Here is a 144179-nt window from a genome sequence, read left to right on the forward strand (position 1 = left end):
CAGAGAAATCTTCCATACCCCAGTGAGGAGTAACTACTCTTTGTGTCCCACCCAGTGAGGTATTAGTGCATCCCCGCTGACCGTTTCCAGTCTGGTTCTAAGCTTTCCTTGTTGTTCTCTGTCTATCTATACTAGTTTTGTTTGTTTGTTTGTTTCAAGGGGTTTCTGGAGCACTCCTGATGATTATTACGAGAGGGGGTGGGGACCCAAAGTTGGAAGCAGGCAAGGACCAGAGAAAGCTCCTCTCCCTAGTCCCGAAGGAAGTTTACTGTTCTGTTTCTGCGGACTGCTCAGGGATCCTGGTTGTTGTTCCGATGACCTTGGAACCTGCAAGGCAGGATTTGGGCTTCTTCCAACCCATGTGGTATATCCAAATGGGGGTGGTTGACCTCAGAGTTCTTGGTCTCCGAAGTCACTCCATTTCCCCTTGGTCTCTTTGGCAGTAGGGATGTAGTCCTCAGTGCTCCTTGGTGAGGATCTAGGAGTCCCTCCACTTGTTGACAAGCATGTTGTTTCATATGAGTAGGGAGAGGTTGGACCAGATGGGGTCAGGGCAAATTGTAGCACACATGTGTGGGAGGCAGTTTGGGATGTGGGCCATGCCAGTGTAGGTTATCATGCCTCCTGGTTTGCGTGAAAAGTAAGGATGGAGGCAAACTGGGCAGGACTGGACTGCAGAACCCATCAGTGAGCACTGGGGTATGGGCAAGCCAGGCTCAAAACTGGTTTACATGCTTAATCTCCTGGTCACCTTGCCTCATCACTTTGCTTACAGCCAGCTCTGCCCTCTTCTGCTTTTGCACTTAGGACAATTAATAAGCCCTTGTATTGTTAATTGCTTGGTTAACTATATAAAATAAAATTAAAAACTAATGAGTCTCAGCTCTCACTATAACACATTCCCGATGATGACAGTGAATCAAAGCTTTCACTCTAGTTACTAGAAAATGGAGGAATATAAAATCCAGTCACAGAATGAGTTACTTTGATTCAGACCTGTGTAAGTTTGCGACCCTGCTCTTTAAGCTTCTGTACAAAATTCTTTGTCAGTTTCCTGCTTTTTGGGTCAGATCGCTAGGCTAGCATGCCCTGCTAGCTAACCTCAGTTCCAGGAATAAATATTGCATGATTTATTCACTCATTGTTCCTATGCCTACCTCCTGTGGCTGTTGAAGGTCACTCATTGCTCCTTTGCCAGCCTTCAGTTGCTATAGCCTACCCATTGTTCACCCATTATTCCCATGGCAGCCTCCTGTGGCTGTCCAACTCACCTGGTTCTCATGGCTGTATAACTCGCAATTTTTTTTTTTTTTGTTATTTCATTATTTTCACCATTGATGATTTTTGCATATTTGATTAAGTTGCTTAGGGTCAAATACTACATGAAGTTGGGCAAGATCACAGCTTCCACTTTTCTTTCTTTCCTTCCTGTTTCTGGGGAGTAGAGGAGGAAAGAAAGGAGAGAAGCCACACCAAGCCTCCCAAATGCGTCTGTACTCCTGGATGAGGAATGACCACCCAACACCACCCCAGTGTTCCCAATGTGAGGCACACTCTGGGGGTCCTGCTCATGTGGTTTAGATAGTTCAACAGTTCTGAAATACTGTCAATCTCACCACTCCATGAATGATAAAATTTCTCTAGAATCCACTGGTTGACGTAGCCTGCCATAACATCTGTGTTTGCCCAGGAGACTCACTGCCAACACTTGTCTGAGTTAGTTGATCAACTTGTTCTGTCTTCCATCCTCTGTTATGGTACCTAGTGTCCTCTGCACACTCCAATGTACTGCCATATCCTCCATGTGCACCTGGGTATGCTGCCTACTGCTCCATCTAAGCTACTGGTTAGGCCCAGTTCTGACATATGCACTCCACGGTCAGTCCATGGGACCAGCAATTCTCTCCATGATTGAGGTACTGAGTCCAGCAACTCAGTTGAGGGGATCCCATGTCTGATTCTTGGTTGTGCATGCTAATACAGAATTCTGCAGTTTGTCACACAAATCACTTTGTGCACATGCTGTTTGATCGTTTGTTGGGTCAGTTCTGCCTCTAGACCTATCTTCTACACAAAACAAGCCCAAGTATCCAGCCCACATATGAACTGGCAGGTGCCACTCTTTGTCTAGCCATGCCTGCCCCAGTCCTGGTTATCATTCTCATCAGTCAGAATGGTGACCCAAGAGGAAGCTGCCCAATGTTTCTCTACCAGGCCCATTCCCACTGCTGGATCTTGCACTCTCCAGGTGGTTCTGAAATTCAGCTTGACAGAGTTTGCCCTCCGATCTCATGTGCCAGCTGATGCTATGGCAAAGCACAACCAACACACCCTCAGTCTGACATATACATGCACCACCAGGAACATTCAACCCAGTCTGAATTTCCCCTGATCCAGCCCACATGCAGGTCAACAATTGCTGTAACTCTGCTTTAGCCTGGTGTAACCCTATCCTAACTCATGCTCTCCAGTTGGGAGTGGTGGTTCAGCAGGGGAACCCTTCACATTCCCCATATGGGCTTTACTCACCCCACCTCCATGGGTTTTACATGTGCCGGTTGGATGTTGTGGCCCAATGTGGCATGGTCCATCTCCCCTCATTATTTGCCAATGTGTGCTATAGCCTGGCAGAGTATGACCAACTCCCAATTCCAGCTCATGCTGGTGGGAGCTACAGACTAGCCAAACTCAGCCAACCCACAGTCCTGGCCTTCATGAGAACTGTCTTGTCTTGTGACCTAACCCAGCCTGACCCAAACTCCACTCTGGTACTTGGATTCACCAGCAGATGATATGAACTGGCCTAGATTGATTCACATCCAAACTTTGCAAATTGTATGACAGTGGTACTATTCCCTGGCCTGGTCTGAGATGCTCACTTTCATGGTTCTTGTGCTCACATGCAGGGAATGTGTCCCAACAGAGGAGTTTCCCAATCTCCTCCATCAGAACCTCCCCCAATGCCAGATCTCTTACTCACCAGTGGGTCCATGGGCCATCCCTACTTAGCCCACCTTCTGTCCTAGTAGAAACAATGGCCTTTCCTGGCTGACCTTCACCAATTCCAGTATTTACTGTTGGGTGTTTCAGTTTGGCCAAGCCTGGCACACATCCTGACACACTCACACATGTCTCAATGGGGCAGAGACCAAGCCTAGCCCACCCTGCACCTACATTGTTTCTCTCAAGAACCTTGGATGCTGGAGTCTAGCCCAGTCTTGCATGCCCCAGACTCAGTCCACACCCATGCCAAAGGAGCCTGCATCCATATCGAGACTAGACCACAATCCCCACTCCTGCCGTTCTGCTCACCAGTGGGAATCACAACACAGCCAGTGCATCCCCTTAGCTCCCCAAGCACAACCAAGCCAGTGATCCTGAGTGTTTCAGTGTTTGTTCTGACCCAGCTTAGTGCAGCCCCTCCTCTGTACTGCAACCTGACCTTGATCCATCTGCTTATATCCCTGACTCATATAAACCCGTTGGTATGGCAGCCTAGCCTGGCATGAATTGCACTCCATCCTGTTTTTTGCATTTGGCAGAGGGCTATGATTTGCTTGGCCCTGTCCCATCTGTCCCCTTCCAAATCCAACTCACACACTTGCAGAGGAATGGAGCTACCTTTCGTAGCATGACCAACACCTTTGCCTGGACCACGTGCTAGTCAGCAAGATATATGACCCACTAGGATAGTTTACCTGCTTCCCCGACTTGGGTCACTCCCAGATCCATGTCTCACACATGCCAGCATGTGCTTCGCTTTTACCTGCCATCGTCTGCCCCATCCATCCTGGCCTTTATGTGAGTTTTGTGGCCCATCCCATCCCAAACCCTGTGTCAGGGTTCTCATGCAGGTGCTGTAGCCTGGACCTGCCCCATTTGTTCCAGTCTCATTACTGGTGAACATTGGTGAGTTCCATGGTCATGCCTAGCTCAGCCCTTCACCATCCCAAACTCTCAAGCTAACCAACAGGACTTATAGTTTCATAGGGTTGGGCCCACTTGTCCCCCACAGAAACCACCCCCAGACTTGGTTCTCTTGTGTGCTGCTTGGTGTCATAATCCAGTCTGATGTGACCCATTCCCTGATCTGACATTCATTGTCAGATACTCAGATATAAGCCTTCCAGACAGGCCCCGAACCATAGCTTGCATGTGTGCTGCCATATGGTGGTCAGCCATGTTCTATGCTAACAAGCTCAACACAGAACTTCCATGTGGGCTGGTGTATCAGTCTTACCCATAAAGTGATTTAGGTCCTCAAAGAGTCCATGGGGAATTGGAGTGCCCTCATAGAAAAAAAACTCTGAGATTATCCATTCCCCATTGGATCTCCCACATGGGATTGAAGAAGCCTAGATCCTTCCTCACAGGATCTAATGTCATCAGAACAACAACCAGGAGCCCTGAGTGGTGCTCAGAAACAGAACAGCAAACTTTCTTCAGGACTTGGGAGAGGAGATTCTCTGGTCATTACTTAGTTTCAATTTTGGAACCCACAAAACAAGCCTCAGCAAATTAAAAAAAAATGAAATACCATGCATCTTCTCAGACCATTATGGAATGAGGGTAGAGACCAACAAACCAAAAAACTTAGGAAGACTTGCAAACACATGCAGACTGAATAATATGTTGCTAAATGAGCAACGGATTAGAGAGGAAATCAAAGGGGAAATTAAAAAAAAATTCTTCAAACAAATGAAGGTACCAACACAACATATCAAAATTTATGGGACACAATCAAGGCAGTGTTAAGAGGAAAGTTCATCTCAATCAGTGCTTATGCTAAAGGAGCTAGAAAAGCATCAAGTAAATCAGCCAAGATTACAGCTGAAGGAACTTAAAAAATAACAGCAAAACAAACCCAAGATTTGCAGGAAAAAGAAATAATCAAAACAGGGGAGGAAATATCCCTGGATCCCTGACACCAGCCACCCGTGTGCACATGGTGAGCTGTCCCTGGGCCTGCATGGGCTCCAGGGGCTGCTCCCTTAGGGCTCCCACTGGTTTATGCGAGGGCCTAGTATGTGCTGGGCTGAACCAGGCTGGACTGCAACACCCATTGGTTCCAGTGGAAGTGGAGACTGAAAACAGAACCAACCCAGGAATTGCAACCACCAGCTGATTGGGGCGATGGACAGTGCTGGACCCTGCGCTTCCTAGTACATACAAGAATCTGGTCTGGGAACATCTCAAAGTTTATTTGGAGATCTCCCAATTGAAATGCTGGGCTCAGAACGCTAACCAAGAAAAGACAGAAGACAGAATAAGTCAATCAACTACCTCAGCTATATGTTGGCAGTGAAATATTGGGCAAATGGAGCTTCTATGATGGACTATGTCAATCAGTGGATTCTTCGACAACCTCATTGTGCTTGGAGTGGTGATATTGGCATCAATTCATAACTGGTGAACTAACAAAGTCACTTGAGCAAGAATCTCAGAGCAAGCCCCACATCTGGAACCTGGGTTGGGTGGGAAACTGGGTGGGGCTTCTCCCTCAATATCCCTCTTTACCTCAGACACATGAAGGAAAAATATGGAAGTAATAGTCTTACCCACTTTCTTATACTCCTTGAACCTTTTTACCCTAATTAACTATGTAAATATTGTCACAAATATAATAAAAAATAAAGAAAAAAACAAAATAAGGGAGGAAATAAAACAAATAGAGATCAAAAGAAGTATATATTAGTGAATCAAAGAGCTGATTCTTCAAGAAAATTAACAAAATCAACTCCTCACCTGTCAAAAAAGGGAATGAGATGTTATTCATCAGTAACATCTGAGACAAGAAAGAAAATATATAAAAACAGATACCTCATACATACAGAGAATTATTATTACAAGCAAGAATATGTGAATAAATCAGAAGACCTAAAAATGATGAACAGATTTTTGGACATGTACAATCCACAAAAATTGAATCAAGAAGCAATTAGCAATCTAAATATACATATAACATGGACTGAGGTTGAATCAATATTAAAGCCCTCCCAACCAAGAAAAGTCCTGGACCAGAAGGCTTCACTGCTCAATTCCAGCTAACATTTCAGGAACTTACCCCAATCCTCCACAAGATTTTTCAAACAATAAAAAATGGAATTTCTCCCAAACTCTTTTCATGAAGCCATTAATACCAAAGAAATACAGAGTTAGAACAGAAGGAGAACTACAAAATGACATCCTTGATAAAAATGGATACGAAGAGCCTCAACAAAAATACTAACCAACAGTATTCCGCTGGCACATCAGACAGATCATTCACTTGGACCAGGTGGAATTCATCCTAAGCATTCAGGAATGATCCAACAGCCACAAATCAATAAATGTGATGCACCACATTAGCAAATTGAAAAATAAAAGCATGTGATCATCTCAATAGATGCAGAGATAGCATCTGATAAAATCCTACACCACTTCATGCTGAAAGCCCTAAGCAAGATAGTCACAGAAGGAACATTCTATAACACAATCAAAGCGATTTATAAAAAATCCTATGCCAGCATCATACTAAATCAAGACAGACTGGAAGACACTCAACTAAAATCTGGAACTAGACAGGGATGTCCACTGTCACCACTACTCTTTAATATAGTATTGGAAGTACTTGCCAGAGCTATTAAGCAAGAAAAAAGAACCGAGGAACTGAAATTATCTTTATTTGCAGATAACATGATTCTCTACATAGGGGAACCAAACATTCAGTCAAGATAGTGCTGGAACTCATAAAAGACTTTGCAGGGTAGCAGGATACAAAATTAATGAACACAACTTGATGGCCCTAGTGTGCACAAATAATTTCATGGATGAGAAAGAATTTGTATGTACAGTTCCCTTTAAAACATCAAAGATGAATCTAAATACTGAAGAATTAAGCAAACCAAATATGTGGAACACCTCTATGATGAAACATTCAACATTTAAAACATTAAAAAAGGAGATAAAAGAAGATATTGAAAAATGGAGAAACATACTCTGTTCCTTCATTGAAACAGTCAACAGCATCAAAATGACCATATTACCAAATGCAATAAACACCTTCAACACAATCCCAATCAAAATTCCAACAACATTCTTTTCAGAAATAGAAAAGAAAATACAAACTTTCATCTGGAAATGCAGGAGACCATGAATAGCCAAATCTGTTCTGAAGAATAAAAATCAAGCTGGAGGAATCACAATTCCAGAACTCAAGATATACTATAGAGCAGTGGTCATCAAAGCAGTCTGGTCCTGGTACAGAAATAAAGATCAATGGAACAGAATAGAAACACTAGAAGGAAGCCCACACATATAAAGACAACTAATCTTTGACAAGAAAACTGAAACACTCTAGGGAAAAAGACTGGCCTATTGAAAGAATGTTTTTCCTAGTCCGGGCTAAGCTGCAATGTTTATCAGCTCATACAAGGCCAAGATGGAAGGGCTTATTATGCTGGTCGCTGGCCAAACACCCACTGGCATGTATGAGATCTGGGTCTGAGTGGGTCAAGTGGAGGGAACTCCATACTGGGTTGCAACTCTCACTGATGATCAGATGATCCAGGCCTGAGAGTCAGGCAAGCTGACCAAAGCAGCTCCAACACCTGGCTAATGTGTGGGTTGGTTATGGAAGGGGGCAGACCAGGAAGGTCTGAGCAAACCTTAGCTCACCAGTAAACACAGAATTCAGGCTGAAGGACAGCGCATGCTGAGCTAGGCTCATATACCTACTGATCTTCATGAGCCAGGGATGCTAGGCCACAGCATCTAATGCAAAGAACAAGACAGGTGACGGGCTATGCCAAGCTGAGTCAGAGCAACCATTGGCATGTGCACAATCTATGGCTGGGAATAGGCCTGGTTGGGGAGTTAAGAAGACACCTTCACTGTGTTGGGGTTTTACTGGTGAGTGTGTGGGCCTGATTGGGGGCTGAATTCTGGTCTGGATATGGCTGCAGTCTCCCTTCGCACAATTGTGGACTGGAGCTGGGTGCATCAAGCTGGGATACACTCCAGCACCATCTGGTGTTCTGAAAGATGAGGATATGTGTAAGATGGACTATCCTAGGTCTCTGCCCCTACTGAACCATGGGTGACTTCTGTCTGGGTATGGTTGAGACTTGTCTGGGCTGAAACTTGCAAGAGTAAGAATTGGAATGGTTTGAAAGTCAGTTAGGAAAGGCCACTGTTCCTGCCAGGACAGGAAGTGGATTAACTAGGACTGACCCATGAACCATCAGTATGTGTGAGATCTGTCTTTGGGAGAGGTTCTGATGGAGGAGTTTGAGAAACTCCTCTGTCAGGACACATCCATGCAGGTGAGCACAAGAACTATGATATGGTGCAGCCAGACCAAGCCAGGGAAAGGTACTCAACAGCATACATTTGACATAGGTCAGGGGTGGAAGAGGCTGAACTAGTTCACATCACCTGCTGGTTGTTTCTGCCCACTGGGCCGGTAATGTGGACACGGCAAAGGATCTGGGGTTGAGGCACCGACACGGAGACCAGGAATGTTGGAAATGTCTCCCTCCAGCCTCTTTCGAGGCCTGCTTCTGTTGCCTCCACTCTTGACCTTTCACTTAGTTCTTGTTTACGCATTGCCCCACACCCTCATTAACAGAATATTGGATACAGCTGAGTTCAATTAGACCAGGTGCTTTCAGCCCCAAGCCCATTCCCTGTAGTGCTCAGCTTAACCAGTGCTAACCAACTCCTTAGCCCACAACAGGTCCCCCTTTTCTTTGTTTTAAAGCAGACTTGAATGCGCCTGTCTTAGGTAGTGGACTCGCAGATTATCAGCCTTACCCGTCATCGGGAATCTCCATAGCATGACGAAGCCCCTGTCTTAGGTTGGTCAGTGCCCGGTCCATCTTACCCTTCACTGGCTGCCATTCAATGTGTTGCCTGCTACAGATGCACAAACCATACTTGGGGAGGCTGGTAACCCTGTTCCATGGCTAGGAGTGTTTTTAGCTCGGTAGCAATGAGCAGACAGCAGTTCACGGGCTTGGGGAAACATAGCACTACACAGGTGAAACATACATAAAGCATATGATGGGGAACAAGAGAACCTGACCATAGGAGTATCTTTAGCTTGGTAGCAACTAGCAGACAGCAGTTCCAGGGCTTGGGAAACATTTTGCACTTGCATAGATGATACACACAAAAAGGCATACAATGGGGTACAAGATGCCTAGACCAAATCTCACAGCATCTGCTATTCCTTTGCCAACAAATCAACCCGCAGCTACAATGCAGGCATGCCCACCCGCTCATGTTCATCAGTAAAGTCCTGTTGTTCTACAACTCTGGCAGTTTGTTCCGCGACCTTGTTCACTGTCACCACAGTAGCTGGTGGCTGCGGCTGCTGATGTACTGGCTACGATGGTCGCCGTTATGCCAAAGTCTCTTTTTCCTTTATCATGCCAACAAAGGCCTCTCCATCAGTCCCAACAGTCACAGGCAGGATTCAGGGCAACTGCAGGATAACAGCAGAATTGCAATTGCCATTCCAGCATGCTGTCAGGGTGTACTGGAACTTGGTGTCATTCACTTCAGAGGTGATTTTTGCTTGTCCCGTCGATCTTCCGATTGAAATGCCATCATCTTGGCCAGTACCCGAGCTTTCACAAGACTCAGCAGCAGGAGCTTGCCAGACAAGCCCCTCAGGAATCCACCTGGGACCATTTTCATCCTTTCCATCCTTTTCCCCTTCATCCTTCTCAGAAGAGGACTGCGAATCTTCTTTGCTCACTTTCTCCCGACTTTGTCTGGTTTGGGGTTCCTTCTCCTTTTTTACCCTGGTTTGCAGCTCTCTCCTCCTTCTAATGGACCATTTTTTATGGCGGGGTTGGCCCACTGCTTCAGGGGATAGCAAAGCACCTTTTGCCAAGCAGCAGAGAAGGAAGGTGACTACAATGAGAGCAAACCATGGGAATACATCGCAGACAGTTTCAAAGAAACTCTGTGAGGCCTTAAGCTTAGTGTCTGTGCCTTGTGACTGGAGCAGATCTTTGATTCCTTTAATTACCTGCACTATAGCGAGTTCTTGCCCCATGATAAATTTGACTTATGCCCCTGCAAAATTTTCTAAACCTGCCTCTAGATTCCCGGGGTCCCTCAGATTGTACTTCGTGTCCCTAAACGGGGAGAAGGTCTGGGGATGAGATTAATTATGCTCCTCCAGAGTTAAATCCTAAACTTGCCTCCGGATTTCTGGGGTCCCACAGATTGTCCCTTGTGCCCCAGAACAGGGAGAAGGTCTAGGGATAAAATTAATTATGCCCCTCTAGAGTTAAACCTGCCTCTGGATTTCCAGGGTCCCTCAGATTGTCCCTCGTGCCCTAGCACAGGGAGAGTGTCTGGGGATGAAATCAGTTATGCTCCTGCAAAATTCCTAAATTCTAAACTTACCTACATAGGTCCAGGGGTCCCTCAGATGTCCTTCATGCTGTGGTCCGCATTAGGCGCCATTTGTTTAGGCCTGCTGGGTTGGTAACGTGGCACGAAGAAGGAGGTAAGTTTAGGAATTTAGGAATTTTGCAGGGGCATAACTGATTTCAGCCCCAAGCCCATTCCCTGTAGTGCTCAGCTTAACCAGTGCTAACCAACTCCTTAGCCCACAACAGCTGGTGAATCTGAGCACCATAACAAAGTGTGGGTCTGACCAGTTATGGTCACAACACGTACCAGTATACATTTCAGCTGGGATAGGGTGCCTGTTGGCTGGGCTAGTCTGTAACCCCCATCAGGATCAGCTGGAATTGGGGGTGGGCTGGGCTGGGCCAGGCTGCTGCAACCACTGGAAAATTCTGAGGCAAGGCAGGCAATGCAAGACTGGACTGCAGCACCCAACGAGCACACATGTGAACCAGAGGGGAGGTGGCAAAGTTGGTAGGGGTGAATGTGGAGGCTCCCCTGCTAGAACAACACTCCCACCGGAGAGTAGATTTGGAATGGAAGCAGGCCAGACTGGGCAGGGACACAACACCTGTAGGCTTCGTAAAAGCCAGATTAGGGAAAAGCTAGGCTTGACTGACTGTTCCTACTGCTGCAAGCATAAATCATAGTGGGTGAGGGTTGGTTGGGCTTTGCTGCAGCATCAGCAGGCGGGTGCTGACAATGGGTGCTAATTCAGTCAAGTTAAATTGCACAACCACCTGGAGAGTGCAAGATTCAGGAGTGGGAGTGAGACCATTAGAAAAGCAATGAGCACTTCCCTCTGGGTTATCACTCCCACTGGAGAGCATGAAAACCAGGACTGGGGCAGAAATGGCTAGACAGAGCAGCATCCACTAGCATTGGTGTGGGCTGGATAGTGGGGCTGGTTGTTTTGTGCTGGGGTCCGTGCAGTAGGTGTGGATGGCACGAAGGTGTGAAGAGAACAGCTCCCCTGTTTGGCGGGGCCCGGGGGAGCTTCCAGCTGTTTGGCAGGGTCCAGCAGATTTCTCTCTGACCACCTTGAAGCAATCTCACCACCTTTTTGCATGGAAACTCAAGCACCCCACTAAGAATTCTGTAATCTATTGAGGCATCGTTTGCCCCTGTGGGATGGCTTTTGCCACCAACGTGAGCTTAAGAGTTAATGTCACTGATAATGTCTTGGTGAGTGGGCCTTTGACAATTTACACATGGGAGTACAATTAAGCCCATGCCATTTTTAAACACTTTATTGGGTACTTAACCATTGCCTCAGAATTTGGCCTAGACATGCAGCACTCCTTCTGGGAGGGGGCTTGAAAATATCCTAAATATTAATGCGAGTGATGGGAGTGAGAGCTGAAATTGCTGTGGCAATAAATATAGTTATTGTTATCTTATAGGCTAGCCTGTTTTTGCAATTTTTTGGAGCATAGAAAATGTAGCTGTTTTAGCCGCTTTTATAATTTTTAGCTAGAGGAATTAAGGATGCTTTTATTAAAGAAAAATGTTTTTGATTATTTTATTTATGGGGTTGCAGGGTCTATAGTTGTAGAGGGATTTAACATTTGTAATTTTTGTTTTTAGAATAATATTTTTTCCCTTGTAAACTATTTTCCCATTGAATAATGGGCAAGTTGTAGAAATAGAAATGTGGTAGGAATGTACTACTGATTAGCAGGTAATCGCATGTGCCTTGGCCTTGGAGTCCTGGCTGCCGCTCCATGGCTACTGTTGAAGAATGAATAATGGCTTGCTTTGAAGAATATGAACACAGTGTTTTAAAGAATTATCTCTGGGGACACCTGCTTAGCCTTGAAGTGGGGACAGAGTGACCAAATGTCTGTACATGCCCCCTTAGTCTTGAAGTAAAAATAGAATAATTAGTTGCTTGTGCAGAAGCTTGTGAGGTTTTGAGTAAATAAAAAGGACAGCTTTTTCTTGGGCTGTGGTGAGAACGCACCAAGTGTCAGTGTCTGTGTATTTCTTTATCGTCGACTCCACGCACCCTTCCCGAGCTCCGAACTCTCGGCTGGAGCTGGACTCCGGCAGTTTTGAACTATGCTTCAATGCTCATTGGTATGTATGAGAGCTGAATGGGATGTGACACAGACTGGACCAGGCTGTTGAACTGGCAAGCATGGGAACCAGGTAGGGGCCTGGTGGGGGCTATTGCAGGGGCTCAGACCAGGCTGCAGCTCCCACAAGTTTGTGTGAGGGTTGAGTGTAAGGTGGGAAGCATTTGCCTGGACTGCAATGCACCTCAGTTCACATGGAAGACAGAGCTGGAAACAGAACTGCCTCAGCAATTGCAACCAGCATATGTATAAGCTGATTGTGGTGACAGAGTGTGACAAACCCTGTACAGGCAAGCACACACAAGAATCAGGTCTGGGATCACCTCTGACAAAGTTTCTTTGGGGATCCCTTCAACTGAATGCTGATCTCAGAACCCCAACCATGAAGAGAAGTGCAGGTTCCATGGTCTGACCATGGAGTTCAAGAGTCAAAGTTGAGTCTCTTCTCAGATGCTTAAAGCAGGGAACAGCATATCCAAATGCATATGGGGTATCTGGCAGTCCATCAGAATCTGCATAGGACACCTGGGACAATAACAGTGGACAGACAACAGAACAGATCAATCAACTAACCCAGTCATGTCTTTGCAGTGAAAATCCGGATAAATGGAGACTCAAATTTGAACTATGTCCACCAGTGAATTCTCGAGAAATTTCATTGTGCTTGGAATGGTGATGAGATTGGCATCAATTCTCAACTTATCACGTGGGGAGTGAATCATCGCATGGAGGATCTTTCTGTCTCTCCTCTTCTCTGTGTATCTGACTTTGTAATAAAAATAAAATTGAAAAAGAATTCTGCCTTTTCATTTTTGATGAAGTGTACATAGTTGATCATGGTGGGAGGATTCAAGGGTTAGGGAAGAAGTGGGTATGATTATTGTTTCCAAATTTTCAATTTTTTCTTCCTGGAAAAATCCTTTTAAAATTTTACTTATACTAAACCTGTGTTTATTATAATTTATAAATTATATAGCACATGCACACATTTGTTATTGAAATACAAATAAATGAGATTATTACATTTGCATTTGTTGAAAATCGATGATGGGCCTGGCATGATAATGTAGTGGTGTGTCCTCATCTTGCACACACTGGGATCTCATGTGGTCACTTTTTAATTATTATTATTATTATTTTTATTTTTACAATTTTGTATAGGCTAGGATTCCCCCCCAAGCTCCCACCTCCCATCAGATTCTTCCTATATTGTTACAACAGTATAGTCCTTCATAAAAAAATCATAATTCCATCAGTCTCTTATTTAAGTGTACCGCAACATTGTTGGTACAAGCAATGTCGGAAAATCCAGCATCCCATTGTCTACACATGTCCAACTGTTTCATGGGGAATCCATCTTTCATCTGGCTGCAGGCATGCATGTTCCATTAAAATCCTTTTTAAATTTATTGGGGTTTTTTTATGATTCTTACATAGTTGATCAAGGGCTGCAGGAAACTGGGTCAGATATCTATTTCACAATCTACTTTTTTCCCTGTAATTAAGGAGGAGGGAAGCTACATCCAGCCTCCCAAATGCCTCTGCTCTCTGGGATGGAAGACAGCCACCCAACAGTAACCCAGGGTCCACAATGTGGGGCATGCTCATCAGATTTCAATAGTTAAACAGTCCAGATTATTTCCACTCCAAGCATGATGAAATCTCAACAGAATCCACTGGTAGATATAGTCTACCTTAAAATCTCCATTGGCCCAGTTATTCACTGCTAACACTTGGTTGGGATAGTTGATCGGTTTATTCTGCCCTCTTTAATCTGTTCTGGTACTAGGTGTCCCCTGAGGCTTCCAACACATTGCCATTTCTTCCATGTGCTACTAGATACATTGTACACTGCTCTAAGGCACTGAGGAGGCCCAGCGTAAAAATGCACTCCATGGTCAGATCATGTAACCTGGAGTTCTCTCCATGGTTGAGATTTTGAGTTCAGTGATTCACTTGGGGGGGGGGGGGATCCCATAAAAATTTCATCTGAGGTGACTCCAGACCTGATTCTTGTGTGTGCTTGCCAAATCTTGCAAAATTTGTCTCCCCAGTCAGCTTCTGAATATGCTGGTGGTTGCAACTGTTGAATCAGTTCTGTCTCCAGTCCTGTCTTTTACACATAATCTTGGGTGTTGCTGTCCAGCCCAATCCTGCCCACCAGACACTTGGCCTTCACACACACCAGTGAGAGTTGCAGCCAAGTAAGAGCAACCCACAATTACACACACCAGTCCCTCCCCTTGCCCTGGTTCCCATGCGTGGCAGTATGGACAACAAAATGGTCTAGTCTGTCAACATCCCATTCTGCTCTCACACATTCCAATGGGTATTCTAGCCTAGTTCAAACAAACCAGCTTCACCCATTATCTAGCCCACACACCTTCAAACAGGTGCCACTCTCTCTAGTCATACCTGCCCAAAGCATGATTCTCATGCTTATTATTTGGAGAGGCATCAGGAGAGAGACCTATTGTTTCCCTACTAAGACCACATCAACTCTTGGATCTTGAACTCTCCAGGTGCTTCTACAGTTTAATTTGACAGAATTTGCCTCCCATGCCTTCGTCTGCCAGCTGAAGCTACGGCAAAGCCCAACCAAACCTCACCCACTGTGACTTACCCATGAATCATTCGGGATAGTCAACCAAGACTGGCTTTCTTCTGATTCAGCCTATATGAGATTAACAGGTGTTGTAGTCCTAACCAACCTGGACAGTGCCCAGCCCAATTCATGCTCTCCAGTGTGAGTGGTGGTCCAGGAGGTAAGCCCTCCAAAGAAACCCTACTGGCTTCACCTCTCCCCGCAAATGGCTCACTTGTGTGCAGGTTGGGTGCTGTGGGCCTGTCTGTCATGGCCTGCATGACCTCGGCATTTGTCAGTGGGTGCCATAGCCTGGCTGTGCCTAGCCAACCTACAATTTCAGCTAGCATTAGAGGGGGCAACATTCTAGCCCTACCTAGATGGCCCAAAGTCCTAGCCCTCATTTGACCTGATTTGTCTTGGGACCCAGCACACTCTGCTATGGTACTCAGATTCCCCAGTGGGTGAAGTGAACAGGCCCAGGCTTATTCATCACTGACCTGTGCCAAATGTATGTTGCTGGGTACCATTATGTGGCCTGGTCTGGGCTGCTCCCTATCATGGTTCTCATGCCATACAAAATTGTACCACATAATTCCAAAGCTCAAAATAAATAAATAAATAAATAAATAAATATTTATTTATTTATTATATTTATTATATATATAACTAATAAGCTATAATTTGTGTTTATCTTTGCTGGTTAGATGTTTTCAGCAGACAAAAAATAAATGGGTTTTGTTATTTTAGTCCAGTCTACTTATCTATGATGTTTGGTTGATGAGTTCAATCCTTCTACATTCAGGGTTAATATGAATAGGTGGCAATTTTTTTTTTAAGATGTATTTATTTGGGCCTGGCGGCATGGCCTAGCAGCTAAAGTCCTCATCTTGAATGCTCCGGGATCCCATATGGGTGCCGGTTCTAGTCCCAGCAGCTCCACTTCCCATCCAGCTCTCTGCTTGTGGCCTGGGAAAGCAGTCAAGGACGGCCCAAAGCTTTGGAACACTGCACCCGCGTGGGAGACCCAGAAGAAGTTGCTGGTTCCTGGCATCAGATTGGCGTGCACCAACCCATTGTGGCTGACTTGGGGAGTGAAACATCGGATGGAAGATCTTCCTCTCTGTCTCTCCTCTTCTCTGTATATCCGGCTTTCCAATAATAACAATAAAATCTTAAAAAAAAAAAAAAGCTTTATTTATTTTATTACAAAGTCAGATATACAGAGAACTGGGCCTCCTCATCTGCTGAATGAACATGCTCAGATGCACATAGTGGATATGGCAGTCTGTTGGGCCCTGCAGATGAAGGAGGGTAGAAAAGATTGGACAACTACCCCAGGTAAGCATTGACACTAAAGATCTGGCTGAATGGAAACTAGTTGGAATGTCAACCAATGGACAGTGGAAGGATTTCCTATGGAAACCACTTGAACAGAATCCTCAGAGCATGCTCCACATCAGGGACCCTGGAAATAAGATGGCCATTCCACAACCCAAGGTTCTATTGTGGGGATTCTGGGAGTGGCTTTTCTCCTTCTCTCCACAATCCCCCAGACACAAAAAGAAGAAAATTTGGAAACAATGGTCTCATCCACCTTCCCCTAACTCTCGATCCTTCCTAGCTTAATCAGTATCCACATGTACATGCATGATCCCTTCTCAACTGTGTAAACAGCATCAAAATAAAATTTAAAGAAAGAACCATAAGCAATTAAAAACTGCAATTCAATACACACATTCTGCAGCATATTTTTATGGCAACCAAAGCACACTCTTATTTCTAACTATACTTCCTATTGCCAATGAGAAAGAACTAACCATGATCAGAGAAATATAGAAATCAAAAGATTTCACTTTGCATGGTCAACACCTGAACAATAACAACTAAAATGTCAAGTACCATCCTAAGCACTGATCTCCAACTCTCCGAAAAATAAGAAGCCAAGTCTAGAAGTAGAAACAGGAAATTCAAAATACAGATTAATGAAGAAATGAATAAAAATTATATTCAGCAATACTGAAGATAAAGGAAATATTTATTGTTCTTAAAAGGAAAACAAAATCAATAAACCTTTTACTAGGTTAATCAAAAAGTAAGCTCCAGTATATAACATCAAAAAGAAGAGGAACATATTACAGTTGGTATCACAGTAGAGGAGTGGATCAGGGCTGTCTGGACAAAGTGGGTTCTGTCACTACTTGTAAGATGAAAGAGCTGCTGCATTTTTTTCTTTTTTTTTTTTTTTAATAAACATTACTTTTATTGGAAAGCATGATATAAAAAAAAAAAAAAAGCAGGCGAGACCAAGAGGATGATCTTCCATCTGCTAATTCATTCCCCAAGTGGCCACAAAGGCCGGACCAAGCTGAGCAGATTTGAAGCCAGGAACCCAGAGCTTCTTCCGGGTCTCCCACACGTGCAAGGCCCCATGTGTTTGGGCCATCCTCCACTGCTTTCCAATGCCATAGTCAGGGAGCTGGATGAGAAGTAGGGCTGCCAGGATTAGAACCAGCACCGATACAGAATCCCAGCCTGTGCAAAGCATGGACTTTACCCACTAGGTTATTGTGCCAGGCCCAGCTGCTTTATTTCTGATCCAGCTCCATGCCAGTGCATGTGGGAATGCAGAGGATGTCCCAAGTGCTTGATTCCCTGTACTGATATGGGAGAAGTGGGAAGAAGCTTCAACCTGGTCCTGTTTTAACCATTGTGATAAAGCAGAAGGAAGATCTCTAACTCTCCCTCTTTCTATATAGTTCTGCCTTGCATATCAACAAAATAATTTTTTAAAACATTTTTTTCACTGCAAAGTCAGATATACAGAGAAGACACAGAGAGGGAATCTTTTGTCCAATGATTCACTACCCAAGTGGACACAACAGCAAGAGATGAGCCAATCCAAAGCCAGGAGTCAGGAACTTCTTCCAGATCACCCATGAAGGTTCAGGGTCCCAAGGCTTTGTGCCATCCTCAACTGCATCCCCAGGACAAAAGCAGGGAGCTGGATGGGACATTGGGCCGACAGGATTAGAACTGGTGCCCATGTGGAATTCCAGTGTGTTCAATGTGAGGACTTTAGCTGCGAGACTCCAGTATCAGGCCTGATAAAATAATTCTTTACTGGAAAAAATGAAAATCCCATGGATCATTAAGGACTATCAACAGTATTTATGAACAAATAAATTTATGAACAAATGAACAAATATAAACAAATAAGGCGGCTAAAGTCCTCGCCTTGAAGGCCCCGGGATCTCATATGGGCGCTAGTTATAGTCCCGGCAGCTCCACTTACCATCCAGCTCCCTGCTTGTGCTCTGGGAAAGCAGTTGAGGACAGCCCAAAGCTTTGGGACACTGCACCCGCGTGGGAGATCCGGAAGAGGTTCCAGGTTCCCGGCTTCGGATCGGCGCGCATCGGCCCGTTGTGGCTCACTTGGGGAGTGAATCATCAGATGGAAGATCTTCCCCTCTGTCTCTCCTCCTCTGTGTATATCTGGCTGTAATAAAATGAATAAATCTTTAAAAAAAAAAAAGAAAACTATCATAAAAGTCTTAAGATACAATGTAAAGCCAGCTGAGAAGTAAACAAAGAACTTACTGAAGGTTTGTTGGTGTTCTCCAGCCTGGGAAGCATGTAGCAGACTGCAGGGCTACACCTGCAAGAGAAGGTGGAGACAGGGAGTTATGCATTGGTCTTGATTGTTCATAACCTCTTTAGTGGTTTCTACTGTTCTAAGCAACGTCAACTTGGAGGCAGACATAGTGGCTGGAGAAACAAAAGCCATCAGCTTCCCTGGGCAAGAATAGTGCCGTATAAGCACCAAGAAGGCATCCTTGAAATAGTATAAATAATTTCAGTAATTGCCCGTGATTAAAGTCAAGTAATCAGCAGGTTAATACAAACAATTACTATTAATTTAAAAATAGTGCTACTGGGAATCGCGCTGAAACCTCACCTTGCACATACAAAGATCTCATATGGATGCTGGTTCATATCCTGGCGGCTGTATTTCCCATCAATCACCCTGCTTGTGGCCTGGGAAAGCAGTCAAGGACAGCTTTGTGAGCCTGCACCCGTATGGGAGACTCAAAAGAAACTCCTGTATTGCCGGCTTCTGCTTTGGCTCAGCTCTGGCCACTGTGGAGACCTGGGAGTGAGGCAGCATATTGTCACTAAAATGTATGCTTCAGGAAAATAACTGGATGGTATTAAGTACCTCAGTATTTCTACATTCAAAGTAATTTTGTCTACACCTATATATGAAAATTGAATATAATATTTATTCCATAGCTTTCTAGTAATTGATCCAAATGAAAGTTCCTAGGTCTTCAATGACACTTCCCAGTTCCTAAACCCTCAACAACACTTGACTTTGCCATTTCATTTGCTTTAGCCAATAGGACATCCATAAATATTGCAGCAACATAGTTTGAGAAGTCTTTTTATTTTACCTCACTAAATAGTTACATTATGGCAACAGCGAGACAAAATCATCAGACTCAAATGTGTGAATGCCATGATACAGGAAGCTAGCCTGCTGTTTGAGATAGATAAACAATGCCATATTTATGCCTACTGGCTATTTAATACTTCCAGTGCAGTATCCTGTTATTGTGCTTGGGACACAAAGGGTGGGTTTTAAGAACCCCATGGGAAACCTAGATGGATTCCTGTTGCTGGACTAAGCATGGCAGAGCCCTGACATCCTGGGAGTGGATCAAAACAGTGATGCAACATCTCTCTTCTCTCTGCCATTTACCTTGCAAATATACATAGTGTTTATGAAAATGAATACAAAGAGACATACTGTATCTAGAACAACATATTTTAAGTTGATTTGTGGATCTATCTTGGTAATAATTACATTTCAAATTCAATTAAGAGAACTTCACAGACACTTCTTTCATTGACATTTTTATACATATTTGGGCATTCTACTTCTTTTTTTCTCCCTCTATTTTATTTTTAATTTTATGATACAACTCCATGGGCTCTGGGACTTCCTTTATCCCCTGGCACTGCAGTATTCTATGCAGAATGACCAGCAGTGATCCAACACACTACACCACAATGCAAGCCCCAAAGATTAAATTAGTCTTTTGACTCATTACTACTAAAAATACTCTCATATACATTTGTTGTCTCATCAGGTTTTTTTAATCAATTCATTTTATAACCCATTCTTCAAAAGACAAGCACATTAATGTTCTTTTCCCGAAAAACTTTGCACCTGAAACAGTCACTGTAATTCATGTAACTGATGTGTGACCATCCCTTATGGTTACATTTATATTCAAATGCAAAATACCCTATAGAGGAAAATCATTTTTCACGCAGACTGGAGTAAAATACATGGTAAAATACACTTGAAAATTTTGAAATGATTTATTGCATCCTTTTACAATGTCAAAAATAACCTAAGAACTCATCAGAAAATTTATAAATTAAACTCATTGTTCTTCAATTATGACCAGCACCATCACCAATTTTCAGCTACTTTTAGCTTCTGAAAACTGTTGGAGTTGATCACAGTGGCAAACTTTCTGCTTAGGATCAACGAAACCCAGAGTGCCTGATTTGAATGCAAGCACCATGCCTGATTCCCTTACAGCTGCCAGCACAAGTCTACTCTGGGGCATCAATGAAACATGAAGTTCAAGTAGACATTTCAGTTTTGTTGGACACACAGATTAACACATAGCTTCCAACTGGAAGCAATTTTTTATTTATTTGAAATGCAAACAGAGCTGACATCTGGTGGTTCATGCTACCCACATGTACAAGAGCCAAACTGAATCAAGCCAAAGTTAGAAAGGAGGACTCTTTTTTTTTTTTTAAATAAAGCAAACATTTATTAAACTGTAATAAAAACATTCCATCAAATTACAAAAACCTGAGCAAGAAAAACAAATGGCACATGCTTAACTGTAGTTGACATTCAAATAAAATTTGCATTCCCAAAATATTATACAGTAATTAGAAAATACCAGCCAAAGTAATATTAGGATACTTTTAAGTGCGATCTCAACAAATTTGAACAGAAGCAAATTTTAACAAAGATAAATTTTACAGTGAAACATAGCAGTAGATTAAGGATCTTAACATGTTTATTTTACTGCTATTTGACACTATGATACAAAAATAAGAGGATTTACTTGACATTTTTAATAAATATCTCATGGGCTGTTGAGTGCCTTACTGGTGAAAAGATTTAACTGGCTAATCTCATCAATCCATTTTGTACATTTAGTAAGTATCATCTCTGCCCTACATAACTCTTAATGCAATTCACAGCACACAAATGGTTATCATATTAAATACATAATCAACTCGGACTTCTCAACAATGAGGAAATTAGTAAACCATCAAATGGACTGCTTACCATACACTTTCCTCATAACTAAATAACACACAAAAAATCAAAATAATATTTGTCATCACTCTAAACTATTGCCAGCAACTGACGGAAACTGCCAATTTGCCATATTCACGTTCACAACATGGTAAATATACTCTGCTGTTACTTCATCCATGGAATGCCTACATGCCTAGAACAGAGAATTTTCACCTTCTCTTGCCGTGGGACCTGACTTGCAGCAATCTATATTTAGATCAGAACTCCATGGGCACTTGATGAACTCGACCTTTCCATGTTGGCTTCCTTATATGAGAGAGAATATATGGTATTTATTCTTTTGTGATTGACTCATTTCGCTGAGCATAATAGTTTCTAGTCGGGACCACCTGGTTTTGAATAGAATAATATCGTTCTTCTTGACAGCTGAATAATATTCCATTGAATAGAAGTACCACGGTTTTTTTAACCATTCTTCCTTAGACACACATCTGGTTTGTTTCCATGACATTGTTATTGTGGATTGTGCTGCTGTGAATAAATGGATTACAGATCCCCTTCTCGTATGCAGATTTCACTTCTGTTGGGTATATTCCTAAGAGCAGGATTGCTGGGTCATATGGCAGGTTTATTTGCAATTTTCCAAGCACTCTCCATATGGATTTCCACAATGATTGTTACAGATTTCTTATTTATATTTTCTGAAAAGTCAGATGTATAAATGAGTCAAGCCAGAGCTAAAAATGAGGAATTCTATCCATGCTCCCATAGGGATAGTTAGAAACCCAGTTTGGTGGCATATTTTTACTGTCCATCCAGGAAGATACTAATTAGAAGTAGCCAAATCCTGAGCTAGCAATCTTGAAAGATAACATGGGTATCCATATCACTTGATAAACTTGCTGTGATGCCATACATGCCTCATTAGCTCCCAGTTTTAACTTAATCTAATAAGGTACAAGAATTTGGGTAGGGAGCCAGCTTCTGAGAGTACTCTCTCTCCATTGTCTCTGTCCTGGACTCTAAAACAAAAACACACAGCAAGATGGCACCAGCATCCTGTGGCTAAGCATCCACCATCAGTTGTGTCATCCCATATGACTGCTGTTTCAACTTGGGATGCTCTGCTTACAATCCAGCTTGCTTCTACTGGTTAGGAAAGAAGTAAGGATGCTCCAAGTCCTTCAGTAGCTGTGTTTATGTTGGAGGGCTAGGATAAACTCCAAGCTTGTAACTAGCACCAGCCACCTTTAGCTAATTAGGACATTTAGGAAGGGAACCACCAGATGGAAGATCCCTCTCTGTCTTTGCTTCTTTGCTTCTAATGCTGCTGTCTTTGCTTCTAATGCTGCCTTTCAAATAAATATACATTTTAAAAGAATGATTATTTCAAACAAAAGAAAAAAAAAAACCAGTCCTCTCTGGACTTCTCCCTAACACCTTTAGTATTTCTAATAAAAGTCACTGCAAATGTGCTGCTTCTATAGAGATTCACCCACAGTGGACACTGCATATGGTGAAGATGGGATCTAGGTGTCCTCATGATCAATAAAGAGCCTCATCACCCTTAAAGGCCCTGGGCCCATACCTTTCAGCACCACTCAGCCAGAGCATGGTTCTGGCAACAGGCAACATAGGATAAAAAAGCAGAGGTCATCTGCTGGCAGTCAACAGGAGGTGGAGGTCTATGTTCTCAGCTGCAATTGCCTGGAGTCCAATTCACACTTGACCTGGTCATGATGCAGGAGGGAGGAACCAGTTCAAAGGTCAAATAATATTGAGTCTTACTGCCTTGATCAAATCTTGAATTTTCTTCAAATATGTTCTTTTTCAAAAAGATTAGTTTATTTTTCTTAAAAAAGTCAGATATACAGAGAGAAGGAGAGACAGAGAGGAAGATCTTCCATCCAATGATTCACTTCCCAAGTGACCACAATGGCCAGTGCTGTGTTGGTCCAAAGCCAGGAGCCATGAACTTCTTTCCAGGTCTCCCACGCGGGCACAGGGTCCCAAAGCTTTGGGCCATCCTCAACTGCTTTCCTAGGCCACAAGCAGGGAGCTGGACAGTAAGTGGCGCTGCCAGGAATTAGAACCAGCACCCATATGGGACCCCGGCGCATTCAAGTCGAGGGCTTTAGCCACTAGGCCACGGTATCAGGCCAAAAATATGTTTTTAGAAGAATATATTTACCAGAAACTATGTAAAGTGAGAATGTGTCAAAATACCTTAGATTCCTTTAGAAAAGGATGCACATGGAAAGAGGGAACACCAAGTGAGGGTACAGAAAGATGGAAACTGTGAGTCAGCCAGGGAGTGATCTCAGCAGAAACCAAATTGATTACCACCTTGCTCTTAAATTTTTAATCATTAGAAACACAAGAAATGGGGGACCTGAGGAATTCAACCTCGGGGGGCCTCGGGATGGCTGCGTCTCAAGCCTGGAACACACACGCCTGCCACCATGTACGTACATACATGTGGTGAGCGGCTGCCAGACTTGCCGGAACCGGGTGGACTACCCTATTTTGGGGTGAGTCATGGGGCTGTATGTAGTGGGACTGGGCCTTTCCATTGCTCGCCATGTGGTTGGAGCTAGGAGAGGAGCCAGGAGGGGAGGAACTGGGGCCCAAGAAATTCAACCTCCAGGCAGCAGCCTGACTGCCCAGGGGAGCCTTGGGATGGCTGCATCTCAAGCCTGGAACACACACGCCTGCCACCATGTACGTACACCTGGTGAGCGGCTCCCAGGCGGCCAGTGCACCATTTGGCGCCAGGCTCCACCTGCTGGCCGCCTGGCCAGGGAGTTCTGGAATTTTGGTTCTTTGATATGCTGCGTGAGTAGCTCCATGCTGAACCCATAGTGCTCTGGGGATGTGAATCATTCCTAAAGATTCTCAATGGCAGTAAATCTTCCTCTGAAGAACCTGTGATCACTTTATAATGCAGATTACTGAACACCAGTTCATTCAAAAGCCAAAATTCTGGGCTTGTCCAGCAGGATGTCTCCATTGCCTAACATGATGAGGGATCAGCAGAGGGGTCACAGTAGGCAAGACCACGACATTGACTGGCATTCGAGAACCATACCCGGGGGTAGAATGGGTCAGGCATGTGTGGGCCAAATCCCGTGGGAATTCTGACCCCACTGGATGGCTTAGGAGGGCCAGTGGAGACAATGCAGGAGGCATGACAGGCTATGGGGTGTGCTGAGCTGACCCAGAGCAACCACTGGCACGCTTAACACTGGCTGGGAACAGGCCTGGTTGGGGAGCTGGGGGAGGCCCTGGCTGGGTGGAGTTTCCCACTAAGGGGCACAGGAGCTGGAATGGGGCTGTATTCTGGCCAGGTCACAGTTGTAGTCTCCCTTGGCACAGTGTGGACTGGGACTTGATGCACCGGGCCAGGTTAGACTGCAGCACAGTTTGGTGTTCTGGAGGACCAGGGTAGATGTGGGACAGACTACACTAGGTTTCAACCCCGACTGAGCCATATATGAACTATATGTGGGTATGGACAAGCCGTGGCTGGGCTGAAACTTCCAACAGCAGGAACCAGAATGGGTTGAAGACCAGTTAAGAAAGACCGCTGCTCCTCCTGGGGCAAGAGACGAAATGAGCAGTGCTGTCCCATGAGCCTGCTGGTATGTCCAAAACCTGACACCAGGAGGGTGTCTGATGGAGGAACCTGGACAGTTCCTCTGACAGGACACTGACCCTACAAATAAACGCAGGAAGCATGGAGGGCAAACAACCCAGAAGACACTACGGAAAGTGTCCCACTGGCATACATTTGGCTCGGGTTGGGGGCGGACCAGCTGAGTCAGCTCGCATCATCCACTGGCAAGTCCAAGCACTGGAGCTGGGTGGGGGTCGGGTCAGGTTCAGTGCGATAAAAGCAGTACACAACGCAAAATGCCAAGGTGAGGCTGCCTGTGCCAAATAGGAATGCAGCACCCAACCAGCACACCTCCCACTGGTTTAGGTGAGGGCCGAGTGTGTAATGGGCAGAACCAGGATGGACTGCAATACTCATTGGTTCCAGTGGAGGTCGGGACTGAGAATAGAACCAACCCAGCAATTGCAACCACCAGCTGATCAGGGTGATGGACTGTGGCGCAGACTGTGCTTGCTAGTACATGTAGGAACCTGGTCTGGGAACACCTCAAAGTTTCTTTGGGGATCCCCTCAATCAAAATGGAGGAATCAGAACATTAACCAAGAAAAGATGGAAGATGGAGTAGATCAATCAACCACCTCAGCTGTATGTTGGCAGCGAAATACTGGACAAGGGGAGACTCTTTGATGGACTATGTCAATCAGTGGACTCTGCACCAACCTCGTTGTACCTGGATTGTTGCTGATGGTATGTTGAAGCTTCTAATTGATCAGGATGATGCTCTGCTGGCTCTGCCTTCAAACCAGAGAGGGCATCCCTAAGAGGCCGTTGAACTTGACTGGACAATAGGATGCTGGACTCTATATATGGCATATGCTTGCAATAAGTGAATCCCAATGGAACTTAAGCTGTGGTTATGCATCAAGATGGAGGAATCCATCAGGGGGGGAGGGTTTCCGGTAAGGGGGGGGGGGAGAATCCCAGTACCTATGAAACTGTGTCACATAATACAATGTAATTAATGAATAAATCATTAAAAAAAAAACACAAGAAATGAATTACTGTGATTCATGACAGACATTCTATAGTGTATTTTTATGGCAACCACAGTATACTCTTATTTTCCACTATACTTCCTAATGCCAAAGAGAAAGAATCCACCATCAGAGCAATATAGAAATCAAAGGTTATGACTTTAGATGCCTAACACTTAAAGGAAGATAACAACAGCAACAACTGAAAGTCAAATAAGCAACTTAAGTAGTGATCTCAATGGCCCAGAAAAAAATTTTTTTAAAAAAATCTAGGAGTAGTCAAATGAAATTTAAAATAATGATTGGTGAAGAAATGTAAAAACCATATTAAGAAATACTGAAGACAATCGACATACTGATTTTGTAAAGACAAAATTAATAAACTTTTATCTAGAATAAGAAAAAGTATGGCCCTGCATGGTAGACTAGTGGCTAAAGTCCTTGCCTCGATGCCAGGATCCCATATAGGCACCAATTCTAATCCGGGCAGCCCCACTCCCCATTGAGTTCTCTGCTTGTGGCCTGGGAAAGCAGTCAAGGATGGCCCAAAGCCTTGGGATCCTGGACCTGTGTGGGAGATGCAGAAGTGTTCCAAGCTCCTGGCTTCAGATCAGCACAGTTCGGGCCATTCCAGTCGCTTGGGGAGTGAATAAGAGGATGGAAGATATTTCTCTCTGTCTCTAACTCTATATATATATATACCTGACTTTACAACAAAAATAAATAAATCTTTAAAATAAAGTAAAATAAATCTAAAAAAGAAAGAAAAAAGGTAGATTCAAGCACATAAAACTAGAAAAGGGACATATAAAAGCTGCTTTCACAGAAGTATAGTGGATCAGGGCTATCCAGACCAAGTGGGTTCTGCCACAGCTTGTGATGTGAACATTCCATGTGGATGCCACTCCAAGTCCTGGTTGCTTCATTTCTGATCCAGGTCCCTGCTAATGCATGTTGGAATGCAGAGGATGTCCCATGGACTTGAGTCCTGCAGTGATGTGGGGGAACTGGAAGAATCCACTGACACCTGCTTTCAACCTGGTCCTGCTTTAGCCATTGTGGTCATTTGGAGAGGGATAAAGCAGATGGAGATCTTGCATTCTAACTCTCCCTCTTTCTCCAGAAATCTACCTTTCATACTGACAAAAATGATCTTTACTGGAAAAAAATACAATGGATCACTAGGGAGTAACAACAGTAATTATAAACAAATAAATTCATAATTTCTGGATACTTAGTATTAGCCTACCAAAGTGAATTAGAAAGACACTAAAACACCTGACAAAAGCCAAAGTAAGTAACAATGAATCAGAAATACAATCTCTTCTAACCGAAGGTCAACACCAGGTGTTTCCATTACTAAATTATACCAAACTAACAGCAAATTTTCTAGAATTATTGTAAAACATTGAATGGGAAAAAAACAGTCCCAAACTTATCCTGGGCCCAGATTCCAAAACTAGACTGAATCAACAGTGGGTGACTTAACATACATCTGACTGTGTTTTAAATTGAGAAACACAATGTAATTGCTCAGTTAAAATACAATCTCATTACAGCATGGTTCGAGTTCGGTGTATTTATTTTTAATGCTTCCTCTGAAGTAACTTCATACTCCAGAAGTCTAGCTTAAGAAAATCATAAACCAGTATGCTTGATAAAAATAAATGTAATATTCCGGGCCCGGCGGTGTAGCCTAGCAACTAAAGTCCTTGCCTTCAGCATGCCAGGATCCCATATGGGTACCAGTTCTAATCCCGGCAGCTCCACTTACCATCCAGCTCCCTGCTTGTGGCCTGGGAAAGCAGTCAAGGATGGCCCAAAGCCTTGGGACCCTGCCCTCGCGTGGGAGACCCGGAAAAGGTTCCTGGTTCCAGGGTTTGGATCGGCGCAGCACCGACCATTGCGCTCACTTGGGAAGTAAATCATCAGATGGAAGATCTTCCTCTCTGTCTCTCCTCCTCGCTGTACATCTGACTTTGTAATGAAAATAAATACATCTTAAAAAAATTTTTAAAATAAAGGCAAAATTCCTAACATAATACACATAAAGTGAATTCAACACCACCAATAAATGCACACATGATAATCAAAGCACATCTAGCCCAAAGATGTAGAAAATGGGGCAACAAATGCAAATCAACACACCAAATACTTCACAGAAGCACAATGAAGGATAGGTATTATTAAAACCATCTTACTGAAAACATTCAGGAAAATGCTATACTTAATTTATAATATCATATATATAAAAGTTGAGAAAAACAATCAAATATACCTCAATTGAGATATATTGATACATTTCCTCCAGGATTTGTAAGTAAGAATACCAACTTCTCATTGTCATTTAATATTTTCCCAAAGAAAGTAAATAAGGGAAGGAAATAAAATGCACAGAAATAGGAATAAAGAGACTCAATTTTTTGTTTGCTTTTCAATTGTTTTTCCCTGATTGTGTTAATAATGAAACTTAATGAACACCAAGACTGTATTCAGCCATTAAAAATGAAATATTGTTATTTGCTGCAAAAAGAGATGAAACTGGATATGATAAAATCAGTAAAATGTACAAATAGATCTAATATTTTATATATATTAGATCTATATATATATATTACAGACTGAGAAGAGTGAGGCCTGGGGAAAGGAAGGAGGTAGAACATGTAGCAAAGAAAGTGAGACAGAAGGAACAAGATCCAGTTACCCATCCCAGTGTGTGGTGACTACAGTTCACAATACGATCAGCTTATGCAGGAAACTGGAAGGGAGCACCCTGTATGCTGTAAAAACAAAGATACATAGAAACCCTGGTTACCTGGTTTACTCAGCTTAGGCTGTATAGGTACTCAAATACTGCACTGTACCTTGAGACAGTATTCAAGTATATGTTGATCAAAATTATGCAGAAGTTTTAAAAATCAGAATCATCCCTTCACAGTAACAATTTAAACTGTCCCGGTCTACACAGTATAAAACACATTTAGTGCTTTTTAAATTCTTTATTGTATTTTATTTTTTAAAGCATGAGTAATTTTCACTGGAAATTCAGATTTACAGAGAAGAGACCAGACAGAAACATCTCCTATTCACAGGTTCACTGCCCACGTGACTATAACAGCCGGAGTTGAGCTGATCTGAAGCCAGGAGCCAAGAGCTTCTTCTGGGTCTCTCATGCACATGCAGGGTCTCAAGACTTTGGGCTGTCCTCTGCTTTTTCCCAGGTCACAAGCAGAGAGCTGGATAGCAATTGGAGCAGCTGGGACAAGAACTTGTGTCCTTATGGGAACCTGACACATGAAGGTTAGGACTTTAGCAAACAGGCTATCATGCTAGGTTCCTTTTTTCCAAGAAAACATAATTTTAATTTTATTTTTTCTTTGCTTTATTATTATCATTTTATGAGAAATTTCCATAGGCCCTGGGATCTTCCTTACCCCCTCCTTTTTAATTATTTAAAAACAATTCATTTATGTGCTTAAATGTGAAAATTACACAGCAAGAGTCAAAGACAGACTGAGATCTTCCCTCCACTTGTTTACTCCCCATGTGGCCACAAGAGGCAGCAAGGTCCAGGCCAAAACCAGGAGCCTGAACTCTATTCTGATCCTCACAGGCCTGAAGACGTCCAAGGAGCTGGGGCATTTTATTATATCTTCAAGCACATGAGCAGGGAACTACACCAGAAAGTGAACATCACATTACAACTGATGTCTCTCACATTCTTTTCACCAAGTAATAGAGAAATTAATCAAAAAGTACAATGTGATTTTTGGAAGTCAGGTCATTGAAAGAAGTGTTTGACACCAAATGATGGTACAAACATTCACTTTCTCCATTCTGATACCTTTTAATATATAAATCTTTATTCAGAATGATACTACCAAAAATGAACAAAATTGTTTCTCTTGATACTAAGTAAAAAGAATGACAAGAGTCACATACAGGATAGATGAAAACAGTTGAGACTATACGTGAACTTCTCAAGAAATTGAGAGTATACCTGAATTTCCAAAAAAATGAAACAGTGTTATTTACAATTGGGTTTAGATAATTTGCAAATATACTTTACATACTCTAGGGAAACTACTCAAAGAAAAAAATTTAAGAGATACATCCTTGATATGTTAATAGAGGACAAAATATGCACCATCTACAATATTTTGTTAAAACGAGGAGATGTGGGCATCTAGTAGAGCGGATGAGAAATTTCTCAGGACACCCTCACCCTACACTGGACTTCCTGTGTTTGTGTTATCACTCCACAACAAACTCCATCTTGCTGCAATTTGACTTTCTGGATGGAAACAAGAAATTTCTCAAGTATGCGAGTCTTTGCACCTGCTAAAATGGACACAGATTTAGTTCCTGGCTCCTGTATTTGGCCTTATCATGTCATAATCCTGAAGGACTTTAAGGAGCTAACCAGCAGATTATGGATCACTCTGTCTCCATGACATTCAAAAAAGGAATATACTAACAAGAATTATTTTAAAACATGATGAGAAAAAGAAATAATTTCAATAATTTCAAAACAAGAATTGGCATGGATGCTTAGTGCAGCTTTTCACACACAATTTTGAGGACCATATGCTTCTTCCCAGTGATTCTAAATAGAGCAGCATATTATGTGAAGGAACATCTCATAGAAAGGCAAAGGAAAGTACACACTGACTGGCAGTAATGAGTACAAGTTAATACAACAGTATAACTACTGAGCCAGTGGTAACTGCTAGTTAGCAATTAGATCAGAGATATGAGTTAACACTAGATGAAGAAAATAAAGTCAAACTGAATTCTAGAGAAACACAAAGTAAGTGTACCAGAGGAAATGTTAGAATGCAATCATTCTACCCTGCCCATACTAAATACACCATCAGAATTTATTCACTGTCTGTAACATAATATTGCCCCATATGCAAAACACTTGCAATGAATTAACAAGAGAAATAAAAAGCAAGAAAAATACTGTCATCATATCAAAAAATGAAGCAAAGCCTAGCATTGCAGTATAATATGTAAAGCTACGAACTGCAACACCAGCATCCCATATGGAATCAGCTGTTCCACTTCCAGTCCAGCTGTCTGTTAATCTCCTGGGAAAAGCAGTGGAAGATCATCCAAGGGCCTGGGCCCTGATCACCCACATGCAAGCCCTGGAGAAAGCTGCAGGCTCCAGGACTCAGCTTGGTGCAGCACTGGTTATTTTAGTCACCTGTGTAGTGAGCCATTGTATAGAAGAGCTCTGTCTCAAATTATTTTTAAAGAGACTTATTTATTTTTATTGCAAAGTTCAAGAGAGAGAGAGAGAGAAGACAGAAATATCTTCCACTGGCTAATTCACTCCACAAGTGACCACAATGGCAGGTGCAGTGTCAATCCAAACCCAGGAGCTCTTCAGGGTCTCCCATGTGGATGCAGGTCTCCAAGGCTTTGGTCTGTCCTCAACTGCTTTCCCAGGCCACAAACAGAGTTGTGTGGGAAGTGGAACTACAGGTATTAGAACAGCCCCCCATATGGGATCCCAGGACACTTAAGAAGGGACTTTAGGGCCAGGCGGTGTGGCCTAGCAGCTAAAGTCCTCGCCTTGAATGCCCAGGGATCCCATATGGGCGCCAGTTCTAATCCCGGCAGCTCCACTTCCCATCCAGCTCCCTGCTTGTGGCCTGGGAAAGCAGTCGAGGGTGGCCCAATGCATTGGGACCCTGCAGCCGCGTGAGAGACCCAGAGGAGGTTCCAGGTTCCCAGCGTCGGATCCGCGCGCACCAACCGTTGTGGCTCACTTGGGGAGTGAATCATCAGACGGAAGATCTTCCTCTCTGTCTCTTCTCCTCTCTGTATATCTGACTTTGTAATAAAATGAATAAACCTTTATTTAAAAAAAAAAGAAGGGACTTTAGCTGCTAGGCCATGGCGCCGGGCCCTGTGTATTACTTGAACTCTAATTTGAGCATAAATAAATAAAACATACAAAAACTTTTAAAAAGACAATAAACAGATATTTATGAGATTTGTTTACCAAATCATATCACTCAAAAAAGTTCAGTTTAAGAAATCACAAAGATCAACGATCAGACAGTACTAGGATGCAGTCACCTCTGGGGATGGAAGATCAAAGAGGTCAAGACCTGAATGGAAAAAGGCTTTGTTCTCAATGGGTATGCAATTTATATTGTTTACAGTCTCACTGAAAACTTGGCAGAAAATAAAGCTGTCAAGAATTTACTTTCCGGGCCCAGTGGCGTGGCCTAGCGGCTAAAGTCCTCACCTTGAACGCCCAGGGATCCCATATGGGCGCCGGTTCTAATCCCGGCAGCTCTACTTCCCTTCTCTGCTTGTGGCCTGGGAAAGCAGTCGAGGACGACACGCCAAAGCTTTGGGACCCTGCACCCATGTGGGAGACCTGGAAGAGGTTCCTGGTTCCTGGCATCGGATCGGCACGCACCGGCCTGTTGCAGCTCACTTGGGGAGTGAAACATCAGACGGAAGATCTTCCTCTCTGTCTCTCCTCCTCTCTGTATATTTGACTTTGTAATAAAATAAAAATAAACCTTAAAAAAAAAAAGAATTTACTTTTCTTTGACCAAGACCATTACATAAACTCTGATTCCATGCAAGAAAGCAAAGATATGACATTCCACTCAGAGTACAGCATCCCTGCCTAAGTGAGCAAACTGGAAATCAAAGAACCAGGACATGACAGAGAATGAGCTCTGGGAAGCATCCTGCTTACACTTCACAGGGAGACCCACACTCAGCAGCTTCCCCATGTTCCCAGGCCTTGGGGATCACTCTTACTGAGGACACAGTGCCCAGGGGGGTCACTGAATTGACTGAGAATTCCAAGCAGCCAGAAATGTGACAGTGTGGACCTGGGAATTCCTCACAGCCTGCAGTGTCTCCTCCAGCATCTTAGCTCTCTGATGCAACCACACATTTAAGATCAAGTGAAAGCTGTGGCCTCTGATTTTTTTTTTTAACACCACATGTGTTATGTTTGCTTAATACAATTTGCCACCAAAAAGTAATCACAACACAATTCAATTATTTTGTCATCTGAAATTAGTAGAGGCCTCAGGGTCAAGACTTAGTCTCTATACACAGGTGCAGGTTAATGTTAGCGGATAGCAGGTGTTAGCTCCTTCTGGTCGTTTGTCCCCATTAAGAAGTTATCTAGGGGGCCAAGCATGATATCCTAGTGATTAAAATTCTCACCTTGCATGGGCCAGGATACCAAGTACGTACTTGTTCTAATCCCTGTGACTCAACTTCCCATTCAACTCCCTGCCTGTGGGCTGGGAAAGTAATTGAGGACAGCCCAAAGCTTTAGGAACCTACACGGGAGACCCAGAAGAGGCTCTGGGCTCCGGCATTTGGATAAGTGCAGCATAGGCCTTTGCAGTCACTTGGGGTCACTTTGCAGTCAATTAACAGAAGATTTTCCTCTCTGTATCTCTGCTTTCCAATAAAAATAAAATTAAATTTAGAAAAAGACCCTTATCCCTGATATTGAGCACAAATAATACTAACTTTTTATTAAACCATTCTAATACACCGACAACTTTTTGTACCCTTTCTGCCACCAGAAAGGACCACTGCCAATATTCCCTGAAATAACTTATGAAACCAGTCATAAATACACTCACAAAAGTTTAAGTGTTCTCAAATACCAAAATTTTAACTTCACAAATATTTGCTGTTGGTACAAATTATCCTCTTACTAAACCAACCTGTGGATGCAAAATGAAACTGCTGTGTATCCCAAGCACATTATCCTAGCATTTACCTGTGCCTTAGTCAAGGTTTTTACTTCCTAGGTAGCGAAGGATGAGAGGACCCAGAGTGCATCAATCATTCCTTTAGATGACATTAGTATGTCACCAAGAAATGGAGCTCTGGATGGGTAAAGAAAATGTTCATGCTCCGAGGAGTTAACTATATACAACAGATGGAACACAACAGATGCCCTCCGGTTTTAGGGCATCAGCTGCCACTCTGAATGGCAACCCCCATTCTACTGCTATCTCTCAGGGGGAATGAGTGAGTCAGAGGAGAAGTTAGTCATGTCTGTTTGTTACATAGTGTTTTGGAAATTCAGAAAAACAACAACAAAAAAATAGTGAGGATCATGTAAATGTTTTAATGGTGGTTCTCAAGTTGAGGACATTCTAATGAAATGTAGGCACTTAAATTAGGAAAAGGAGATGTACTAAGACTTTTGAAGCCTCATTTCCTTTTTTTCTTATTTACTGAGCAGAATTTCTCATCCATTCTCTCACTTCCCACATGCCTGCAACAGCCACAACACCAGCAATAAGTCAACTTTTTACACTGGTATCCAAGCCACTGTCTGCTGCCTCCCAGCCTGGGCAGTAGCTGCACACTGCATTTGCACAGAACCAAAACCCAGGCATTCTGATGGAGACACAGGAGTCCCAATGTCATTTTAACCACTGTCACACACACCCACAGGGCAGTGATGCCTTCCTGTGCTGTGTCAGGTGGGCATTCACTGCTTTTCTCCCATGCTTACTGTTCACAGCAAAGAGTTCTTTTAAACAGCTAATGCTTATTGTGTGAGATAGAAAAGAGAGACAGAGAGACAGAGAGAGACAGAGAGAGAGAGAGACAGAGAGAGTGCTTACTGGATTGTATCTTGGAGGAAACAGTCACTTCTGTTGTGATTTTTCAGGGCAGAGAGCAGCACTTGGCATTGAGGCAAGAGCTCTGGACATTCACAGATTTATTCCCTGCCTTAATGTTCTCTGTTGAACCTGACTTAGTCCCTCTACAACTCATGCGGACATTTAATCCCAATCATGAAAACTTAAGAAAGCACATGACAACATACCAGAAGCCATCAGGATAAATCAGTAGTGCTGCCTTAACTCCTACATCAGGTTCTTCTAGAGAAACCCCTTTGCGTGAGTCCCCGTGCACTCCCTTGGCTTGTCTACAAGGTCGCTGTGCCACCCCAGGCCTCTGCCAAGCACAATGCCAGCACCACATGCTGCCCCTCAACCTTGCAGCAAAACTCCCAGGAAAACAAAGCTGTTTGTTCTAAGTGCTGGAGTCTGTGCTGCTCTGGTGTCAGCAACAAGAAAACTGCCCCAGACCCTTAGGAGGAGCTTCACTGACGACTGAGCTGGGGGCTCCAGACGCTGTGGCTCAAATCAAGACCTTTAAATAAAAAAAGGAAATCCTGCTCTACGTGAAGGTCGAACTGTCCCTGGTCATCCCCTCCTCACTGCACAATGGGTTCAACTGGGAGTCCTAGTGTTCAAGGTCAGTGCTGCAGAGTGAGGACCCCAAGGTCCCCCTCCTGGCCCCCGCCCGGGGCCCGGGGCCTCAGGAGATGCTCTCACACACTCACCCTTCCCAGCTTCTGATGAGTCGGGGGTCCTGCAGAGGCTCCTGCGGGGAGGGAGCTCACAGGGCAGCACTGGCTCAGTCACCTGCACTTCTCCACCAGCACAACCAGCAACATGGCTATGGTGGCACCACACAACAACCTCCCGCCTGCTGCCACAGGGCTTCCTGGGTGCGCGCCCGATTGGACCGTTCCCACAGACCTTGACTACGCATGACGTCAGACAATGAGCCGCCAATCAGCATCACAAAGGGCAGAAGGGCAGTCAGGTAGGATTCTGGAGGGAGAGGGAGGGAGAGGGAGGGAGGGGCTGGGCTTCACCTCAGGCTGGGCGTGGCCTCCTCTCTTGCAGTTTGAGCCTTCCAACAGCAGGGGCCGCTATCGCCTCTCCTTCCCTCTGCTTCAGGATCCCATTCAAGTCTGGAAAAACAGAAATGTAGGACAATAATCTCGAGTTACTCTTCATTTAATGTTCAATAGATTCTGAGAATTTTCTTCCTTTTGTTCGCTTTTTGCTGTTAGTTCATTTGACACCTTAAAATACAGAGCAGATAGATATTTGAAAATACAGTGTGAATTAATATTTCAGATCTCATTTCTCTCTCTGATGTTATTTCTGCTCTGTATTTTTGTTTTCATACTGATCCATATCTGTTTCTTATTAGTAATACCAGCTTGATTGTTTATATCGATCTCCTACCCAGAAATCGTGTTGATTCTCTCATCAGTTTAAGTTTGATTTTGCATAAGTGAGTCATTGGTATACATTGACAGTTTTGCTACTTCAAACGTCACAACTATGCATATACTTTCCTTTCTCTGTTTAATTTTCTCATTGCACATTCAAAACAATGTTTAAGAGGCAAGTAGTGAGATCTGGCGTGGTAGCCTAGTGACGAAAGTCTTTACCTTACATGCGCCAGGATACCATATGAACCTGGTTCTTCTTTTGTTTTTGCTTTTGTTTTATTTATTTATTTTTTTAAGGAAACATGCCCCAGACAAAAGCCTCATGGTTTATTACGACACTTATAATCAGTTACTTTGTCAAGGTCATGTAAGCAGCAGTCAAATAAATGATTTCCTCACCACAGCCTCTGCCCCTTTTTTGGAACATGGCTGTCTCAGCCAGTGCCACTGTCCTGCTGGCTGACTTCTTCTGGAAGGTGCCAGCAAATTCGACCACTCCGGTGTTAATGAAAAACACTATATGTGCAGTTCTGCTCAGCTGCCAGGCCCTGCAAGTCTAGGCCGCCCGCCCTGTGCGCCACTCCAGTCTCGTGAGTTTATGCCTGCGTCCCCAACGACCCTAAACTGTATACCAGCCCTTCCAGGGTCAGCTGTGCTGTGCTGGAGCACTGTGAGCCTCTAGCATGCCCCCTCCCACAAGCCGACTGCACCAGGACCAGGTGGTTTCAGCCACTGCCCCAAAAGCTCGTTGTTGCTGCCGCCCCCCTCTTGGGCCACAACAGCTCTGCCAGTATCCCAAGCACCGCTTCTCAGCCCACCCTGACACCCCATATGCTACTCTAAGGCCAGGTAGGCTTGACCACAGTCAACCGCCCTCCAGAATAGGTGCACCCCGTGGACATGCCTTCAGCTCCAGGGCCCAGCCTTGGTTTCGTGCCCCACAAATCCTCTACCCCTATGAACCTGTAGCTGCCCGCCCGGTTCGCAGCTCTAGTGTCAGGCGGCCAGGACCGCGAACCTGTTCACTCACACAACTGCTCTGCCAACAGCCACTCCCAGGTTGGGTACACCAGGTTGGCCACGGCCCCCGGGTCCCCATCACTATGCCCGCTGCTCCAGTGTGGAACCAGTGTGTCCCAGCCCTCCTGCATGGCACTCTGCCTGAATTCCAGGGCCAAACCTGCCCACCCACCTACACTGCATCCAGCACTCCTGCCCTGTCCCCTGATGCAGGGACAGGTCTACTTGGAGGGAGATCCCTAACCTCCAGTTTGCCTGGGCCTCTGCTCCACAGGTGTCTCGAAGGCAGAGAGAATCAGTCAGCACTCCCCGCTCACCGTGTACCTCTAGCGCCCGTCAGGATGGCACTTCAGGTTCAGGCCAGTGTAGATGGAGCCCACACTCTGCTAACCCACTTGCCTAGTGCTCCAGAGCTTCAAGGACTAGGTCGATGATACCCGCGCCTCTAACCCTCCCACTATGCCCTCTGCTCCAGGGGTCAGGCACACTCTGCCTGCAACCCACCCTCACCCCCAAACACACACACACACACACACACACACACACACACACACACACACACACACGGCAGGCTACTCTGCTTGCTGCAGCAGAACCAGATGGGCTCTGCCAGCCACCCAGTGACCCCAGCAGGTTGCTCGCCCACCTGCCACTCCAGGAGCTTGCCCTGCTCAGGCACCTCATACACCACTGCTGAAAGGACCTGCTGATTCAGCCAGCATCCCCGGGGCCCCCAGGCTGCATGCTGTTTACTTCGCTAACAACCCACCCTCCAAACCCTTGTTCCCAGCTTGCCTGCAAGCCACTCCAGGGTCAGGTGGACTCAGCTGGTGCCTCATGCCCTCTAGGCATTTGTCTGCCACTGTCCCCTCCTGCTGCTATAGCGCCAGGCCTGTTCAGAGGTCGCTTCACGGGCCCCAACATGCACACCATCCATTCTAGGGCATGTCATCCAAGCCACTTAGGCCAGTGCATCCTGCACAGCAACCGTAGTACACATGCCGTGCAGCCCTGCTCACTGTTTGCTACAGGGTTATGCAGCTTCAGCCAGTGTCACACTCACCGCACCCTTCCTCTGGGCCTGGGCCCTATCAGAGTGCATGCCAAGCCCCCCAAGTTTTCCCACCGTGCCACCTGCTAATTTGGACCACACCCAGTTAGCCATGCTGCCCTGATTGCCACAGCGAAAACAGGCTGGGGACAGGGCCACGTGTGCTTGAACAGAGACTCCACCCGGCCCACTGTCCACTCCTCAGCCTGCGATCCACTCCTGGGCTAAGAGGGCTTGGCTGGTACCCCCAAGCGTGCCAGGCATGCACAGTGTGCTCCAGGGACAAGGAGTTAGGACAAGTCAAGAACCAAAGGCACCCACCGGCTGCTTCGCCCAGGGCCAGGCCAGAGAAGCCCGTGCACTCTACACCCGCTTTCCTCCCACCATCTGCTTCACAGCCAAGTCATCCTGGCCAGTATCCCTGCTGCCATAGCACTGTAGTTGTCCACTTCAGAGCCTAATCATGCTGGGGAAAGGGTGTGCCTTTAACACTCTCCCTCTGTTTCCCCACTTGCCCATCCAGGGCCAGGCTTGGTGAGCCAGAGGCAGTGCACCTCTAACCCAAGCACACTGTCACACTGTCCACCATCCGCTGCTGAGAGCCAGTCGGGCTCAGCCAGTGATCCTGTTCCCTCAGTGCTGGGTTTCTTCTGCTGGCCACCTGGCCCTTGTCAGCCTCAGCCTGCGTGCCTTGAGTCCCCTACCCCATGACACGTCCACCCTGTCACCTTACCAGATGCTACCTGACACTCCAGTGGCATTTCCCACATTCATATTCCTTCTGCAAGCTGCTCCAGGCCCAGGCCAGCTGGGCAGCTCCAACACTCACCTCTAGCCTGCCTGCCCCAGTAGCTTTCCTGCTGCCCCAGGGCAAGAAGGGCTAGAGTTGCAAGGAATTTGAAGCAAAACACTGCAGCAAAAACCTCGTTTTTTGTCTCACATGATACAATTTTCATGCAGAAAATTCTAGTTTGCAAAGCAGGATTTATTTAATAAGGAGAAGGAGAACGGCTGCTGCCCTAGTGGCAGGACAGGCTCCAAGGGAAAAGAGACCCAAGACAATAGTGGAAATGGTGTTTTTTATGCACTTTCTCAGGGAGGGATTCACATGAGTCACCCCAAAGACACAGAGAGAAAGAAACTTATTCACAATGGGCAGTAATGTCTATCACCTCACCCAGAAAAAAAGAGGGTCAGACTTGTGGCGTCCTTCTCCCAATGTTGTAGGGTAGGCAGCCAGTTCTGGGTCACCAGCTTGGAAGACACACCCCACACCACGCAGATTTTCCCTTCTGACCACCTGAGATGCTCACCTATTATCACCTGGAACCTGAGAGGGGGTGGTATTGCATTGTTGCTTTGTTATGCAACCACTGGCCTCACAAACCCCAATGAAACCTATGATAGGAAGGGGCTCACTCTCTTGGTTACCTGCTTCCATTGCTCTGGCACTCTGACTCTCGGCCTTCCCAGTACCTGCTAGCTCTCCGGATGCCAGCACAAAGACCGTGAGGAGAGGTAGCCCTAAACATGGCCCCTGAATGTCTGTACTTCTCACCCCCTGGTCACAGATTGTGTTGGACAGTAAAGATGTTACTTCTAAGATACTTTGTATTTCTAATTTGTGTACTTTCCAGATTTCCAGGAGAGGTGAGGCCTAGCAGTAATGGAATGTGCACAGAGAAGGCAGGGAAAGGTGAGTGTCTGCAGCCTTGTAAGCCTGTCCAGGCTGTTCGCTGTATGTCTCTTAGGATAATCTATATTGCTGGGGAATCTGGGACATAGGTCTTCAGATTAACACACAGACTTCAGTGTAATGACCATTTCTTTCTCTTGGGGTTTCCATTCAGACTGTATTATCCCATAAACTTGTCATTTGTTAATTTCTTTTTTTTTTTTTTTTTTTTTTTTTTTTTTTAATTTTATTTTAAATTCATTAATTACATTGTATTATGTGACACAGTTTCATAGGTACTGGGATTCTCCCCACCCCTCCCCAAACCCTCCCACCATGGTGGATTCCTCCACCTTGTTGCATAACCACAGTTCAAGTTCAGTTGAGATTCCCCCATTGCAAGCATATACCAAACATAGAGTCCAGCATCTTATTGTCCAGATAAGTTCAACGGCTTCTTAGGTATACACTCTCTGGTCTGAAGACAGAGCCAGCAGACTATCATCCCGATCAATTAAAAGCTCCAACATACCATCAGCAAAAATTTACATCACCATGGAATTAATTGACATAGTAACGAGTAACCAATATGGTAAAAGTAAATGCGATTTCTTGTCCACCTTCTGTGACCACCTCATTGACATTTCAATTTAGGTTTATACACAACATATAACATTCATAACATAACTTGTTATACATAACATCGTGTCATCTTAAATTAAGGCAAACATGTGGTATTTAACCTTTTGGGATTGGCTCATTTCCCTTAGCATTATGGTTTCCAGTTTGGCCCATTTGGCCACAAAGAACTGCATTTTGTTTTGTTTAATAGCTGAGTAGTATTCCATGGAGTAGATGAACCATAGCTTTCTTATCCAATCCTCTGTTGATGGGCATTTTGGTTGCTTCCATGTCTTTGCAATTACTGATTGTGCTGCTATGAGCATAGGAGTGCATGTTGGTTTCTCATAAAACAAGTGTTCTGGATATATTCCTAGGAGTGCTATTGCCGGGTCATACGGTATGTTGTATTTGAGTTGTTTGAATGTTCTCCATACTGATTTCCATAGAGGCTGTACCAGCCTGCAGCCCCACCAGCAGTGGAGTAGGGTTCCCTTTTCCCCGCAACCTCGCCAACAAGTGTCGTTGGTGCTTTTATTCATGTGGGCCAGTCTTACTGGCGTTAGGTGGTACCTCATTGATGTTTTAATTTGGATTTCCCTTATTGCCAGGGAACTTGAGCATTTTTTCATATGTTTATTTGCCATTTGGGTTTGTTCCTTTGTGAAGTGTTTGCCCATTTCCTGTGCCCATTTCTTGAGTGGCTTGTTTGTTTTGACATTTTGGTTGTTTTGTAGCTCTTTGTATATTCTGGAGATCAGCCCTCTATCACCTAAGTCGTGTGCAAAGATCTTCTCCCATTCTGTGGGTTGCCTTTTTACTTTGTTGATTGTTTCTCTAGCTGTACAGAAGCTTCTTAGTTTGATGAGGTCCCAATTGTTTATTTTGGTCTTGATTTCTACTGCATTTGGAGTCTTTTTTAGGAAGTGAGGGCCTACCCCTAAGTGTTCCAGTGTGTTTCCAACATTTTCTTCCAAAAGTTTGAAGGTTTCTGGATGTAGGTTTAAATCTTTTATCCATTTGGATTTGATCTTAGTATATGGTGAGAGATGTGGGTCTATCTTTTTGTTTCTGCAGGCTATCAACCAGTTGTCCCAACAGCATTTATTGAACAGACCTTCCCATTTGCCTGGGTTGTCGTTTGTCTTTTTGTCAAAGATTATTTGGCTGTATTTCTGTGGGTTCCCATCTGGTGTTTCTATTCTGCTCCATTGATCTTCTTCTCTATTTTTGTGCCAGTACCAGGCTGTTTTGATAACCACTGCCCTATAGTATGTCCAGAGTTCCGGAACTGTGATTCCCCCTGCTAACTTCCTGTTCTTGAGAATGGTTCTAGCTATTCGTGTTTTTTTGTGTTTCCAGATGAACCTTTGAATCATTGTTTCCAGGTCTGTGAAGAATGTTTTGGGCAATTTGATTGGGATTGCGTTGAATGTATATATTGCTTTTGGCAGTATAGACATTTTAATGATATTGATTTTACCTATCCAGGAGCATGGGATGTTACTCCATCTTTCTAGATCTTGTTCAATTTCTTTTTTAAGTAGTTTGTAGTTTTCCTTGAATAGGTCTCCTACATTTTTGGTTAGGTTAATTCCCAGATACTTCATGCTTTCCTTTGTTACTTTGAATGGTATCTTGCTGGTTAGATCTTTTTCCAACTTGGGGCTGTTAGCATACACTATGGCTGTTGATTTTTGTTCATTAATTTTGTACCCTGCCACTCTACCGAACTCTCGTATAAGTTCTAGTAGTCTCTGTGTTGAGCCTTTTGGCTCTTCCATATAAAGAATCATGTCATCTGCATATAGTGAAAGCTTGACTTCTTCATTTCCCATTTGGATTCCTTTGATTTCTTTTTCTTGTCTTATGGCCTCAGCGAGTACCTCTAGAACTATGTTGAATAGCAGCGGAGAAAGCGGACATCCCTGTCTTGTTCCAGATCTCAGTGGGAAGGGTTCCAGTTTTTCTCCATTCAGTATGATGCTGGCATTGGGTTTTTCATATATTGCTTTGATTATGTTGTGGATTTTTCCATCTATGCCTACCTTGGTTAGGGTCTTTAGCAGGAAGTTGTGCTGAATTTTGTCGAAAGCTTTTTCTGCATCTATTGATACTATCATGTGATTCTTGTTTTTCAGTTTTTGGATGTGGTGTATCACATTTATGGATTTGCGAATGTTGAACCATCCCTGCATTCCAGGGATGAATCCTACTTGATCTGGATGAATGATCTGTCTGATGTGTTTTTGAATTCTGTTGGCTAGGATTTTGTTGAGAATCTTAGCATCAATGTTCATCAAAGAGATAGGTCTGTAGTTTTCTTTCTGTGTAGGATCTCTGCCCGGTTTTGGGATTAAGGTAATGTTGGCTTCATAGAATGAGTTTGGAAGGGTTGCTTCCTTTTCTATTGTTTTGAAGAGTTTGTATAGGATTGGAGTTAGTTCTGTTCGGAATGTTTTGTAGAATTCTGTAGTGAAGCCGTCTGGGCCTGGGCTTTTCTTTGTTGGGAGGTCTTTAATCACTGATTCAATCTCTGCTTCAGTTATGGGTTTGTTCAGGTTGATTGTTGCCTCTGGGCTAAGTTTTGGCAGGTTGTGTGAGTCTAAGAACTTTTCCATTTCTTGGTGGTCTTCTGATTTGTTGGAGTACAGTGCTTTGTAGTAATTTCTGATTATGTTCTTAATGGTTGTAATGTCTGTTGTTATGTTGCCTTTTTCATCTTTGATGCTGTTAATTCTTGCTTTCTCTTGTTTTTTCTTTGTCAGACGGGCCAGCGGGGTGTCTATTTTGTTTATCTTTTCAAAAAACCAGCTTTTTGATTCGTTGATTTTGTGTATGGTTTTTTTTATTTCTATCTGGTTGATTTCCTCCCTTGTTTTGATGATTTCTTGTTTCCTGTTGTGTGTGGGGCTCATCTGCTGCTGCTTTTCCAATTCCTGGAGGTGTGTGTTTAGTTCCTGTATTTGGCGCCTCGCTTGGGCCTTGACATGAGCTCCAATTGCGATGAGTTTACCCCGTAGCACTGCTTTGGCAGTGTCCCACAAGTTTTGGAATGTTGTGTCAGAGTTTTCATTGGTTTCCATAAATTTTTTGATCTCATCTTTAATTTCTTCCCTGACCCATTGTTCGTTTAATAGCATATTGTTCAGCCTCCAAGAGTTTCTATATTTCCTGGGACATTTTGAATTGCTGATTTCCAGTTTCATTCCGTGGTGGTCTGAGAGGGTACATGGTATGATTCCTATCTTTTTGAAGTTATTTAGATTTGCTTTGTGTCCTATCATGTGGTCGATCCTGGAGAAGGTGCCATGCACTGCTGAAAAAAATGTATAATCTGTGGTCTTAGGATAAAAAATTCTATAGATGTCTACCAAGTCTAGTTGTTCTAATGTTTGTACGAGCTCTGTTGTTTCTTTGTTGAGTTTTTGTTTTGTTGATCTGTCTATAGTTGTTAGTGGGGTGTTAAGATCACCCACTATTATTGTGTGTGTATCTATGTCTCCCCTTAAGTCTGTAAGTAGTTGCTTCACGAAGCTAGGCGCATTGGAATTAGGTGCATATATGTTCACGATTGTAATTACTTCTTGATGGATCAGTCCCTTCACCAATATATAATGTCCTTCTCTGTCCTTTTTGATGTCTGTTAGCTTGAAGTCTAGGTCATCTGAGATTAGAACAGCTACGCCAGCCTTTTTTTCTCGTCCATTGGCATGAAATGTCTTTTTCCATCCTTTCACTTTAAATTTCTTACAGGATTTTCTGGTTAGATGTGTCTCTTGTAGACAACATATAGTTGGGTGCTGTTTGATGATCCATTCCGTTAATCTATGCCTTTTGATTGGTGAGTTTAAGCCATTTGTGTTTAGAGATAATATTGAAAGGAATTGGTTTTGGGCTGCCATGAGTGTAAGTATGCAAGTGTGTATTTGCGACTATTAGAGTTCTTGATTGGTTGACTTTTCTTGTATGGATTTTAGTGGGGAGGTCTTCCCATTTGCCATCTTTGATTTTGGTTTGTATTTTTTCTTTCTGGGTTTAGCACCTTCCTGAGGAGATTTTCCAGAGCTGGTTTCGTGTTGATGTATTCTTCGAGTTTCTCTTTACTGTTGAAGTATTTGATTTCATTCTCAAATATAAATGAGAGCTTTGCTGGGTACATTATTCTTGGTTGGCAGTTGTTTTGTTTCAGGATTTGATAGGTTTTACCCCATTCTCTCCTTGCTTGGAGCGTTTCTTCTGATAGGTCGGCTGTGATCCTGATTTCCCTTCCCCTGAAAGTAATCTTATCCTTTTTTCTTACTTGTCTTAGAATGGTTTCCTTGTATTCACTTGAAGGTAGCTTGAGGACCACGTGTCTGGGAGACGATTTGTTTGGGTCGTATCTCCTGGGGGTTCTTTGCCCTTCCTGGATTTGTGCTGGATTTATATTTCCAATATTCTGGAAGTTCTCCTGTATTATCTCATTGAGCACCCGTTGCAAGCCTGTCTCCTTTTCCACTCCTTCGGGAAGGCCTATTATTCTAATATTTGATTTTTTGAGGTTGTCTTTCATTTCCTGTATGGACCTATTGGCTTTCTCTAGATTTGTCTCCAACTGTTTGATGAGCTGCTGCCTTTCATTCTGATTGTCTTCCAATTCTGATATTCTGTCCTCTGCTGTGTTCATTCTGTTGGTTAGGCTTTCAATTTTGTGCTCTATATCGAGGATTCCCTTTTTGATTTGATTTATTTCTGCAGTGATATGGTTTTCGAATGCCTTAGACTCTTCCCAGCGCTTTTCACTCTCTCTGACGAATTTCATCATTAGCTTCTTAAAGTCCTTATCTGATAGTTCCTCTATGTCTTCATCTTGCATCTCAGATATTGAGATTAGTTTTTGGTTGTATTGGGAGGGAGTGCTTGATCTTTCCTCTGGGTCATTGCTTTTTCTGATACTTCTCCTCATTGTGTTTTTGCTTCTTGTTGTTTTGAGATTTTAGCGGTGATTCAGCTGAGCCGGCTCTGGTTTGGGGTCTCTGGCTGAGCCCAGCAGGGCTTACTGCCTGAGTCACCAGCTGCTTTTAGGGTCTGTAGATCACAGCCCTGAGCTGGGTCAGGAGGCTTTGTGGGCCAGCCCTAGTGCCAGGCCCCTTCCCCTGTGGCTCCCTCTCAAAGGCAGTGCCCTACAGATTCACTCTGCTGAGCCGCGCCTGGGCTTTGGGTCACAAGGCTAATACAGCGGGGGTCTCCGCCTCAGTGCTGAGCCGAGACTCTCCTTCAGGGCTTGAGGTTAGCACAGCAGGGGCTCCTGCTGCTCGGAGTCTAAAATCCCCAACCCCGGCCTGTGCTGGGCTGGAAATCTCCGCGGCCCCAGTGCCAAACTCGGAAGCGCTGCTCCGCTGAGCGCTGCAACACCGCAGGCAGGTCTTTCCGAGTGGGCTCCTGCTGGGAAAACCTGTCCGGCCAGTTCAGCTGAGCCCGCTCTGGTCTGGCCTCTCTAGCTGAGCCCAGCTGGGGACTCTGCCCTGAAGAAGCCACTTCCTCAGCTGCACTCTCTCAAGGGTAGAAGCGGATCTCTGAGAGGCACAGAGCCCTTGAGGTGAGATGTGCCCCCACTAGTCTGCTCCTCTGCCCAGGACGTGAGGCCCTGTCGAGCGTTGCCCAGCCTCTGGGGCTCAGGGCGAGTCCAGCAACAGGATCCACTGACTCTCCCACAGCCAGTCCACAGCTCAGAGCCGATACGGGGAATCTCTGAGCCCCAGTCCCACAGCGCCGCTCCTGTTCCCTCTGCACTCTCCCTCAGCCACTGAGCAGCGGGTAGGCAAGCCTCTGGGAAATCTCCCCTGCTTTTCCTCCACTTCTGCAGGGATGATGCACCCAATGATCAGTCCAGTAGCCTCCTCTGGGGGCTCCTGCCTTCCAGGGGACTGGTGCCCCTGTCGGTGTGGGCGCCTATCCTTCCAGCCGCCTCTGTTTTCCCTGGGGCGGTTGAGCCTCCGCCGCCTTCCCCCTGCCTGGGATCGTGACTCACCAGGTTTCTCGCGGCGTGCTGTATTTTCTTTCCTACTTTTTGCGGCTGTTCCTTCACGCTGTGTAGATCTTCTTGCTTTAGTGAACTCCAGTGACCTTCTCGTTCTTCTCCCTACAGTTTCGCACCTCCTGGCCTGTTTCTCTGCTGGATCGGCTCCCCTCCTTCCCTACTCCACCCTACACCAGCTCTCTGCAGTCGGCCATCTTTTTCTCTCCGTCATTTGTTAATTTCTAGTGGGCCCTGTTATCACCAAATTTGGTTAACAAAGACTCCTTAATACACCCTAGACTTGTCTGGCATGATCTTGCTTGCACCGCACAACACCATCCTGAAGATAAGCTGAAATCTTAGCACAGTTCCTTTGGCCGTAACCCAGAGATGAGGTTAGTGTGACCCACATCTCACTGCGTTTGATATGGCAACAGCTGTGAGGGATGATTACTATGCTGATTCTATCCCTGTGTTCCCTCCCCAGAGGAAGGGAACAGGAAGGACATGGAAATAGGGGAAGACCCTGTTCTCACATTTTAAAGGATAATTTTACTAGGGACCAGGAGATCCAGCCTGACTCCTCACATACTACTCCAGTGCCTTCATGTTCACAACCGCCCTCTGCTTGCTCCAGGGCCAGGCAGGGTAGACCAGCCTCTCCTTTCATTAAGCATGCCTGCCCATCATTATGCTTTTCACTGAGGGACCACGCCAGCTCAGGTGGTGCCTACCATGTCCTCCAGCCTACCTGCTGGTGGCTATAGGGCCAGGCCAGGTGAAAGAGCATCCACAGCCTCCAACACTCAGGCACTCGAGCCCTGCTCACTGCTTGAGGCCGAAGCCAACTCTGTAGACCACCCACGCACACAAAGCAGTCCACCAGCTGCCCTGTTTGCATTTTCAGGTCTAGGTTGGCTCTGCCAGGGACCCTGCCACCCCTGTCCTCCATCTTGCTCCTTAGGGCTAGCCTCACTCTCCCTGGACCCACAGCGCCTCTAGAATTCCCACCTTGGTTTTTGCAGCACACACAGGTCTTCTGTGCAGGAAAATCCTGTGCGTCTAACCTGCCTGTCACGCCTCCCTCGGGCAACTCCAAGTGGCTCTGCCTGCCACTCCAGGAACAGCCTGGCTTGGCCAGAATAACAAGCTGCAAAAAGCAGCCACCAAACCAACCAGCCTTGGCATGCCAGGTCAGATGGGCCCAGATTCACTTTCAATGCTCCCAGCCTGCTTGTCAAACCCTCCAGGGTTCGGGAGGCTCTGCCACCATCCCATCAACCCCATACATGCCTGTAGCATGCCTGTCCATCTGCCCCATCAGTTGCTCAAGACCAGGCTGGCTCAGCCAGCAACCTGCTTCCTCCGACAGCTGCTGACCCAAAGCCAGTTCCGGACAGGGACTGCTCAGCTGCCGACCCCCTTGGCACTCTGTGCCTCTATCAGTCCTGATAACATGCCCACTGTTCCAAGGCCAGGACAGGCCATTTGGGCCAGCATCAAGCACTCCATCCTGCAGGCACCACACTCGTTCAAGTCCCTGTGCCACCATGCCTCTAGCATTCTTGCCAGGGCCTCTAGCACCAAGCTCTCATGAGACTGCTCCAGGGTCAGGCCAACTGCCCCATGCCCCCAGTCCACCTGCCCTCCACCTGCTTCAGGGCCACACAGGCCCTTCCAGCATCCCCACATGCCCAGCACAACTGCCCTGCTGGCCTGCTTGCTGTTTCAGAACCAGACTGACTTGGATGGCAACTTCAGGCCCAAGTCCACCTGCCAATCTCTCCAGGTTTAGGTGTGCTCAGCCAGCCATGTTCCCCCACCACCACTGCCCCAGCACTCAATGCCATCCGCTGCCCCACCAGGGCCTCAAATCTGGCATCCCCAGTGCATCTAGCCAGTTGACTTGCATCATGGCAGCTGCCCCAGAGCCAGGCACAGTCACTGAGCCACCCAGCACACCAAGCAGACTGCTGGCCTACCTGCTGTTTCTCTTATGCCAGTGGCACAACCAGCACTCCCATCCCGCCCTGACTGTCCTACCAGGGCTAGCTGGCTGTGCTCGCCACCCCGGGACTCTAGCCTGCCCAGCCTGTGGCAATGGCTGCGGCCACTGTTACAGAGTCAAGGCAGTTTGGGCAGTGCCACCTCTACCCTTGCCTGACAGCCGCCCACTGCAGGGCCAGGCCAGCTCAATAATATTAGTACATCCCACTTCACCCCACATTCCCAAACAATCTGCAATCCGTTCCAGGACCAGACTAACTTAGCTTTTACCCAGTCCACTGCTCTAGGACTAGACCTGTGCCATGGGTGCTCCACCAGCCCCCAGCACCCATGCAGTCCTCTCCAGACTGGGTGCACAGCTGTGGTTCCCTCACGGCTAGCCTGCCCACTGCCCTGCCTCATGCTCCAGGACCAGGCAGACTTGGCCAGTGACATGGTGTCTACTTCAGACCACTCATCCGCCTGTCACTCCAGAGCCAGCTCTGTCCACCCTGCACCCACCATGCCTCTACCACGTCCACCATGCCTGCTACTCAGGGACATATTGAGGGCTGGGATCTTCCAGGGGTAGATCTGGCTTCCAGGCCCCTACTCTGGGATCAGGGACTGGAATGTTCCAGGGACTCTGCTGCTTCCCTCTATGCCTCTCCCATCTCCTATTCCCCAAAATCCAGCTATCTGGGCTTTGTGCTTCCAGAGGTGGGTCCTGCTTCCCTGTGGGTAGTTCCCTCTGTTTTTGCTCTGTGGCTCCTGCCTTTGCTGTCTCTTTGTGTGGCTGGATGCGGAGACCCTTACTCCGTTGGTGCTTGCAAGATGGACTCCTGGTGCCATTTCCTGTGTGACTTCATCTCACAGCCTGCTGTGACCCAGCATAGGGTTTGACCCAGGACCAGCCGCACATTCCTTTCTGTCTGTCTAAGTCCATGCTGGTGGACACCTGCACCTTTCCCCCACCACAGTACGGGGAACAAAGGACCCTCCACTGAAGGCATGGCAGATTGATTGATTTGAAAGGCATGGTACAAGAGGGAAAGAGATCTTCCCTCAGCTGCTTTTCAACTGTTTCAAAATCTTGGGGGTATTACAACGAAGTGTTGAGGCCATTAACATCATCAACAAAGAGAGAGTGGTTGTGCAAAGTCTTAGTCTGTTAAAAAAAAGATCAAGTGACATGTTAAGACTCCAGAAAATCTTAATTGTGAAATAAACAACATCAAACTGATTGATGGTAAAGACCCTGAATCAAAGACATCAGATTGGACCCAGCAAAAAGGCCTAGTGGTTAAATCTTAACCTGGCATGAATGGGATCCAATATGGGTGCCAGTGTGTGTGTGCCTGTAGCTCTATTTACCTTCCAACTTCCTGCTTGTGGCCTGAGAAAGCAGTAGTGGTTGGGCAGAGCCTTGAAACTCTGCACTCAAGTGGCATATCAGGAAGAGACTCCTGGATCCTGGCTTCAGATGGCTCAGCTGTGGCTGTGGCTGCCACTTGGGGAGTGAACCAGTGGATGGAGGATATTTATCTCTGTCCTTCTTTCTGTAGATCTGACTTTACAATAAAAACAAAACAAAGCTTGTGATGTCTCTAATATTCTCACGTAGTATACATACATTCTCTCTCAACCTCTCTTTACATGTGTATGTATTTTTAGTAGAGAGTCTGTCAGATAAGAAAACACTTTGATCCAAAGGGCTCCAAATGCAATGGAGAGCGCCAGGTGAGATGGCCTAGCTACTAAAGTACTCACCTTGAACGTGGCAGGATCCCATATGGGCACCAGTTCTAATCCCGGCAGCTACACTTGGCATCCAGCTCCCTGCTTGTGGCCTGAGAAAGACTTGGGACACTGCACCCATGTGGCAGACTGGAGAAAGTTACTGGCTCCTGGCTTCAGATCAGTGCAGCACTGGCCATTGTGGTCACTTGGGGAGAGAATCATCAGACAGAGGATATTCCTTTGTCTCTCCTCCTCTGTCTATCTGAGTTTGTGATAAAAACAAAATAAATTAAAAACAAAAAGAGAGGGGCTCGGACTGCAGACATCCACCTTTCCCTGGCTTCTCTGGCCACATTCCATTAGTGCTAGGCCTTACATCTCCTGAAACTCTGGAAAGTACACAAATTATAAATACAAAACATCTTAGAATTAATATCTTTCCTGTCCCACCCAAGCAGTAAACAGATTGTGAGGAATACACACTTACAGGTGCCATGTTCAAGGGCTACCTGAAGACCTGAAACCAAAAACGTACTGCGGAGAGCAAGAGTCAGAGTGCCAAAGCAATGAAAGCCTGTGACCAAGAGAGAGAGTCCACCCTCCCCCTCCCTGCAATCAGGGGTCACTGTGGGCCTTGTGAGGGGAGTGGTTACACAACAATGCAATTCCGGCCCCTCTCAGGTTACAGATAGGGGAGCATCACATTTGGGCAGGAGGAAACACCTAGGAGGTGGGGTGGGGTGTGGCTTCCAAACTGGTGATCCTGAACTAGCTGCCTAGCCCACAACATTGGGAGAAGGAAGACACAAATTTCAGCCTTTCATTTTTGGTTGATGCAGCAGACATTACTGCCCATTGCGAAAAAGTTTCTTTCTCTCTGCCCTTGGTGTGACTCATGTCAACCCCTCCCTGAGATAGCACTGTATGGACACAATTTCCATCTTTTTCTTGGGTCTTTCCTTCCTTGGAGTCCCTCCTGCTGCTGCTAGGGCAGGCCACCTTCTTTCCGCTTCTTAAGTAAATCCTGCTTTGCAAACTAGAGTTGTCTACAAGAACATTTTTTCATGAGACAGGAAATAGATTGTTGCAGTGTTTCGTGCTGATTTCCCTACCACACTAGCCTGCTTTGCCCTGCAGCAGCGGAAAGGCTATGGGGGCGGGCAAGCTGGAAATGAGTGTTGTGGGGCCAAGCCCTCCTGGCCCTGGAGGAGATTCTAGGCAGGCCAGGGGTGTGGGAGATGACACTGGAGGGTTAGGTGATGCTGCAAATTGTTGCATGTTGTGGGGTGGGGACTCAAGATGTGCAGGCTGGGGCTGCAGGGTCACTGGCAGAAGGGGCTCAGCCCTGAAGCGGCTGGCAAACACACTCTCTACTAAGGGAGTGGGATAACTGGCTGAGCCCGACTGTCTCTCGAGCAGTGCACGGTGTGGCAGTGCTCCTTGGCTAGAGGTGTACTGGGGCCAGCTAACTGAACCTGGCCCTGGATTGGCAGGTGAGGCAATGGTATTATCTTAAAGAAGCACTTCCGCTACCCTACCCCCATGCAATCTGGTCTGGTCAAGAAATGGGGAACTACAGTGCTGTAAGAGCAGGGACACTGGCCAGGATGACTTGGCTATGAAGCAGATGGCAGACAGAGAGGGGACGCACAGTGCACCGACTTGTCCGACTTGGCCCTGGAATAGTGGCCAATCGGCTCCTTGGGCTCTGGGCTTACTGCCATGACCCATTGGCTCTGGAATACAAAGTATGTGTACTGGGGGCACATGTGGATACCGACCAAGTAGCATGTGGGGCTGAACGGCCTGCAAGCTAGGGCTGAGGGATGCACTGGCCTAGGCAACTGGGACAATGTGGCCCTGAAGCAGATGGAGTGCATGCTTAGGGCCATGAATGCTGTCTGAACAGGCCTGGCCCTAGATCAGTGGTAGGGGGCGATGGTGAGGTTGGGTTAGAGGCATGTGGAGCACCAGTTGAGCCCACCTGACCCTGGAGTAGCTTACATCCAAGCTGGGAATGGGGGGTTGGGTTGTTAGTAGAGTGGACATCCAGCCGGCTAAGGGCATAGGGGATGCCAGCTGAACTGGCCAGTCCTTGCAGCAGTGGTCTATGAGCTTCTCGGCAGGGCAAGTCCCACATGCTGTTTGGTCTATGAGCAGGCTGTTGGGGGTGCCAGGTGGCTGGTAGTGCCCATCTGGTTCTACAGCAGCAACTGGAGCAGTGGGGCAGGTGTGCTGGTGTCTTGGGCAGAGTGGGCCTAGGCCTGGGCCTGGAGCAACGAGAGGCCTAGAGGTGCAGGGATCATCAGCCTAACACTTGTGGCTCTGGAGCAGGTGGCAGGTGAGCTAGGGGAGCATGGGCACAGTCCAACTTTTCCTGGCCTTGGAGTGGCCATCCTTGGGGGTATTAGAGGTGCAGGGTGGGTGGCAAACGCTGGCTGATTCTACATGCCCACGAGATACCTGCGATGTGGAGGGTCAGGTGGGCTAGATGTAAGGGGGTCTCTGTTCAAGCAGTCCTGTCCCTGCAGCAGGACACAAGGCAGGAGTGTTAGAAGCAGTGTAGGTGCTGGGTGAAAGTGTCTGGCATTGGAACACAGGCAGAGTGTGGTACATGAGGGCTGCGATCATGTATGCTGGCCCAGGCAGTCTGGCTCCACCCAGGAGCAGCAGTCATCTTGACAGGTGGTGGGGTAATGGGACAGGGTAAGCAGAGGCCAGCCCAGAGTACCTGGTCTGGGACTGGCTGGTGGGCAAGAGGTTGTCTGAGTGAAGAAGTTGGTGGTCTAGCTTGCCTGGCACTAGAGCTGCAGACCAAGCGGGCATGCTACAGGCTCATTGGGGATGAAGGATAAGAGAGGATGCAGCCAAACAGCTTGCCCTTGGAGCACCAGAAAGCTGGGCGAGGTATATCCGCTGTGGGGCAGGTTGCTCTAGCCAAGCCAACATAGCCTTAGAATAGTGTGTGGGGTGACAGGGTGGTTTCAGAAGTGGTGCTGGGGATGGCAGCAGAGCTGTCTTGGCCCTGGAACAGGCAAGGATGGCTGTAAGCACATGGGACACTGGCTGAGACCACCTGGCCATGGTGCAGTAGGCTTGAGCAACAGCACAGCCCAGCTGGCTTTGGAAGGGCTGGCATGCGGGTTAGGGTTGTTAGGGATGTGGACTCAACCCCTCTGAGCATGGAGTGGCATGTGGGCTGGGTGGGCTAGAGGTGCAGGGCCTGGCAGCTGAGCAGGCTTGCATATGTAGTAACTGGTGTTGCCGCTGGGTGTCAGACTCGCTGGTAACTTCCAAGGGAAGTCAACTACTGGAATAGTGGCACTGGCAGAAACAGCCATGCACCAAACAGGGGCAGATTCTGTGGTGAGGAAATCATTCACTTGACCGCTGCTTACAATTACATTTACAAAGTAACTGATTATAAGCATCCTAGTAAACAGTGAGGTTTGTGTCTGTGATATGTTCTCTTAAAATGAATCTTGCTTATTTTGTAGGATTAATTCTAAGCCAAGTGGTGTCCCTTTGTAGAATCACGGAGTGTGTTCTCTCAGGGGTCCTATTTGGTAGCAACAGAAACCTTTTCAACAATGATCCCTATGCTCACCTTGTATCATTTCTCATGGAGTCCACATCCAGAGCAGGATGTCTGAACTTCTAATTCCATCAGTGTCAAGGGATCTCCTAGATTCCCCTCCTCCCCGCCCCTGGCCTTTCACTTGACTGGCCATCATTGGACCACTGCCTTGCTTGTTCAGCATCAATGGTAAGATGTGGGCAGAGCAGGCTCTGGTCCGGTGACCCAGCTGGGTGCTGACTGATTCCATAGCATTGCTGCTAGCTAATACTGGGTTCTGTCAGAGCCACAGGCATACATATCAGTTGGAGGATTAGCCCACCCATTCAGTCAACACTGAGAACAACACAATTTTGTTTCTGCTTGTTTTATTGGACTTTATATAGAGACTCATCATACTTGTCTAAAAGTGTACCTGGTAATAAACCTTTCAAAATTTACATTGAGTAAATGTATATATAATTTATGTCATTTAGTTATTTAAATGCATATTTTATGCGTGTACACATTTTTGTTTCACATGATTGCACCATCACAGAGATTTATAAATACTTCAAAGTGCATCACTAAAATGATTATTTTTAATACAGCTTTATTTACCTTGCTATTAGAAACTCAGATTTCAGAGATAATGAGAGACAGAGAGGAAGATCTTCCATCTGCTGGTTTACTCCGCAAGTTGCTGCAGTGCCTATAGCTGAGAAACTCCAATGCCAGGAGCCAAGAGCCTTCACTAGGTTTTACACAAGAGTACATAGTCCCAAGGCTTTGGGCCATTGTCTACTGCTTTCCCAGGCTACAAGCAGGAAGCTGGAAGGGAAGTGGAACAGCTGAAACATGAGCTGGCATTCATATGGGATCCCAGCACATGCAAGGAAAGGACTTCTGCCACTAAGCTACCACACCTTGTCCAAAACCGAATTTTATAAATCCGAATTCCAAAATTCATCTTTTTTTTTAAAGATGTATTTATTTTTTTTTTATTGGAAAGTCAGATATACATAGTGGAGGAGAGACAGAGAGGAAGATCTTCTGTCTGATGATTCATCCCCAAGTGACTGCAACGGCCGGTGCTGCATGTATCTGAGGCCAGGAACCAGGAGCTTCCTGGTTTCCAACATGGGTGCAGGGTCCCAAGACTTTGGGCCATCCTGCACTGCTTACCCAGGCCACAAGCAGGGAGCTGGATGAGAAGTGAAGCTGCCGGGATTAGAACTGGCGCCCACATGGGATCCTGGCATGTTCAAGGCAAGGACATCAAGCCACTAGGCCACGCTGCCAGGTCCTGCAACTTATACCTTAAGGACTATAATCAATTATATTAAGCATAGATTTTAATTCACAATCTTTCCCATCAACAACACATTTCCATTCTTGTTACCAGTCTGCATGCTAATATAAAATCTAGGACATAGAGAACATGAGTTCCCCTCTTACCTTGGAACAATGTAACAGTGGATTACATTTTAAATCTATGCCAGTTTATTCTTGACATAACTGTTACATGCTTTAGAGATTACATCAAGAGTTGTATTTAGAGCCCAGCCAGGTGGCCTAGTGGCTAAACTTTTTGCCTTGAGTTCGTCGGAATGCCATATGGGCACTGGTTCTTTTTTTTTTCATATTTTAAAAATTTTATTTATCTCAAACTGTGCATAATGGAGTAAAAACTTAAGTTGAAAATGTACCTGTTATAAGAATGGTATCGGTTCAAATATATATACGGATTCTCGGCAGAGTGATTCAAATAATACAGAGCCAAATCTTTTAAAATATACTATGGGAAAAACAAAACAGGAAGAGGGATGTGAAGGAAACCTGAAAATATCACAATAAACTTACAGAAATATTACAAACCATCTGAAAATAATTCAAACAGTAATTTTATGTCGGTGCTCTTTCATCTGAACAAAATGGAAAGTTTGGGATTGAACAAAAACTATTATCGATTACCAATGATGTCAATCTGCACGGCCATTTTTGCTTAACAGAAAGTTAAAAGAAATTTAGTACAATTTGAAACTCTTGCCCATTTTAAAACCAGACCACGGAGATAGTTTTCCCAGTTACTTGTTAGAAATTTTTTTCCTTTTATACAATTTTTTTTAAAGATTTATTTGTTTTATTACAGCCAGATATACACAGAGGAGGAGAGACAGAGAGGAAGATCTTCTGTCCGATGATTCACTCCCCAAGTGAGCCGCAATGGGCCGGTGCACGCCGATCCGATGCTGGGAACCTGGAACCTCTTCCAGGTCTCCCACACGGGTGCAGGGTCCCAAGGCATTGGGCCGTCCTCGACTGCTTTCCCAGGCCACAAGCAGGGAGCTGGATGGAAAGTGGAGCTGCTGGGATTAGAACCAGCGCCCATATGGGATCCCGGGGCTTTCAAGGCGAGGACTTTAGCCGCTAGGCCACGCCGCAGGGCCCTTTTATACCATTTTTAAAATAATTAAAATGTCCAAATCTGGGCGTGGCGGCATGGACTAGCAGCTAAAGTCCTCGCCTTGAGTGTGCCAGGATTCCATATGGGCGCCAGTTCCTGACTGCTCCACTTCCTATCCAGCTCCCTGCTTGTGGCCTGGGAAAGCAGTCCCAAACGTTTTGGGATCCTGCATCCCTCTGGGAGGTTCCTGGCTCCAGATTGGCACAGAACCGGCCATTGTGTTATTGGGGAGTGAATCATCGGAGGGAAGATCTTCCCTCTGTCTCTCCTATTTGTATATCTGACTTTGTAATAAAAATAAATAAATCTTTTTAAAAATGTCCAAATCTAATTAATTCTCTTCACATTTGGTAGCCCCCTCAGAACCTGTCATTTGCTGTGGGTAATGAAATTTGCATCTTTGTCAACATACCAGGATTTTTGTTGCATGCGCTTGTTTTATTGTCATGCTTCCTTCTCACTCTCTACTGTTGCACCCCTCTCATTTCCTATTTTGTTGTTGTTGTTGTTTTGTTTGTTTCCCTTTTCCTCTGAATATGTCATTCCCCCTACTCCCCACTTCACTATCACCCCCCAACCTCCCCTCCCACCCCCAGTCCTTCTCCAGTCCGCTGTCCTGTGGGCGCCCCTCACATGTGCGAGAGAGGCAGTGTGCTGTTAATGGCCGTGCTGGGCACCAAGCTGCTCTGGTAGTGCTGTGTCGTGTGCACTCACCTGGGGCTGGTGGGCTCTGGCACCTCTGCTCCAGGGAGGTACATGATGATCTTGTTCTGGAGGTCCCCGGCCTGGCAGGGTGCCCTGGAGTGGGAGGAAGAGGTAATCAGGAGTGGGGGGGGGGCTGGAACTGGTCTTGGACTTGACTACCAAGCCCATGGAGCTCAGTACCATTGTGGGGGTGTCATGCTGCAACTAGGACATGCTGTGGGTGGGACAGCCGTTCATGTAGGTCTGCGAGCTGGTCATGGAGTTGTACTGCAACATGCTCACGTCATAGCGGTGCATGGGCTGCATCTGAGCCACGCCATGTGCATTGAGGCCCCGATGCTGCAGGCAGCCAAACTGGTCCTGCATCATGCTGTAGCTGCCATTGCTCCAGGCCTTCACGAGCACATAGCTGTCCATGCGCTGGTTCACGCCCGTGCCCAGGCCGCTGCCCACCCCAAACCCGCTGGCCATGCTGTTGCTGCTGGGGGCCAGCAGGCCTCTGGGCTGCGTGTACTTATCCTTCTTCATGAGAGTCTTGGTTTTCCGCCTTGGCCAATATTTATAATCCAGGTGCTCCTTCTTGTGCAGCCCCCTCAGCCACTTGGCCTTTGCGATGAAGGGCCGCTTCGCCATCTCCAACTGTTTCCACTCGGGGCTCAGACACTTGCTGATCTCAGACTTGTGCATCTTGGGGTTCTCCTGGCCCATCTTGCGACTTTGCCCATGGGACCACACCATGAAGGTGTTCCTGGGCCTTTAGGTTGCCATTGCCGACCACCGCTTCCATGGCGTTGCCATCGCTGCCACCCCCCGGATTCGGCTGCGGGCCCAGCGGCTTGAGCTCTGTCTCCATCTGTTGTCACTAGGCCATTTAATTTTTTTTAAAAGATTTATTTTATTTTTATTACAAAGTCAGATATACTGAGAGGAGGAGAGATAGAGAGGAAGTGGAGCTGCCGGGATTAGAACCAGCGGCCATATGGGATCAAGGCGAGGACCTTAGCCACTAGGCCACGCTGCCAAGCCCCATCTCCATCTGTTGTACATGCGGGCGCTGTGCGCGTGGGACCGGCCTGCTGAAGGCCGGAGACCCTCGGCGCGACAGGGAACTGGAGGGTGGGGGGACCGCAGGAGGAGGAGGAAGTGTAGGGGAGGCGGGCCGGAGGGTGATTGGGGATCACGGGTTGGGAGAGAAGACCAGGTGGAGGAGAGCAATTTGGGGAGGGGAGGAAGGAAGGGGACAGAGGGGGGAGAGAGAGAGAGAGAGAGAGAGAGAGAGAGAGAGAGAGAGAAAGAGAAGCGAACTGGAATCGGGTTCAAAAAAGCAGTGTTTCCCTCCGCCTCTGGCCCATGCCGCCGCCACCGACTGCGATTATTATTATTATTGTTGTTGTGATTATTTTTTTGGAAAGGCTTAAGCCCCTGACTCAAACTTCTTTCTGCCTTTCTTTCTCTCCTCTTCTTGTCCCCTCAGTCCTTAAAGAGGTAGCAAACTGCTTTCTCCCTTTTGCAAACACTCTTTCTCTGCCTTTACAACTCCTGATACTTTTTTGAACAAGTTAATAGACAGCCGTCCGAGTGCTGATTCTAATCCTGGGAGTCCTGCTTCGCATCCAGCTTCCTGCTTGTGGACTGGGAAAGCCTTGGGACCCTGCACACATGTGGGAGACATGGAGGAAGTTCCTGACTCCTGGCTCCAGATCGGCAAGCACCAGCCTTTATGGTCACTTGGGGAATGAATCATCCTACAGAAGAGCTTCCTCTCTGTCTCCCCTCCTATCTGTATACCTGACTTTGCAATAAAAATAAACTAAATCTTAAAAAAAAAGAGTTGTACTTAATCAGGCACAAACATTGCTCTTAGGGCACAAGAGGCTAGGAATTCTTAAGTTTACATTTAGAAAATCTCACTGGTCGGCAAAGGGCGTAGACATGTTTGAGATGACAGAAAATTATTAGATAGGCTAAGGTATAGAAAGCAGATTACAGAAAAAGTAAGGGGCCAGGAAGTCAGCAGGGAGGTACTTGGAGAACCCCTGCACACAGAGAAGAGGTGACCACAGCTGAGCGGTGTTTAGGGAACAGAAAACCCAGCAGCCACTGATGAGCTGTGATTCGGACTCAAAGGACAACCAGAGACCCAGAAACAGCCACAGATCAGCCCTTGCAGCAGCCAGGTGGGAACTTGGGTTCACATGGGGAGCTCGGGAAGTGAAGACAGGTTGGGACTGGCGAATCGTGCCAAATACTTTGGATGTGGGGAGAAACGCACCCTCCTTCACTGCTGGTGGGAGTATAGGCTAATACAACCACTGTGGAAATCAGCATGGAGAATGGTTGGAGAATTGCAAATAAATCTGCAATACAACCCAGCTATCCTGCTGCTGGGAATATACCCAATGGAAATGAAATTTGCATATGAGAAGGGGATCTGTAATCCTATTTACAATAGCACAAGCTACAATAGCAAAGACATGAAAACAATCTAGATGTGCATCCAAAGAAGAGTGGTTAAAGACACTGGGGTACACCTAATCTATGGAATATTATTCAGCTATTAAGAACAATGAAATCATTCTATTTACAACCAGGTGGTCCCAACTAGAGACCATTAGGCTCAGTGAAATAACTCAGTCACAAAAGAACAAAAATCATATATTCTCTCTTATATAAGGAAACCAGTGTGGAATATGTAACTTCAATAATCCAATCGATACTGTTTTTGTTTTGTTTTGGCTGCATTCCATGTGTTTTGAAGTTTATTATTTCAATTGTATTTGTTCCAAATACTCTCTCTCTTTATTTTAAGATGTATTTATCCTTATTGCAAAGTCGGATATACAGAGAGGAGGAAAGACAGAGAGGAAGATCTTCTGTCTGATCATTCATTCCCCAAGTGAGCACAATGGCCGGTGCTGTGCCGATCCGGAGCCCGGAGTCAGGAACCATGAACTTCCTCCAGGTCTCCCATGCGGGTGCAGGGTCCCAAGGCTTTGGGCCATCCTCCACTGCTTTCCCAGGCCACAAGCAGGGAGCTAGAGGGGAAATGGAGCTGCTGGGATTAGAACTGGGTGCCCATATAGGATCCCAGCAAAAATGCTCTCTTTTCTCTTGTTGAATTCATTGCCAGCTCAGGACTATATGATGGCATCATTTTTCCCAAGAGACTTTTGCATCTCCTTCTTGTCACCCATGTGTTGGCTACTCAGTGGTGTGTTTGTTCATGGAGCTGTAGTTTGTTGTTGTCATTGTTGTTGTTGAAGCTGTTGTTCTAGCTCATACCAGTTGTTGACCTTGTTTCATGGTTTCTCAATTATGGAAATGTATAGTGATGGGGTAGTGGGGCCTACCATATCCAGATGTGGGAATATAATGCAACATGCATCCCTGTATCCAGATTAAAGATGGATTTCCAATGAAATTCCGGGAAAAGTGTAGAGAATGGGATGCTGGACAGTTTGAGTTTGTCTGCTCCAGCAATGTTCGGGTACACTTAAATAAGAGACTGATGGAATTACAATTTCTCATGGAGGATTGTACCACTGTAGTAAAATGGGGAAAATCTGCCGGGGGTGGGACTTTGGGGGAAAATACCAGTCAATATGAAATTATAACACATAATTCAAATATTCAAAATTAAATATATGTATGTATAAAAGAAAAAAAAACTGAAACGCTTGATATGCTTTTTATACTCTATGTTAATCTTCAATGGCTCAGGAGAGCAGAGAAATCTTCCTCCTTCTTAGAATGTGTGAGGAAGAAGTTAAATACAATCTATCAAGATTGTAACAGGTAATTTACAGACACCAGACTCGAATCTGCATTTGACATTAGCAAAAACTATAAAGACATACAGTGGAATCCAAGAGTGATCCTGGATCCTGACAGCCTCTTAACAGGAGGTCATATGCATGGAGCAGGAGGGAATCCCAGAGACTCCCAGTACATCACCAAGAAATATCAATATGTGTACCAAGGACTATATCCCAACTGCCAAGGAGATCACAGGGAATTGGGGCACCCTCATAAGCCAAAAACTCTGAGGACAACTGTTACCTATCAGATTTCCCACATTGGATGGAAGTGGCCCAGATCCTTCCTCACGGGATCTAACATCATCAGAGCAACAACAAGGAGCCTTGAGCAGTCCTCAGAAACAGAAGAACAGTAAACTTCTATCAGGACTCAGGAGAGGAGCTCTCTCTGGTCTTTACTTAGTTCCAACTTTTTCTCTCCATCCTCTCTGGCAATGGCCATCAGGGTCGCTCTGTAAATCCACCAGCCCAAAAAAAAAAAAAAATTAGATCAGATAGACAGAGACAGACCAATAAGGAAAGCTTAGAACAGTTAGGAAAAAGCTTGGACTTCCATATACCTTACTAGGTAGAACACAAAGATCAGTTACTCCTCACTAAGGCATAGAAGATTTCTCTGCACACCCCTCCAAAATTTGCTCTGTGCTGGATAGTTCACATATGGCTATGAAAGCTATAAGCCTGTTTGGACCATCCTAAATTTTGCAAAGTTCAGTAAAAATCACACTTGAATACTACAAGCTGCTAAATATAAAAATGAAAATAGACATGAGCCAGCTGAATCATACCATATAAGCATTTTAAGGCTTTTAGCAACTGACTGTGTATATACTACAATTGTGATGTAATGAAGTAGTTACAGGATGTGATTAAGAACTTGCAATTTCTAACAAATGGGTTACTCAATACCATGTTAATTAACTTCATGATGTTGTGAATTTCCATGTTTCTTTCTGTTGTTGAAGTTGTGTAGTGGCTTTTCATTGAAGGGGATGATATTCTGCCAGCTCTACTTTTGTACCAAGGAGGGTCACCAATTGAAACTGTTGAATTTAGCTGGACAATGGGATGCTGGACTCTCTGCATGGATTTTGCCCACAATGACAGAATCATGGCTGGATATGAACTGTGCCACTGTAACAATATGGAGGAATTCAATATGGGGGGATGGCTGAGGAGGGATTGCGGGAATCCCAGGGCCTATGATACTGTGTCATAAAATGAAATAATAATTAACAAAAGAAAATATTGATCTCACTTAAATACATTTTTTAAAAATTTTATTTTAATTTTAGAGCACAGTCAGTTATACAGAGAAGAGGAAAGACACTGAAGAAGATATTCCGTCCAATGGTTCACTTTCCAAGTGACCGCAATGGCTGGTGTTGCGCCAACCCAAAGCCAGTATACAAGAACCTCCTTACAGGACTCCCATGCGGGTGCATGGTCCCAAGACTTTGGGTCATCATCCTCCACTGCTTTCCCAGGCCACAGGAGGGAGCAGTATAGAAAACAGGACTGCCGGGATTAGAACTGGTGCCCATAGGGGATCCTGGTGCTTTCAAGGTGAGGACTTTAGCTGCTAGGCCTCCACGCTGGGCCCTAAATCAAAATTTAAGGCGTAGAAATCGAATTGAATGTTTATTACTTTTGGAGGGCTCTGTTCTAGCAAGTTACTGAACAAGCTTGGCAAGTAACATTTTGTTTTGTTTTGTTTGTAAGTAGATGTTACTTAGCTTATTCTGTACCCCACCCCTCTGGATTAGGGGTGGGGTGGGTGAAGCATAGAAAAGTAAAAGAAAATGCTTAAATCTTGGAATAACTAGTTTCAAGAAGAGGAAGAGGGAGAAGGAGGGGGAGAAGTGGTTGTGGCCGCTCAGATTCTCAGCGAGGAAAGCTAGCTAGGGAACTTCAGACAGAGGAGGGTGAAGGAAGGAGTGAGATGTGAGAAGTAGCTGGAGCACAGTGTGACTTAGATGGGAGAGAGTGGAGGGAAATATTGATTATTGGTCACACAGTTCATTATCATTTACACCCAAGTAGCTTATGCTGTAGGCACAAGGAATATCTAAGTGGCTGCAATGGCCAGAGCTGAGCTGATCTTAACCTAGGAGCCAGGAACTTCTTCCAGGTTTCCAATACGAGCAAAATTTCCAAGGCTAATCCCAGTAGGTGAGGATCCATTTATAGCCTCAAATGAGTGCTTGCATATACTGAAAACTAGCTATTGTGGCAATCTGTTAATAAAATTAGTAAAAATTAGGGGGTCTGGCACAATCACTCAGTGGCTAAAGTGTTAGCTTGCAAAAGCTGGGATCCCATATTGGTGCCTGTTCGTTCATTCATAGCTGCTCCACTTCCCATCCTGCTCCGTGTGTGTGGCATGGGAAAGCAGTTGAGGATGGTATAAAGCCTTCAGACCCTGCACAAACATAAAATACCTGGATGAGATTCTTGACTTTAGATCAACTCAATTTTGGCTGTTGTGTCCACTTGTGAAGGGAACCAGCAGAGGCAAGATTCATTTTTTTGTCTCTCCTTCTCTATGTAATCTGTCTCTAAACAAACAAACAAACAAACATCAAAATAAAAAAATAGTAAAAGTCATTAAGAAAGAAACGCCCTGCAAATAACCCATTTCTGGGATATAAACATCACCCTTCATAAAACGTGTAATCATTCACACGATTAAGGGAAGAATTTCTGAAATACTTAGAATTTATTTTAAAACAGGGCTCAGCACAGCAGACTAGTGGCCTAAGTCCTTGCCTTGTACCTTCCAGGATTGCATTTAGGCACCAGTTCTAATCCCAGCAACCCTATTTCCCATTTCCCTGGTCATGGCCTGGGAGTTCAGTTTAGGACAGCCCAAAGCCTTGCATCCCTACAGCTGTGTGGGAGAGCTGAAAGAGGTTCTAGGCACCTGGCTTCAGACTGGTGCAGTACCGACCATTGCAGCTGTTTGGGGAGTGAATCAGTGGATGCAAGACCTTCCTCTCTGTCTCTCCTTCTTTCTGTATGTCTGACTTTCCCACAAAAAAATTTTAAAATATCCCTTAAAAAATGTTTTAGAACATAAACCAAAAATAACAAATTGTGGAAACCGAGGTACAGAAATACATATATAATCGCTTGTCAGCCTTTTGGCTAAGATCAAGTGTAGAAATACATATATAGTGCATAAAATATGAAATACAGATATAATATGAATTACATATATCACTGCAAGTTGTCTTTTGCTAGATCGAATCTGGACAAGTCCTCTTCTGGCTGTGTCTTACACATTTTTGTGATTGTGTAATCTGCACTTTAAAAAGTGAAATGAACTGGGTGTGGCAGCGTGGCCTAGCAGCATAAGTCCTTGCCTTGAACACGTCGGAATACCATATGGGCACCAGTTCTAATCCCGGCAGCTCCACTTCCCATCCAGCTCCCTGCTTGTGGCCTGGGATAGCAGTCGAGGATGGCCCAGTGCAATGGGACCCTGCACCCGTGTGGGAGACCTGGAAGAAGTTCCTGGTTCCTGGCTTTGGATTGGCACAGCACCGGCCTATGTGGTCACTTGGGGAGTGAATCATCAGATGGAAGATGTTCCTCTCTGTCTCTCCTCCTCTCTGTATATCTGACTTTGTAATAAAATAAATAAATATTTTTTTAAAAAGTGAAATGAACTAATGGAAAAAACTGCCAATATAAAGAAGAAAAGTAGCAGACTAATGAAAATTCGGTGAAGTGTATCTGCAGACTATTGTCCTACATTTCTTGGTTTCCAGGCTTGATCAGTATGCAGAGAGGCCAGGAGGTGGACTGATGCGAGAGGCGACAGCGGCCCCTGCTTTTGGAAGGCTCAAGCTGCAAGAGAGGAGGCCACTTCCAACCTGAGGTGAAGCCCCGCCCCTCACTTCCCCTCACTCCAGAATCCTACCTGACTGCCCCTCTACACGTTGTGATTCTGATTGGCTGCGCATTGTGATGTCATGCGTAGTCAAGTTCTGTGGGAGTGGTCCAATCAGGGAGCCCAAGAAGCCCTGTGGCAGCAGGTGGGAGGTTGGTGGGGTGCCGCCATATCCGCGTTGCTGGTTGTGCTGGTGGAGAGACACAGGTGGTTGAGGCAGTGCTGCCCCGTGAGCTCCCTCCCCACAGGAGCCTCAGCAAGACCCCCGACTCATCAGAAGCTGGGAAGGGTGAGTGTGTGAGAGTATCTCCTGAGGCCCCAGGGCGGGAGGGGGCCAGGAGGGGGAGCTTGGGTTCCTCACTCTGCAGCACTGACCTTGAACACTAGGACTCCCAGTTGAACCCATTGTGCAGTGAGGAGGGGGGGGGGTGCCCAGGGACAGTTCGACCTTCATGTTGGGCATGATTTCCTTTTTTCTTTATTTAAAGCTTTTTGTTGTTGTTGCTTTTTGGTGGTGTTGTTGTTGTTATTGTCCTAATTTTTTTGAGTTGATGAAGAGCGTCTCAGGCCCCCAGCTCAGTCCTCAGTGAAGCTCCTCCTAAGGGTCTGGGGCAGTTTTCTTGTTGCTGACACCAGAGCAGCACAGACTCCAGCAGTTAGAACAAACAGCCTTGTTTTCCTGGGAGTTTTGCTGCAAGGTTGAGGGGCAGCATGTGGTGCTGGCGTTGTGTTTGGCAGAGGCCTGGGGTGGCACAGCGCCCTTGTAGACAAGCCAAGGGAGTGCACGGGGACTCACACAAAGGGGCTTCTCTAGGAGAACCTGATGTAGGAGCTGTTAAGGCAGCACTACTGATTTATCCTGATGGCTTTTGGTATGTTGTCACCCATTCCCTTAAATTCTCACAAATAGGATTGAATGTCCCCATGAGTTGTAGAGGGAATAAGTCAGATTCAGTAGAAAGCATTAAGGCAGGGAATAAATCTGTGAATGTCCAGAACTCTTGCCTCAATGCCAAGTGCTGCTCTCTGTCCTGAAAAATCACAACAGGAGTCACTGTTTCCCCCAAGATACACTTCAGTAAGTTGTTTTCTTTTTTCCCCTATGTCACAAAATTAGCATTAGCTGTTTAAAAGAACTGTTTGCTGTGAACAGTAGGCATGGGAGAAAAGCAGTGAATGCCCACCTGACACAGCACAGGAAGGCATCACTGCCCTGTGGGTATGTGTGACAGTGGTTAAGATGACATTGGGACTCCTGTGTCTCCATCAGAATGCCTGGGTTTCAGTTCTGTGCAAATGCAGTGTGCAGCTACTGGACAGGCTGGGAAGCAGCAGACAGTGGCTTGCGTACCAGTGTGAAAAATCTGACTTATTTTTCATCCTGTGGCTGTTACAGACATGTGGGAAGTGACAGAGTGGAGGAAAAAGTCTGCCTGTAAGTAAGGAAAAAACTAAATTAAGCTGTTGGAAACTCCTCAAATTTCGATCCCCTATTGAAACAGTTACATGGTTCTCACTACACCCTTTTTGATTTTCTGAGTTTCAAAATACTTGTAACAAATAAACATGTCTATCTTATCCTCTGGCTCACTAATTCCCCCTGAAAGATAGCAGTAGAATGGGCGGTTGCCATTCAGAGTGGCAGCTGATGCCCTAAAACTGGAGGGCATCTGTTGTGTTCCATTTAGTTCATATAGTTAAGCCCTTGGAGCATTAATATTTTCTTTACCCATCCAGAGCTCCATTTCTTGGTGACATATTAATGTCATCTAAATAAATGATTGATGCACTCTGGGTTGTCTCAGCCTTGGCTACCTAGGGAGTAAAACCTTGGCAAAGACCCAGGTAACTCCTGGGTAGTGAGGTTGGAATACACAGCAGTTTCATTTTGCATCCACAGGTTGGTTTAGTCAGAGGATAATTTGTACTAGCAAAGAATCAGTGTGACGGTAAAATTTTGGTAGCCTAGAGCACTTATCAGTTTGTGAGTGTATTTGTGACTGTTGTCATGCAATTCCTACAAATATTTGCAATTTTCCAATTCTGGTGGTAGAATGGGTAAAAAATTGTGAGTGTATTTGACTGTTTTAATAAAAAGTTAATATCATTTGTGCTCAATGTCTGGGATAAGAGTCTGTTAAATTCCATTTTATTTTTGGAAAGCAGATGCACAGAGTGGAGAGACACAGAGAGGAAGATCTTCTGTTCATTGATTTAGTCCCCAAGTAACTGCAAAGGCCTGAGCTGCGCCAATCCAATACCAGGAGCCCAGAGCCTCTTCTGGGTCTCCCACATGGGTGCAGGTTCCAAGGCTTTTGGCTGTCCTCCACTGCTTTCCCAGGGGACAAGCAGGGTGTTGAATGGGAAGCAGGGTCATTGGGGTTAAAACCGGCACCTACTTGGGATACTGTCCCATGCAAGAGGAGAATTTTAACTGCAGAGATACTGACACGGACCTCCCTAGATAGCTAAAAGGGCTGAAAAAGACCTGAAAGGGCTAACACTGCTGTCCACTAACATTAACCTGCACCAGTGTGTCGAGTTCAAACTTAACTCTGAAGCCACTACTAATTGCAGATGATGAAATAATGGAATTGTGTTGTGATTAGTTGTTGGCAGTAATATGGTATTAGGCAAATATAGCACATCTGATGTTAAAAGAAATTCACAGAGGCCACAGCGTTTACTTGATCTTGAATGTGTGGTTGCATCGGAGAGCTAAGAAGCTGGAGGAGACACTGCAGGCTGTGAAGCGTTCCCAGATCCTCACTATTACATTTCTGGCTGCTTAGGATTCCCTCCATCACTGCAGTGAACCCCCATTGGGCACTGTGTCCCCAGTGAGAGTGATCCCCCAAGCCTGGAACCGTGGGAAATCAGGTAAGTGAGGATCTCCCTGGGAAGTGTAAGCAGACTCTTCCCAGAGCTCATTCTCTGTCCTGTCCTGGTGTTTTGATATCTAGTTTGCTCACTTCATGGCTGAGCCACTGAAAGGTGCATCTGTGGCCAGCCTGCCCTGCCTGCCATTCCAGGCTCATGAGGTTCTGCCAGCATCACCAACTTCCCTAAACCACATGCCAGCCCTTCCAGGCCCAGCTGGGCTATGCTGGCCCACAGTGAGTCTCTACTATGCCCCCTCCCATAAGCCCACTGCACCAGGGCCAGATGATCTCAGCCAGCGCCTTATTTGCACACAGCTGCCCTTGCCTGCTCCAAGACAGCTCTGTCAGTGTCCCCTGCGCCACCTCTCAGCCCACCCTGTCACTCCGCAGGCTCTCTAGGGCTAGGTTGTCTTTGACACAGCAACCTGCCCCTTGGCAAGTACACCCTGCCAACCTGCTGGTGCTGGATCCAGGCCCAGGCTGTTAGACTGCGCCCATCCCCTGCCTACATCCCCAATGAGGCTGTAGCACACCCACCCAGTCCACAGCTTTATGGCCAGGTGGGTTCAGCCACGTATTTCTTCAGACAGCCTCTTGCCTACCAGCTGCTGCCCTGCTCGGTAGCCTGGGCTGATCTCTGCCTCCCCTGCACCCCCACCCCACCCAACACAATGACCTCTTGTCCAGGGTGAAGCCAGGCTGCTTGGGCCAGAGTATATGGATCCCAGCCTTCATGCACCACACTGCGTGCATTCCAATGCCAACCCCCCCCCCCCAGTACCTACATTTCCCCAGCACTCCTGTCTTGTCGCCTGCTGCAGGGACAGGCTTGCTTGGCGAGAGACACCCTACCTCTAGCCCACCTGACCCTCCTTGCCACAGGTATCTCAAGAGCAGGTAGAATCAGCCAATGCTTGCCTCCTATCTTGCACCTCTAATATGACCCAGGATGGTCACTCCGGGGCATGACCAGCTTGGATGGTGCCCCCGCTCCCTTTGCCCACTTGCTACCTGCTCCAGAGCCAAAAGGGGCAGTCTGATGACCCCTATACCTCTAGGTCTCCCACTGCTCCCAGGTCAGGCCCACTCTTCCCAAGACCCCAGCATGCCTGCCCAGCTGTTCCACTTGCTGCAGCAGAACCAGGTGGACTCTGCCAGTCACTTGGCACCCCCAACAGGCTGCTTGCCCACCTTCCACAACAGGGCAACGTTGGCTTGCCTTGCCAGGTAGCTCATAGACCACTGTTGCACGTTTAGCTGGCATCACCTGTGCCTCCAGCCTGACATATGTCCACTCTGCTTACAACCCTGTTCCCCTTAACACCGCTCCCCATTCCCAGCTTGGATGTAAGCTACTCCAGGGTCAGGTGGGCTCAACTGGTGCTCCACACACCTCTAACCCAACCTCACCATTGCCCTCTACCATTGATCTAGGGCCAGACCTGTTCAGACAGCACTTCACAGTCCTGAGCACACACTCCATCTGCTCCAGGGACATGTCGCCCAAGCCGCTTAGGCCAGTGCACCCCTCAGCCCTAGCTCACAGGCTGCACAGCCGCACATGCTGCTTGGTTAGTATCCTCTTCTGCCCTAGTACACACACTGCATTCCAGAGCCAATGGATCATGGCAGTAAGCCCAGAGCCCAAGGAGCCCACTGGCTGCTATTCCAGGGACAAGCTGGAGAAGTGGGTGCACTGTGCGTCCCCTCTCTGCCTGCCACCTGCTTCATAGCCAAGTCATCCTGGCTGGTGTCCCTGCGCCTATGGCACTGTAGTCCTCCATTTCATGGAATTGCATGGGAGGAGAGCAGAAAGAAGGGCCTTCTTCCAACATATGCATTCAGTTGCCCCACTTGCCCATCCACAGCCAGGCTCAGATAGCTAGCACCAGCACACCTCTAGCCCAGGAGCACTGCCACACCATCCACTGTCCGCAGCTCGAGAGCCAGTCAGGCACAGCCAGTGATCCCACTCCCTCAGCAGGCAGTGTGCTTGTCAGCCACTCCAGGGCTGAGCCCCTTTTGCTGGTGACCCTGCAGCCCCAGCCTGCACACCTTGAGTCCCAAGTCAAACAACACACGCACTCTGCTGTTTTACCTGACCCTCCAATTCATCTCCCACACCCCTGGCCTGCCTGGAATCTCCTCCAGGGCCAGGAGGGCTCAGCCCCACAACACTCATTTCTAGCCTGTCTGCCCCATAGCCATCCTGCTGCTGCAGGGCAAAGTGGCTAGTGTGGTAGGGAAATCAACACAAAACACTGCAACAACCTATTCCTGTCTCATGAAAATATGTGCATGTAGACAGCTCCAGTTTGCAAAGCAGGGTTTATTTAAGAAGCAAAAGGAAGGTGGCCTGGCCTAGCAACAGGAGGGGCACCAAGGGAGGAAAAACCTGAGTTAATGGTGGAAATTGTGTCCATTCAGCACCATCTCAGGGAGGGGTTCACATGACTCACCCCAAGGGCAGAGAGAAAGAAACTTATTCTCAATTTCCAGTAATGGCTACTAACTCACATAGAAAAAAGAGGTGAGACATGTGGCTTCCTTCTCCCAATGTTGTGGGGTAGGTAGCTCGTTCATGGTCACCAGCTTGGAAGCCAAACCCCACCCCAGCACATAGGCCCACCCTTCTGCCCACTTTTGACACTCTCCTATCATCACCTGGAACTTGAGTGGGGGAAGTATTGCATCGTTGTGTAACCATGCCCTTCACAAGCCCCCACAATGGCCCCGGATAGGGAGGGCTCACTCTCTTGGTCTCATACTGCCATCACTCTGGTACTCTGACTTTTTGTCTCTCCAGTACCTGCTATTCTCTCGATTCGTGCAGACAGTCTTTGAGGACAGGAAGCCCCTGTGCATGTCCCCTGTATGTTTGTATTCCTTACCCTATGTTCACAGTGTGGGTGGGACAGTGAAGATGCTAATTCTAGCATGTCTTGTATTTCTAATTTGTACTTTCAAGAGTTCCAGGAGAGGTGAGGACTAGCAGTAATGGAATGTGGGCAGAGAAACCAGGGAAAGGTGGATGTCTGCAGCCTGAGCCTCTTTTCAAGAAGTGCAGCCCAGGCCTGGGCCCCTTATTCCCATGACCCTGTGGTTCCAGCCTATTTGCTAAACAGCAAAGTTTATGAAGGAGGCAGGTAAACAGATTTACTAGCATGGGTCAGCTCTTTGTCTTTCAGAGGGTGACATTAGTGTGAAAGTTAAATAGATTTTTGTGGAAAGAGTGAGTTATAAAGCCTTAGGAACCAGGTGCACTGGACAGCCACAGGAGGTTGCCATGTTTTCAATGGGTGCACATTGGGTGGGCAGTAACACTGCAGGAGGGTGTTAGCTCTAGGCTGGCTCTGCCAGGAACCTTGCCATCCCTGTTCTCCATCTTGCTCCTCATTTTCCCTGGACCCTCAGCACCTCTTGAGTTCCTGCCTTGGCTGCTGCAGCAAGCACAGCTCTTCAGAGCTGGCAAAGCCTATGCTTCTAGCCTGCCTATCACGCGTCCCTCAGGCTTCTCCAGGCACACTGCCTGTCACACCACGGATGGACCAGCTTTGCCAGAGCACCATGTACAACAACACACCCACCATGCCACCCAGCCTTGCCAATGCCAGGTCAGATGATTCCAGGTGGAACTTCCATGCCCCAGCCTGCTTATCAAACCCTTCAGGGTTTGGAAGGCTTGGCCTGTCCTGCCCACCCCATCCCCAACTCGAGGGTCAGGCTGGCTCAGCCAGCAACCCTCTCCGTCTGACAGCCATTGATCAACCAGCCACTTTCTAACCAGGAACATTATGCTACTGCTTTCTTTGCACCCTGTGCTTCTGTCTGGAGCCCTGCCACCATGCCCACTGCTCCAGTGCCAGGACAGGTCAGCTTAGCGAGTGTACAAACGCCCCCATCCTGCAGGCACCATGCTCTGCCTACAGTTCCAGGGCAAGCCCTGCTTTCCCTGTGTACTCTGTGCCTCTAGCACTCCTGCCAGTGAATCTAGCAAGCCCCCACGAGGCCTTCCAGGGCCAGGCCAGTTACGCAGGACCCACATCCTGGCTGAGCTCTACCACCTGCTCCTGAATCACGGTAGCTCTTCCAGAATCCGCCACACACCCAACACAACTACCCTGCTGTTCTACTCATTGCTGCAGAACCAGGCCAGCTTGGTTGGGATCCTTGGTCCCCATCTGCCTACCATTGACTCCAGGGCCATTCATACTCAGCCAACCATGTTCCCCCAGCACTCAACACCATCTGATGTTCCTCCAGGGTCCCAAGCCTGACAACCCTACAAATCTAGTCATTCAGTCCTTCCTCCCTTCTCGCTGCCCCACGGCCAGGCAAGTTTGGGCTCTGGCCCACCTGCCACTTTTCTCTGTGCCAGCCACACATCTAAAATGCCAACTCCACCATTACTACCAGGACAGGCTAGCTGCACTTTGACCCCGGGACTCTAGCCTTCCTGGTCCACCGCCATGGCCACTGTTCCAGAACCAGGCTGATTTGGGCGGTGCCTCCTCTGCTCTCGACTGCCAGCCATTCACTTCAGGGTCAGGCCAGCTCACTAACACCAATACATCCCCCATCTCACCCCACCCCAAGTTCCCAGCCTACCTGTAAGCCACTCCAGGACCAGGCAGGCTTAGCTGCTGCCCAGTCCTCTGCTCTAGGGCCAGACCTGTTCCGTGGGTGCTCCACCAGTCCCCAGCATCCACTATATCTGCTCCAGGATTGGGGGGCACAGCCAGGGTCCCTGCACCTGTAGTCCTCCCAGCACCTTGCCTGCTGCTCCAGGACCAGAAGCCTTGGCCAGTGACATGGTGTCTGTATCAGGCTGCTTGCCTGCCTGCAGCTCCAGAGCCAGGTCTACTTGCCCTGCACCCACCATGCATCTCCCACATCCGTACCGCACCCACTTTCCAGGACCATGTCGGGGGCTGGGTTCTTCCAGTGGTAGATCTGCTTCCATCTACCCCCTGCTCCCCACCGAGTCAGGGACTGGAGTATTCCAGGGGTCCTGCTGTTTCCCCTCCCTCATCTCCCCTTCCCCTCTACCCCAGTTCCTGAACATCAGTGCTATAATCTTAAAAAGTGGGTTGAGCTTCCCTGTGTGTAGTGTCCTTTGTTCTTGACCTTTGGCCCCTGCCTTTGCTGCCTCTATGCATGGCTGGATGTGGAAACTCGTCACCTTACTCTGGTGGTGCTTGCAAGATGGACTCCTGGTGCCATTTCCTGTGTGACTTCATCCCACAGCCTGCTGTGACCCAGTGCAGGGTTTGACCCAGGGCCAGCTGCACACTCCTATCTGCCTGTCTAAGGCTGTGCTGTCAGGCACCCGTGCCCTCTTGGGGGCCACAGTAGAAGGAACAAGAGATCCTCCACTGAAGGCATGGCAGATTGATTGATTTGAAAGGCATGGTGACAGAAGGAAAGAGATCTTGCATCAGCTGGTTTTACTCCCTGGTTGACCAGGACAGTCGTGGTTAGGCTAGGCTAAAGCTAGGAACCAGGTGGTTCATGCAGGTCTCCCACGTGGGTGCAGGGACATTTCCCAGGAGCATTATCAGAGAGTTGGAATGGGAAGTGGAGCAACCAGGGCTCAAACCAGTGCTCTGATGTGAGATGGTGGTGTTGTAGGTATCAGCTTGAACCAGGGCAGAAGAATTCCAGGACAATTTCTGAGAGGAGGGAAAATGAGTGATATTTTCTTCATCATTTTTAAAAAATTTCTAAAACTATTAGAATTACATGTCAGATCTTGATAATCTGAAAAGAAGTGGGGATGTTTTTTTTATTGTTTTGTTGGTTTTTTTTATTTTTCAGTGTAAGGGAAACTTTGAGAGCAGCTGGTGTAAAATTTTCTGGTCTCTATCTGGGTGGGCAGATGGAGCTGAGCTCTCCCCCAACGCATTCAGGGCACTCTCTGACTCCAATTCATAGTGGACCATTCCCTTGTGTGCTTCCTCAAATCATTTTCATTTTTCTTCAAGATTACTGTTTAGGACCCAGCATGGTAGCCGAGTGGCTAAAGTACTTGCAAGTGCCAGGTTTCCATATGGGTGTTGGTTTATGTTTTGGTTGCTGGATTTCACATCCAGTTTCCTGCTTATGGCCTTGGGAAGCAGTCAAGGATGGCACAAAGTCTTGCAATGTTGAACCCACATGGAGACCAGGAAAGAGTTTCTGGCTGCTGGCTTTGGATCAGCTCAGCTTCGGCCATTGCAGGTGCTAGAGGAATAAGCCAGTGGGTGGAAGATTCTTTTTTCTCTCTCTCTGTCTCTCTTCCTCTCTGGGTATCTCACTTGCCTCTAAAAATTGGCTCTTGGCTTCAGATCAACTCTGCTCCAGCCATTGTGGTCAATTGTGGAGCAAACCAGCAGACAGAAGTTCTTATTCTCTCTCTCCTCCTCTCTATATCTGAGAAAATGATCTTCTCTGCCCTGGTTCCCTCTCCAAGTGACCACAATGAAAAAGAAAAGCCAGAAAACTTTTTTTTTCTACTCCCCTGTTGGTGCAGTGTTCCAAGGCTTTGGTTCCTCCTCTTCTGCTTTCCCAGGCCACGAACAGAAATCTGGCAGGGAAGTGGAGCAGCCAGGAAACAACCTGGCACTCCTATGGGATCCCACCTCATGCAAGGTAAGGATTTGGTCACTGACCCACTGTGCTGGGCCCAAATTATTTTCACTAAGTTTGTTTCTTACAGGCTAGGGTGGAATGGATGGAAGACAGAACTCTAAAAATATTTCATTTTCAGAAAATCATTTATTTTAAGTAAAGAGTTGCCTAGAGAGAGAAAGAGAGGGAGAGAGTCTTCCATCTTATGGTTCACTCCTCATTTAATCAACACAATGGCTAGAGCTGGGCTGGTCCTAAGCCAGGAGCACATAGCTTCTTCCAGGTCCCCTGCATGGGTGCAGGGACCCAAGTCCTTGCGCCCTGATGTGCTGCTTTCCCAAGTACCTTAGCAGGGAGCTGGATCATGAGTGGAGCATCTCATAGAACGCTGGTTCTGCAGATGGTGCCTTACACATTATGCCATGGTGCCAGTCACTGTATTATCGTACTGAAATGAAATATTAGAGGATAAATAATGCATAAAGATATTTGTTCAGAGTTTAGGGTCAGAAAATATTAACAGTATGGAGCCAGCTTTTCTCAGGGTTCCTTTGGCTGTATCACTTCAGTACAATGAGAACATGATAGGAGAATGTGTGTGTGTGTGTGTGTGTGTGTGTGTGTGTGTGTGTGTGTGCGTGTGTGTTGTTTAAATGAAGAAACTAGGACACAGAGCAACTGACTTTTTGGGCCACATACCCTGATGGTAAATGATAACATTTCTCATTTCTAGATTTTGTGCAAATTCATTATAAAGTGTAAAGATTTATATTTCTCATAAAAGAGTAAGTTCATGGTATTGAGAATTTTTTTAAGATTAAAAAAAATTTAGGAAAGTCAGATTTACAGAAAGGAAGAGAGACAGAGACAAAAGTCTTCTGTCTGATAGTTGATTCTCCAAGTAGCTGCAAAGGCCAGAGTTGAAGTGATCCAGACCCAGGAGCCTTTTTCGTATCCCCCACACAAGTTCAGGTTCCCAAGGCTCTGGGCCATTTTCAACTGCTTTCCCAGGCCACAAGTATGGACCTAGATGGCAAGTGGGGCAGCCGGGACATGAACCATCACCTGTATGGGAATTTGGTGCATTTAGGACAAGTACTTGAGTCACTAGGCTACCGTGCTAGGCTTGGTAGTGAGAATTTTCCTAAATTTGTCTTCCAACATTTGCATGTTTATGAAATACTAGTGTTTGCTCAACATTCTGAAATTCAAATACAGGGTGGCTTGATAAAAGCTGGGTGTACCTGAGGTTTTCATTTTTTGTGCATTTGATAACCCTTAGTTTGTGGTATGTAGAGGAGATGCCATTTCTGTATGTGGAACGGAGGAATGAACTCTTTTCATTCTAGAGTCTTTTACTCTGTTTCTGTGGAGAAATATGGGCATTATACAGTTAACTAGAAACAAGCAAACAAAAACGAAGCAGAAAATGCAGAAAGAATATTGGGATTTCAAAAGCCTGTTTTTCTATGTGGCAGCAGGCCACATGCTAGAGTCCAGTTGGGTAAATTCTTAAATAGCAGCAGTAATCCTTAAGACTTTGGACCTTGGAATATATCTACTTCCTTAGCTCCTGGCCAACAAATTAATATAGACCGATATTTCAACATTGATTATGAAGAAGATAATTATGAGTTCATTTTGCATTTTAACTGCATGCATATGACGTAGTGTTTGCAAATTTATGCAAATGGATATTATGAAAAACTGTATGAATTTCCATATTTTAAAAAGATGCCTTTGTTTACAATTTTGGTTTTTTTTTTTAAAAGATTTATTCATTTTTATTGGAAAGCCGGATATACAGAGAGGAGGAGAGACAGAGAGGAAGATCTTCCATCTGATGATTCACTCCCCAAGTGAGCTGCACTGGCCGGTGCTGTGCCGATCTGAAGTTGGGAACCTAGAACCTCTTGCAGGTCTCCCACGTGGGTGCAGGGTCCCAAAGCTTTGGGCCATCCTCGACTGCTTTCCCAGGCCACAAGCAGGGAGCTGGATGGGAAGTGGAGATGCCAGGATTAGAACTGGCGTCCATATGGAATCCTGGGGCGTTCAAGGCGAGGACTTTAGCCGCTAGGCCACGCCACCGGGCCAGAATTTTAGTTTTTAAAAAAAGATTTATTGATGTTTATTGCAAAGTCAGATATACAGAGAGGAGAGACAGAGGGGAAGATTTTCCATGCGATGATTCATTCCCAAATACTGCATTGACTGGAGATGAGCCAACCTGAAGCCAGGAGCTAGAGCTTCTTCTTGGTCTCCCACATGGGTGCAGGATCCCAAGGCTTTGGACTGTCCCCCACTGCCACTAAGATTAGAACCAGCACTCATGTGCAAAGTGAGGAATTCAGCTGCTAGGCCTCCATGCTGGGCCCTAAATTTTTACATTTGTTTTTGTATTTGGAAAAATAAAGGGAGGGATAATAAAAGGGGTCTTCCATGTGCTAATTCACTCCCCAAACCAAATAACTGCAATGGCTGAAACAGGGCTGGTGCAGCACCAAGATTCAGGAGCTTCTTCAGGGCCTTCCACAAGGCTGCAAGGGCCAAGCTCTTGACCATTTTCCACTGCTTTCTCAGACACATCAGAGAGCTGCATCCGATGTGGAACCTCCAGAACTTGAACCAGTGCTCATATGGGAAGTGGGTGCCTCTAGCAGCCAGCAGCTCTATGTAGTGTGCCTCAGTGCCTATCCCTGGAAACACAAACAATAAATGAGATGAAAAGGGACTTGGTGCAAATCAGGCAGCAAGTCAAACACTCTATTATCTCATTTACCCTGCCCATAACCACATTAGCTATTTAATGGTATCACTAACTCACAGTTAAAGAAATGGAATTGCTTTTTAAATTAGACAATTTACTTAGCTTGTACTTATTAGAGGTGGGAATTTGAACCTCAGGGTACCTTACTGAAACCTTTGTCCCTCTCCTTGTCTAGTTTTTCTTTGCAGCGGAAGGAAGTGAAGCCTCATTTATTCTGCACATGCAGAAATTTAAAAATAAACTGGGTTTGCGAAAGCAGTGATGTGAAGTCTTCTCTGACTTCTTAGAGAAATCCTGTAGCAGCAGTGGCCCTGTTATGTAGTTCTCTCTTGTCTCTTCCTCATTCAGTTTAAGGCGTTTGGTTTGCTTATGTTTTGTTAAGTCCAGGCCTTAGAGTGTATAGCTGAGAAGTTGTTTGGTTGCAGCTTTCTTCACTGAGGGAGTGGAGCCTGATGCCTGCCTAGAGTACAGTGTATTATAACATCAGACACTTTGCTGTTTAAGTAATTTGCCATAATCAGATTCTCTCCCATATAATCACTTCCTCCTTGTTGTGGCTTACAATGGCCATAAAATGGTGCTGCAGCTTTGCAGTTAGTCTTTTTTTTTTTAATATTAAGTGTCCTTTACTGTTAAGTGTTGTGCCACATAGTGTCTACAAGTCATTATGAATCCAAATGAGGCAGTCCAATAGCCACATTTTTTTCCTGTGGGAAATTGGCTTATCACTTTGGCTGTCAGTCACATTTCAGGAATTTTCCTAAACAAAAAGAAAATGAACAAAGGTTTATCAGGATCTCAAAACAATTCAGTATCCACACCAAAAATACTAGCCTTGAGACAGGATATAAGGCAAAGCTCTGCAGTTAGTCTTAAGGAATTGTCTTAGAGGAGCACACCTCTGTGTGGTGGTGAGGCTGGTGGAGCATTAGTAAAGGCTCAAAGGGATTGTACAGAAGCTGTTATTTTAGAACTTCCCTGAAAGTCTCCAGTAATATTGGGTAGTAATGTTGCACTGTGCCAGTGCAAGAAGGGCGAAGACAGAGCCTGATGGGCCGCTTGGTGCTGCCCAGTCTAGATCTTTGTGATGTGCACATGAGCCACAAGGAACAAACATACGTAACTGATCTCCTATTGCATTTTGAGCCCTTTGGATCCAAGTGTTTTCTTAACTGACAGACTCTCTACTATATATACATATATATGCAGAGAGAGGTTGAGAGAGAATGTGTGTGTGTTGCAGGAGAATATTAGTGACATTACAGGTTTTGTTTTATTTTTATTGTAGAGTTAGATCTACAGAAAGAAGGAAAGATAAATATCCTCCATCCACTGGTTCACTCCCCAAGTGGCAGCCATAGACAAAACTGAGCCGATCTGAAGCCAGGAGGCAGGAGCCAGCAGCCTGTTCCACATCTCCCACATGGTTGAAGAGTTTCAAGGCTTTTACCCAAACACTACTGCTTTCTCAGGCCACAAGCAGGAAGCTGGAAAGTAAGTAGAGCTGCTGATGCTCAAACTGCCACCCCTGTTGAATTCCAGGCATGCCAGGCTAGGATTTAGCCACTAAGCTATTGTGCTGGGTCCAAGCTGGTGTCTTTGATTTAGGGTCTTTACCGTCAATCAGTTTAATGTTTATTCCACCATTACGATTCTCTGGAATCTTGACATGTCATTTGATCTTTTTCTTAACTAAGACATTTTGCAAACAATCTCTCTTTTTTGCTGATGTTAATGGCCTCAACACTTGGCTGTAATACCCCCAAGTTTCTGAGACAGTTGGTAAACCAGCTGATGGAAGATCTCTTTCCTTCTGTTACAATGCCTTTCAAATCGATCAATCTGCATTGCCTTCAGTGGAGGGTCCCTTGTTCCCTGCACTGTGACCTACAGGAAGGTGCAGGTGCCCACTAGCATGGCCTGAGACAGGTAGAGAGGAGTGTGCAGCTGGCCCTGGGTCAAATCCTGTGCTGGGTCACAGCAGGCTGTGGGATGAAGTCATGCTGAAATGGCACCAGGAGTCAATCTTGCAAGCACCACCAGAGTAAAGGTGATGAGTCTCTGCATCCAGCCACACACACGTACAGCAAAGGCAGGGGTCATTGAGCAAAAACAGAGGAAACTACCCACAGGGAAACTGTACCCATTTCTGGAAGACTATAGCCCAGACAGCTGGTTGGTGGGGAATAGGAGAGTGGTAGTTAATGGAGGGAAGCAACATGGGCCCTGAGAGACTCCAGCCCCTGATCCCAGAGTTAGTCCCTTACCTGGACCTGGAGTAGCAGTTATGGTGGAAGTGGGGAATGCATGGTGGGTGCAGGGTGAACAGAGCTGGCTCTGGAGTGGCAGGCAGGTGAGTCCCCTGAAGATGGCACTGTGTCACTGGCCAAGTCTGCCTGGTCCTGGAATACCAGCAGGGCAGTGGGCAGGCTACACCTGAGAGGACCATAGTCATGTCCACAGTCTTGGGGTGGAGGGCTTGTGATGCACCCACAGAACAGGTCTGGCCCTAGAGCAGGAAGCTGGGATCCAGCTAAGTCAGCCTGGCCCTGGAGTGGCTTGCAGGCTGGCTGGGGATGTGGAGTGCAGCGGCATAGGGGATTTATTGTTGTTAGTGATGTGGTCTGACCCTGGAGTGGGCAGCTGGGGGTCAAGGGCAGAGGGGGCACTGCCCAAACTGCCTTGGCTCTGTAACAACAGCCACTGCCATGGACTGGGCAGGCTAGAGTCCCAGGGTGGTCAGCGCAGCCAGCCTGTGCTTGTAGGAATGAGCAGGGTAGGAGTGCTAGATTTGCAACTGGCACAGGGAAAGCAGCAGGTGGGCCAATGGCCTGCTGTGAGTGCCGGATGGCTGAGTGACTGTGCCTGGCCCTAGGGCAGCTGCTGTGAGGAAGGTCAGGCTGGCTAGTTGTGCTGGGGGTGCCAGGTTTGAGGCCCTGGTGACATAGCAGATGGCATTGAGTCCTGGGGCGGTGGTGGTGGTGCAGGCATTGCTGGCTAAGCACACCTGGACCTGGAGAGCCTGGCTGGTAGGCCTGTGTGTAGGGTTGCCATCCAAGTTGGTCTGGTCCTGCAACAGCCAGCGGACCAGCAGGGCAGTTGTGCTGGGTGTGTGGGGATGCTGGAAGGGCCTGTGTTGCCCTGAAGCAGATGGTAGAGGGCGGGCAGAACAGGGACATGGGGCAGTTGGTCTGACCCTGGAGCAGACTCATGGGGGGTTGGCACTAGAGGCACTGGCAGGAGTGCTAGAGGCATGGTGCGATCAGAACAAGCAGGCCTGGAGCTTCAAAAAGAGTGTGGTGCCTGCAGGATGCAGTGCCTGTACACTGGCCCAAGTGGCCTGTCCTGGCCTTGGAACAGTGGGCATGTTATCAGGGCTGATAGTCAGAGGTGCAGAGTGCTAAGGGGTTGGCAGCTGAGCAGTCCCGACCAGTCCTGAGGAGTCTGATGGGTCAGCATCTGTCGGAGAGAGCAGGTTGCTGGCTGAGCCAGCCTGGTCTTCAGCAGCTGATGGGGCAGATGGACAGGCATGCTACAGGCATGTTTGGGGTTGACAGGATAGTGGCAGAGCCTTCCAAACCCTGGAGTATTTGACAAGCAGGCTGGGAGCATTGAAAGTGACCTCTGGGCTCATCTGACCTGGCATGCCAAGGCTGCTTGATTTGGTGGCTGTGTTTTGTGGCATGTTATTCTGGCCAAGCCTGTCTGTCCCTGGAGTGGCAGACAGAGCCACCCGGAGTAGCCTGAGGGAGGCGTGACAGGCAGGCTAGAAGCACAGGATTTTCCTGCACAGAAGACCTGTGCCTGCTGCAAAAACCAAGGTGGGAATTCTAGAGGCGCTGTGGGTCCAGAGAGTGAGCCTAGCCCTAAGGAGCAAGATGGAGGACAGGGGTGGCAGGGTCCCTGGCAGAGCCAGCCTAGACCTGAAGCAGCAAACAGGGCAGCTGGTGGACTGCTTTGTGTGCGTGGGTGGTCTACAGAGTTGGCTTCGGCCTCAAGCAGTGAGCAGGGCTCGAGGGCCTGCGTGTTGGAGGCTTATGGACAGTTTTCCACCTGGCCTGGCCCTATAGCCACCAGCAGGTAGGCTGGGGGACACAGTGGGCACCACCTAAGCCGGCGTGGTCCCTAAGTGCCAAGCAGGATGTTCAGCAGGCATGCCTAATGAAAGGAGAGGCTGGCCTACCCTGCCTGGCTCTGGAGCAAGCAGAGGGCGGTTGTCGACATGAAGGTTCTGGAGTAGTGTGTCAGAAGTCAGACTGAATCTCCAGTCCCTAGTAAAATTATCCTTTAAAATGTGAGAACAGGGTCTTCCCCTATTTCCATGTTCCTTCCTGTTCCCTTCCTCTGGGGAGGGAACACAGGGATAGAATCAGCATAGTAATCATCCCTCACAGCTGTTGCCATATCAAACGCAGTGAGATGTGGGTCACACTAACCTCATCTCTGGGTTACGGCCAAAGGAACTGTGCTAAGATTTCAGCTTATCTTCAGGATGGTGTTGTGCGGTGCAAGCAAGATCATGCCAGACAAGTCTAGGGTGTATTAAGGAGTCTTTGCTAACTAAATTTGGTGATAACAGGGCCTACTAGAAATTAACAAATGCCAAGTCCATGTGACAATCCAGTCTGAATGGAAACCCCAAGAGGAAGAAATGGTCATTACCCACAAATCTGTCTGTTACTCTGAAGACTTATGTCTCAGCTTCCCCATCAATATAAGTTATCCTAAGAGACATACAGCGAACAGCCTGAACAGGCTTACAAGGCTGCAGACATTCACATTTCCCTGCCTTTTTTGCCCACATTCCATTACTGCTAGGTCTCACCTCTCCTGGAACTTTGGAAAGTAGACAAGTTAGTAATACAATGCATCTTGGAATTAACATCTTTACAGTCATGTTCAAACAGTGAACGGAAAATGAGGAACACAGACATACAGAGGCCATGCACAGGGGCTACCTGTCCTCAGAGATTGTCTGCAGGAAGACATAGAGCAAGCAGGTTCTGGGGAGACAAAGAGTCAGAGTGTTGGAGCAACGGAAGCACATGACCAAAAGAGTGTGCCACACCCGGTCAGGAGCCTTTATTTGGGTTTGTGAGGGGAGTGGTTACAAAAAATCGCAGCCCTCTCAGGTTCCAGGTGATGATAGGTGAGTGTCCCAGGTGGGCAGAAGGGAAAGCCTAGATGGAGTGGGGCTGTGTCTTCCAAGCTGGTGATCCTGAACTGGCTGCCTACCCTAGCTACAAGAAGGAAGCCACAAGTCTGACCCTCTTTTTTCTGGGCTAGGTGGTAGACATTACTGCCCATTGTGAATAAGTTTCATTCTCTGTGCCTGTGGGTGACTCATGTGAAACCCTCCCCTCAACGGTGCATAAAAGACACTATTTCCACCATTTTCTTCAGGGCTTTCCTCCTTTGGAGCCTGTCCTGCCACTAGGACAGCAACTGTTCTCCTGCCTCTTATTAAATAAATCCTGCTTTGCAGTCTAGAGTTGTCTGTATGAAAAGTGTGTCATGTGAGACAAGAAACAAGGTTGTTTCTGCAGTGTTTTGCTTCAAATTCCTTGCAGCTCTAACCCACCTTGCCCTGGGGCAGCAGAAAGTCCTCCTGGGCAGACAGGCTAGAGTTGAATGTTGGGGCTGCCCTTCTGGCCTGGGCCTGGAGCAGCTGGCAGGAGGGCTATTAATGTGGGAGAAGCCACTAGAAAGATAAATAAGGTGACAGGGTGGGCATGTTGTGGGCTGGGGGACTCAAGGCATGCAGGGTGGCTGGCAGAAGGGGCCGAGCACTGAGGGAACAAGATCACTGTCTGAACCCAACTGGCTCTCAGCAACAGATGGCAGACAGTGTGACAGTGCGCTTGACCCAGAGGTGCACTGGCGCTGGCTCTACAAGCCTGGCCCTGGATGGGCAAGTGGGCAATGGAGGAAGCGTGTTAGAGGTGCAGCCTTCCCCCAGCACAATTTGGCCCTGAAGTAGACAGCTACAGTGCTGTGGGAGCAGGGACACTGGCCAGAATGACTTGATTCTGAAGTAGATGGTGGGAGGGCAGCAGGTATAGAGTGTACTGGCTTGTCTGGCCTGGCCCTGGAACAAGTGGTCAGTGGGCGACTTTGGTTCTTGGCTTGTTGTCTTGACCCCTTGTCCCTGGAGCACAACAGTGTGTGTGCCAGGCACACATGGGGATACCAGCTAAGACCTTTTGGCCCAGGAGTGGACAGCGGGCAGGGTGGAGTCCCTGTTCAAGCACACGTGGCCCTGGAGTGCCTGGCAGGTGGGTTGCAGCTGATGGGGTCTGTCCTTGGCCTGGTTTTTCAGTGGCAATCAGGATGGCATGGCCCTGGAAGAGACATTGGATGGCGGGCAGTCTGGGGACTCACAGGGTGTGGTCTGAGTGAGCAGCTGGCACAGTGGGAGGACTGGGGTTGCGTGGCATGGTGTCTGATAGGGCGCAAGCAAAAGCCCAGAGAAGAGCCACGGGATGTGTGATGCTAGGTGAGCTTGGCTAACCCTAGGGCAAACAGTGGTTGGGGCTGCATGGCCTGTGAGCTAAGGGTGCTATGCAGGACGCACTGGCCTAGGTGGCTTGGATGATGTGACCCTAAAGTGGATGGCATGCTTGCGGGGGCCCGTGAAGCAACCTCTGAATAGGCCTAACCTTAGAACCTCAGGAGGAGGCTATGGAGGAGGAAGACCTAGACGGGTGTGAGGCACCAGCTGAGTCCACCTGAACCTGGAGTGACTTACAGACAAACCAGGAAGAGGGGGCTGGAGGATTGGTTGTTGGTGAAATGGGCAGCAGGCAGGCTGGGGGTACAGGGGACTCCGTCTGAAACAGCAGGTCATTTCAGCAGTGGTGTATGGGCTGCCTGAGCAGGGCAAGTTCCTGGAGTGGCAGGTGGGAAAGCAGCCTGCTGGAGGCACTGGATGACTGGCAGTGCCTACCTGGTTCTGCTGCAGCAAGCAGAGAAGCCTGCTCTGTGTGTGTGTGTGTGTGTGTGTGTGTGTGTGTGTGTGTTTGGTGGGTGGTGATGGATTGCAGGCAGAATTTGCCTGACCCTAGAGCAGTGGGCATAGTGGGAGGGCTAGAGGCACGGAGATCATCAACCTAGTTCTTGAAGCTCTGGAGCACTCAGCAGGCAGGCTAGGGGAGCGTGGGCTCCATGTACACTGGCCTGACCCCGGAGTGCCATCCTGATGGGCGCTAGAGGTTCAGGGTAAGCAGGCAGTGCTGACTGATTGTGCTTGCCTTCAAATCCACCTGAGGGGCAAGGGGACTGGGAGGACTGGAAGTTAGGGGTCTCCTTCCAAGTAGGCCTGTACCTGCATCAAGGGACAGGGCAGGAGTGCTAGAGCCATTGTAGGTGGGTGGAGGAATCTGCCCCTGGAACGCAGGCAGAGTATCATGCAGGAGGGCTGAGAAAGACTGGTTCCACCCTGGAGCAGTGGGCATAGTGATGGGAACCCAGGGCCAGTGGCCAGCCCAGCATAGCCGACTCAGGAGCAGCTGTGTGAATGAACAGGATCGTGGCCCAGCTCGCCCAGCTGTGGACCTGGCAGACATGTTATGGGTTCATAGTGGAAGCGGAAAAAGAGGTGCATGGCCAAGGCCGCTGGGTCCTGGAGTGCCAGTCATGTCCGCCGGGTTCACCTATTCTTCTGTAGGGGTGGCAGTGGCCAAGCCAACCTGGCCCTAGAGCAGCATGTGGGGAGTCAGTGTAGGCTGAGAAGCGGTGCTAGGGACTTTGGCAAAACTGTCCTGGCCCAAGAGAGGTGCAGCAGTGGCTGTGAGCACTTGAGGTGCTGGCTAAGACTACCTGGCTGTGGGCCTTGGAGACGGGGGCAAGTGAAGCTCCTCACAGTGTTGCGGCTGTGGGGGGTGCCCCTGCCGGGTCGGACCCAATGCTGGGGGCTCACGCCAAAGACACTGTCACAAGGCAGTGAACGAGTCCTCGGCCTCCCCCACGGCGGCCAGTGCACCATGTGGTGCCAGGCTCTGCCTGCTGGCCGCCCGGCCAGGGAGCTCTGGGGTATTGGTCGTCTGAATCACTGCTTGGGTAGCTCCAGGTTGATCCCACTGTGCTTCTGGGATCTCAGTCAATCCTTAAAGTTCCCAATGGCGGTAACTCCTCCTTTGAAGAAATTGGTAACGGAACAGAATGTACTGGGTAGGACTGAGCAAACCTTAGCCTACAAGCAAAACTAGAAACCAGCATGGAGCACAGGTCATGTCGAGCCATGCTCTGGCACCTACTGGTCTATTTGTGTCAAGGATACTAAGCCACACAGTCTAAGGCAGAGGCCAGGACAAGTGAGGGACTGAGACAAGCTGAGTCAGAGCAACCACTGGCAGGCGCATGATCTACGGCTAGGAACAGGCCAAGTTTGGGAGGTAAGGGGACACCTTAACTGGGTCGAGGTTCCCACCAAGGGGCGCGTGTGCTGGAATGGGGTTGCGTTCTATCTAGGAAACAGTTGCAATCTCCCGAGGCACTAGTGTGGACTGGGATTGGATGCACCAGGCCAGGCCAGACCCCAACATCATCTGGTGTCCTGGAGAACCAGGGTGGATGTGGGACTGACTAGGCTGGGTCTCAACCCCGTACTGAGCCATGTGTGAGCTGTATGTGGGTATGGACGATCCATGGCTGGGCTGAAACGTCCAACAACAAGAACCAGAATGGGGTGAAAGCCAGTCAGGAAAAGCCACTGTTCCTGCTAGGACATGAGTGAGCTGAAAAGGGCTGGCTCAAGGACCCCCTGGTATGTGCAAAATCTGGCATTGGGAGAGGTTCTGATGGAGGAGCCTGGGCAACTCCTCTGGCAGGACACAGTCCCTGCAGGTAAGCGCAAGAAGCATGATAGGAAACAGCCCAGAATAGGCCATGGAAAGTTTCCCACTGGCATACATCTGGCATAGGTCAGGGGCAGACCGGGCTGAGTCAGTTCATGTCATAAACTGGTAAATCCGAACACCAGAACAGAGTGTGGGTTGAGCTGGGACTGGTCGCGACAAAACCAGTGCACACTATGGAACGCTAGGGTGAGATTGCCTGTACTGGATTTGACCGCAGCACCCAACCAGCATGCGCAAGATCCAGGAAGGGAGGGGCAGAGCCGGCGGGAGGATTAAGGGGCTGGTTCCCTCGCCAGACAGCTACTCCCACTGGAGAACTTGAGCTGGGATGGGGACAGACCAGACTAAGCAAGGCGGCAACACCTGTGCGCTGCACGTGGACTAGATCAGGGAAAAGCCAGGCTGGGTGGATTATTCCTGCTGGTGCAAGCATAAATTAGAGTGGGTGAGGGATGTTTGGGCCTAGCCACAGCATCAACTGGCAGAGGCTGGCACTGGGGACTAATTCTGTCAAGTCAAATCAAAGAACCACCTAAAGAGTGCATAAACCGGGACTGAGAGAGACCTGAGAGGGAAATAGTGGGTTCCCCCCTCTTGGGTCACTACTGCCAAGGGAGGGCATGAAAACTAAGGTGAGGGCTGGGGTGGCTAGACAGAGAGGCACTCAACAACATCTGTGAGGGCTGGAGAATTGAGTTGGTTAGATGGAACTAAGCTTTAATACCCACTGACAAGTATAAGAGCCAAATAGGATGTGGAACAGACTGGACTAGTCTGCTATACATACTGGCAAACCAGGGTAGGGGGCGGGCCTGGTGGTGGTTATTGTGGGTCGCCCCGACTAGGCTGCAGCTCTCACTGGTTGATGCAAGGGCCGAGTGTGTGCTGGGCAGAGCCAGGCTGGACTGCAACACCCATTGGTTCCAGTGGAAATCAGGACTGAAAACAGAACCAACCCAGCAATTGAAACCACCAGCTGATCGGGGTGATGGACTGTGCCGGGCCCTGTGCTTGCTAGAACATACAAGAAACTAATCTGGGAATACCTCAAAGTTTCTTTGGAGATCTCCCCAATCGAACTGCAGGACTCAGAACCCTAGCCAAGAAAAGACAGAGGACAGAGCAAGTCAATCAACCATCTCAGCTATATGTTGGCAGCGAAATACTGGGCAAATGAAGACTCTATGATGGACTGTGTCAATCAGTGGACGACCTCATCGAGTGAAACTGGTAGAGATTCATAACTGGAGAACTATTAAAACCATTTGAACAAGGATCTCAGAGCATACCCCACATCCGGGACTTGGGGTGGGTGGGAAACTGGGTGGGGCTTCTCCGTCAATACCCCCCTTTACCTCAGATACATGATGGAAACAATATGGACATAATACTATTACCCACTTCCCTATATCCCCTGAACAGTTTTTTTTTTTAAAGATTTATTCATTTTATTACAGCCAGATATACACAGAGGAGGAGAGACAGAGAGGAAGATCTTCCGTCCAATGATTCACTCCCCAAATGAGCCGCAACAGGCCGGTGCGCGCCGATCCGAAGCCGGGAACCAGGAACCTCTTCTGGGTCTCCCACGCGGGTGCAGGGTCCCAATGCATTGGGCCGTCCTCAGCCGCTTTCCCAGGCCACAGGCAGGGAGCTGGATGGGAAGTGGAGCTGCCGGGATTAGAACCAGCGCCCATATGGGATCCCGGGGCTTTCAAGGCGAGGACTTTAGCCGCTAGGCCACGCCGCCGGGCCCCTGAACAGTTTTTTTTACCGTAATTAACTATGTAAATATTGTCAACAAAAATACAATAAAAAAATTTAATAATCCAAAAAAAAAAAAAAAAACTACTGGCCATGTTGCAGATGGCTTGTGGGAGGGGTCATTGTAGAGACTCACTGGGCCAGCACAGCCAAGCTCTCCCTGGAAGGGCTGACCTTCAGGTTATGGTCATTGGGGACCTAGGCACAAACACTTATCCTGGAGTGGCATGTAGGGACCGCAACCTAGAGGTGAGCCGCTCAGGTGCTGAGCAAGGCTGCACATGAAGTGACTGGCATGGTCACTGGGGGTTGATGTTGCTAGCACTTTCCAGAGGAAACAGCTACCAGGACAGTGACACTGGCAGAGACAGCCTTGCATCAAAAAGAGGCAGAGGCTGTGGTGAAAATCATTCACTTGACTGCTGCTTATTGTTTTGTAAAGATTTATTTGTTCTTATTACAAAGTCAGATATACAGAGAGGAGGAGAGGCAGAGAGGAAGATCTTCCAACCGATAATTCATTCCCCAAGTGACCGCAATGGCTGATGCTGGGTCGATCCGAAGCCGGGAACCAGGAACCTCCTCTGGGTTTCCCACACGGGTGCAGGGTCCCAAGGCATTGGGCCATCCTTGACTGCTTTCCCAGGCCACAGCAGGGAGCTGGATGGGAAATGGAGTGGCCGGGATTAGAACCGGCGCCCATATGGGATTCCGGCGTGTTCAAGGTGAGGACTTAGCCACTAGGCCACGCCACCAGGCCTGACTGCTGCTTATAATTACATTTATGATGTAATTTATTACAAGCCTCCTAATAACAGTGAGTTTGTTTTCTGTGATGTGTTCTCTTCAAATGAATCTTGCTTATTTTGTAGGATTGATTCTAAGCGAGTGGTGTCCCTTTGTAGAATCACGGAGTGTGTTCTCTCAGGGGTCCTATTTGGTAGCAACAGAAACCTTTTCAACAATGATCCCTATGCTCACCTTGTATCATTTTTCATGGAGTCCACATCCAGAGCAGGATGTCTGAACTTCTAATTCCATCAGTGTCAAGGGATCTCCTAGATTCCCCTCCTCCCCGCCCCTGGCCTTTCACTTGACTGGCCATCATTGGGCCACTGCCTTGCTTGTTCAGCATCAATGGTATGATGTGGGCAGGGCAGGCTCTGGTCTGGTGACCCAGCTGGGTGCTGACTGATTCCACAGCAGTGCTGTTAGCTAATACTGGGTTCTGTCAGAGCCACAGGCATACTTAGCAATTGGAGTTGAGAATTAGCCCAGCCATTTAGTCAGCACTGAGAACAACACAGTTTTGTTTCTGGTTGGTTATTGGAGTTTATATAGAGACTCATCATACTTGTCTAAAAGTGTACCTGTGAATAAACCTTTCAAAATTTATACTGAATAAGTGTATATATGATTTTATCCATTTGAAGTTATTTAAATGCATATTTTATGTGTGTACACATTTTTGTTTCACATGATTCCAACATCACAGAGATTTATACATGCTTCAGAGTGTATCATAAAAAGATTATTTTAAAAAAAAAGATTTACTTACTATTAGAGAGTCAGATTTCGGAGATAATGAGAAACATAGAGGGAGGACTTTCATCTGCTGGTTCACTCCACAATTGGCAGCCTCCACTGCAGCTGCGATGATTCAATGCCAAGAGCCAGGAGCCTTCACCAGGTTTCCCACATGAGTGCATGGTCCCAAGGCTTTGGCCCATCCGCGACTGCTTTGCCAGGCCACAAGCAGGAAGGTGGAAGGGAAAGGGAGCAGCTGTGACATGAACTGGCACCCATATGGGATCCCAGCAAGTGCAAGGAAAGGACATTTGCACTTGGCTATCACAACTTGCCTAAAAAGTATTTTTACAAGTGCTAATTCCAAAATTTATCTTGTTACAGAAGTTAAATAAAGTTCCAGAATTGGAAGCTTTTGAATTTCTGAATGCCTGTCAAGAATGCCCTGAAGGCATAAATTATCTGATTGAAATAGAATCTGTTTACATAATAGGGTACAGATCAGATTCTCCTCCTGTCTCTGTATCTTACTTAGCAATAAAAATAAACTAAATCTTTCACAAAAAAGCAAAGAATTGTATTTAATTACGAACAACATTGTTCATAGCTTACAAGAGGATAGTTATTCTTATGTTTATGTTTAGACAATATTTATCTCACTTAAATAAAAAAATGTTTAAAGATTTATTTTATTTTTATAGCAAACTCAGATATACAGATAGGAGGAGAGACAGAGAAGATCTGTCTGATTATTCACTCCCCAATGACCGCAATGGTTGGAGCTGCACCAATCCAAAGCCAGGAGACAGGAACTTCTTCCAGGTCTCCCATGCGGGTGCACGGTTGAAGGCTTTGGGCTGTCCTCAACTGCAATCACAGGCCACAATCAGGCAACTGGATGGGAAGCGGGGCTTCCAGGATTAGAACTAGTGCCCATATGAGGTCCTAGAGCATTTTAGGTGAGTAGTTTAGTCACTAGACCAATATGCCAGGGCCTAAATCAAAATTGAAGGTGTAGAAATCTCTGGTTGAATATTCATTGCTTTTGGAGGGCTCTGTTGTAGCAAGTTACTGAACAAGTTTTGAAAGTAACATTTTGGTATATTTGCCAGTAGATGTTACTTAGATTGTCCTTAAGCTCATCCCTCAGGATTAGGGGTGGGTGTGGGTGAAGTATACAAAGGAGAAAGGAAAAAGCTTAAACCTTTGAAAAACTGCACTTTCAAGCAAAGGAAGAGGGAGCAGGAGGGGGAGAAGTGGTTGTGGCCACTCAGGTTCTCAGTGAGGAAAGCTAGCTAGGGAACTTCAGACAGAGGAGGGTGAAGGAAGGAGTGAGATGTGAGAAGTAGGTGGAGCACAGTGTGACTAAGAGAGAGGGGAGAGGGTGGAGGGAAATACTGATTAGTGATCAAAGTAAATGATGTTGCTTTACAGGCAGCTGGTTTATGGTGTAGGCACAAGGAATATCCAAGTGGCTGCAACGGCCAGAGCTGAGCTGATCTTAACCTTCCAACTAGGAACTTCTTCCAAGTTTCCCATGCGTGTAAGAGTTCTTATCTTATGCTTTGGACCATCCTCCACTGTTTTTCCAGGCCACAAGCAGGGAGCTGGATTGGAAGTTGGGCCACCAGGACAGCAATCATTGCTCAAATGGGATCCTTGCTAGTGTAAGGCGAGGACTTTTAGCCACTAGGCTACTGTGTCATGCCCAAATGACAAATTTCTATAATGACAAGATGCAAGGATGAGCACAGGTCGCATTCATGTGAGGTGTTGAAACTGTAGATAACCTATAGTCCCAGGACCAAGGTCAGAGTTATACACATCCAGGCCTAGTTCCAAACATGTAGGGCTCGAGACACAAGGAGGCAGGCAAAGCTTGTATAAGTTTCTAAAACTAAGCATGAAGTACAGAACATGTCACATAAACCAGCACAGTAGGTGGGGATCCATTTATAGTCTCAAGTTTGTGTTGTATATAGTGAAAACCAGCGATTGTTGCAATCCATTAACAAAATTAACAAGCAATAGGGGTCTGGCACAATGGCTCAGTGGCTAAATCCTCAGCTTTCATGTGTTGGGATCCTATATGTGTACTAGTTCATGGCCCAGCTGCTCCACTTCCCATCTAGCTCCCTGCTGAGGCCTGAGAAGGCAGTAGATGATGTCACAAAGTGTTGGGACCCTGCTCACATATGGGATACCTGGAAGAGGCTCCTGTCTTCAGATCAACTCGGGTCTGGCTATTGTGTCCACTTGTGAAGGGAACGAGCAGATTCAAGCCTTTTCTCTCTGTCTCTCCTTCTCTATTTAAATCTGTTTTTCCAATAAATAAATAAACAGCAAAATAAATTAGTGAAAGCCATTAAGAACGAAATGGCATGTAAACAATAAATTTCAGGAATATAAACAATTCTTCATAATACTTTTAATTTTTCATGAGATTATGAGAGGATTTTCTGAAATACTTAGGCATAAGATGTTTTAAAACAGGGCCTGGGGTAGTGGACTAGTGGTCTAGCTCCTTGCCTTGTACGTGCTGGGATTGCATTTGGACACCTGTTTTAATCCCAGTAGCCCTGATTCCCACCCAGCTCCCCTCTTGTGGCTAGGAAAACTGTTGAGGATAGTCCAAAGCCACTAGATCCTGTATCCATGTGGAAACTGGGAAGAGGCTCTAGGCTCCTGGCTTCATACTGGCACAGCTCTGGTCATTGTGCCCACTTAGAGAGTGAATCAGTGGAAGGAAGATCTTCTTCTCTATCTCTCCTCCTCTTGTATATCTGACTTTCCAATAAAAATTTTTAAAACTCCTTACAAGAGATATGTTATAAAACAAAAACCAAAAGCCACACATTATGGAAACCAAGTAACAGATGTAAATATATACTGCATAACAAGAAATATACATATAATATTAATTACATATATCACTCACTGCTGGTTTTACTTTGCTAGATTGAATCTGGACAAGCCCCCTTCTCTCTGTGTCTGTCACACATTGTTGTGAATGTGTAACCAGGAAATGAAACCCAGAAAGGAAATTGTAGCAGAATGATTAAGGTTTTTTTTGGGTAAGATTTATTTATTTTATTGGAAACGCAGATGTACAGAGAGAGGAGAGACAGAGAGGAAGATCTTGCATCTGATGATTCACTTCCCAAGTGGCCCTAAGGGCCAGTATTGTGTCAATCCGAAGCCAATAGCCAGGAACTTGTTTCCGGGTTTCCCTCACATGTGCGGATTCCCAAGGCTTTGGGCCATCCTTGACTGCTTTCCCAGGCCACAAGCAGGGAGCTGGATGGGAAGTGAAGCTGCCTGGATTAGAACCGGCCCCATATGGGATTCCTGCGCATTCAAGGGGAGAACCCTAACCATTATGCTATCGTGCTGGGTCCAATGGCCAAGTTTTAAGCTGCAGAACTATCAATGTACACTAATGACCCTTTTGTGGAAAACCAAATTTAAACAGAGCAGAGAATCTAGCAAGATTTCTGGGTAGGAGATCAACATAGAGAATCAAATTAATATGTGCTAATAAGAAACAGATATGGAACACTTTGAAAATAAAAATATAAACCAGGAAATGAACATGAGTGGCAGAAATGAAATTGAAAAGATTAATTTATATATTTTCAAGTATAGTTCAGTTGGGCATTTTAAAAGCTCGAATGAACTAATGGGAAAAAAAGCAAATGTAAAGGAAAAAAGTCCCAGAATCTGTTGAACATTTAGTGAGGTGCATCTGAGACTCCTGCCATCTGTTTCTGGGTTTCCAGACTTGAACTGGATTCTGAAGAAGGGAGGGAAGGAGAGGCCAGGAGGTGGACTGATGTGAAAGGCGACAGCGGCCCCTGCTGTTGGAAGGCTCAAGCTGCAAGAGAGGAGGCCCCTTCCAGCCTGAGGTGAAGCCCCGCCCCTCAATCCCCCTCCCTCCAGAATCCTACCTGACTGCCGTTTGTGATGCTGATTGGCTGCGCTTTGTGAGGTCATGCGTATTGGTGGGAGCAGTCCAATCAGGCGCACACCCAGGAAGCTCTGCGGCAGCAGGCGGGAGGTTGTTTTGGGCGCCAGCATATCCGCGTTGCTGGTTGTGCTGGTGGAGAGACGCAGGTGGCTGAGCCAGTGCTGCCCTGTGAGCTCCCTCCCCCAGGAGCCTCTGCAGGACCCCCGACTCGTCAGAAGCTGGGAAGGGTGAGTGTGTGAGAGCATCTCCTGAGGCCCCGGGGCCCCAGGGCGGGGGCCAGGATGGGGAGCTTGGGATCCTCACTCTGCAGCCCTGACCTTGAACACAAGGACTCCCAGTTGAAGCCATTGTGCAGTGAGGAGGGGGGAGTGCCCAGGGACAGTGCGACCTTCACATTGGGCATGATTTCCTTTTTCTTTATGTAAAGGTAAAGTTCTTGACTTGAGCAACAGCATCTCCAGCCCCCAGCTCAGTCCTCAGTGAAGCTCCTCCTGAGGGTCTGGGGCAGTTTTCTTGTTGCTGACACCAGAGCAGCACAGACTCCAGCAGTTGGAAGAAACAGCCTTGTTTTCCTGCGAGTTTTGCTGCAAGGTTGAGGGGCAGCATGTGGTGCTGGCGTTGTGCTTGGCAGAGGCCTGGGGTGGCACAGCGACCTTGTAGACAAGCTATTTGAAAAAATCCTTTGTCAGTTTAAGTGTTGATCTCTTTGATCTTCCATCCCCAAAGGTGACTAAATCTGAGTACCCTCTGATAATTGATGTTTGTGATTTCTTAAACTGATATGTTTTAAGTGATATGGTATGGTAAATAGATCTTAAAAATGTCTTTATTTATTTTCTTTCTTTTTTTAAAATCTTTTATCTGTTTATGTTCAAATGAGAGTTCAAGTAAGAAAAAGGGCCAGGCGCCTTGGCCTACTGGCTAAAGTCCTTGCCTTGAGTGCCCTGGGATCCCATTTGTGCGCCGCTTCTAATCCCGGCAGCTCTGCTTCCCATCCAACTCTGTGCTTGTGGCCTGGGAAAGTAGTCATGGTAACCCCAAGACCTTGGGACCCTGCACTCCCGTAGAAGACCCAGAAGAGCCCCTGGCTCCTAACTTCGGATTGGCACAGTGCTGGCAGTTGCAGCCAATTGTGCAGTGATTCAGCAGACAGCAGATGTTTCTGTCTCTCCTACTCTCTCTATATATATATCTGTCTTTGCAATAAAAATAAATTAGTCTTAAAAAAAAATATGACACAGAGATCTTCTACCCACTGGCTCACTAACCAGTGCTGCACCAAGCTGAGTCCAGGAGCCTGCAGCTTCCTCCAGGTCTTGCATGTGGGTGATCAGGGCCCAGGCACTTGGATGATCTTCCACTGCTTTTTCCAGGAGATGAACAGAGACCTGGGCTGGAAGTGGAACATCTGATTCCATATGGGATGGAATCAGGGCACTCAAGGTGTTGCAGTTGGCAGCTTTACATATTATACCCCAATGCTGGCCTTTGCTTTAGGTTTTGATATGATGACAGTATTTGTCTTGCTTTTCATTTCTCACGTGCTAATTCATTGCAATTGTTTTGCATGCAGGACAATATTATGTTACAGACTGTGCATAAATTGTGATACTGTATGAAGTATTTGTAGAGTAGAAGGATTACAGTCTAACATTTCCTCCATGTATAGTGATTTTATGTTTCTCTAGGCTTTGGTTTGACTTTATTTTCTTCATGTAGTGTTAACTGAGATCTGTAATCACATTGCTGAGTAGCAGTTCCCACTGACTGAGTAGTTATACTGTTGTATTAACTCGTACTCATCACTGTCAGTCAGTGTGGACTTTCCTTGGTTCTTCTATGAGATTTTCCTTTGAAGAATGAGCTGCTCTATTTAGAATCACTGGGAAGAAGCATGTGGTCCTCCAAATTTTGTGTGAAAAGCTGCGCCAAACATCCATGTCAATTTTTATTTTGCAACTATTTCTCCATTATCATTTTAAAAAAGTAATTCTTGTTAGTTTATTTCATTTATAAAAGTCATGGGGAGAGAGAGTGATGTAGCATCTGCTACTTAATTCTTTAAATTCTTGCAAGATTGTGACATGGTAAAGCCAAAAACAGGAGACAGGAACTAAATCTGTGTCCATTTTAGCAGGTGCAAAGACTTGCATGGTTGAGAAATTTCTTGTTTCCATCCAGAAAGTCAAATTGCAGCAAGATGGAATTTGTTGTGATCACACAAACAAGGGAAGTCCAGTGAAGAGTGAGCGTCTCCTAAGCAGTTTCTCATCCACTCTACTAGATACCCACATCTCCTCACTTTAACTGAATATATTAGATGGTTACATATTATGTCCTGTATTAGGTTATCATGGATATATCTTCTAAGTTTTTCCTTGAGTAGTTTCTCTAGAGGCTGTAACGTGTGTTTGCAAATAATCTCAACCCAATCGTAATTAACACTGTCTCATTTCTTAGAAATTCAGATATACTCCCAATTTCTTAAGAAGTTCAGGTATAGTCTCAACTGTTTTCTCCTATGCTGTGTGTAATCTTTGTCATTCTTTTTACTTAGTATCAAGAGCAAGAATCTTATTCATTTTGGGTAGTATCAATTTGAATAAAGATTTATATGTTAAAAGGAATCAGAATGGAGAAAGTGAATGTTTATACCATCATTTGGTGTCAAACACTTTTCTTTGAATGACTCGATATCTAAAATCACATTGTACTTTTTGATTAATTTCTCTATTATTTGTTCAAAAGAATGTGAGAGACATCAGTTGTAATGTAATGTTCACTTTCTGATGTAGTTCCCTGCTCATGTGCTTGGAAGATAGAATAAAATGTCCCAGTTCCTTGGACACCTACACCCCTGTGGAGCATCAGAATGGAGTTCAAGCTCCTGGTTTTGGCCTGGACCTTGCTGCCTCTTGTGGCCACATGGGGAGTAAACAAGTGGAGGGAAGACCTCACTCTGTCTTTGGCTCGTGCTGTGCAATTTTCACATTTAAGCAAATAAATGTTTTTAAGTAGTTAAAAAGGAGGGGCTTAGGAAAATCCCAGGGCCTATGGAAATTTATCATAAAATGATAATAATAAAGTAAAAAAAATAAAAGTAAGAATACATTTTCTTGGGAAAAGAAAGAATCCAGCATGACAGCCTAGTTGCTACAGTCCTAATCCTGCATGTGTCAGGATCCCATAATGGCACAAGTTCTTGTTCCGGCTGCTCCAATTACTATCCAGCTCTCTGTTTGTGACCTGGATAACAGTAGAGGGCAGCCCAAAGTCTTGAAACCCTGTATCTGAATGTGCATGAGAGACCCAGAAGAAGCTCTTGGCTCCTGGCTTCAAATCAGCTCAACTCTGGTTGTTGTGGCCGTGTGGGCAGTGAACCAGTGAATGGGAAATGTTTCTCTCTGGTCTTCTCTCTGTAAATCTGAATTTCCAGTGAAAATGAATAAATACCTTACAAAACAAAAATTCAATAAATAATTTAAAAAGTATTAAATTAACTTTATTTTTTTCCTTTTAAAAAAAGATTTATTTATTATTTTTATTGCAAAGTCACATATACAGAGAGGAGGAGAGACATAGAGGAAGATCTTCCATCCGATGATTCATTCCCAAAGTGAGCACAATGGCTGTTGCTGTGCCAATCCGATCCCAGGAACCAGGAACCTCTTCTGGGTCTCCCATGCAAGGTCCCAAAGCTTTGGGCCTTCCTTGATTGCTTTTCCAGGCCACAAGCAGGGAGCTGGATGGGAAGTGGAGCTGCTGGAATTAGAACTGGTGCCCATATGGGATCCTAGGGCATACAAGGCGAGGACTTTAGCCACTAGGCCTTGTCGCCGGGCCCTAAATGTATCTTATACTATGTAGATAGAGGCACTTCAAATTTTTTGGATATTGTTACTGTGAAGGGATGATTCTGATTTTTAAAACTTTCACAGAATTTTGATCAACATGTACCTGAATCATATCACAAGGTACAATGCAGTAGTTGTGTACAAATACAGCCTAAGTTGATCAAACCAGGTTCCCAGGCTTTCCATATATCTTTGCTTTTACAGTAAACAGGGTGCTCTGTTCCATGTTTCTGCATAAGCTTATCCTGTTGTGAACTGTAGTCACCACACACTGGGATGGGACACTGGATCCTGTTCCTTCTTTCTCACTTTCATTGCTATCTGTTCTACCTCCTTCCTTTCCCCAGGCCTCACTCTTCTCAGTTTGTAATTATCACAACTGCCTTTTTTCTTTCTTTTTTAGATTTATTTTATTTTAAAGATTTATTTATTTTTAGTGCAAAGTCAGATATATATGTAGAGAAAGAGAGAGAGAGAGAGAGAATGGGAGAGACAGACAGAAACATCTTCCAATGATTCACTTCCCAAGTGACCACAATGGCCCACGCTGTTCCAATCCAAAGTTAGGAGCCTTGACCTCTTCTGGGTCTCCCACACAGGTCCAGGGCCCCAAGGCTTTGGGCTGTCATGAACTGTTTTTCCAGGACACATGCAGGGAGATGAATGAGAACCAGGGCTGCCTGAATTAGAACCAGTGCCCATATGGTGTTTTGGCGCCTACATGGCGAGCACTTTAGCTGTGAGTATACCATGTAGGGCCCTACTTTTACTTAATCTAGATAAAGGCTTATTAATTTTGTCTTTTAAAAAATAGTTCCCAGTCTAGTATCTGTGCTGCCGAAGCGAGCACAAAAAAATCATTATTTCCATTGTCTTCAGTATTGTTTAGTATAGTTTATTCATTTCTTCACCAGTCATTATTTCTAATTTCCTTCTATGACTCCTGCATGGTTTTTTATTTCTCTAAGACTTTGAGATCAGTACTTAACTGGCTTATTTGACTTTTTGCTGTTGCTATTGTTCTTTAAGTGTTAGGCATCTAAAGTCATAACCTTTGGTTTCTATATTGCTCTGATGGTGGGTTTTTTCTCATTGGCAATAAGAAGTATTGTGGAAAATAAGAGTGTGCTGTGGTTGCCATAAAAATATACTACCAAATGTCTGTCCTGAATCACAGTAATTCATTTCTTGCATTTCTAATGGTTGAAAGTTTAAGAGCAAGGTGTTTATCAATTTGGATTCTGCTGAGGTCACTTCCTGGCTGACTCACAGCATCCATCTTGCTATACCCTCACGTGGTGTTTCCTGTGTCCATGTACATCCTTTTCTAAAGGAACCTAAGGCATTTTGAAACATTCTCAGTTAACATAGTTTCTGGTTAATACCTCTTTAAAAATACATATTTGAAGAAAACTCAAGATTTGATCAAGGCAGAGAGACTTAGTGATATTTGACAATAGAACTGGTACCTCCTTCCCGCATCATGACCAGGTCAAGTGCAACTGAGAACACAGCTCTCCTCCTGCTGACTGCCAGCAGATGACATCTCTGATGATTTTTCTATCCTCAGTTGCCTGTTGCCAGAACGATGCTCAGGCTGAGTGATGCTGAGAGGTATGGGCCCAGGGCCTGCTAGGGTGTCGAAGCTCCTGATTGATCCCGAGAACACCTAGATCCCATCTTCACCATATGCAGCGTCCACTGTGGGTGAATCTCTATAGAAGCAGCACATTTGCAGTGACTTTGGATTAGAAGTACTAAAGGTAATAAGGAGAAGTCCAGAGAGGACTGGACTTCTCTGCTTTTCCTCCTCTTTTTTTTTTTTAATATACATTCTGTTAAAATATACTTTTATTGAAAGGCAGCATTACAGAGAAAGAAGCAGAGACAGATAGGGATCTTCCATCTGGAGTTTCCCTCCCTAACTGTCCTCAATAGCTGAAGGTGGCTGGTGCTAGTTAAGAGCTTGGAGTTTATCCTAGCCCTCCATCATAAGCACAGGTGCTCAAGGACTTGGACCACCCTTACTTCTTTCCTAACCAGTAGAAGCAAGCTGGATTGTAAGCCGAGCAGCCCAAGTTGAAGCAGCACCCATGTGGATGACAGCACTGATGATGGATGCTTAGCCACAGGATGCTGGTGCCATCTTGTTGTGTGTTTTTGTTTTAGAGGCCAGGACAGAAAGCATGGAGAAAAATTACTCTCAGAAGCTGGTTTCCGACCCAGATTCTTGTCCCATATTAGATTATGTTAAAACTGAGAGCTAATGAGGCATGTATGACATCACAGGAAGTTTATCCAGTGATATGGATACCCATATTTTTTTTTAAAGATTTATTCATTTTACTACAGCCAGATATACACAGAGGAGGAGAGACAGAGAGGAAGATCTTCCATCCAATGATTCACTCCCCAAGTGAGCCGCAACGGGCCGGTGCGCGCCGATCCGATGCCGGGAACCAGGAACCTCTTCCAGGTCTCCCACACGGGTGCAGGGTCCCAATGCATTGGGCCGTCCTCAACTGCTTTCCCAGGCCACAGGCAGGGAGCTGGATGGGAAGTGGAGCTGCCGGGATTAGAACCGGCGCCCATATGGGATCCCGGGGCTTTCAAGGCGAGGACTTTAGCCGCTAGGCCACGCTGCCAGGCCCTGGATACCCATATTATCTTTCATGATTGCTAGCTCAGCATTTGGCTACCTCTAATTAGCAACTTCCTGGATAGACAGCAAAAATATCCCACCAAACTGGGTTTCTAACTATCCCTATGGGGGCATGGATAATATTCCTTATTTCTAGCTTTGACTAGACTCATCTGGATACCTGACTTTCCAAGTAATAATAATAATAATGATAATAATAATCTGTAACAAAAGAGTTCCTCCTTTCTAATTTTGGCTTGACTCAGCTTGGCTCTTGTAAGTGTCTGACATGAACCACCAGATGCAAGCTCTCTTTGCATTTCAAATAAATAAATAATAAATAAATAATAGTTAGTAGTTAGAAGCTATGTATTAGATCTAAGCATTCAATATAACTGAAATGTCTACTTGAACTTCACATCAGTGATGCCCCAGGGTGGACTTGTGCAGGCAGGTATAATGGAATCAGGCATGGTGTGTGAATTCAAACAAGGCACTCTGGATTGTGTTGGTCCCAAGCAGAAACTTTACCACCATGATCAATTCCAATAGGTTTTAGAAGGTAAAAATAGCTAAAAATTGGTGGTGGTGATGGTCATAATTGAAAAATAATGAATTTGATTTGTAAATTTCCTGGTGAGTTCTTATGTGTTTTTTAACACCTAAAAGGATGCAATAAATCATTTCAAAATTTTCAAGTGTATTTTGCTATGTCAAACTCCAATCCACAGTAAATGTGATTTTCCTCTCTAGGGCATTTTGCATTTGAATATAAATGTAACCATAAGGGATGGTCATATTTTAGGACATGAAGTACAGTGATTGTTTCAGGTCCTGAGTTTTTGGGGAAAGGGAACATTAATGTGCTTATCTTTTGAAGAATAGGTTATAACATGAATTAATTAATTAAAAAAAAACTACAATCAGGGCCTGGTATGCGGGCCTAGAGGCTTAAGTCCTCACATTAAACATGCCGGAATCCCATATGCATCAGTACTAATCCTGGCAGCCCCACTTCCCATCCAGCTCCTGCTTGTGGCCTGGGAAAGCAGTTGAGGTCGGCCCAAGGCCTTGTGATGCTGCACTCATGTGGGAGACCTGGAAGAATTTCCTGGTTCCTGGATTCACATCACAATAAACTGGCCAGTGCAGTCACTTGGGGAGTGAATCATCAGGTGGGAGACATTATGAAGAATATGGTCAGATACCTAAGGTACATAAGAACATTTTTGGTGGTAATGAGTCAAGAAGACTAACCTTTGGTGCTTGTGTTGTGGTGTAGTGTGTTAGATCACTTCTGGCCATACGGCATAGAATATTGCAGTAAGGGAAATCCCAGAGCCCATGGAATTGTATCAGAAAGTTAAATATAAAATAAAGGGAGAAAATAAAAGAAGTAGAATGCCCAAATATGTATAAAAATGTCAGTTGTAGAAGTGTCTTTGTGAAGTTTTCTGAATTGAATTTGAAATGTAATTCTTTATCACTCACCAAGATATATCCACAAATCAATTTAAAATGTTGTTCTAGATGCAGTATGTTTCTTTATAATCATTTTCAGAAATACTATGTATGTTTGAAAGGTAAATTGGGTTGAAGCACTCTCAAGATATCAGGGCCCTGCCATGCTTAATTCAGTAACAGGAATCCATCTAGGTTTCCCATGGGGTTCTTGGATCCCACCCACTGTGTTCCAGGCACAATAGCAGGATACTGCATTGGAAGTGTTAACATTGCCAGTAGGCATAAATAAGGCATTTGGGTATCAGATATGATCTATCCCAAACAGCAGCCCAGGTTCCTGCATCATGACATTCACTCATTCGAATCTAATGGTTTTCTTTTGCTGTTGACATAATGTAACTATTTAATGAGGTAAAATAAAAAGAGTTCTCAAACTATGTTGCTGTCATATTTATGGATGTCCTATTGGCTAAGGCAAATGAAATGGCAAAGTCAAGTGTTGTTGAGGGTTTAGGAACTGGGAAGTGTCATTGAAGACTGGGAAACTTTCATTTGGAACAATTACTAGAAAACTTTATAGATTAAATATTCTATTTAATTTTCATATATAGTTATAGGCAGAATTACTTTGAATGTAGAAATATTGAAATACTTAATACCATCCAGTTATTTTTCTGAAACATGCATTTTAGTGACTTTATGGTATTTTGTAATGTGAACAATACTTGTTGAAAAAATAAGTTAGTGCTTTGTAGTAACGTTATGACTTGTTTAATTTGTTAAAAATTTTCATTTGAAAGTCAAATTTACAGTAGCAGAGACAAAAAGATCTTCCATCTGCTGCCTCACTTCCCAGGTCAACACAGTGGCCGGAGCTGAGCCAAAGTAGAAGCCAGGAGCCAGGAGCTTCTTGTGAGTCTCCCATACAGTGCAGTCTCACGAGGTATTGGGCTGTGCTTGACTGCTTTCACAGGCCACAAGCACGGTGCTTGATGGGAAATATAGCAGCCAGGATATAAACCAGCATCCATATGGGATCCCTGTATGTTCATGGTGAGAAATTTAGTCACTGACCTACAATGCCAATCCCAGTAACATTATTTTTAAATGAAGAGTAATTGCTTGCATTGACCTAATGATTGCTTGATTTTAATCACTGCCAATTATTGAAATTATTGATACTGTTTCCAGGATGCCTCCTTGTCACTTGTAAGGCACTATTCTTGCCCAGGGAAACTGATGGCTTTTATTTTCCAGCCACTGTGTCTGCCTCCAAGTTGACGTTGCTTAGCACAGCAGGAACCACTGAAGAGGCTAGGAACAATCAAGACCAATGCATAACTCCCTGTCTCCACCTTCTCTTGCAGGTGTAGCCCTGCAGCCTGCTACATGCTTCCCAGGCTGGAGAACACGAACACACCTTCAGTAAGTTGTTTGTTTACTTCTCAGCTTGCTTTACATTGTGTTTGAGGATCATGATGATAGTTTTTAAACTAAAATGAAAAAAAATGTGAGAGAAAGAAGGTAAAATTTGATAACTAAACATTGGAACTATCAAAGCTGATTGAAACTTCCTCTCCAGGTGTTGTGTTAAAGATATATTTTAAAGATTTATATATTCCTTAAAAAGATTTATTTTTATTACAAAGGCAGATATACAGAGAGGAGGAGAGACAGAGAGGAAGATCCTCCTTTCCCAAGTGACTGAAATGGCCTGTGCTTGCCGATCCGAAGCCAGGAGTCCAAATACTCTTCTGGGTCTCCCACATGGGTGCAGGGTCCCAAGGCTTTCGTCCATCCTTGACTGCTTTCCTAGGCCACAAGCAGGGAGCTGGATGGGAAGTGGAGCTGCTGGGATCAGAACTGGCACCCATATGGAATCCTGACATGTTCAAGGTGAGAACTTTAGCCGCTAGATGACCGCAATTTGCCCTGTCTGATATATTCACAATAAGTTGACAGCGGTATTAAAATGAGTAAAACAGTGTAGGGATGTGTCAGTATGGTGGGATGAATGCATGTAATTACAGTTCACCTCATTCTAGTCCTGGCTACTCCACCCTTTCAATCCAGCCTCCTACTAATGCCTCTGAGAAGCATCTGGTGGTGGTATAAGTCCTTGCATATGTCCCACCCACATGTGAGATACAAGAGGGAGACCTGGAGTCAGTCTGACACAGACACAGCTAGTAAATGCATTCAGAAAAAAAATTGCACAAAACATCTGTTTTTCTGTCATTCTTCCTGTGAAGTGAATAGTGATATTGTAAAAGCAGTGTAAGTACCTTTTCATCTTGGTTCAAGGTTAGTTTTCCAGCAGTGGTATTTACATTATGCAAAATGCCAAATAACATAATTGTATAGCAGGTATGTTAAGAGTGGAAGGTTCAATGGGAAAATCAACCTGACTTTTGATTACCAGCTCTATTTTCTTTTAAAGATTTATTTATTTTATCACAAAGTCAGATATACAGAGAGGAGAGACAGAGAGGAAGATCTTCGATCTGATGATTCACTCCCCAAGTGAGCTGCAATGGCCGGTGCGTGCCGATCCAAAGCTGGGAACCAGGAGCCTTTTCTGGATCTCTCACGCGGGTGTAGGTTTCAAATGCATTGGGCCGTCCTCGACTGCTTTCCCAGGCCACAAGCAGGGAGCTGGATGGGAAGTGGAGCTGCCGGGATCAGAACCAGCGCCCATATGGGATCCATGGATCATTCAAGGCTAGGACTTTAGCCTCTAGGTCACACCCCCAGGCCTACCAGCTCTATTTTAACAATCTTTATGGCATATTTTGAGATAAAATGCTACACTGTTGCATGCAATGCCAGAATTCCATATAAGGACCAGTTAAGTCCCTGATGTTCGCCTTCTGATCTACTTCCCTGCTAATGTGCTTGGGAGATAGCAGAAAATGTCCCAGTTCCTTGGACACCTGCACCCCTGTGGAGGATCAGAATGGAGTTTAGGCTGCTGGTTTTGTCCTGGACTTTGCTGCCTCTTGTGGCCACAATGGAAGTAAACAAGTGGAGGGAAGATCTTTGGCTAGCTGGCTTTGAACATTGCTTTGTAACCCTCACTTTTAAGTAAGTAATTTTTTTTTAAAGGAATTAAAAAACACTATAGTTTATACTCTGTAAATAGGGGACTGTTTAGTTTCTTCTTTTTAAATTATTTTTAGTTTTAGTGATTTTTACATAGTTGTTTGGGTGGTTGGTCAAGGCTACAGGAAGTTAGATGAGATCATCATTTCCACATTCTCTCTTTTTTTTCTTCCTGTATCTGGGGGAAGGGAGGAGATAAAGGGAGAAGCTATACCCAGCCTCCCAACCATCCCATGATCCCTGATGTGGAGCATGCTCTGAGGGTGCTGCTCATGAGGTTTTGATAGTACAACAGAACTGAGTTACTGCCAATCTCGCCATTCCAAGCACAATGAAATCTGTCCAGAATCCACTGGTTGATACAGTCCATCTTAGAGTCTCCGTTTACCCACAAATTCACCTCCAACACTTGTCTGGGGTAATTGACTGGTTTCTTCTGTTCTTTGTACTCTGTCATGGTACCAAGTGTCTTCTACGTGCTCCAATGTAAAGCCATATCCTCCATGTGCAGCTGAATATGCTGTTCACTGCTCCATCAAAGCCACTGAGGAGGCCTGGCTCTGACAAATGCTCCCCTTGGTCAGTCTATGGAACTTGCAGTTCTCTCCATGGTTGTCGTTGTGAATCTAGTGAATCAGTTGGGGGAATCCCCAAAGAAACTTGATCTGATGTGATGAAGACCTGATTCTTGTGTGTGCATGCCAACAGAGGGTCCAACACATTCCATCACCCCAATCAGCTTATGCGCATGCTGGTGGTTGGTATTGCTGCATCAGATCTGTCTCCAGCCCTCTCTTCTGTACATACCAATGAGTGTTTTAGTCTATCAGAGAGATGTTCACTGTTTCCTTCATGGGCTCTCTCCCATTCCTGGATCTTGAACTCTAGGTGTTTCTGCAGTTTAGCTTGATAAAGTTTGCTCCCCTGCAATCCCTCTGCTGGAGCCTTCATCTGCTAGGTGATGCTGTGGCAAAGCCCATCCAACCCAACCTTCACCCACTCTGGCTTATGCACGTACCAGTAGGTACAGTCTGCCCACCTTGGATTTTCTCTGTTCCACTAAGCATGCAGGGCGACAGATGTTAAAGCCCTGCCTGGACTGGTTTGCCCAAATAAAAGCTTTCACATTCACCAGGAGGCTGAGCTCCCTGCAGCCCTCTACTCAGTTTGCCTGCTTTCCAGTGGGTCTCTTTTGTGATAGTTCTGTGCTGTGGCCCAGTCTGGCATAGCATAGTTTACCTCGGCATTTGCCATTGAGTGCTACAGCCTGGCCCAGCCCAGCTTGCTCCTAGTTCAAGCTCACACAGGTGGGAGCTACAGCCTAGCCAGTGCAACCAACTGCCAGTCCCATCCCTAATGTGAATTGTGTGGTGATGCGGCCCAATGTGACATGATTCACATACAGTTCTGTCTCTCAGATCTGCCATTGGGTGGTATGAACTGACTTAGCCTGATTTGCCCCAGAGCTGAGCCAAATGTATGCCCTTGGGTACCATAACCTGGCCTGGTCTAGGCTGCTCCCTGTCATGGTTCTTGCGTTCACCTGCAGGGACTATGTCCCAACGGAGAAATTGCACAAGCTCCTCCATGAGAACTTATTCCAGTGGGTTCAAGGTCTAACCCTACCTAGTCTATCTCCTGTCTTAGTAGGAACAGTGACCTTTCCTGATTGGTCCTCAACGCATTCTGTTTTTCTCTGTTGGGTATTACAGCCCAGCCCAAGGTGGTCCACCCCTAGACATAGTTAGTACATAGCTCAACAGGGAGAGGTATATCCTAGTCCATCCTACATTAAGCCTTGTTCTGATGAGCAGCAGCATGTGCTGGAGTCTAGCTCAGTCTGGCACACACCAGAGCTAGTCCACACTTGTGCCAAAAGAGACTGCAGCCATGTCCAGACCAGATAACATCCCCTATTCAGGCCCTCACACTCCCCCGTAGGAAACACAACCCAGTCAATGTGTCCCCTTAGCTCCCCAGCCAGGCCTGTTCCCAGCCATAGATCTTGCTTGTGCCAGTGGTTTTTCTGACCCAGCTGGGCATAGTCCCTCACCTGTCTTGGCCTTTGCTTTCAAATGCTCGAGCCTGGCCGGACCCAGCCTGCCCCAGTCCCAACTCTTGCTGGTGGGTACTGTAACCTGCACTGGCTCAGTCTCTACCCATCCTTAGGCCATGATAACTGGCAGGTGTGATAACCTAGCTGGAATGGTCCATGCTCCAGCCTGGTTTCTTCACTTGCTGGTGAGTTTAGATGTGCTTGGCCCTGCCTGGTCTGCCCTCTTGTACAACCAACCCACACGTTTGCCAACAGGTAGAGCTAACCTGCCCACCTTGCCCACCTTGCCCAACCCCCAGACCTGGATCATGTGTTCACCAGCAGGAGCTATGACCCAGCAGGAGAGTTTTCTAAGTTCTCCCACTCTGCCTACTCCCAGACCCAGATCTCACTCATGTCAGTGGGTGCTAGGCCCTTACCCGGCATAGCCTCCTCTCCATCTTGGCCTTGTGTGAGCTTATGAATGTTGTGGCCTGGCCTGCTGAACACCCTCTATTAGGATGCATATGCTGGTGCTGGAGCCTGGACCTGCCTGGATTATTCTTGGTGTCTGTATCCTCAAATGTTGACAGGTTCTATGATCACACCTAGCTCAACCCATCACCCTCCCAGCTCTTGAGCTAGCCAGTGGGACTTGTATTTCCACAGGTTTAGGCCCACATATCCCCCACAGAATCTATCCCTGGACCGGGTTCTCACACGCTGATGTCAGGGCCCTGCCTAATATGACCAATCCCTGTTTCAACATTCAGTCAGGCAGTGGGATCTAGCCTTGTCTGACAGATCCCCAGCCCTAACTTTTGCATGGACTAGCATGTGGTGGTCAGCAATATTCCTTACTAAGAATCCCTACTCAGGACTCCCATATGGGCTGGTGTATCAGTCTGACCCATACAGTGCTTCTAGTCTCTTCCCTTCAAACCACCATTTCTCAGTTCCCTCAATTTCCTGTAAGTGCAGTTGCCCTGTCACTGGGAATCCCTCAGGATTTATTTCTTATCTACAAATACAGTGGTCTTATCCATGAATGTCCCTAGGTAACAATTCTACACCCCAAGACTCTAAAGCTTGCCTCTGGGTGAAGCTAGCAGGTGAAGCCTGGTGCCAGTTGGTGTTTTGGCTGCCTACAAGCCCAGGATTCACTCAGCACTTGGCATCAATGGCTGTTGCTAGAACTATAAGTATTGAATCCAAGCTGACTCAGACACCCCTGGCAGGCACCACACTGCTGGCAGCTCCATTAACACAGCCTTGAGGTCCCTCCCACATATCTTAAAAAAAAAATAATAAAACAAAAGGAGAAAAAGAATATGCAACTATGCTGAAACACTGGTATAGTTAACACATATTTGGCATTAGCCAGACCCAGGATGCCCAGCAGCTCTTAGTTGATTTTCTCCCACCTGTGTAACACTTACCTACGTACAATGCAAAACCACAGCTGCCAAGAGTTGTGGTGTTTCCTATCTTCTTAATAGATTTTAGTGTAAAGGGATGATTCTGATTTCTAAAAAAAAATGCAGTGAATTTTGATCAATATGTATGTGAAAAATATCATAGGGTACAGTGTTTTATTTAAGTATATGCACAACATCAGATGAGTAAACCCAGGCTTTCCGTGTGTGTGTGTGTGTGTGTGTGTGTGTGTGTGTTACACCACACGGGGTCCTCCGTTCCAGTTGCCTTATCATTGTGCACTGTAGTGACCACGCACTGGAATGGAACACTGGATCTTGTTCCTTCTGTCTCTCTTTGCTACCTTTCTACCTCCTTCCTGTCCCTGGTCTTCACTATTACCAACCTGTAGCAATCACAGTTCTAAGTTTGCAGCTCTTTTTTAGCATTTGTATATGATAACATGTTAGTTTTTTCTACATTTGCCTTATTTTATTTCACTACATCCGTTTTCATCTATTTTGTAACAAATAAGAATTTGTTGTTTTTAATGACTGAATGTAGTCTCTTGGCATTCATTAGGTTTTACTATTAATAACATCAGAGGAACAAATGAAATCTACAATAAAAATTAGCTTAGTATCTTTTTAGTATACTAATTTAGTCTATTTTTATTTCTGTGCCTTTTATTTCCTTACCTTGTCTACTTTTGTATGAATATTAAATTACATAACAATAAACAGTAGTCATTCTAATTTGGTTAAGTATCTTAGAGGGAATGCTTTTGGTTTTTTGGCATTGAGTTTTGTAATGGCTATAGGTTTGTTATCTGTAGATACTATTTTATTGAGGCCTATTTCTGTGTACCTCAACTGAGGTATATTTGGATATATTTATATATTTAGATTTCACAACTTACATATATGTTTTTATGAAATAAAGGTAGAAATTCTGTGAGTGCTTTTTTTTATTTTCTTTATAAAAAACATCTTTATTTGCTTCAAAAACACAAGACTTCTTATACAATAAAGCATAAGCATGTTTCATCTACAAAGTCAGAATATCTTCCTCATGGAACATGCAGAAAGAAAGGAAAAACACACACATGACAAAGTACTCACAGATTACCTCTAAAATAATTAAGACTTTCAGCCAGAAAAATTAATCTTTTGAAAACAAAAGTATAACAATAACAAAAAGCCATATTTCATACCTGGTACTAACAGTAAGCATTCATAGTACAAAATTATCTATTAAAATCAAATTCCTATATATTGAAAGTATTAATATCATCAAAATACCCATCGTACTTAAAGCAATTTACAAGCTTATTGCAATCTCTAAATACCAAAGGCATTTTTTTTCTCATATCTAGAACATTGTTTTAAACTATTTTTCGGATCGACATCATTTCATAACAGCCACATCAATCACAGCATGAATAAAAACAGCAACAACGTCAACAACAAATTGTAACACCTTGATTAAGTAATGTGCCACTGAGTAGGCAGCACATGCTTAACTAAAAGGAAACACAGAAGTCTCTTAGGAACTTGTGAGTGCTTTCTATAAGATAATTTTAATTATGCTTGTCCTTCATCTTGTTTATGTGAAATATTTGGTTATTGATTTTCATTTATTGGCCCATTTTCTACATTCTCTAGTTAGGTGCACCTTGGTTAGCACATGTGAGCTTATTGATGTGATGTATCATTTATTTTACATGTTTTATAGGAATGTTTTTATTAAAGATTTTATTTAATCCAAAACTAGATATATGGTGTGGGGGAAAGACTTAGATTAAAATGCTAGGTCTGATGGTTTCCTCCCCAAGTGGGGAAGCGTGGGCTGCTGCATTATAACTGGTGACCATAAGGGATCTTGGTGCATGCAATACAAAGACTTTAGCCACAAGGCCACCACCCTGGGCCCTATGATAAGAATTTTACAACTATTTTATCAGGTATGTTGGCCTATGACTTTTTAATGATTTTAAACTAGATTTCTGGACTATGAGCAATTATTCCAGAAGAAGCATTAAGTAAATATATACAGAACTAATTGTACAGCAATGGAGATTGTACTTTTACTGAGCAATTCCATTCTTTTTTTATCCTATTAAACAGTCATAGTTGAAGATCTCCCTCTGCTGATTCAGTCTTGTTTAGGAATCCAAGTATTGTTAGGCTCAACATAATTATGAAATTGTTTTCTTCATTTTAATTTTTACAGTAATACTAGAAAATTTGGTAGAATTTTGTAGTGAAGATACGAAGTGTTGACCTTGGGTTTGAAGAGATTTATTCCTGATTCATTGTTAATTGCCAGTTTTTTCAAGTTTTTTGATGTGTTTCTGATTCAGTTTATAGCCTAATGCTAAGTATTCAGAAATTAAGCCTTTTTGTGATTTGTTTGTTTATAACTACTGTTGACAGTCCCTAGCGATCCATTACACATCCATTTTTCCAGTCAAGATTTATTTTCTCAGGCCTGGCATGGTGGCCTAGCGGCTGAAGTCTTCACCTTGAACATGCAGGGTTCCCATAGGGCACCGCTTCTAATCTTGTCGAAGCCACAACTCATCCAGCTCCCTGTTTGTGGCCTGAGGATGCAGTGGAGAAAGCCTTGGGATCCTGCACCCACATTGGAGACCTGGATGAGATTTCTGGCTCCTGGCTTCAGTTTGGTGCAGTGCCGGCCATTTTGACCACTTGGCTAGTGAATCATTGGATGGAAGATCTTCCTGTCTATCTCTTCTCTCTGTATAACTGACTTTGCGATTAAAAAAATCGTTTCAAAATAATTTTACCCATATACAAGGCAGAACTATAGAGAAAGAGGAAGAGTTAGAGAGATCTTCCTTCTGCTTTATCCCTTTCCAAGTGACCACAATGGTTAAAGCAGGACCAGGTTGAAACTTCTTCCCAGTTCTCTCCTATCAGTACAGGGAATCAAGCACTTGTAACATCCTCTGCATTCCCACATGCACTAGAAGGGAGCTGGATCAGAAATAAAGCAGCTGGGCCTCAGCAGTGGCCTAGTGGGTAAGTCCTTGCTTTGCACATGCTGGGATTCCATATGGGTGCTGGTTCTAATTCCTGCAACCCCACATCTCATCCAGCTCCTTGATTGTAGCATGGGAAATCAGTGGAGGATGGCCCAAAGCCATGAGACCCTGCATGTGTGGGAGACCCGGAAGAAGCTCCAGGCTCCTGGCTTCAATTTGGCTCAGCTTGGACAATTGTGGCCACTTGGGGCATGAATCAGCTAATGCGTAATCATCGTATCTGTCTCTCCTCCTTTTTTTTTTTTTTTTTAAATATCAGGCTTTTCCATAGAAGTAGATAGATGTTTATTTAAAAAGAAGAGAAAGAGAGAAAAATGCAGCAGCCAGGACTTAAGGTGGGATCTACATGGGAAGAATATATCCCAAGCAGTGGCAGAACCCACTTTGTCCAGACAGCCCTGATCCACTGTACTTCTGTGATATCAATTGTAATATGTTTCTCTTTTTTTTGATGTTATATACTTGAGCCTACTTTTTGCTTAAACTAGCAAAAGTTTTACTGATTTTGTTCTCCTTTTAAGAACAATGAATGCTTCCTTTATTTTCAGTATTGCTGAATATAGTTTTTATTTCTTCATTAATCTTTATTTTGAATTTCCTTTTTCTACACCTAGACTTGGCTTCTTATTTTTGTGAGATTTGGAGATCAGTACTTAGGATGCTTATTTTATATTTTTGTTGTTATAGTTCAGGTGTTGACCATGTAAAGTCAAAACTTTTGATTTCTATATTTCTCTGATGATGGATGGTTCTTTCTCATTAGCAATAGGAAGTATTGTTACAAATAAGAGTGTGCTTTGGTTGCCATAAATATATACTATAGAATGTGTGTCTTGAATCACAGTAATTCATTTCTTATGGTTCTTTTTTAAATTCTATTTTGATGATGTTTACACAGTTGAGAAGGGAGCATGCATGCACATGTGGATTCTGATTAAGCTAGGAAGGATTGAGAGTTAGGGGAAAGAGGATGAGACCATTGTTTTCAAATTTTGTTCTTCCTATGTCTTAGGGATAGGAGAAAGAAGGAGAGAAGCCACTCTCAGAGTCCCAAAAATAGAACCTTGGCTTGTGGAATAGCCATCTTTTTTTCCAGGTTCCCTGATGTAGAGCATGCTCTGAGGGTTCTGTTCAAGTGATTTCCATAAGAAATCCTTTCAAGGTCGATTGGTTGACATTCCAACTAGAGTTTCCATTGATGTCAATACTTGCCTGGGGTAGTTATCCAATCTGTTCTGCCCTCCTTCTTCTGAAGGCTCCAACAGACTGCCATATCCGCTATGTGCGTCTGAGCATGTTCATTCAGCAAATGAGGCCCAGTTCTGACACATGCACTCCAAGTTTAATGCACAGATTCCACATAGTTCCACATTTTTGTAGTTCTGCGTTCATTGGTTCAGTAATGGTGATCCCAGAAGAATCATAGACATATTTGTTTACTTGCCAGTCCAGGGTCCAGCTCATGTGTCACCCACATCAGCCTACCACACACTGGTAGTTGCAGCTGCTGGATAAGTTTTGTCTCTAGTTCCATCTCTTATGCAAATCAGTGGATGCTGTGGTGGAGCACAATCATATCCATCCCACATTCAGCTCTCATGTACACCAGTTTCGAACTGCATCCCAGTCACAGTGACACCTAATAACCCATATTAGGCCTGCCCCAGCTATGGTTCCTTTGCATGTTGTTTTGAGCAGTAGACTGCTCTTTGCTGCAGCCTGGATCAGTGTGTCCTGTTCCCAATCCTAATATTTATGAGTGTCAGAGGGTTCCATGGTCATGTGTATCTCAGCTCTTTACAACTCTCAGCTCTTGAGCCAACCAGGAGAAATTAGTTCCACAGGTTGAGCCTACGTATTGCCCCCAGACCTAGTTCTTTTTTTTTTAATGATTTATTTATTTTATTACAAACTTAGATATACAGAGAGGAGAAGAGACAGAGAGAAAGATCTTCTGTCCGATGATTCACTCCCCAAGTGAGCCCCAATGGCCGGTGCATGCCAATCCGATCCTGGGAACCTGGAACCTCTTCTGGATCTCTCACGCGGGTGCAGGGTCCCAATGCATTGGGCCGTCCTCAACTGCTTTACCAGTCCACAAGCAGGAAACTGGATGGGAAGTGGAGCTGCTGGGATCAGAACCAGCGCCCATATGGGATCCTATGGGATCCTGGGGCGTTCAAGGTAGGACTTTAGCTGCTAGGCCACTCCTCCAGGCCCCAGACCTATTTCTTTTGCATACCTGTTGGTATTATGACGCAGCCTAGCATTATCTGCCCCTTCTATGAAACTTATTGGCAGTAGTGTAATCTTTCCCTGCCAGACAGTCCCCAAGCCCTGCCTTAAGTGTGCATTGGTGGGTGGTGGTAGTCCATGTTAATTATCCCAGCTCAGATACCCATGTGGGCATGTGTACTCGTCTGACCCAGAAATTTCCTCAGTTATAGCTTCCAAACCACTAGATATTAGCCCCCTCATTTACCTGCAAGTAAAGTGGCTTTTGTCAATAGAAGTTTTCCAGAAGTCATTCCTTAGCTGCAACATACTCCACCGTGGTCCTGCCTCCCACACATGCCCTTACCCCTTCTGCTGAGTAATCCACAGTTCCTGCTTCTGGGAGTCAAGCATCCCAGCCTAGCTGCTTAAATGTAGCTGCAGACATCCTGGCCTGGGCTGAGAGTGTAAACGTGACCTTGGATGCACTGTCAGTTCTTGGCTGGTGGTGGGAAGTGTATAGCCCAGCCTGGCTGCTTAAAGATGGCTTGATCCATTCTGGCCTGGGATAGGTGCCAAACTGGACCCTAGACCACACTGGCTGACTTTGGCTGAGGTGAGGGGCACAACATAGTCTGGTTGCTTAAAGGAAGCTTGATCCATCCTGGCCTTGGCATGTGCACCAAAGGAACTCTAGTACCATTGGCCACTTTTGGCTAGTTGGGGGAAGGACAGAACAGTGCCTGGCTGCTTAAAGGCAGCTTGAGCCATCCTTGCCTGGGTTGTTTTAATGAAGGACATTGCAATGGATATAAAATGGTATATCATTGTGATTGCCATTTTCATTCATTTAATGATCAATCATGCTGAAAATCTTTTTGTGCTAATTAATTGGCCTTTTGGTTATCTTCTTTGTAGAAATATTTTTAGTTCTTTGTCCATTTGGGTATCTGTTTTTATTGCTTTTGAGTCTCAGGGATTTTCCTGAGAACATGCCTGAGGCTACCAGGGGATGCGGTGTCATTGTTCTTGGGCTGCGAGAACCACCAGGGACAGTCTGAGGGATCATATCCATTTATTATAATGTGAGCAGAACTCATTTTCACCAGGAAAAGGGACAGCAGAAGGGCAGTCTCAGACAGCCCTCCCACACAGCAATAACACTGTAATAGACTAGAAGGCATGTCTATCCCTTTAGAGCCTTCAATCAAGTCACAGGTCAAATATTGCAAACATGACTCTAAGCCATGCCTCAGGGTCATAGACAGGGGGGCTGTTAGTCATCCCCACCAGGTAGCATTTGATTTAACAATCATATACTGTAATACATGCTTATTTAATTTGTGACTGATGCACAAATTAAATGAAGATTGTGCTGTAACTCTACCATGAGTTGACCTTAATAACCTTATCAGTGTCACAGCTATGTTTACTGTGGTGTAATAATTCTTAAAACCAGTCCACACTGAATGTGCTGTAGTGTGTGAAGAGGAGTGAAATCTTGATGACTACAAATCAACCAATAATGCCATTTGTTAAGGTACAATTTGTTAAATGTGTTTTCTAATTTATTTTGATTGGAAATTGAGATTTACAGAGTGAAGGAGAGACAGATCTTCCAACCACTGGTATAATCCCAAAGTGGCTGCAATGGCCGGAGCTGCCAGAGCTGCCAGAGCTGAACCTATCTGAAGCCAGGAACTTATTCCAGATTTCCCACTCAGGTGCAGGGTCCCATGGCTTTGGCCTCCTTCTACTGCTTTCTGAGGCCACAAGCAGGGAGCTACATGGGAAATGACCAACAAGAATATGAACCAGTTCCATTGGAAGAAGAAATAGAAAATTTGGAAACAGTGATCACATCAACTTTTCTCTAAGCCTTAAACCTTCCTACCCTGATCATTTGTGTAAACTTCATCCACAATAAACAAAGAAAATTCCCATATATATATATGTGTATATATGTATGTTTTGGAAAAGCAGATATACAGAAAGAAGGAGATACAAAGATTCTCCATCTGCTTTCACTCTGAAAAAGTTGCAATGGAAGGAGCTGGGCTGATGAGAAGCCTGGAGGTTCTTTGGGGCCCACCACACAGATTTAGGGTCCCAAGGCTTTTGGCTGTCCTTTATCACATTCCAACACCACAGCAGGGTGCTGCCTAGGAAGCACATTAGCCAGGACACATACTGGCCACCTACATGGCATCCCGGTACATGCAATGTGAGGCCTTTCACCCCTTGGCTATTGTGCCATGCCCCTTTTCCAATTTCTCTATATCTGGTTTTCAAATAAATAAATTATTCTAAAACAGGGAAACAAAAAATTCCAAATCTAAACGAAAGTCGTGTTCCATTAGGAAGTATTAGGTTTTTGTTTTTTTGGTTTTTTTCTAGAGATATTGTAATATGAGCTTTTTGGATTGTTAGTGTCTCTATATTACTCTTTTTTTCTTTTTAAAGATTTATTTTTATTGCAAAGTCAGATATACAGAGAGGAGAAGAGACAGACAGGAAGATGTTCCATTCCATGATTCATTCCCCAAGTGACCACAACTGCCGGAGCTGCGCCAATCTGAAGCCAGGAGCCAGGAACTTCTTTCTGAGTCTCCAAGTGGGTACAGGGTCCCAAAGCTTTGGTCCATCCTCAACGGCTTTCTCAGGCCTCCATCAGGGAGCTGGAAGGGGGAAATGGTGCTGCCAGTATTAGAACTGGCAGCATATGGAATCCCATAACGTTCAAGGCAAGGTGATAGGCCACCACGCCTGGCCCTCTGTATCACTCTTAATAATTTGTCAAATATCAGGACACAGGAAGTTCCATGTGTTGTTCAAATTGGCAACTTTATCTTTCAAGCTTCTTGTGACCTTAACAATATACACCCTCTGTTCAGTAAAGAGATGATCAAAGGACCTCAGTAGATAGTTCTCAAAATGAAGCCATTTGGGAAATGTAAATCAAAATCACAATGAGATATCTCAACCCTGTCAGAATGGCTATTATTTGGAAGAAACTGGCAAAAAATACTGGTGAGGAAGTAAAAATGGGAACTTTTATATATTGCTGATGGAGTTGTAGATTAAGTCAACACGTGAAAAATAGTATAAAATTTCCTAAAGGTTTAAAAATAAGATTGCTGGGCTCAGAACAGTGAACTAGCAACTAAATTCCTCTCCTTGAATGTGCCGGGATCCCATATGTGCACCAGTTCTAAGCCCAGCAGCCTTGCTTCCCATCCAGCTCTCTGCCTGTGGCATGGAAAAGTAGTCTAGGTTGGCCCAAGGCCTTGGGACCCTGCACCTGCATGGGAGACCTGGAAGAGCTCGTGGTTCCTGGCTTTGGATCAGCACAGCGCTAGCCATTGAGGCCACTTGGGCAGTGAATCATTGGATGGAAGACCTTCCTCTCTGTCACTCTTTTTCTCTGTATATCTGACTTGGCAATAAAAATAAATAGACCTTTTAAAAAAAGCTTAAATAAAATAAAAAAAGATTAAATTTCATTAAGATTGCTGTACATTTGCAATCTCACTACTAGTTGTATTTTCAGTTATAAACACAATGTATGAAAGGAATACCATCTTTTTAATAGCAGCACTATTCATAATACACAAAATGTGGAATGAATTGAGGTGTCGATCACTAGATAGTTGAATAAGGAAAAGCACATGTGTACAACAAACTGTTGTTCAGCTGTGAAAACAAAATTCTGTTTATTATATCAAAATGTGTGTAACTAGAGTGCAAGATGTTAAGTGAAATATCCTAAATACAGGGCCTGGCACTGTGGTCTAGCGGCTAAAGTACTTGCCTTGAACACCCCAGATCCCATATGAGCGCCGGATCTAATCCCGGTAGCTCCACTTCCCATCCAGCTCCCTGCTTGTGGCCTGAGAAAGCAGTCAAGGATGGCCTAAAGCTTTGTGATGCTACACCTGCGTGGGAGATCTGGAAGAGGTTCCTGGTTCCTGGCTTCGGATTGGCACAACACCGGCCATTGCGCTCATTTGGGGAGTAAATAAAGATATACAAATATGATATTTTGTTATGTAGAGTAGCTTAAAGAATCACAAGCAGCAACAATAAAGGTGGGGAAGAAACAATGGTATATATAGGTATTGATGCAAACATGATTTGTTACATTTGATTTATATCTTTGTCACACAGTGAATGATGATATCCTACTGTAGTTTAAATGATATGTGTTTGTAAATTGTATGATTGAAATGTATCTTTTCATTTCATTATATTTATAGTGCTTACTTATCAAATTGGTCATTTTGCTATGCTTTGAATTACTCAAAAATTAAAATCTTGAGTACAATGTGAATTTAAAACATGTTATTTCAAATGCTTTAGAGAGTAACAGGGGAAAAGGGAAGATTCAAAAGAAGTATCATACTGTTAAATGTATATCTGCTACATTAGCTGTTTTTATGTTAAAATTAGTAAATGAATTACTAGAACAAAAGGTAAACCCAGATGATTGGTAAATGCTAAAGGGCTTCCAGAATATTTTTTAAAAAAAGGATTTGGTTTGTTACAGCATGGCATTTGTCTTATATGTAAATCTTCTGCTCCGCTGGCAGGCTGTGACTAGCTGACACCAACTAATTCTCAGAAGAAGATAGTTCTTTATGAGACTATCATTTGTTTCCCTCCTAAGCTGTAGCTTGCTATGTAGAAATTAAAACTTCAGTTTAATTATGCTATTCCAAAAAAAAAATAAGGCAAAAACAAAGTAGAAAGCTTTAATATGTGCATACTCAAAAGCAAAAAATCATATATATATTTAATTCCAGTATAAGTTGAAGGAAATATTTACTCATGCAAGTAAAGTTTGAAAATGTTTTCAGTATTTCATTATTTCACTTTGAAATAAGAAAATGGAATTTTATTATTGCTTTATAATATTTTTAAGTATCTCAGTATGTATGAGGAAATCATTAGTAAACTACTCAATAATTTTCTCATTATCTTGTGCAATATTAAACATTTATCTTACTATCTAATCTAGCATGTTATTTAGCTCATGTGTATCTAAAGAATGCACAATGAACTCATTTTATGCTTATTATAGCAAACAGTCTGATACAGAATAAGAATGGAATTGTAGCTTCAGAATTGCAAACAAGATACAGGACAAAAGGTTTTGTTTTTACCTTGTTGCCAGATAGATTGTAAATTAAGCTGCATTCCTAGAAGATGAAAATTGAACACACCGAAAAAAATTAAACTATCTTAGTTTTATAGTTAATATTTCAGCTCAGTGTCAATATGGTTACTTATTTTAGTTGAAAAGTAGAGTGGCAATAAAGGAAACACAGAGTGATAACTTCCACTTGGAGAGCTATTCTAGCAATGCCTTCAACAGTTCATTAGGATGAGAATCTTTAGAGAAAACAACCTTTACGAGAAAGAGGAATATTCTGTTGTAGTTTTGGAATTGCAAAAGTAATACAGCGCAAGATATTTTCTTTTAACTGTTACTTTGTGAAACTGTATGATTTGTAAATTAAACTACATCCATAGAAGTTGCAAATTAAATATACAGAAAATGTGCTGTCAGTGTTTCTATTTAATGATCCAGAGCTGAGGAGACATGTGCTGTTACAGGTGTTGGTGTTATTTGAAGATGTGGCTGTGGACTTTTCCCAGGAAGAATGGCAGACAATGGACAGTACTCAGCGGACCCTGTATAGGGAGGTGATGCTTGAGACCTATAACAATCTGCTGCCCTTGGGTGAGTGAAGTTCTGTCATGCTAAGCAGAACACTTCTGTGTAGTTTTCTAATGAAAGAGAAGTTTAAAAGGTGTAGTAGTTGGTAGGACTAGTGGGGATTTGGAAAATCTGCATCATTCTCCATTAACAGGGTGACAAAGTCTGATGTGATCTTCAAATTGGAGCAAGAATCAGCACCATGGACAGTGGAGAAATCTGTCAAGCTGAGACTTGCAGGTCGGTCAGCAGGGAAGTTGATACTTCTTTCAATAAATTTTGACTGGAATTATATTTGAGTTTTACTTTGAATTTGTTCCAGAAGGACAACTGGTGAGACACAGTCATTCTAGAGTCTCCATGTATAGGTTTATTCTAGCAATTTGCCAGCCTGTCACCATAAATCTGGAAGTGTATACGGGTCTTTTCACAATCCCAAACACTTGAATCACAGCTGCCATCTCCCAAGATATATTTTTAGGAGGTTGTATTTGAATCAGAGTAGCCAGGAAAAGACAAACTAGTGCTAAGATAGGATGTAAGATACCCCAAGCCTTATTTTCAATTTTTATACCATATTTTCTGTCATATCCCACATTACGGGAAATAACGCAGTCTCAACTAATTGAAATCTTTACTTAAAAAATGGGTATTATGTTAAGGCATTAATAGATGAGATGTAATGCCTATTTGATAATGCTCACAAATGTCCACATTTTACTAATATTAAGATGTGCTGTATCTAGAATGACAACAAACCTCATTAACTTCACTTGAGCATTTGAAAAGAAACATTTAGATGTGATTCATAGATATGGTTACTCTTTTCCTCATTTCAGATCTCCAAGGAAAGAATGAGTTGTTTGGAGCTAATCAGAAAGGTCAAGAAAAATCTTCAGGTAAGTTTTAATCACAAAAAGTATGTAATAACTGAAAAGAGAGCTGCATTGCCACTAAGATGCTTAGCATTAGCTCTGGCCATAATCGAAGCACAATATGAAAGGGAAATTGTGCAAAAATGAGACTTGAGAAATAGAGTTTCATTCTTTCTTTCTACTTTTATTTATTTATTTTTTTTCATTTTCAGACAGAAGTTTTATTTGCAAAGTGACCAGGTGAATGTAGAAAGCAGAGAGAATCAAATAGCATTTCTTGGCAGAGAGCCAGGAGATGGTGTGCCTCTTGAATGGAGACAGCAGAATTTTTCAGAAGGGTCTCAGATTTTTAAGTGTCCCCTGAGCATTCCTTGTCTGGACAGGAACCTGTGGGTAAGAGACTTCCCATTAGTTGTCTCTCAAGCAGCAAGGGAATAGCTGCTACTACACAGCTTCAAACACCAGCCATTCTATGGCTGTTCAGCTGTCAGAGATAGAAAGCCACATGAGTGACAAATTTGAAGAAACTGGCTTTTTCTGAACTCATGTATGAAGTGTAGAGGGGGTCATCCACATAAGGCTCACATAAGTCATTTCAGAAGATCAAGCCCGAGGGCATGGCATGGTAGCCTAGTGGCTGTCCCTCGCCTTGCTGGGATCATATATGGATATGGGTTTGTGCCCTGGCAGCTCCACTAAACATCCAGCTCTCCTCCCTTTGCTGGAGTCCAGCTTAGCCAAGTTCAGAACTTGAGAAGGATGTGAAGAGTAGGCATAAAAAATAAATGGACCACTACAGTTTCAGAATCATAATGGACAAGGCAAGAAAGCTGTCCTCTTTTTTTACACAGAAGCCTTCACAATCTCTGGCACCTACTTTTCACACCTGGTGAAGCAGGCATTCCTAAGGATAGTTCTGCTGGTTGTTTCAACTTGAGGCAGGATATCAGTCATCCTAATCCTGCGGTCAGGAAGTTTTCAATAGATGGTACATGTCAATCAGTAACACATTCCTATTACAATTCTGATGCTACAACTTAGTCTTGATTCAGTTCAGGGAGGAAGTGCATTACAGAAGGAGGGACCTACAGATTAAGGAAAGAGGAAAAGAATAGATTTCCACTATACCTAGGGACTTAACATCCTTGATTAGCATATGGTCAATGTGGGAGAACAACCCTAACATAGGTTCCTGCTACATGTAGGGACTTAACATTCTTGATTTTCATGATGAGTGGGGCAGCTGAGAGAACAGAAATAGTGAAAGGCCCTTTTGCTAAGACGTTATCACCACCATCATCTTCCAAGTTCACATTGATCATAAAAATAACTCCACAGTGGCAGACTGTTAGTTATTTAAAAAGATGGTAGAGTTCTAGTTCATAGGATATTATTATATTATTACGATATTATTACGTGCAGCTAATTCCCACAACCTGGTTCTTTACCGTGAGCTGAAACACACCAGATGCAACGAGGTATCTTAGGAGGTTTATTCCAACGAGCAAGAACAGGGTGGAGGGGAAGAGGAAGGGGGGGAAGGAAGGGAGGCCGGAGGAAGATGGGAGAGCAAACAAAAGCAAGAGAGAGAAGAGAGAGCAGAGAGACAGAGACCAGAGGAGGGATGAGAGGGATAAGAGAGGGAGGGATAAGAGAGGGGTAAGAGCGGGGTAGGAGTAGGATAAGAGCGGGATAAGAGAGAGAGCTGCACCTGGGGGGTGCCTTTTTGTCGGCCTGGTGTAGGGGGTGGGGATTGGGAGGGATTGAGGCCAGGCCCCCAGGGGATTGGTGCCTGCAGGTGAATGCCTAGGGATGATTGGCAAGTGGGCGGAGTTGGGGAGGAGGCTGGAAGATTGGGAGGTGGGATTCAGGTGGAGTGCCAGGTTACATCCGATTGGTGGATAGCTAGGCCAGCGCGAACTTCATGAGCTGTGAGGAAGAAGGAATGGCGCCGGGTATTGGAATAACTCCTTACACAGACAATGCCTGAAAAGATAACAGAAATCTCTGTGGGGTTGTCCAGTGTGTATGTAAAGGGAGATGGAACTGCTTTTCAGGTGTTTGTAGAGACATCCGCTGGGCCTTGCCATGCAGCACAAAATTCCTTGCGGCCTTGCCTGCAATGGAAAAGTTCTCTTCACAACTTCATGTCTTCCACACCCACCGTATGGACCTCAGCAGCCTGTGGGATGGGGAAGCTGTTGAGGACACCCCACACACTTATGACTATACATCTGCGTGGGAGACCCAGAAGAAGCTCCTGGTTCTTGCCTTTGAAGCAGCTCAGCTCTGGCACTTGTGCATTTTTGGGAAGTGAATCAGCATATGGAAGATCTTCCCATGTGTCTCGCATCCTCTATGTATATCTGAATTTCCAGTAAGTATAAATGCATCTTAATAATAAAAACTCAAACCAAAATGAGTATTTGGTGGTTCCTGGACTCTAATCCCACCTCCAGTGAGGATAAACCAATGGGAAGCATGAAGAAGGAGCCCAGAACTTTGGTCCCATGTCAGGTAGTTGGGATTCAGGATGTACTGAAGGAGTTTCAAGTCATGCAGAAAATTAGCCTCTTCTATCAATCCTCCAACAGTTTTCCAAATATAAGGACCCAGAGACTTGCTTCTAATCTGAAAATTGACGTGAGAGCAGAAGTGAAAATGGGTAGTTGGTGATTAAAGCCTCTAAAGCACTAAACAGTTATACTTCGTATCTCCACCCCACCCCCCAAACCCCCAAAATCACAGTTTGGAGGTTTAGCTGGAGCTAGACAGTGACTGGAGATTAGGTGGGTGGGAGGGTGTGTTCATGTTTGTGCAGAGGCATGGGGTGCCAAGGGTCATTTCCACAGGTTTAGTACAAACCTTGTGGAGTCTTCTCTTTGCTAAGTGCAGCCACATAGCTCTTGTATAAGAGCCGGCAGTCTTTCTCAAGTCCCATATTGTGCACCAAACCAAATGTTACCAGGAAAGCTCAGTGATTCTTTTAACTTATATAGAGAAGTAGGAGTGTGGAAATGGGTAGAGGATGGGATTCACAGGAATTGGGAGAATACAGAGGAGTCGGTCCTTTTTCCAGTTATACATCCTGTTCAGTAACCTAGGGTTGGAACAACAGTCAAGAGTTACTGACTGGGTGTCTCTAATTTCAAGAAGCACACCACCACCTAGTTTTCTCTCAAAAAGTGTTTTCCTCTTCCCTCCTCTTCCCCTGCTCACATGACCACTTTGCAAATAAAACTTCTCTCTCTCCAAAAACAAATTTAAAAAGTGACTTTGAGATCCAGTTTCTGTAGCCACCTCCTGAATGTGATCAACTGGTATTTAGTAGAAATCTGTGTATTTTTTCTATTCTCACATACACTTGCTATTCCTGGGAGGACCCGAGCGAGATTTGAGTTCATGCTTGGGACCTTAGGTCCAGCCACTATGACCATGTGGTAAGCTAGGCCTGGGCCTGCCTGAGTTCAAAAGGCTTCACTGTTCCTGGTGAGTATCCTGGGAGTAGATACATTGGAAACATGGCAGGCCTCGGCTCCACCCACCTCCAGCATCATGAGGTGGGTGGGACTGGGGGAATGTGACTTCACAATTTTTTCATGAGTTGGGTTTCTGTGTATTGTGTGTGTGTGTGTGTGTGTGTGTGTGTGTGATTTAATTGCATTCAACGTGTGTGTGGCCTGTATTAGATCATTAAAGAGAAATTGGCATGATTATTTCCAAATTTTCTATTTTTCCTTCCTGTTTTAGGTCAGGGTTAAATGATATTCAGAAAAGCTATACCAGGACTCCCATCTATCCTAGTGCTTAAGGATGGGTACTGGACCCCTGATACCAAACCAGGGTGTCAATATGGCACACCCTCCAAGGTTTCTGTCCATGTGGTTCTGATAGTTCTGAAATGATGCCCATCTCACTGATACAAGCAAGCAGGAACTCTTTCAATGTTCATTGGCTGATATGGTTGATCTTAGAGAATCCATTCACCCAGATATTGGCTGTCATCATATGGCTGGGGTAGTTATTCATTCAATCTCTTCCCTCTCCTTTCTCCTGGATGGTCCAGATGTGCTTTCTAGGCCTCAGTGGGCCTCAGTGGGCTCGCAGACCCAGGACCCATTGCACTGGACAGCCAAGGACCCACACCAGATAACACATATGGCCACTGGGGTTCATAAACTGAGCTCATCACACAGCTGTGCCCAAGGGCCCAGACAAGGCTACCAGGGCCCCACTGGATCTCCTACACCCAGAGATCATGTGTCCAACACCAACATCCCCCTGACTGCCATGGCTTGCCTCAACTCATTTTCCACCAGCATGTGTTGCAGCCTGGCTCAGTGTAGTCTTCCCCCAATTCTATTTAATATTGCTGTGTGCTGTGGCCTATCCAAGTACAATCTATCTGGAGGTTGAGCTGGAGCTAGGCAGTGACTGGGGATTATGTGGGTAGGTGAGTGTGTTCATGTTTTTTCAGAGGTATGTTGTACCTAAGGTCTTTTACAAGAGTTCAGTACAAACCTTGTGGAGTTTCTCTTTCCTAAGTCTACCCTCATAGGTCCTGTAAAAGAGCCATAATTCTTTCTCAATTCTCATATGTGCACTGAACCAATTGTTACCAGGAAAGCTCAGTGAATCTTTCCTTTAACATAGTATTGAAACCAAAAATTGGAAACTAGTTGCAGAAAAACTTCTACTTGTTAATTGACCAGTTGAACTTGGAAGAGGGGAGGGAGAAAGTAACTCCTTGGAGGGGCTCAGAGATCTGGTTCCTTTTGAATGGAGAAAGGAAATGACATCACAGTTTATTTTAAAATCCTCTTATCTCACAGGAAGCCTGATGAAATGTCATTTGAAAAGAAGCATGCCTCTAATGTCCCTGAGAACAACCTCGAGAATTGGGAAAATCTCAGTCAGTTTGACAAGATCCACATTTGTCAGCAGTCCTTTGAACACAATGGAAATGAGAAAACTTTCAGTGGGAAGAAGATAGTCCTTATGTGTGAGCAAGTTCATACAAAAGACCCAGGTAATCAGCAATCTGTCAGTGTGGGAGAAGCAATTCATGTTGGCTCCTAATTCTTGCCTTACCACCAAACAGAGAACTGACACAGGAGAATATTTGTATGTGTCTAATGAATGTAAAGAAAACATGTACAAGAAGTCAGAACTCATTAGAGATGACACCTAGAAGTGCAGAGTGCGAAGAGGGCAGTAGCAAAGTGTTCCCAAAGGAGCTGCTTGCTGGCTAAGCCAGTTTAGCTCTTGTGTTTGCAGATGGACCAGCAGGACAGGCATGTGTGGGTTTGGAATATTGGTGGCCCAGCCTTCTGAACCTGGAGCATTTGACAAGCAGGCTGGGGGCCTATGAAGTGCCTCTTGGGCCCATCTGACCTGGCAGTACCAAGGCTGGCTGGTGGGGTGAGTGTGCTGTGGGGCATGGTACTCTGGCTAAGCCAGTCTGTCCCTTGAGTGAGCTGCAGGCAGAGTGTGTGTAGAAGCCTGAGGGAGGCATGACAGGTGGGCTAGAAGCACAGGTTTTGCTGGCTCTCAAGACATGTGTTTGCTGCAGCAGCAAAGGTAGGAATGCAGATGTGCTGTGGACACAGAGAGAGTGAGACTAGCCTTGAGGAGCAAGATGGAGGGCAGGGGTGTCAGGGTCCCTGGCAGAGCCAGCCTAGAGCTGGCAGCTTCCTGCAGTGCTATAGCCCACCCATTGTCCACCCACTGTAAACATGGCAGCCTCCTGAGGCTTTCCAGCTCACCTGGTTTCTACAGCTATGTAACTCACTCTTCCCATAAAAACCCACCTAACTCTCATGTCGAGGTCACTCTATTAAGGAAGGAGAGCTGACCCAGCTCGGTTGGTCTGTTTACCTGCCTCCTTCAAAAATGTTGCAGTTTAGCAAACAGGCTGGTGTCACAAGGTCACAGATAGAAGGAGCCAGCCCTGGGCTGCACTTCATGAAGAGAAGCTGGGGTGCCAGGTGGCCTGGCAGGTAAAGTCTTCACCTTAAACATGCCAGGATTCCATATGAGCACTGGTTCTAATCCTGGCACCCTGCTTCCCATTCAACTCCCTGCTTGTGGCCTGAGAAAACCTTGGGACCCTGCACCCATGTGGGAGATCGGGAGGAAGTTCCTAGCTCCTGGCTCCTGGCTTCAGAATAGCATAGCACCAGCCTTTATGGTCACTTGGGGAGTGAATCATCACACGGAGGATCTTCCTCTCTGTCTCTCCTACCCTCTATCTATCTGACTTTATCTGACTTTGTGATATAAACAACAACAACAAAAAAGACACTCGGGCTGCAGACATCCACTCTTCCCTGGCTTCTCTGTCCACATTCCATTACTGCTAAGCCTCACCTCTCCTGGAGCTCTGGACAGTACACACATCAGAAATACAAAGCATCTTAGAAATAACATCTTTCCTGTCCTACCTAAACTGTGAACATTGTGTAAATAATACACACATACAGGTGCCACGTTCAGGGGCTACTTGGAGACCCGAGACCAAGCAGGTCCTGGGGAGACTAAGAGTCAGAGTACTAGAGCAGTGGAAACACATGACCAAGAGAGCGAGCCCCTCCCTTTCAGGGACCATTGTGAGGGCTTCTGAGGGGAATGGTTACACAAACTGCAATACCGCCCGCTCTCAGGTTCCAGGTAGTTGAACAGCACAGGTAGGCAGGAGGAAACACCTACATGGTGAGATGGGATGTGTCTTCCAAGCTGGTCACCCTGACTGCCTGCCTAGCACACAACATCAGGAGAAGTAAGCCACACATTTTAGCCTTTTATTTCTGTGCAAGATAGCAGACATTAATGCCAATTGAGAATAAGTTTCTTTCTCTCTGCCCTTGGGTTGACTCATCTGCTTAATAAACTATTTCCATCATTTTCTCAGGGCTTTGCTTCCTTGGAGTCCCCCCCGCTGCTAGGGCAGGCCACCTTCCTTCTGCTCCTTAAGTAAACCCTGCTTTGCTATCTAGAGTTGTCTACATGACCACTTTTTCATGAGACAGGAAATAGGTTTTTGCAGTGTTTCATGTTGATTTCCCTACCACACTAGCCCGCTTTGCCCTGCAGCAGCAGGAAGGCTGTGGGGGTGCGCAAGCTAGAAATGAGTGTTGTGGGGCCAAAACCTTCTGGCCCTGGAGGAGTTTCCAGGCAGGCCAGCTGTGTGGGAGATGACACTGGAGGGTCAGGTGCTGTGGTAGGTTGGGCATGTTGTGTGGCAGGGAACTCAAGGTGTGCAGGCTGTGGCTGCAGGATCACTGGCAGAAGGGGCTCAGCCCTGGAGCAGTGGGCAAGCACACTGCTTGCTGAGGGAGCAAGATCATTGGCTTAGCCCGACTGGCTCTTGAGCAGTAGACAGTAGATGCTGTGGCAGTGCTCATAGGCTAGAGGTGTGTTGGTGCCAGCTATCCGAGCCTGGCACTGGATTGGCAAGTGGGACAATGGAAGGTGTTTTGTTAAAGAAGCACTTTCACTCCACCCCCTCCCCTGCCCACCACACTATTCATTCTGGCCCTGAAATGGAGGACTACATTGCTCTAGGAATAGGTTCACTGGCCAGGATGACTTGGTTATGCAGCAGATGGTGGTAGAGAGGGGGCACACAGTGCACTGGCTTGTCTGGCTTGGCCCTGGAATAGCAGCTGTGTGTTACTTAGGCTCTGGACTTACCTCCGTGACTCATTGTCTCTGAAACACATGGTGTGGGTATTGGGGGTACATGGGGATACCAACCAAGCAGCATGTGGGGTTGTGCGGCCCACCAGCTAGGGATGAGGGGTGCACTGGCCTAGGCAGCTGGGATGATGTGGCCCTGGGGCAGATGGAGTGCATGCTCAGGGCCATGAATGCTGTATGAAGAAGCCTGGCCTTAGATCACCGGAAGGGGCAATGGTAAGGGAGGGTTAGAGGCACATGGAGAACCAGTTTAGCCCACCTGACCCTGGAGTGGCTTACAGGCAAACTCCGAACAGGGGGCTGGGTCACGGTGGGGCAGAGTTGTTAGTAGAGTGGACATCTGGCAGGCAGGGGGCACAGGGATGCCAGCAGAACTGGCCAGTCCTTGCAGCAGTGGTCTATTTGCTGCCTGGCAGGGCAAGCCCCACATGCAGCCTGCTCTATGAGCAGACTGTTGTGGGTGCCAGGTGGCTAGCAGTGCCCACCTGGTTCTACAGCAGCAAGTGGAGCAGTGGGGCAGGTGTGTTGGTGTCTTGGGCAGAGTGCGCCTGGGCCTAGAGCAGTGGGAAACCTAGAGGTGCAGGGGTCATCATCCTAACCCTTGTGGCTCTGGAGCAAGTGGCAGGCAAGCTAAGGGAGCATGGGCACAATCCAACTTGGCCTGTCCCTGGAATGGCCATCCTTTGGGGTATTGGAGGTACAGTGAGCGGTGACTGATTGTACCTGCCCTCAAGACACCTGTGATATGGAGGGTCAAGTGGACTAGAGGTATTGAGTCTGGTCAAGCAGTCCTGTCTCTTCAGCAGGGCACAAGGCAGGAGTGCTAGAGGCAGAATAGGTGCTGGGTGAAAGTGTCTGGCACTGGAACGCGGGCAGAGTGGGGTGCATGAGGACTGGGGCCATGTAAGCTGGTCCAAACAGTCAGGCTCTACCCTGGAGCAGTGGTCATCTTGACAGGTGGTAGAGTGGGGAGACATGGGAGGCAGAGGCAGCCCAGCGTACCTGGTCTGTGAGTGGCTGATAGGCAAGAGGTTGTCTGAGTGAAGAGGTTGGTGGCCTAGCTTGCCTGGCTATAGAGCTGCAGATTAGGCAGATTTGCTGCAGGATGAGGGATAAGAGGGGACACAGACTAAGCAGTTTGCCCCTGGAGCACCAGGCAGTTTGGTGGCATGTACCTGCTGTGGACCCAGTTGCTGTGACCAAGCCGACATCGCCCTAGAGCAGCCTGTGTGGTAACAGGGTGGGTTGAGATGTGGTGCTGGGGATGCCAACAAAGCTGTCTTGGCCTTGTAGCAGGCAAGGGTGGCTGTAAACACATGGACCAGTGGCTGCGACCATGTGGTCCAGGTGCGGTGGGCTTGTGGGAGGTCGCATACTAGAAGTTACTGTGCAACAGCACAGCCCAGCTGGCTTTGGAATGGCTGACATGCAGGTTAGGATGGTTAGGCATGCGGGTACAACCTCTGTGAGCATGGAGTGGCATGAGGGGTGGGTGGGCTTGAAGTGAATGACCAGGCAGCTGAGCAGGCTTGCACATGTAGTGACTGGTGTTGCTACTGGGTGTTGGACTCACTGGCACCTTCCAGTGGATGTCAGCTACCAGGACAATGGCACTGGCAGAGACAGCCATGCACCAAAAGGGGCAGAGGCTGTGGTGAGGAAATCATTCTCTTGACCGCTGCTTACAGTTACATTTACAAAGTAACTGATCATAAGTATCCTAATAAACAGTGAGGTTGTTGTCTGTGACATGATGTCTTCAAATGAATCTTGCTTATTTTGTAGGATTAATTCTAAGCAATGTGATGTCCCTTTGTAGAATCACAGTGTGTTCTCTCAGGGGTCCTATTTGGTAGCAACAGAAACCCTTTCAACAATGATCCCTGTGCTCACATTGTATCATTTCTCATGGAGTCCACATCCAGAACAGGATGTCTGAACTTCTAATTCCATCAGTGTCAGGGATCTCCTGGATTCCCTTCCTCCCCGCCCCTGGCCTTTCTATTGACTGGCCATCATTGGGCCACTGCCTTGCTTGTTCAGCATCAATGGCAAGATGTGGGCAGGGCAGGCTCTGGTCTGGTGACCCAGCTGGGTGCTGACTGATTCCACAGCAGTGCTGTTAGCTAATACTGGGTTCTGTCAGAGCCACAGGCATACTTAGCAATTGGAGTTGAGAATGAGCCCAGCCATTCAGGCTGCACTGAGAATAACACAGTTTTGTTTCTGGTTGGTTTATTGAACTTTTTGTAGAGAATCATCATACATTACTAAAACTGTACTTGTCAGTAAAGTTTCCAAAATTTAAATTGAATAAATGTATATATTAGTTTAGTCATTTAACGTTATTTAAATACATATTTTATGCATGTACAGTTTTGTTTCACATGATTCCAACATCACAGAGATTTATAAATACATCAAAGTGCATCACTAAAATGATTATTTTTAATACAGCTTTATTTACCTTGCTATTAGAAACTCAGATTTCAGAGATAATGAGAGACAGAGAGGAAGATCTTCCATCTGATGATTCAACTCCCCAAGTGGCAGCATCGACTCACCTGAGACAACCCAAAGCTAGGGCCAGGATTCTTCATCAGGTTTCCCACATGTGTGCATGGTCCCAAGCTTTGAGCCATCTTCTACTGAATTCCCAGGCTAGAAGCAGGAATCTGGGAGGGAAGTGCCGCAGCTGGGAAACTACTAAGCTACCACACCTTGTCCAAAAATGACTCTTATAGAACCTAATTCCAAAATTCATCTCATTACAGAAGGTAAATAAAGTGCCAGAATTTGAATTTCTGAGTGCCTATCAAGGATGCTATGAAGGCTCAAGTTATCTGCTTGAAATAGAATCAGTTTACATAATGCAATAATACAAAATAGGACCCTGCACACACATGGATACCTGGAAGAGGCTCCTGGCTTCACATCAACTTAGCTCTGGCTGTTATGTGCACTTGTAAAGGGAACCAGCAGATTCAAGAAAATTCTCTCTATCTCTCCTTCCTTATGTAAATCTGTCTTTCAAATAAATAAATAAATAAATAAATAAATAAATAAATAAATAAAAATTAGTAAAAGTTATTAAGAAAGAAATGCCATGTAAGTAATCAATGTCAAGGATATAAATGTGCCAGGATCCCATATGAGCACCAGTTTTAATCCCTGTGGGGAGCGGTGTGCTGAAGCTACTCCCCAGAATAGAAAAGCCTGAATAGGAGGGCTGTCACAAGATGGCAGCTGGCCCAGACCAGGAGGTGGTGCTGGTCTTGCCAGCAGGTAAACAGGAAGTCTCAGGGATAGGCTAATGACCTCGCTGTGATTACTGGCCTATCACTTAGTGCCAAGTGGACCCACGGGGAGAAGTGATTGGTGGAGAATGATATAAAAGTAGCCAGTGAAAGCCAGACGAAGGGCTAGACTGGGACGAACTGATGGACTGGGATGATGACAGACTGAGCTGAAGATGACAGATGGATGATGGCAGATGGAGAAATACGGGGATGAGGGAGAAGAAGAATGAGCGGGAGGAAGGGTGTCGAAGAGAAAGTAGAAAAGAGGGATACAGACAGAAGTAGCAAAAGCAATGCGGAGAGACAGGGATGAGAAAGATGGAGAGAAAGTCTGGGGGGCGACGAGGAGAAAGACTGGGGAAAGAATGAAGGACGGGCAGCAAGAAGGGTGGCAGAGAGAGAGGCATAGAAGGGGGGAGGAAAGCTTAGACCAATGGGGACAGAAGAAGCAGACACAAAACGACGAGGCATGCTCTTTAGGATCTGGGAAAAGCCGGAACCATAACTGGAACCCCTCACTGCCAAAAGCAGCTGCATTTAAATCCTTGGCATCATGACCAGGTCAACTGCGAACTGCACTCCAGGCAATTGCGACTGAGAACCCAGACCTCCACCTCCTGCTGACTGCCAGTAGATGACAGCTCTGTTTTTTCTGTCCTCAGTTGCCTGTTGCCAGAACCATGCTTGGCTGAGTGATGCTGAAAGATATGGGCCCAGGGCCTGCTAGGGTGATGAGGCCCTTTATTGATCCTGAGGACACCTAGATCCCATCTTCACCATATGCAGTGTCCACTGTGGGTGAATCTCTATAGAAGCAACACATTTGCAGTGACTTTTATTAGAAGTATTAAAGGTAATAGGGAGAAGTCCACAAAGTACTGGGCTTCTTTTCTTTTTCTCTTTTGAAATAAACATTCTTTTAAATTTTTTTTTATTTGAAAGGCAGCATTACAGAGAAAGAAGCAGAGACAGATAGGGATCTACCATCTGGTGTTTCCCTCCCTAACTGTCCTCACTAGCTGAAGGTGGCTGGTGCTAGTTAAGAGCCTGGAGTTTTTCTTTGTCCTCCACCATAAGCGCAGGTGCTGTTGAAGGACTTGGACCATCCTTACTTCTTTCCTAGCCATTAGCAGGGAGCTGGATTGTAAGCGGAGCAGCCCAAGCTGAAGCAGCACCCGTACAGGATGACACCATTGATGGTGGATGCTTAGCCACAGGATGCTGGTGCCACTTTGTGTGTTTGTGTTTTAGAGGCCAGGACAGAGAGCATGGAGAGAGATTACTCTCAGAAGCTGGTTTCCCACCCAGATTCTTGTCCCATATTAGATTCCGTTAAAATTGGGAATTGAAGAGGTATGTATGGCATCACAGCAAGTATATCAAGTGATATGGATACCCATACTATCTTTCAAGAAATCTTGCTCAGGATTTGGCTACCTTTAATTAGTAACTTCCTGGATAGACAGCAATAACATTCCACCAAACTCAGTTTCTAACTATCCCTATGGGAGCATGGATAGAATTCCTCATTTCTAGCTTTGACTTGACTCATCTGTATTCCTGATTTAAAATAATAACTATAATAATAAATCTTTAACCAAAAAGGGGTTCCTCCTTTCTAATTTTGGCTTGACTCAGCTTGGTTCTTGTAAGTGTGGGTAGCAAAAACTACCAGATGTAAGCTCTCTTTACATTTCAAATAAATAAATGGTTGTTACTGGTCGGAAGTTATGTGTTGAATCTAAGTATTCAACATAACTGAAATGTCTACTTGAACTTCATATTTCAGTGATGCCCCAGGGTGGACTTGTGCAGGCAGGTATAATGGAATTGGGCATGGTGCTTGCATTCAAACCAGGCACTCTGGATTGTGTTGATCCCAAGGAGAAAGTTTACCACTATGATTAACTCCAACAGGTTTCAGAAGGTAAAAATAGCTGAAAATTGACGGTGGTGATGGTCATAATTGAAGAACAATGAGCTTAATTTGTCAATTTTCTGATGAGTTGCTAGGTGTTTTTTAACACCTAAAAGGATGCAATAAATCTATTCAAAAATTTCAACTGTATTTTACTGTGTATTTTACTCCAATCCACATTAAAAAAACATGATTTTCCTCCATAGGGTATTGTTTCAGGTCCAGAGTTTTTGCGAAAAGGAAGCATTAATGTGCTTATCTTTTGAAAAGCAGAAAATTTTGATCAGACACCAAAGGTACATGAGGATAGTTTTAGTAGTAATGGGTCAAAAAGACTAACCTTCGGTGCTTGTGTTGTGGTGTAGTGTGTTAGATCACTGCTGGTCTTCCTGCATAGAATATTGCAGTGCCACAGGATAAAAGAAATCCTAGAGCCCATGGAATTGTATCATAAAATTAAAAATAAACTAAAGAGAGAAAAAAAAGTAGAATGCCCAAATATGTATAAAAATTTCTGTTGTAGCAGTGTCTTTGTGAAGTCCTCTGAATTGAATTTGAAATGTTACTCTTTATTACAAATAAAGAGTAACAAATCAACAACTTAAAATCAACTTAAAATATGTTGTTCTAGATACAGTACATTTCTTTGCAATCATTTTCATAAATACTATGTATGTTTGAAAGGTAAATTGCAGATAGAAGAGAGATGTTCCATCAATGGGTTGATTCACACCAAATATGTCAGGGCCCTGCCATGCTTAGTCCAGCAACAGGAATCCATCTAGATTTCCCAGGGGTTCTTGGAACTCATCCACTGTGTTCCAGGCACAATAGCAGGATATTGCATTGGGAGTGTTACATGGCAAGTACACATAAATAAGGGATTTGGGTATCAGATATGATCTATCCCAAAGAACAGCCCAGTTTCCTGTATCATGACATTCACTCATTTGTATCTAATGGTTTTCTTTTGCTGTTGACATAATGTAACTATTTAATGAGGTAAAATAAAAAGAGTTCTTAAACTATGTTGCTGTCATTTATGAATGTCCTATGGGTTAAGGCAAATGAAATGGCAAAGTCAAGTGTTGTTGAGGGTTTAGGAACTGGGAAGTGTCATTGAAGACTGGAAAACTTTCATTTGGAACAATTACTAGAAAACTTTATAGATTAAATATTATATTTGATTTTCATATATAGTTATAGATAAAATCACATTGAATGTAGAAATATTGATGTGCTTAATACCATGCAGTTATTTTTCTGAAACATACATTTTAGTGACAATATGCTTTTTCTGTGGTATTTTGTATTTGAATAATAGTTGTTGAAACAAACGGCTTTGTAGTAACGTTATGATTTGTTTAATTTGTTAAAAATTTTCTTTGGAAAGTCAAATTTACAGTAGCAGAGACAGAAAGATCTTCCATCTGCTGCCTCACTCCCCAGGTCACCACAGTGGCCGGAGCTGAACCAAAGCAGAATCCAGGAATCCAGCTTCTTGTGAGTCTCCCATACAGTGCAAGCTCGCAAGGTATTGTTCTGTCCTTGACTGCTTTCACAGACCACAAGTAGGGTTGCTTGATGGGAAATATAGCAGCCAAGATATGAACCAGCATCCATATGGGATCCCTGTATGTTCATGGTGAGAAATTTAGTCACTAAGCTACAGTGCCAGTCTCAGCAATATTATTTTTAAAGAAATAGCAATTATTTGCATGACCTGATGATTACTTGCTTTAATCACTGCCAATTATTGAAATTAGTGATACTACTTCAAGGATGCCTCATTGTCACTTGTAAGGCACTATTCTTGCTCAGGGAAACTGATGGCTTTTATTTCTCCAACCACTGTGTCTGCCTCCAAGTTGACATTGCTTAGCACAGTAGGAACCACTGAGGAGGCTAGGAACAATCAAGACCAATGCATAACTCCCTGTCTCCACCTTCTCTTGCAGGTGTAGCCCTGCAGCCTGCTACATGCTTCCCAGGCTGGAGAACACCAACACACCTTCAGTGAGTTGTTTGTTTACTTCTCAGCTTGCTTTATATGGTATTTGAGGATCATGATGATAGTTTTTAAGCAGAAATGAAAAAAAAATGTGAGAGAAAGAAGATAAAATTTTTGCAACTTAATATTTCACCTGACAAAGATGATGGAAACTTTCCAGGTTTTCTGTCTCATATATGTATGTATGTGTATATAAAAAACACATACATATTTTAAAGATTTATTTGTTTTTATTGCAAAGTCATATATACAGAGAGGAAGAGAGAAAGAAAAAGATCTCCCCTCCAACGATTCACTCCTGGCCTTATCTGATAAATATAGACAGTAATTTGATAGCACCATGATAATGAATAAAATGGAGCCCTGCATTGTGGTGGCCTAGCACCTAATGTCTTTGCCTTGAATGCGCCGGGGAAACCATATGGGCACTGGTTCTAATACTGGCAGCCCTGCTTCCCATACAGCTCCCTGCTTGTGGCCTGGGAAAGCAGTCGAGGATGGCCCTAAACCTTAGGAGCCTGCCACCCACCTGGGATACCCGGAAGAGTATTTGGGCTCCTGGTTTCAGATTCACATAGCCCAAGCCATTATAGTCACTTGAGGAGTGAATCATTGGACAGATGATATTTCTCTCTGTCTCTTCTGCTCTGTATATGTGAAAAAAAAATAAATCTTTACAACGAAAATGAATAAAAGAGTGTTAGTGAGTGTCAGTATACTAGGATGAGTGCATGTAATTACAGTTCACCTCATTCTAGTCCTGGCTACTCCACCCTTTCAATGCAGCCTCCTACTAATGCCTCTGAGAAGCATCTGGTGGTGGTATAAGTCCTTGCATATGTCCCACCCACATGTGAGATACAAGAGGGGACCTGGAGTCAGTCTGACACAGCCACAGCTAGGAAACACATTCAGAAAAAAAAAAAAAACTGCACAAACATCTGTTTTTCTGTCATTCTTCCTGTGAAGTGAATAGTAACATTGTAAAAGCAGTGTAAGTACCTTTTCATCTTGGTTCAAGGTTAGTTTTCCGGCAGTGGTATTTACATTATACAAAATGCCAAATAGGGCCCAGCGGCGTGGCCTAGTGGCTAAACTCTTCACCTTGAACACCCTGGGATCCCATATGGCACCGGTTCTAATCCTGGCAGCTCCACTTGCCATCCAATTCCCTGCTTGTAGCCTGGGAAAGCAATCGAGGATGGCCCAATCGTTTGGGACCTTGCACCCACGTGGGAAACCTGGAAGAGGTTCCTGGTTCCCAGTTTCAGATTGGAGCAGAACTGGCCGTTGCGGCTCACTTGGGGAGTGAATCATTGGACGGAAGATCTTCCTCTCGGTCTCTCCATCTCTCTGTGTATCTGACGTAGTAATAAAATAAATAAATCTTTAAAAAAACTTCCAAATAGCCGGTTCTAATCCCGGCAGCTCCACTTCCCATCCAGCTCCCTGCTTGTGGCCTGGGAAAGCAGTTGAGGACGGCCCAATGCATTGGGACACTGCACCCACGTGGGAGACCCGGAAGAGGTTCCAGGTTCCAGGCTTCGGATCGGCGCGCATCGGTCTGTTGCAGCTCACTTGGGGAGTGAAACATCAGATGGAAGATCTTCCTCTCTGTCACTCCTCCTCCTCTCAGTATATCCGGCTTTCCAATAATAATAATCTTAAAAAAAAAAAAAACCTGCCAAATAACAGCATTGTATATCATGTACAGGATGATGAGGCGGTTCGGTGAGAAAAGCAACCTGATTTTTGATTACCAGATTTGCTTATTTAAATAATCCTTGTGGGCCCAGCAGTGTGGCCTAGCAGCTTAAGTCCTCGCCTTGAACGCCCCGGGATCCCATATGGGCGTCGGTTCTAATCCCGGCAGCTCCACTTCCCATCCAGTTCCCTGCTTGTGGCCTGGGAAAGCAGTCAAGGATGGCCCACCGTTTGGGAGACCTGGAAGAGGTTCCTGGTTGCCGGCATTGGATTGACGCAGCACTGGCCTGTTGCGGCTCACTTGGGGAGTGAATCATCGGACGGAAGATCTTCCTCTCTGTCTCTCCTCCTCTCTGTATATCTCACTTTGTAATAAAAATAAATAAATCTTTTTTAAAAAAAACAACAAAAAAAAACCAAAAATAAATAAGCCTTTTGACATGTTCTGGGATAGCATGTTACACTGCTGCATGCAATGCCAGCATTCCATATAAGGATGTCCGGTTAAGTCCCTGATGTTCATCTTCTGATCTACTTCCCTGCTGATGTGCTTGGGAGATAGCAGAAAATGTGTCAGTTCCTTGGACACCTGCACCCCTGTGGAGGATCAGAATGGATTTTAGGCTGCTGGTTTTGTCCTGGACTTTGCTGTCTCTTGTGGCCACAATGGGAGTAAACAAGTGGAGGGAAGATCTTTGGCTAGCTGGCTGGCCTTGACTGTTGCTCTGTAATCCTCACTTTTAAGTAAGTGTATTTTTTTTTAAAGGAGCTTTTTTTTTTTTAAGATTTATTTATCTTTATTACAAAGTGAGATATACAGAGAGGAGGAGAGACAGAGAGGAAGATCTTCCATCTGAATATTATTCACTCTCCAAGTGACTGCAACGGCTGGTTCTGCGCCAATATGAAGCCGGGAACCAGGAACCTCTTCCAGGTCTCCCACACGGGTGCAGAGTCCCAAAGCTTTGGGCCATCCTCAACTGCTTTCCCAGGCCACAATCAGGGAACCGGATGGGAAGTGGAGCTGCCGGGATTAGAACCGACACCTATATGGGATCCTATGGGACGTTCAAGGTGAGGACTTTAGCCGCTAGGCCACGCTGCCGGGCAGTATTGTTTTTTTTTTTTTTTAAGGAACTTAAAAAAACACTATATACTCTGTAGATAGGAAACCCTTTAAGTTCTTCTTTTTTAATTAATTGTTTTTATTTTTGGTGATTTTTACATAATTGTTTAGGTTGCTCAAGGCTGCAGGAGGTTAGGTGAGATCAAACTTTTCACATTTTCTCTCTCTTTTTTTTTTTCCTTCCTGTATCTGGAGGAAGGGAGGAGATAAAGGGAGCACACCCAGCCTCCCAACCATCTCCTAATCCTTGATGTGGGATATGCTCTGAGGGTCCTGCTCATGAGGTTTTGATAGTTCAGCAGTTCTGAATTACTGCCGATCTTGCCATTCCAAGCACAATGAAATCTGTCCAGAATCCACTGGTTGATATAGTCCATCTTAGAGTATCTGTCCTTGTATTCACCTCCAACACTTGTCTGGGGAAATTGTTTGGTTTGTTCTATTGTTTGTGCTCTGTTATGGTACCCAGTGTCCACTGCATGCTCCAATGTATTGCCATATCCTCCATGTGCACCTGAATATGCTGTTCACTGCTCCATCAAAGCCACTGAGGAGGCCTGGCTCTGACAAATACCCTCCTTGGTCAGTCCATGGAACTTGCAGTTCTCTCCATGGTTGTCGTTGTGAATCTAGTGAATCAGTTGGGGGAATCCCCAAAGAAACTTGATCTGATGTGATGAAGACCTGATTCTTGTGTGTGCATGCCAACAGAGGGTCCAACACATTCCATCACCCAAATCAGCTTAAGCACATGTTGGTGGTTGATATTGCTGGATCAAGTCTGCCTCCAGCCATCTCTTCCATGCATACCAATGAGTGTTTTAGTCTATCAGAGAGGTCACTGGCCTGCTGCACACCTTATTTTAGGATGCATATGCTGATGCTGATGCTGCAGCCTGGACCTTTTCCTGTCTGGATTATTCTCGGTGTCTGTACCCGTGAGTGATTACAGGTCCTATGTTCACACCTAGCTCAACCCATCACGCTCCCAGCTCTCGATCTAACCAGTGGGACTTGTATTTCCACAGGTTTAGGCCCACATATCCCCCACAGAATCTACCCCTGGACCTTGTTTTCACATGCTGATGTCATGGCCCTGCCTAATATGACCAATCCCTGTTCTGACATTCAGTCAGGCAGTGGAATCTAGCCTTGTCTGACAGATCCCCAGCCCTAACTTTTGCATGGACTAGCATGTGGTGGTCAGCAATATTTCTTACTAAGAATCCCTACTCAGGACTCCCATATGGACTGGTGTATCAGGCTGACCCATAAAGTGCTTCTGGTCTCTCCCTGCAAACCACCATGTCTCAGACCCATACAGCTCTCCCCTCCAAACCACTATGTCTGTCCCCTCACTTAGCTGCAAGTACAGTTGCCCTGTCATTGGGAGTCCCTCAGGATTCATTCATTACCTACACGTACAGTGACCTTATCCATGAATGTCCCTAGGGAGTAATTCCATACCCCAAGACTCCAAAGCTTGCCCTTGGGTGGCCAGCAAGTGAAGTCTGGTGTCAGTTGGTGCTCTGACAGCCCGCAAGCCCAGGATTCACTCACCGCTTGGCATCGGTGACTGTTGCTAGTGCTCCAAGCATTGAGTCCGAGCTGACTTGGCTACCCCCAGCAGCCACACTACTGACAGCTCCTTCAACACAGCTCTGAGGTCCCTCCCACACATCTTTAAAAAAAGAAAAGGAGAAAAAAAAAAAAAAGGAGTGTGCAACTATGGTGACATGCTGGTATAGTTAACACATATCTGGCATTAACCAGGCCTAGGATTCCCACGGGATGTTAGCTCCTTTTCTCCCACTGGTGTAACACCTAGGTACAATGCAAACTAGGCAGCTGCCTAGAGCTGGGGTGTTTAATTTCTTCTGAATTGATCATTTTTAGTGTGAAGAGATAATTCTGATCTTTAAAACTTCCACAGAATTTTGATCAACATGTACTTGAATACTATTATAGGGTTCAGTGTAGTATTTAAGTTTAGGTGCTTCATAAGCTAAGTAAACCAGGTAACAACCCTTTCCACTTATCTTTGTTTTTACAGCACACAGGGTGCTCCATTCCAGTTTCCTGCATAAGCTTATTCTGTTGTGAACTGTAGTTATGACACACTGGGATGGAACACTGGATCTTGTTCCTTCTGTCTCACTTTCTTTATTACCAATTCTTCCTCCTTCCTATCCCCAGGCCTTACTCTTCTCAACCTATAATAATCACCATTCTAGATTTGCAGCTGTTTTGTGACATTTATATACAGAAACATGTTAGTTTTTTCTACATCTTTTATTTCTTTATATCCAGTTTCATCTATTTTTTAACAAATAAGAATTTGTTCTTTTGTTTTTTTTTAAGGGGGCTATGGTTGGGACACTTTAAGATATCATCCATAGAAATAGCAGAAAGGGGCTTTTCCTTTTCAAAGGAGGTGCCACCACCTACCCATTCAGGTTTGTTTTTTGTTTTTGTTTGTTTGTTTCCTAAAGCTGGGGCCCAAAAGCTAACTTACGCGCAACTTCACCCACCTCTTTTACAAAAACAAAATACCACATGTTTGCCTTAATTTAAGATGATATGATGTTATGTATAACATGTTATGTTATGAATGTTATATGTTGTGTATAATCTAAAATTGAAATGTAAGTGAGGTGGTCACAGAAGGTGGCTAGGAACTCGCATTTACTTTTACCATATTGGTTACTCATTACTATGTCAATTAATTCCATAATGATGTAAATTTTTGCTGATGGTATGTTGGAGCTTTCAATTGACTGGGATGATACTCTGCTGGCTCTGTCTTCAGACCAGAAAGGGTATACCTAAGAAACCATTGAACTTGACTGGACAATAAGATGCTGGACTCTATGTTTGGTATATGCTTGCAATGGGGGAATCTCAACTGAACTTGAGCTGTGGTTATGCAACAAGGTGGAGGAATCCACCATGGTGGGAGGGTTAGGGGAGGGGTGGGGAGAACCCAAGTACCTATGAAACTGTGTCACATAATACAATGTAATTAATGAATTAAAAATAATAAATAAAAAAAGAAGAACATTTAAAAAAAATGCTCTGGTCAGAATGGGTGGAGCCTAGGGGCGGGGGCGGAGACCTGAGTAAACTTAATTTTCAGAGAATGGCCAAGACCGCCTCTGAGGGGCTTTTCAGCTGGGAGGGGCGGGAAGGACAGTCAGGGACCCAGTCACTTTGGGAGCGCAAATCCAGTGGATACCTTCTGGAAAATAAATATATATAAATTAAAAAAAGCAATTGCCCCGTTTTCTGAAAAGCACCAACAAGTAGGCATGGAAAAGGAAACGTCGGAAATTGTTTACCAGGAGGGTTTGTAAGTTTTGTGCAAGGATAGGCGGGGTCACCCGAGGCTCCCTACCGAGTCTGCAGAGCCAGGACCTCTATGCAACCTTCCCAGGTCTCTGTCTTTCCGACCCCGGGGTCCGCACCAGTATCGCACGCCGACGCTTCTAGAGTCGGGGCTTGAACAGGCTGCTCCTAGAGCGCGGGGCGAGCTGTGGCGCAAAGGTAGAGTCACAGGGCGGAACGCGTGGTGGGCTCCTAGTGGGTGGTTACGGCGAGACCTTTTCGCCTCCAGGCAGCTGGGTGAATGGGGCGCTCACCGCCCCGGAGCGCCAAGCCCGGATAAAATATTGGAATTTGTTCTTTTTAATGGCTGAATACAGTCTCTTGTCATTCATTAGGTTTCACTGTTAATAAATTCAGTGGAAATCTAGAATTAAAGGTAGGACTGGCATGATAGCATAGTGGTTAGAGAATTCACCTTGAATATGCCAGGATCTCATATGAGCACAGGTTATAATCCCGGCTGCCCCGCTTCCCATTCAGTTCCCTGCTTATGGCCTGGAAAAACAGTAGAGGATGGCCCAAAGCCTTTGCATCCTGCACCCAGGTGGGAGACCCGGAAGAAGCTCCTGGCTTCCTGGCTTTGGATCTGCACAGTACTGGCCATTGTGGTCACTTGGCGAGTGAACCATCAACCAGAAGATCTTCCTCTCTGTCTCTCCTCCTGTCTGTATATCTGTCGTTCCAATAAAAATAAATATATTTTTTAAATTCTGGAATCAAAACTAATTTAGTATTCATTATTTTCTTATTTTTATTTTGAATTTTTGAATTTCATGGTAACCATTGCTTGTAGACTGAGATTTCCCCACCCCAAAACTCTCACCCTCCTATGGATTTTTTTTTTTAAAGATTTATTGTATTTTTATGACAAAGTCAGATATACTGAGAGGAGAGACAGAGAGGAAGTGGAGCTGTCGGGATTAGAACCAGCAGCCATATGGGATCAAGGCGAGCACCTTAGCCACTAGGCCACACTGCCGAGCCCCCTCCTATGGATTTTCCCATGTAGCTATAATAGAATAGCCCTTCATATGGAGTCAAAATTCCGTCAGCTTCTTATTTAAGTGTGACCCAACATTGCTGGTACAGACAATGTCAAATCATTCAGCATCCCATTGTCTACACATTTCCAACAGTTTCACTGGGAGTCCATATTTTGTTTGGAAGCAGGGATATATGCTGCATTGCACCCCCACATCTGGATATGGTAGACCCCAACACTCCATCACTGTACAGTTCCATAAATGAGAAGCCATGAAATAAGGTCTGCATCTTCATTTTTATTTCTGTGCCTTTTATTTCCTTTCCTTGCCTACGTTATTTAGGTGAATATTAAATTACATAATGATAAAAATTCTAATTTAGTTACATATCTTAGAGGAAATGCTTTTGGTTTTTGACATTCAGTTTTGTGATGGCTGTAGGTTTGTTACTGTGGATACTATTTTGTTGAGGCTTATTTCTATGTACCTCAACTGAGATGTATTTGGATGTATTTATATATTTGTAGGTTACCTCAACTTACATATATGGTATTACAAAATAAATGTAGAAACTCATTGTGTGCTTTCTGTAAGGTGATTTTAATGATGCTTCTCCTTCATCCTGTTTATGTGAAATATTTGGTTTGTTGATTTTGATTTATTGGACCATTTTCTACATTCTCTAGTTAGGTGCAGCATGGCTATTACATATGAGCTTATTGATGTAATCTTGCATTTAAAGATTTATTTATTTTTATTGGAAAGGCATATATACAGAGAAGAGGAAAGACAGAGTGGAAGATCTTCCTTCCAATGATTCACTCCCCATGCGGCTGCAACGGCTGGAGCTGAACCATTCCAAAGCCAGGAGCCAGGAGCTTCTTCTGACTCTCCCATGTGGGTGCAGGGTCCCAAAGCTTTGGCCCGTCCTCGACTGCTTTCCCAGGCCACAGGCGGGGAGCTGGATGGGAAGTGGAGCTGTTACAATTAGAACATGCACCTATATGGGATCCCGGTGAATTCAAGGCGAGTTATTTAACTACTGCGCTATGCCGCCAGGCCCTACTTTACATGTATTATGATAAGAATTTTTTATTAAAGATTTTGTTTATTGCAAAATCAGATATATATAGAGAGAGATAAGGGGAGACAGAGAGGAAATTCTTCTGTCTGATGGTTCACTCCCCAAGTGACCATAACGGCTGGTGCTACACCGATCCAAAGCTGGGAGCAAGGAACCAGGAGCTCTTCTGTGTCTCCCATGTGGGTGCAGGGTCACAAGTACCTTAGTGTTGCGGCTAGCTGAGCTGGCATAGTAGGCACGGCGAATGTCAGAGCGAAAAGCACCGACACACGGAGACCATGATGGTGTTACAAGTGCTGCGGGCCGTCTCTCTGAGTCGTCTCTCCACAAGCCTCTTTATTACCATATTATCTCCTCTTTCCCCCAAGCCCATCAACAGGACAATAGGACACCAATGAGTCTGCAAAGGCTAGGTGCTACTGCCATAGGCCTGATTCCTGAGTGCTCAGCTAAAGAAATGTAAATCAACTCCTCAGCCCACAACATATTCCCCCTTCTGTATTAAAGCAGACTTGAATGCGCCTGTCTTAGGTTGTGGACTCTCAGGTTATCAGCCTTACCCGTCATCGGGAACCTCTGTAGCATGACGGAGACCCTGTCCTAGGTTGGTCAGTTCCGATCCATCTTACCCGTCACTGGCTGCCATTCAACACCTTGTCTGCTGCAGCTGCTCAAACCATACTTGGGGAAGCTGGTAACCCTGTTCCAAGGCTAGGAGTGAATATCAGCTCAGTAGCAATGAGCAAACAGCAGTTCCCGGGCTTGGGAAAACAAAACACTTCACAGGTGAAACATACATAAAAGGCACAATGGGAGGCAAGAGGCCATGATCTTAGGAGTAACTTAGCTCAATAACATTGAGCAGACAGCAGTTCCCAGGCTTAGGAAAACAATTTGCACTTGCACAGATGATAAAACAGAAATGCATACAATACAACAGAAAGGCATACGATGGGGTACAGGAGGCCAAATCTAACAGCATCTGCTATTTCTTTTCCAACAAATCAACCCATAGTCCAGCATAAGCATGCCCACCCACTCATGTTTATCAGTAAAGTCCTGTTGTTCCATAACTCTGGCAGTCTGTTCTGCAACCTTGTTCACTGTCACCACAGTAGCTGGCGGTGGTGGCTGTTGATGTACGGCTATGATGGACGCCATTATGCCAAAGTTTCTTTTATACTTATCATGCCAACATAGGCCTCTCTGTCAGTCCCAAGAGAAACAGGCGGGATTCAGGGCAGCTGCAGGATAACAGCAGAATCACAATTGTCATTCCAGCATGCTGTCAGGGTGCACTGGAACTTGGTGTCATTCCTTTCAGAGGCATCTCCTGTACTTAAGAGAGAAGCATAGGGATAACACAAGCAAACACAAGCAAACACAAGCTTCAAATTCAAAGAGCTAAGGTTCACTCACAAGAGTGAGTCCTCAGGTTCAGAGGAAAGAAGGAACTAATCCTCTGCCATAGTGGCAGGAGGAAAAACAAGAGAGAAAAGCCTGTATTCATGGTGGGAAGAGCATTTTTTAAAGTTTCCTCTC

At 45.4% G+C, this 144179-nt stretch overlaps 1 long non-coding RNA gene and 1 pseudogene across 1 annotated transcript; one reads left to right on the forward strand and one right to left on the reverse strand.

The window, feature by feature from the left end:
* Positions 1-56880: 56880 nt before the first annotated feature.
* LOC131482668 (transcription factor SOX-2-like) lies at positions 56881-57809 on the reverse strand (annotated as a pseudogene).
* Positions 57810-64625: 6816 nt separating this feature from the next.
* On the forward strand, positions 64626-118516 carry LOC131482605 (uncharacterized). The gene is made up of 3 exons (XR_009247153.1): positions 64626-64657; positions 102370-102427; positions 118453-118516. It is a non-coding gene; the product is annotated as an uncharacterized LOC131482605 (long non-coding RNA).
* Positions 118517-144179: the final 25663 nt, after the last annotated feature.

This window comes from Ochotona princeps, chromosome 19, assembly GCF_030435755.1.
Source record: "Ochotona princeps isolate mOchPri1 chromosome 19, mOchPri1.hap1, whole genome shotgun sequence".
NCBI lineage: Eukaryota > Metazoa > Chordata > Mammalia > Lagomorpha > Ochotonidae > Ochotona > Ochotona princeps.